The sequence below is a fragment of the Spinacia oleracea genome, chromosome 5, assembly GCF_020520425.1.
Source record: "Spinacia oleracea cultivar Varoflay chromosome 5, BTI_SOV_V1, whole genome shotgun sequence".
NCBI classification, from domain to species: Eukaryota; Viridiplantae; Streptophyta; class Magnoliopsida; order Caryophyllales; family Amaranthaceae; genus Spinacia; species Spinacia oleracea.
Genome location: NC_079491.1, coordinates 27,636,159 through 27,780,337, shown reverse-complemented (window position 1 = coordinate 27,780,337; position 144,179 = coordinate 27,636,159). Strand labels below are relative to the sequence as shown.

Sequence of the window (144,179 nt, the reverse complement as noted above, 5' to 3'; positions counted from 1 at the left end):
ATCCAAAAGGTTTCCCTTCCACTTTCTCAAATAAGAAGTATACTCATATCCCAGTATATAAACAAGGGAGTGGATTGATATCCTACAATGTGAGACATTTCTCACTTTACATTTTTCACTCTTTTCTTTTGTTTTCTCAACAAGAATTTCCAACATGGCTTGTGTAACATCGAGCATTGCGCTCAAGTATCTAACATTATATCTTTGAATGTGTGTTGTTAGTCCACCACAAGGCTTAATACCTGATTCCACTAACTAACTCAGCTCTTAGGTGTGCTGATCGTGGAAGATTCATGTTTGTTTCTCTGAAACCTTGAGTATAAAAATAGCAACGAAGGTACCACATATCTGCCAATCAACAGTTCACCTGTTTCGGTTTGGGGTACGGTCAGTTCACCGGGAGGATCGCCCTCCCAATTCGAAGTTTTTCCTGGAAGCCTAAACGCCCTTGTTGTCTATGACAACAGTCGCGACTATAAACAGACTCGTGTGAACCCTAATTTGCTTGTTGCCATGAGGATTCTTAGTTTCTTACCCTGTTTATCTTCCTTAACTCCCTCCTATCTCTCCGTGCCAGCTTGCACTCACCCCAAATCCTCTCCCTGTCACTCTCAGCCACCCAGAGGCTTTTGTTATCTATTTGGTTTGAGAAGCTCGTTGTTAGCATTTAAGATGTCTTAGCTTCTGTAATGGACCATACCAACACTGACCCACCTATGTTGGTCTATTATAGGCGCAACAGAAGAGGGGAGAGGCACCACAACCACAACAACAACACAGCTACAGCAGGGACAGCAGTTGGCACAAACTGACAAAGAAAGCAGAGGAAGCATTAATGTTTTGTACTTGTTGTTTACTTCTTAGTTTGTATAAATAAGAGAGGAGAGGAAGGGAAATGGATTGAGAATTTATTGGTGAATTGGAGAGTAGTAACCTCAAGTTACTTACCTGAGAGTTGTAGCCTAAAGCTACTGCATTTTGTAATCCTTGACCGTTGAGTCCTAGTAATCAACAACTCCTTTCTCTATTCCTGTTTGTGTGTTGTGTGTGTGTGGTAAAGTCAGTCCAGGGCTTTACACTTGGTATCAGAGCAGCCACGTCCTGAGGAAGAAGGGTAGCCATGGTGCTTTCAAATTCGCTGAGATTTGAGGCCTTGGAAGGAGGGCTCACAGAAGTAGGGCAACGGATGAACACCTTGGAAGGGAGGGTGCAGCAGCTCTTAACAGAGAGTATGGAGACCTTCCAAAAGAATCTTGCTGAGCAATTCATGGCCAAGAGCGCGGAGGACACACAGAAAAATCAAGAAACGGTAGATGCAGCTACCATCCGCCTAGAAGGCAGAATTGATAGATTTAGAGAGGACCAAGAGACGCAACTGGCGTTGATGAAAAGGAACCAGGAGAAATTTCAAGAAGAGGTGAAGGCTTTATTGGCTAACAGACCCCCTGCTCAGACCTTGGAGGAGGAGGAGTACTCGGAAAATCAAATGAACCCACCGAGGCGGATTGGCAGGAACTTTGGGAGAGGTGGGTTCGACGATGGAGGTGGGGGGAACGGCGGTCACTGGAAGTATCGGAAATTGGATATGCCTCTGTTTGAAGGTAGCGATCCAGACGGCTGGATTCTTCGTGGTGAAAAATACTTTGACTTTTACAAGTTAACAGAGACTGAGAAAATGGATGCCGCGGTGGTGTCAATGGAGGGGGATGCGCTGAGGTGGTTCACGTTTGAATCACGCCGGAGACCGATGAGAAGCTGGCCGGAGTTGAAAGCTCGAGTTTTGGCAAAGTTTCGCCCCACTAATGCTGGAACTTTGCACGAACAATGGTTGGCGACGGCTCAAACCACCACGGTGGCTGACTACGTGAGGCAGTTCATTGACCTAGCATCTCCTCTAGATGACGTTCCAGAGAGTATAATGCTTGGGCAATTTGTGAATGGGCTTAAAGATGATATTAAAGCTGAAATTCGGGTTCTAAACCCGTATACACTGGATGAAGCGATGGATCTAGCTACTCGGGTTGAAGAACGTAACCGGGTACGAAGAAGTGGGTATGGGAATAGCAGGAGTGGACAATTCTCATATTTCAGTAAAAGCCCAATAGCCACTAACCCAACACCAACAACCTCAGGGGCCCAGAACCATGTTTTAAACCCATCCCAGTATAACCCACTGTCAAAAAACACGTACCTCAAACCAGTCAACTCAAGTGGATCCTACGGATCCTCCCCAAACACCAACCCACCTCGTTCTGCTACAGTAAACTCGCGATTTTCCGGCATTGGAGAAACAAGACGATTGACTGAGCGTGAATTACAGGAAAAAAAGTCTAAAGGCTTATGTTTTAGGTGTGATGAAAGGTGGAGCATCGGCCACCAGTGTAAGAAGAGGGAGATGAATGTTTTGTTGGTGGATGAGGAGGACGGTGGAGAGGAGCTGACCGGAGAGGAAGTCGGTGGTGAGTTTTATTCGCTGGAGGAGCAGAGAAAGGAGGAGATACCGACAACACTCTCAATTAATTCGATTGTAGGCCTTACCAACCCGAAGACACTTAAATTGGTCGGGCGCATCGAAGACGGCGAGGTGGTGGTGATGGTGGATCCCGGAGCCACCCACAACTTCATTTCGCTCCGGGCGGTGGAAAAATTAAAGGTACCTATTATGGAGTCAATGGGGTTTGGAGTGTCACTTGGTAATGGTGAGGCAGTGAAAGGTAAAGGAATTTGTAAGCAGGTGAAACTGAAATTGAACTCAGAAATTGAAATAGAAGAAGATTTCTTGCCTCTGGAGTTGGGAAATTCGGATGTAATACTGGGCATTCAGTGGTTAGAGAAGCTAGGACCGGTGATCACCAACTGGAAAACACAGGTTATGAAGTATCAGGATAAGGGTGTGACTGTAACATTGAAAGGGGATCCGTCACTAGCTAAATCATTAATCTCCTTGAAGGCAATGCTGAAAGTAATCAGGAGAGAAGGGGGAGGGATTTTACTGGAGTTTAACCAAGTGGAGGAAATCACCAGTGAAGGGCCAACTGTACCCTTGTTCTTGCACGAGGTTCTGGGAAAATTTCAAGGCATCTTTGGGCTTCCGAAAGGGTTACCGCCGAGCCGAGGGCATGAACACTCGATTGTCATGAAGGAAGGTAGTGATCCAGTTGGTGTTCGACCATATAGATACCCTCAAGTGCAGAAGGATGAGATAGAGCGGCTAATCCGAGAGATGTTAGAAGCCGGAATCATCAAGCCATCCACCAGTCCTTTCTCGAGTCCCGTGTTGTTAGTTAAAAAAAAAGACGGCTCTTGGCGATTCTGTGTGGATTACAGGGCCCTCAATAAAGAGACCGTTCCTGATAAATATCCAATCCCCGTAATTGATGAACTCCTTGATGAGTTGCACGGTGCTAAGGTGTTCTCAAAGCTAGACTTGCGAGCCGGTTACCATCATATTCTTGTGAAACCGGAAGATACACACAAGACGGCCTTCCGCACCCACGAGGGTCACTATGAATTCTTGGTGATGCCGTTCGGCCTCACCAACGCTCCGGCGACGTTCCAGTCACTTATGAATGAGGTATTCCGACCATACTTGAGGAAATTTGTTCTTGTCTTTTTTGATGATATATTGGTATATAGTTCTTGTGAAACTGACCATGTGAAGCATATGCAATTAGTGTTGTCATTACTGGAAAAAAATCAGTTGTTTGCGAATTTCAAAAAGTGTGAGTTCGGGAAGGAAGAGGTAGCCTATCTCGGGCATGTAATATCCAGCCATGGTGTGTCTGTAGACCAAGAAAAAATCAGAGCCATGAAAGAATGGAGCACACCGAAAAATTTGAGGGAGCTTCGGGGTTTCCTAGGTCTCACGGGTTATTACCGAAAGTTTATTGCCGGTTACGCCCACATTGCACATCCCCTCACTGAACAATTGAGGAAGGACAATTTCGGGTGGAGTGAAGCAGCCACACAGGCTTTTGAAGAGCTGAAGAGAGCCATGACTACCGCCCCTGTACTAGCTATGCCAAACTTTAGTAAGGAGTTCGTGGTGGAGACAGATGCGTCGGGCTACGGATTGGGGGCTGTGATGATGCAGGAAGGCCGCCCAATCGCTTATTATAGTCGTGTGCTCGGGCCAAGAGCGAGAGGGAGGTCCATATACGAAAAAGAACTAATGGCAATCTGTTTGGCCGTGGAAAAATGGAAGCATTACCTCCTTGGGAGACACTTTGTGATCAGAACCGACCAGCAAAGTCTACGGCACATCACCCAACAGCGAGAAATCGGGGCTGATTATCAAAAATGGGTTCGGAAGTTGATTGGCTTTGATTTTGACATACAATATAAACCCGGATCATCTAACCGAGTGGCTGATGCACTCTCGAGGAAAGGAGAAGGAGAGCTTGAAATTGGCACACTGGAATTGGGTGCATTGCTGACTTCACAGGGGATAAATTGGGATACATTAGAGGAAGAAATCAAGGCAGATGAAGGGCTGGGAAGGATTAAACAGGAGCTTAGGGAGGGAAAACAGTTGGCGGGGTTCACGTTGGTGGGTGAGAAGTTGTTGTATAAAGGGCGAACAGTGTTGTCACACCTCTCCGCTTTTATTCCCCTACTGCTTCGTGAGTATCATGACTCACCCGTTGGAGGGCACTCCGGTGAGGTTAAGACTTACCTCCGTCTCACCTCGGAGTGGTTTTGGCGGGGGATGAGAAAAAGTGTAGCTAGGTATGTACGGGAGTGCGGAGTATGCCAACAAAACAAACACTCGCAACAGCAACCCGCTGGCTTGTTGCAACCATTACCTGTACCCGTGGCGGTATGGGAAGACATTAGCATGGACTTTATTGAGGGGTTGCCTCTCTCCAAAGGGGTTGATACAATATTGGTTGTGGTTGATAGATTGTCAAAGTATGCTCACTTCATTGTGCTTAGGCACCCATTCACCGCATTGTCTGTGGCAGCAGCTTTCATTCGTGATATTGTGAAGTTGCACGGCTTCCCTGCTTCAATTATCTCAGACAGGGATAGAGTGTTTCTCAGCATTTTTTGGCGTGAGTTGTTCAAATTACATGGCACCGATTTGAAGAGGAGTACTTCGTACCATCCCCAAACGGATGGACAATCGGAAAACGTTAACAAGGGGCTGGAAACATATTTGCGTTGTTTTGCGGGTGAGAAACCGAAGGAATGGGCTAAGTGGTTATCGTGGGCTGAGTACTCTTACAATACCTCACCTCACATATCCACTAGCATGACCCCTTTTAGAATTGTATATGGCAGGGATCCACCACGTCTAATGAGGATGGAGGCAAGGCAGACACCAGTTGATTCCTTGGATGAGTTAATACGTGAAAGAGATGGAGTTTTAGATGAACTCAAACTCAACCTGCTGCGTGCCCAACAAATCATGAAAGATAATGCTGACAAAAGAAGAAGGAATGAGAGTTTTGAAGTGGGGGACAAAGTCTTTCTGAAATTACAACCATATCGGCAACGTTCGTTAGCCAAGAGGCCCAATGAGAAATTGTCAGCCCGCTTTTATGGCCCATTCGAGATTATACAGAAGATTGGTGTGGTCGCCTATAAACTCAGGTTACCTCCCACCAGTAAAATTCACCCGGTATTCCATGTTTCACAGCTGAAACGAGCAGTTGGAGAAGTGGTGACTGCATCATCCTTGCCTGATCAACTTACTTCTGAGTTGGAGTTGATGGTGGAGCCAGAGGACCTGCTGGATGTGCGTGCAAGTGTGGGGAAAGAAACCATGGTCTTGATCAAATGGAAAGGCTTGCCCTCATTTGATGCTACGTGGGAAGTGGCAGGCTTGATCAATGACCGTTTTCCGGACTTCCACCTTGAGGACAAGGTGTTGGTTTGGGGGCGGGGTGTTGTAATGGACCATACCAACACTGACCCACCTATGTTGGTCTATTACAGGCGCAACAGAAGAGGGGAGAGGCACCACAACCACAACAACAACACAGCTACAGCAGGGACAGCAGTTGGCACAAACTGACAAAGAAAGCAGAGGAAGCATTAATGTTTTGTACTTGTTGTTTACTTCTTAGTTTGTATAAATAAGAGAGGAGAGGTGGGGAAATGGATTGAGAATTTATTGGTGAATTGGAGAGTAGTAACCTCAAGTTACTTACCTGAGAGTTGTAGCCTAAAGCTACTGCATTTTGTAATCCTTGACCGTTGAGTCCTAGTAATCAACAACTCCTTTCTCTATTCCTGTTTGTGTGTTGTGTGTGTGTGGTAAAGTCAGTCCAGGGCTTTACAGCTTCCATGGATGATGTTAAAGTAGCTACCTCTGCCTTCTTTTAGACAAATCACTCAAATGTATGTTAATGAATAGCCGTCTTTTATTTTTGATGTGCCGAATTGTGTGCCTTTTCGTGTATTTAGGGGTTTGCTCCTCTTGTTAGGTATTATTTCATAGACCATAGTGTTCTTCTTGACTGGATAAACTTTGTTAGAACTTAAAAGGATAATGTTTTAATCAATTTGCTGGGGAGGCTGCGAGGGTTTTGCAGTCATGCCCTATTCACTGCTTTGGGCTCAGAAAAATGAGTCATTATCTCAATATCTCTACCCTTAAGACCTTGGAATCCATGGAGACATGAACCTTTGTCTGGTTTCCTAAAAGAAATGGATGGTCCATTTCTTAATCAAAGGTTGTGAATGCATGAAGGGGGGAAATAGGGGATTCTTGGGAATTCTTTTTTATTTTTTATTTTTTATAATAACGTGTATAGAATAGCTAAAATACGGGGGGTTTGTGAATTCTTAAGCTAGGAAATGGATGAAAAGAAATGGAGAGGATCCTAATACACGGTTATTACTATGCAATAGCAGTTACGTAAATGCTGTCATACAATAATTAACAGATAGTCTGTTCAGGAAACCATTTTAAATGAATCAGTGTGTGATTTGGTTTTAGCTGTTGGAATCTTTTCTAAAAAGAGTGTTTTTCTTTTCTTTAAGCAGACATTCAAAAGTGTTGTTCTTCATTGATTGATACGTCGGGCTGCTGACTTCAATTAAATCTGTGTTATAAGGATTTTGATTATTTATCTACCTTGCACAATTTCCATGCACAAATTGTATTACATAGATTGAGATATGATGTTTATTTATGTTGATTTGTGCCGTACTAATACAGCTTCACAAGTGAGATTGAGATTGATGTTTATTTATGCTGCTTTGTCGGTTCATAACCATACTAATACAGTAGTACAGCTTCACAGATAAGAATGAAATATGATGTTTTTTAACGTCTAGACAGGAATTTGATTAGGGATTTGCTTAAAGAGAAAGACTGCATCATTTTGAGGAACCTGTGATTGCTGCCAGATTTTGCTATCAGTGAGGAATATCCTACGTTCTTGAATAAAAAGCCCCGCGTCAGTTATGGGTTAGGAAATTCTGTCTGTTTAGTCAGATTAAAAATCTCTGTTTTCATCTGAGAAATGAACCGAGCATGAATTAGGACTATAAGTGGTGCATGTTTTTGGACTGTAATTATGGTGATCACCCGGTACCGGTGCTGGTGGTTTGAAAAATGTGCAGGCTAATGAGTTTATGAGATGCTCTTATGCTGCAGCGACTCGTCACGGGTTAGGCCTGACAAGGCTTGGTGATGCCTAGCCTTGACCGAAGTAGCTCCAGGTCCAGGTTTTTCTGTTTTTGTTTTACTTTTTTTTGTCTTGTTTTTAGGCCTTATTGAACTTATAGATACTGTATAGAACTGAGATTATTACGAAGTAGTACATATTTCCTCCGTCTTTTAATACTCGCAACGTTTAGACTTTTGTCACTATTCATATAATCTACTTTGACTATTCGTAGTGTTTTTTATATAAGATAAAACGTAATCATGTGGGATCTTGTTAGATTCGTCTCAATGTGTATTTTCAAAATATCAACTTTTTATAATTTTTGCATAAAGAGAATTTAAGATATAAATGATCAAAGTTGTGCATCGGCATGCGTGAAACTAACAAACGTTGCGAGTATTAAAAGACGGAGGAAGTATTACTCATTGGTGTTGATAATATTTGTAAAAATGTTAGAAAAGAAATCATCAAGTAAATCAACTTACAAAAAGTCTTGCGCGCACAAGGTGTACAATAAATTTATTGTACACCAAAATAACTTTAACCCATTTTTTGTAACTTTAATCTAGTTTTGATTAACTTTTATATTGGTAAAAAAAGTTGATAGATAAACATTTTAAAGGATTAAATGATTAATTTTATACATTATTAGAGATTTTGAAGAAATAAATTTTATTAAAATGAAAAAATTTATCACTAAAAATTAGATAACTTTTACACATATAAGCATAACTTTTAAGCATAACTTTTAAGCATTTTGAGTTAACTTTTACTCCGTTGTGCAATAATTATTGTACAACTATTATAAATAAGAATTTGTGATCAACTTAAGATTCAGAACCTCGTACATGTTCGGCAACGTTATGAATACTACAATCAACGATATCAAAGGCCTTCAACACTTGGTTATAACACATATATAGAGAGAGCAGCAAATAGAATGTCACACAGGATATCGAATGTAGGTCACTTCGCGAGTTAGCGGCAGATTCAATGTCTCTTTAGCCTTGTAATAGCTAGCGGTTACTTTCGATTTTGAACAGTGATTATTTAAGGGTTACCCGTCCAATGTGTTTTCTCCTTATCTATCAAAACAAAAGTATTACATGAATTGTACAAAATAATTTAACAACATTGAAGTATGTACTTTTGATTCAACTAGTTGTTGGCCGACGCGCTAACGCGCGCCGTCCCCCAAGTTAGCAAATTTTTTTTGTGAAATTATTATTGTCATAATATAGTTATTACAATTTGAAAGTTACTATATTTGTATTCACAGGTGAAATCAAAAAGTGTAAGTCACTCATATATTCAATAATCCAACAAATCTTGAGAAATACGGAGAGAACAAAGACTAATCTAACAAATCAATAAACGAATCGCAACATTACAGAGAGAACAAAAATTTTAACTACAAAATAATATTCAAATTTTGCTGCTTGTTGCTTTTTTATCAGCAATGATCATGATCTTTATGGAAGATCCTATTGCAACACAAGTTTAATATAGTTCAGTTAAAATCAAATCAAAGACACACATTTATAACTAATTTCATAGATACAACTATGAAAATTCAAATATTACGAGACGGTGGAGCTTTTGCCAAATAATTTGTCTCACCTCACAACTCGTATAGATTTATTTATCCATAGAAACTTGTTTTCCTAGTTATAAAAAACCCACCAATGAAAAACCGATCCACACCACATAATCAGTCTCTTTTTACAGTAGAAACTAAACTTTTCTATGCATTGTCAGAAAAATACAGAAACATTTATACATTGTCAATGCATAAATGCACACGGTATAAAAAATAATTACCAAAACGCAATGCAAATCACGAGGCTATTTAATATATGGAAATAGTTGCTCGCGAAGTGCTGAAAATGTTAGGCGTCGGGTGGTCACTGGTCAGCCTGTCTTTTGGACATCGTTATCACGAATTTCTCTAATTTGGTTAGCTTATCTAAGACATCAAGAAATGGGCCAGAGAAATTGTTGCAAGGTATTGAGAGCTGCTCGAACGAAGCCATGCCATAGATAAAGCTTGGGAGCTCACCAGAAAGCCAATTGTCACCTACGTGCTTATATTGAACACAGATAAAGCTCAAAGATCACCTCTGCCTATTCCTGCTTCCTCTTCATCCTTGACTTTCAGCAGCTGAAAAATACATTTTCTTGTTAAAGTAAACTAATACTTCGAACAAAGTTAAGCTTTTTCTAGCTACCAGTCATATGTTCAACTGTACTTTTGAAGGATTCCCCACCCTGTGACTCCCTACTGGTTGAAAACATAAGGATTTTCTCACACAATATGACAATGTCGCTAACAGGATGCACTGAGTGTTGGAAATCATGGTCTGTGTGTGATGACAATTGACAACTGGCAACAAATTACCATATTAGTCAAAGAGCCTCTAAGGCTGACACATTTAACTTTACTTCTCCAACAAGATTCTTTTATTGTGTATAAATGAGTCAACTGAGACAAAGGTAATTAAAGCTATTTTCTTTCACTCTAAGGAAGGCAGAAGGAAGGAAGTAAATTCTAGCGGTTCTGCTACAGATATGGTAAGCCAGTAATAAGTAATAACACCCCAAAGACTGGTATTCATTGCATGTGGCTCAAAATAGTTTTAGTACATTTTTCCAACTCATAAAGTGAAAACTAATAGCATTCGCACTGTAACATAAAGCTTAACAAACATAATTATATTTTTTTAGCATTCAACAATGCATGTAGAACTATAGACAGACAGACAAACAGAGACAGAAATAATGTGAGACAACCCATAGTATAAGCCTTCCCGGAATGAGTTTGCCCCTAAGCAAATACAGATGCATTATAGCTATCAAATGCAGACTGTATAAATGATTGATCATCGGTGAAGACTTCAACTGCAGCAAAATATTACCTTTTATAAAGATACTACTAAAGCATGCCTCTAAACCATTTAAACTAATATATTTCTAGCTTACACTGTCCAACATGAGAACCGTACACCCGGTCAAGCACAAACTCCTCTTTAGCATTGGGTGAACGTCTCGTCGTCAGTATTAACTCGGATAGTATTTTCATCCAGAAATTTAACGACAAAGCCTTCATTTTCAAATGAAGTATAATTTTTTAATGAAATGAAGTAGTCAGATGTAGGAAGTCACAGTGTGGAGAATCCGTTTAAAGTTAACACTGATAACACCCAATCTATATAAAGCATTAACTCTGTGAAGATATTAGTGATGGTATCTTGATATGTTGGGGTACCTTGAGAAATTATATCAGGGTAACATACCAAGTTTTAGACGGCCTAACACCAACCAGTTGTACAGGTATTGTGGGACAGTTCAAGTCAGTCCAACTGATAGACTTAACTGAATGAATGGAACAGTCCAACCCACTTTTACAAAAGGACAGAACCATATCTAACCCAAAACAACCTGATACAGTCAAAATAGCACCAGGAGTAGAGTGGTTCAGCATGTAGCCATCTCCATTCATTGGCTTTATAAATTTTGGATGAGACAGAATTAGAAACCCACCTATTGCATTTTTAATAATTTACCCTAATATGTGAACTAAATGCATCGATATGTAAAACTTCAAACCATAGATATGTAGATATCATTTATTTTATTCTTAGCAAGAACATATTGTCCCAATAGAAGCCATCACATTACTGCAAATAACAACATCAAGTACTTGAAAAACAGATCATTGTTATCACATTTCCAAGTCAGCCAAATCTTCCATATGCATTGTATTATATACTTGTCAGATTCCACAAACAATTTAGCAAGTTCCCTCCCCCATAATGGACAGGAGATGCGAAGTAAATGAATTGATGAAATGAAAAAGCATGTTAACTGCAGATGCACACTTATGTAATCTTTTGATCACTCTTAACAACTTCAAGAAAATAGCTAGACTGTTGGCCCTTGAATACTGCCATAAGAAAGTCAAAACTAACATAAATGTATTCTTTCAATTTGGCAAACAGCTCAGTAGTATAACCTGTCTTATTTCAGGAGCTTTCTTTTTATCATGATCCATGAATAGTGTAAACACTCAACATTAAAATCCATGATCTAAAACTGTCAGAAAAAAGATCATTTATTCTTTCTTCTGCCCCCCCTCCCTCCCTCGTCCAATAACATGATCTCTAGCAGAAGCATGACGCAAGAACAACAGAACCTTCATATTTTTAAAAGCAACAGAAGACCAGAAAATCAACTAAAGAGAGAGAGAAATGAACAAGTTCAAATTGCACAAATTCAGAAAATAACAGCTAATTAGAGCCTATACGAAGAAACAGAATCAAAATGATGGATCCATAGATACTAATAAAGCCCTATAAAAAGCCACCTACATACCATACCTAATTACCTGGGATTTCAACATTGAACATGGTACATAAACTTTGCTAGAGTCAATTCAAACTCAAATAAATAAATAAATAAATAAATAAAAACAGATTAAATGGAGGGTTTGAGAGTATTACCATCTCTGTAGAGTATGGGTTTGATCAGATGAGAGAGAAAAGGAGAGAATCGTCACCCATTTCATCAACCGAACATCTACAAAAAAAGCAAAAAAATTAAAATGACGAACAATCTGAAATCAAAGAGTAAGAGATAGAACGAAGGAACGACAGTAAAAGTTAGAATCTCAATAATGCTCCCAAATTACGGAAACTAAAACTGAGTTGAAAGGTTTGGAAAGAGAAACTTTACTTTCTTTCTTCCGTCTCAATAATATGAAATGACTATCGCAGGCTTGCATTAACTCAACGATTGGAAGGATTGAATCTTACTTGCATGCCAACAGAAAATTGAAGGTGAACCTCATTAAGAACCGAATTTTCAAGTTAGATAATGCTCAATAAAACTCATACATCCTCTCTTATCCAGTCTGTTGCTAAAAAAAGGATTGTTGTTTCATGAAGAGCATAAACACATCAATTTGTGAGTGTGCTTTACAGTGACGTATTCTTTCATTAGCACGTATTTTGAAAGAAATTAAAGAGTAATAAATTCAATTTCTCAAGGGAAAACTGGAAAAAGTCTCCAAGTAAAATTACTGATGCTACAAAAAGAGCATAAAAAAAAGATTTATTTCTGAGAGAAAAAAATTAACCACCCAACAATAACTGGAAGAGTAAAATGGTAATTCCATCACAAGGGGTGGGAAAAAAAGAGATGTATCTCCAAGTACCTCAGCCGGGTGAGACATTTCATTATACATTTCAGAGACAATCCAAGGATGATTCCCAATCAATGTAGCCCGAACAACCAATCTAGAAAACCCATGATTAAAAAAAGAATAAATTAGGACAAAGTAGATGGTTGAATAAAGAGGGGGAGTGGGGGATAAAGTAAAGTTAACTTCTTTAAATTGACAATATTAAATTTGACATATACCGACCAAAGATGCCACTGACTGAAAAGAAGCCAAGGAAAAGAGCATTAATAAGCGACATAGAGCTCTAAGTTAGATATGTAACCAAGAAGACAACTTTTAATCCAAGTTTAGCCGATTCTGCTGCCAAAGCTAGACCAGCTGGACCACAACAATAACCACCATATCCAGCAATACATTGGCATTTGATATTTGACGCAGTTGCAAATAAATGAACCAAATAAATTAATAAAGCATGAATGCATATATGCTGTAGCATCTCGAAACTACATCCAACTGCAGATAGCAGAGACACCACATCTATGTCCGAAGCTCAACATTCAAACAATGCTAATCCAATCCAATTTTATCGAAGTTATTCTCACACAGTAAGAATAACCCCTCACCTATCAACTAATAGAGAAAAAGTACAGGGGATGTGCCACATTTCCAAATGCTAAGAAGCTAGATACTGTATGTATATCATGTAGGAAAATAGTCCGGCTAAAATAGATAAGCCTTTTGTTTTGTACATCAATACAAGACTCAAAGGGAATAGTTTCAGACTTAAAAGGAATACTTTTAAAATAAATGGCTTACTAAGTGTAATCATTGATGCCATGATGAACTGAGCAATATTTCCACGGTGATCAGGACTGTTAGATGGATCTGTTGTAAGAAGAAGGGGACGTCTGCATTGTCACACAAAAGATGACAATGCAGAGGGTGACACTGCAGAAGGATCGGTTAGGAAAAAATTAGTAAGAACATATGCAAAAAAGAGAGGATTTGGCAGAGCTGAAAACACCAGAGAAAACATGGGATTCAACACAAAAAAAACTCGAAAACCAATACATCATCCACATCCACCAAATCAAGCATATTAAAAACACAAATTAAATACAGGAAGAAATCAGAACTAATAAGACTCGGGAATAAATAAATAAAAACTCAAAAATGAAATTCTGCAAAGAAAACCCAGCTATCCAGAGTTTATCTGTCAAAATTTCTATCTACTTTTAAGCATTCCTACTACAGTCAGATGTTGATGAGAGTTATAGGAAGTATATGTGTAGCTTAGATAGTTAACATTTGACAAATTAACACTAATACTCGACTAATAAAAGAAAACTAAAATGAGAAAATTAAAACGAAACCCATAAACAACAAGAAAGGAATTAACACTTTCAATACACAAATCATGGAAATAAATCAATCAAAGAGAACAAATGAAATTTAATTTGAACTACAGAAGGATAAGTCAGAGAAAATTTAGTAAGAACATGCAAAAAAGAGAGGATGTGGCAGAGCTGAAGAAACCATAGAAAAATCAGGAATCAAAATAAAGAAAACTCGAAAACCAATACATCATCCACATCCACCAAATCAAGCATATTAAAAACACAAATTGAATACAGGAAGAAATCAGAACTAACAAGACTCGGGAATCAAAACAAAGAAAACTCGAAAATGAAATTCTGCAAAGAAAACCCAGCTATCCAGAGCAACCCTAAAACAGAAACTGCCGAATAAAAGATCTGAACCCACAACCCCGAAATTTAAAAGCATACAAAACGAATCGATAAGCCGACTAACCGCAATGGAGCTGCCTGAATCCTAAGACCACAATTCCATCTTTCAATTAGACTCTATGATACCTTTGATGATTCCAAAGCAAACCTATTATCTTCAAGTGGGTTTTTCTTCAAGTGAGTTTTGCTTCAGAAGCATAAAAGGTATTATTGGAACACCTTGCTAAGTACAGAACAACGATGATTATAGATCGAAGAAGAGGAAGGAAGATCAAAGAAAGGTAGCCATGGCAGATCTGGAGAGAAAAGAGGAGAGGCAGAGCTTAAGAAACCAATTAAAGAAAGGGAGATTAGGGAACGTGGCATTACCATAAGGCAATGGCTGAACGTAAAACAAAGCAAAAATACAAAACTTGTAACAAGCACACTTTGGGAGCAGAATTTTGGAGGAACTCCTTTGCAGTGAGTAATATATATTTCACACTACAATATGCTTACAGTAACTAAATAAAACTCAAAGAAAAGTACCTTTAAATGGTCAAGTTTTTCTATCATGCCAAGGTATGTACCCGGGCCTTCGGTCCTACTTGATTCGTGCATTGTAAACCACGGGCATGAGTTTCATATATTATTAGTTTCTTTGTGGGTGCTTAAGAGGTAGATCTCCTTGCCAATCAACTGAAATCATCAAAAACAAGTCAAAATTTTAGAACATCCAAAGATTCACTAACGATAAAAACATCACTTTAGTCCTGCAACAATGTTCTAATTATATCTCTCCCAAACTTTCAGGTCTCTTCCAAAACACAAGGTGCAAAAAATGGATAGTCAGACATTTGATTTGATTTTATTTTTTTAATGTGCATTTAGCAGTTCTATCACATCAAATTCCTATACACGCTAATTTTATGAAGGAGGACAACTCTAGGCGGGCTCACAGGAAAACATTTGCTCCCCGTCCCAGAATAATGAGTCACATTTGAATTTAACAGTTAAACCATAGATTTTCAAAAATTGCATCAAATTATGACACAGAAATAACAGTGTAAGGCGATCATTTTATAAGCATATGATATCATGATAAATGCTCAAAGTTGACAAAAATTGACTACACAAGTCAAATGTGGCATTTTATTACGGGACTGAGTAACAAAATCGTTGCATACATAAAACCCTGGCTGCAGTGTACAGACTACAGAGTTATACGCCCATACGATCAGTTACTGTCTAATTCCCCCTCTAAAAAACAAACTGCAAAGCACATGGACGCATTCACTTCAATTGACCCACCAAAACCCTCAACGTCTCTAGCAGACTGTACCAAAAAAGACACGAGGACCATACAAAGTTACAAACCAAAATGGACCTCAATATGTGTCTTAAATTCTTAATAATAAATGAAAGATTGAACCTATTCTTACCACCCTCAATAAGTCCAAATTCATGAAAAAGACTAAATTGCTATCATGAAACTTTATGACATCTAAGAAATGCGGCTAACCATAAGTTCCCATTTATAGTTGGTTCTAATTATTTGATCATGACATCCAATAACAAAATACTACACCAATGTAATAAAGCAATAATCTTCTCTAAATTAAGATGGATGCAGGACATAAAGCATGCGTTGTCATCTACAAGATTTCAGCATGTAAATCTCCTAACATAGTGACAACAATGTTATTGGCAAATAACCGAACAGGAAAAAAAACATAAAGGAACGAATCGGAGGAAGAATTTCACCTCACAACATCTCACCCAAAAAATGAAACGCAGATATCCCAAATTTAATACGAAGTAAACAACAATACAACTCAATTCTTCTAAACATGAAGATATAACATTCCAATCATGTTAGGACAACCAGAGTATATAGCAACCGATATCCGAAGTTTAATTAATAAACAATCAACACAACTTGTTTTCATTTCTTGTTCATGTCATTTCAGTTCCTGTAAACATGAACAACATAACCATTCCAAGCAGAGTATACCAATATGTACCTAATCGAACAAACCAACAAAATCACCCCAAATTAAATTAATCTAATTTACACAATTCAAACTAATTACCAACAAAAACCTAATTACCAACCATTTCTCACACAAAAATAAATTAAATTCAAGAAACAAAAACTAAATTAAAAGAGAGAGATACCTTGCAAACCAAGTAAGAAGCTCAACACCAACTTTTGAATCAAAAACTTCTTGTTGTCGTCAAAAAAAAAAAATCGAATAATGTCGAGAAGAGAGATCGAAGAAAATGGTGAAAACTTCAAAACATCGCATCAAATTGATCAAAGATCTGACCTAATAATAGCAGCAAAAGACTTTGTAAAGGGAGTTGCTAAGATGATGAATAATAGCAGCAAAAAATATCGCGAAGATCTGACCTTTTAGAATTGAAACCCTAATTTTGCAAAAAACTTCAAAAGTCACCGATCACTTTGTAAATTTGGATTTGAGATTGATAGTTAGGAGTGATAATGGTTTGGTAGTTGATGGAGTGAATTATGAAAAAGAAATGAAAGAGCTTTGAACCCTAGAATGGCTAGGAGTGTTTGCAGAGAAGAGAAAAGGGGAAATCTGAATGAAAGAAGGGTTTAATGTTGAAGCAAGGACTGAGAGGAAGGGCACAAAAGATAAATGGTAGGAATATAAGGGCATTTTGGTCAGGGGACTATTGGATGAATAGTGAACTTAGACTCCTCACTTTTAAAAGGTTGTAGATAAAGTTAATTTAAAAATATATTCGGTGTACATACTCCCTCAGTCCCTAAAAGATTGCTCTATTTTCCTCTTTTGGGTGTCTATTAGAGATTGTTTTACACCTTAAATAGCATGTTTTTCCACTTGTTTCTCTCTATCTTGTCTTTATGGGCTTTACTTCATCAACTCATGTTCAAGTTTTATGTCCGATTTGGATAATCTTTTAAGGGCGAAGTCACGGAGGGAGTACTATGGAATAGTTTACCTTAACCTATATGCCCCTTTACACGGTCATACGTAAGCTTTATTTTTATATAAAGATAGCAATGAGTTGGATTGGGTCGGAATCAGGTCGACCCATTTATAAATGAATTGAGATATTTCAACCCAATACGACTTGTTTACTTAAAGTGGTTGAGATTCTCAACCCAACCCAACTATAAACGGGTTGACTTAAAGGTTAACCCGTTTAATATTTTCCCCCTTAGTATAAATCCACTTGATACAGGCACCTTTTGATGCATACGGTTCAAACAAAAATTTTCAAGTTTTGATCGATCTTTGCGGAGTTGATTATTAATCTCATAGCAAAAACTAACACTCTAATATATACTACCTCTGTTCCTTAATGTTCTTTACGCTTTGGAATATGTGTCTAAAGTATGAAAACTTTGACCGTGGATTCCCACTGTTACATACATCAAAATGTTATCATGTAAAATCTTGTTAGATTGGTCTCGTTATGTATTTTCAAAATATCAATTTTTATAATTTTTTCACATACGAAAATGGATATATAAGTCGTTAAATATTGCATTGGATTCCGTGCAAATAGTAATCGTAAAGAACATTAAGGAACAGAGGTAGTATTTGACAAGAGTCGAAATCTCAAATAATTTATTTTTTTTGGTGCAAATGAGTCACAAAGGCAATATAAATTACAAATGAGGACGGGGGGAATCGAATCTGAGACCTATTGTACACAGGGTCTCAGTTTGACCTAGTGGCTCAAAATCTCAAATAATTATTCAATAAAGGAAAAAATGAGAAATTAAATCCTTAAATCTTGAATAATTGGTGAAATAATTTAGCAATAATTATTTTTAATTGAATGAAATGAACGTCAGATGATTAAATCCAAGCCTAAGAAGAGGCATCACTCATAGTCCAAGAAGGGGTTCATTATTTACTTTTATCCCATCTTCTTTCATTGTTATTAGGAAATGATCATAGATTCGATACTTTATTTGTTGATATAGAGAATACATACATAAAGAAAATCTAGGTTGATAATATTTGAGTTGAGGAAGAAAAGATACATATTGAGAGAGAAAATAGCTATTGGCGGTTTCTAGGCGTTAGTTTAAGTTTTTTATATTTTTAATTTGTAAAAAGCTAAATACGCAAAATTAAATTTTCATGCTGGTTGAGTGCGTTTGACCCAATTAGTTAAATAGGTTAGGCGGTTTATTTTTAGGTTGAAAAATTCAACATGACCCAATTAATTTAATCAAACATGTTGAGTTGGGTTGACCCATTTAATTAAATGGGTTGAAAATTTTGACCCAACCCTTATTATTGGGGTTAGGTTCGGATTGGACGGGTGGGCTGGATCAACTTTTGCAACCTTGTACGTAGTACCCATGTGACAAGGGCATCTCCGTGTGAGAAGGGCATCTCATCTAACCGATCCGGACATGACCCGTATCCGAAATAAACCGGCCGAATTGTACCGGAATCCGACATACTCCCGAACCAAACTCAATCCGAGCCAAATTGATAGACACAAAACCGTTTTAAATCCGAATCAATTCCAATAGATTCGGAGATTGACCCGAACCGAAGTTACTCGAACAAAAACCGAGTTCAATCAGAAATAATTTATGACCCGACTTTATCCGAACCAAAGTTATCTGAACATATCAGAATCGATCCGAAAAGAAATATTGAATCAACATTAATTGATGTCGATGTGACCCGAACTGTTTATAATCGATCCGATGATCCAATTTGACAACCCATAGACAAGATGTATACGACCCAATTTGTATGCAACCGGGTGTAGCTTTTCATTTGGGTCGGGGGTTGATTGCTTTCCTTTCTTTCCCTTACATATCACCTTCCTCACCTCCATACTCCCATTGTCCCACAGTCCGAGTTGGGAGAATGCTCAAACTTCGCAGCAACTTCAATGGTTTCCAAAGGTTCAACGTCGTCCATGGTTTCCGTCATCTTCTACTCTATTCAACTTCATCCTCAATTTCAGTCGAAGGAAACCCTGAATTCGTGAATTACTTGGTGGAGTCTCTAGGTTTGCCCACTCAACACGCTCTCTCTACTTCCACTAAGCTCGCCCGCGTTCGTCAACTTCGAGGTGCGAAGAATTTTAGTGATTTTAATTTCGTTGATAATGCTGATTCCGTTGTTAAATATCTCAAAAAAATTGGACTGGAACATTCTCATATTCGAAAGGCCGTTGTTTCTGTACCCCAAATTTTATTGTGTAATGTTAACAGAACCCTAATTCCCAAGACCCAAGCTATTGAGAAATTGGGTATTTCTGGGTCTGATTTTGCTGAGGTTGTCAGTGTAAATCCTTCAATATTTGTTACGACCTCAAATACCAATATTGTTTCTGCAATCAAAGCTTTGAGGGAGGTTACGGGTTCTGATCTCCATGTGATTGCCATTTTGAAGAAATTAGTCGACAAAAGGTTTGTTGGAAATTCCAAATATTTGGTGGCAAATGTAGCGTTGTTGCGAAATTATGGGATCCCCGATGAATCAATTCGGAAATACCTACTTAGGTTACCATCCGCTCTTGTCCGGGAAACTGAATATTTAGAAGATGCAATGATTAGGGTTGAAGAGAAGTTGGGGATTTCCCGAAACTCTCCACAGTTCTTGCTTGGGCTTCATTTGCTATCCTCTCATAACGAGAAGGCTATCCAGTCGAAAAGGGAAACGTATATGAGTTTCGGTTGGACTGAATCTGATGTTGCAGCTCTTTTTAGAAAAAATCCTCCCTGTTTTGGGCTGTCTATCGCTACAATTAAAAAGAAGTTAGGTTTTCTCATGAATGAACTGGGTTACGAGCCTAATGTCTTAATATTGCAGTCTTGCCTTTTAACTTATAGCTTGGAGAAGAGAACAATGCTAAGACATAAGGTACTATTGGTCTTGAAGGAGAAAGGTTTTATAAAGATGGATTACCGTCTCTCTAGTGTACTAAGCTGTAACGAGGCTCGGTTCTTGGAGAGGTTCGTTCTACCGTTCAAGGAAGTCCATCAAATTTACTCTAAACATACAGGTCTTAGTTTGGAGGCGTTAACTCAGAGATCGTTGGAAAAAATTTCAAATCCTGTTTGATGAAAGGTAAGTACATACCTGCACAATGTAGCATGTAATATTTGGTTGAATGACCTTGATAACAGCTATTTATTGTTTCCTTTTTGCTGATATAATGATGGAAATGAAGCTGGTGTTGATTGTGTTGATGCACCATTTTGGTGATTCTGTTGTGAATGTTTTTTTTCCTACTTTCAAATATTAGTTTTCGGCTTTACACGTACCAGCTGCCTCCCTGCGTTTCATGAACACGGTTATGCTTGGTTCTCTTCTTAGTTAGATAATGTAATGTCTGTTTTTGGTGGCTTACTTTGTTGTCCACTTTTACCTCCGTTTATATTGCAGGCATGTGTGAGGGCCCTGAGGGATGTGTTGGGTTGGAGGCACATTTTCTAATAGAATATTAGCATCAATCAATACATCATTGGATTGATTGACTTAGCGAGCCTGACATGATCTGAAGACCCAATTTTTTAATATGTTGTTAAGACTCCTCTTCTTGTTTTTAGGTTGATCAAAACTGCACTTTCTTTGAGTAAAATGAACTTGTTTTCGCTTTCATTGTGTCAAGCTGTCAACCTCTCCTTGTGTGATTCCTTCTGAAGCATATACTATGCGGGGGAGGGGGGGGTAGCAGAGGACGGAAAGAGGACTCCTTTCATTAGATAAAGAAGATCACCGTGATTTGCCTCGAACTTCAAAACTTAGATTGGATCAATGTTGATGGACCAATTAGATCTGAGTTCTTGGAATTGTTTATTCAATGGACATTCTCAATATTGTGGCTAACAGAGAAGTGACCGAGGAAGGATTCGAACCTCCACTCTCTCAGGCTCAAGATTTTGAGTCTCATGTGTCTGTACTCTACCATTCACCGCTGGGGCATCTTCAAGTGATTTGCATGCCATGAATGTGATACCTATCTTGGGGGATGTACGGACTATGGAATATAAGGACTCAGATGGGGATGTGGAGTACTGGAGTATTTCTGTTGATCAGATGTAGTCGGTTGCTTTGGATACTTAGTTTTGTGAAGTGAGATACATACCTAAATGATGTCAACTTCATTCTAGTGTTAGTTGTTTTGCCAATTTGCTTCATTATTGCCCTTAACTATTTGCTAGTTTGCTTCATCCTTGTAGCCTACCACATTAGTAACCTTGTTAAGATGGTTAGTTTGGGGTTTAGTTGAAAGATGATAGCTTTATTCCTGCTATTTGCTAGTTGTTTTGCCAATTTGCTTCATTATTGCCCTTAACTATTTGCTAGTTTGCTTCATCCTTGTAGCCTACCACATTAGTAACCTTGTTAAGATGGTTAGTTTGGGGTTTAGTTGAAAGATGATAGCTTTATTCCTGCTGTTTGTGGATTATCTTGTTTGCATGTAAGTTCCTGGTGTGTATATCTAGTGTACTTCATTTACTTCTAGTTGCTATGAATTAACATAGATAACAGACCAAAACAGCAAATTAATGGCAGAAAATAGAGATTAAGGGAGGAAGAAGCATGATTAGTGAAGAAGAAGTAAGGATATGACTGTGTTAATTCTAATCAAGTGACAAATCACCAATAACAGCCTTGCTAATCTTTCGAGAGGAATAGCACTCTCCCGAACTACAAACTTCTAGTTACTTTCCACAATATTCAACATAATCCCCATCTCCAACTAATATGCTCTTAATTAGTGAAGAAGAAGTAAGGATATGCTGTGTTAAAGCTAATCAAGTGATGAATCACCAGTAGCACTCTCCCAAACTACAAACTTCTAGGTGCTTTCCACGATATTCAACCTAATTCCCATCTCCAACTAATATGCTCTATATATAGAGATCCCCCCCCCCCTAACAAACCAGCTAACTTATTATGCAGCCACTAATAACTGAATTATAATGCAACTCCTAAAATACCCCTCTCCATAATATCAGTTCTTGCACTAATTTTCTCAGTCAATACAGGCAGCTCTCTTCTCACACACATATTCTCTCTTGGATACTTCATGCAAGTAGCACCGTGATTAGCTTGTTACGATGCTTAGTTTGGAGTTTAGTTGAAAGAGCATAGCTTTATTCTTGCTGTTTGTGGATTGGCTTGTTTGCATATCAGTTCCTGGTGTGTATATCTACTGTACTTCATTTATTTCTAGTTTTCTCAGTCAGTACAGGCATATCTCTTCTCTCACACATATTCTCTCTTGGATACTTCGCGCAAGTAGCAATAATAAAGAAACTACTAGAAGCTGAAACTCCGTTAATCAAACATTCGAACTTAAGCATTTTTATGAATATTTCCCTGGAGGCTGCCAGGGGGTGGGGAACTGGGGTTTTAAGTATAGGACGTCCTTAAACAAAACTGCTGATACTACTTCACTTGTCACGAGTTGGAAACCAGAATACAATCACCTCGCTGAAGGAGAGCAAGCTCATGGAATCCTTTTACACGGACTATAGATTATGATCTTTATGGAATCCCGTCTGAGTAGGCCTGTTCTACAAGTCCACATTACAGTTGATAGTTATGACTTATGAGTATGTTGGGCTGCTCAGTTGGACTCCTCAGTTGGACTAAAGATCCTGCTTGTATGGCTTTATAGTAGCAAGTGATGCCTGGTTAGGATCCAACAACTGTTATCTGCTATATTTGAAGTTGTGAACTCATTTGAGATAATTTGTTTTTTGGCCATTTACACCGCTTGGAAGAAACACATATATTCACACATTTAGAATGAGAATAGTCAGAATACTAAATACCCATCTTCTTTTCCTAACTTGATGAATGAATTCTCGTAACACGTAGAAGCTGTGAAATATCCATTAGTTGTTGGTGGCCCTTGCTTATGTCAAAATACATATGTTATATCATGACTTTGAGTCATATTGTATCACCGAGGTTTTGCCTTGCTAATATCAAAGATTGCACCTTGCTCCATCCCTTTCATTTCAGAATAATATACTCTGTTACATGAATCCTATGGTCCTATATCATGGTTTTTCTCCTACGGTTGGGTTTTCCATGATTAAAATTTTGTTGGAATGTCGCTGAGATAGTGAGATATTTTTTTCCGGGTAAAGACAATGTCACAGCCCTCAGAAACTGGATTCCTAAACAAACTTCCTAAGTTCCTATGTTATTCAATCATTGAGTGCCTCACCTACTTTGTTCTCTAGTATTAGTTTGGGTCGTTATATTTTCTGACGACTTAGTTTGAAATGCTTTGGGTAGTAATGGCTTTCTTTGCATAATCTTAAGGACGGTTCTTAATTTTATTACATGCTTATATTGTATCCTTGAATACGAGGCTTGCTGTGTATTGGCTTTAAACAAGGTTTACAACCTGATTCCACCAAATGTCTAGTCCAATTTAACTATCTTAGCTCTAGATAGTGTAATGTTCACGGAAGAATCTCGTATCATGTAATTTGTTATTAAAATTTAAACCTAAATTGGCAATGTAGGTAGCATCTCCAAAGGACCGCGGAAAGAATACTTGCTACCATTGACGGGCTTTTGGCCTTTTGCTGTCAAGTTGGTTGAGAGAACCCGAACTTAGTAGTTTTTAAACTGTGAGCTTCTGCAGCTGTTGCTAATAGGCTGCCTCTGTCTTTGCTTTAGTCTTGATGGGTATATAGTACTCGTGCGATGCACGATTTTAATCCAAAAAAAATAATATTCAATATTTTCTTTTCAATAAAATATTACTCATATGAAGTTTGCAACAAATTTACACAAAAAAGTATTTTGGGGAGAGGAAAGTCATTACTCCGTTTTTGGGAAACATATAGTCACAATTTCATTCTTCTTTTAAAGATTTTTATTCAAATCTTGGAATTTGAAAGGAAAAAAAAAGAGGGAATTAAGATGATGTCATAAACAGTTTTGGAGAGAAAAGAATTCATGAGGAAATGACAAGTGTGCAAAGATGATTTCTTCGGTTTTTACTTTAGTTATAGTTATAGATATATTTATGAATAAGTCTTGTATTTTTCGCTGTGTGGGATTTTTTTTTTTGATATCAGAAAGGAAAGCTAATGGTTGCCATGTATTTAGGGCTACCCCCTTGTCATAGGGTTCCCTTAAAGAGTAGTTGTATTCATATTTCTATGTGACCTGCATGGGTGCTTGACTACTTGTAATGTGGCATTGACTTGCTAGCTTTGGGTGTTAAAAAGTCTCGAATAAAAGTGTCAAGTATTGTGAAGCTTTAAATAGGCTGGACCTGATTTTTGGTCCTTGGTGGATACTGGTACTTGAAAGCAAAGCTCCCAATCTTGTTTGATTTCTTCACGAAGGATAAAAATAAGCCTTCTTAATTTGCCACATATCCTTGGTTGATAATTTACAGTCTTGGTATAATGCTTGAAGCCATTTTAGTTTGAAGGATTAAGAATTAATCAGAATTAATTAGTCTCTTGATGTTTCAGCAAGTTTTAACTAAATCTCAGTTCCTTGTCTGGTTATGCAGTGCAATACTGTGGTGTACTGGGTTTCAGCAGACTGGCAAAGTTATTGATCTTGGATCTGAATAATAGTTACATTATGGAGATTAAGGGAAACCTCGAACTATTTCAAGATCTGTAAAACATCAGAAAAGAACAAACTGTCACAGTTTATGCTCTTATTATCTTTGTTGGACTTTGGCCTTTCTGAAAGCAAGGTAGGAAATGACTTATGTTGTACGTGTCATTTACCCAATATGCATACTCCGTATGTTAAAATTCAATATTCCTTCTTGTAAGCTGTCCTGGGGGGGTGTACCTTTAATATGGAAGTGTTATCAGGATGGTTATTCTGGCTCTTTCTCCTTTTTGCAATTGGGTTTTTCTGAGCCAACAAGCATACTGTTTCTTTCCTTGTAAAATCTTGAAGGCTTGTTCTTTATTTTTCTTGGACTTTTGCTGATCATGTTTTTCCGCTCTTGTCCTTTTTATTACCCAGATGAACGGATGAAGCATACAGTTTTGGAGATATTGGTAAAGCAATGTGTCTTTGAGCTCTGGATATTGGTAGGAGGTGAATGGCATACAGTTATGTGAATGTGAATACTTCACCAAGTTATTTAAGTGTTCTGCGGTAGATTACAAAATTCTGGCTGTAAGTTATTGTTTAGTATGCTTTTGTAACCACAACCACTGAACCACCGAACAAATGACAGACCTTTATAATTCTGTTGCCATGGCAATTTCTACTTTATGACCTCCGAATCTTCATGTGTTGCACTGTGGATCATTTACTTTCTGCTGTCGTAGTTTGCCATGTTAATGGATAAAATTCTTTTGGGTGGTTTTAGTTTTGTTCAGTCGCAGGGTTTGCAGTCATCATCTATGATACTTGGTATGTGTAAGACCTAACAGTTAGTTATTCAAAGAAACTTAATAAGAGTAATTACGCCTCCGCTTTTTGATAGTTGTCATTTCTCATTTGTGTGTGATTGTAGTTTTTTGGATAATTTCATGGAAGGTGGGAACTCATATTTTGAAAGTCAAGAAATTTAATTCTATCATTCTATTAAATGATCCCTTTTGTTGGGAGTTTACACAATATCTCAAATCTTACTTGATGGTCAACTCAGCTGCATCTGCATGGACACTAACTTTTGCATTTGATGGCTGTAGACTCGACCCAGATATTTTGTATACCAGTCGAAAACAGAAACAAAAGGGATGGTATTAGGCCACTAGGGGCTCTCCAAGATTCAATAGTGTGAAGTATAAGAAATTCCGGATACTCCTTTTGTCCCTAAATGTTTGTCCCATCTCCAAACTTTCACAGTATTAAGTAAGACATAGGCAAAAGTTATGCATGTAAGGTGCCTTTTGTCTTTTTTTACACTCTTGTCTTACCACGAGATATCCCACCTCTCTCATATTGCCTTAATTCTTGTGCACACCGTAACTATACAAGTGCATAGTGATTGCAGTAGTGAATATGCTTCTGCAGACAAAAATATCACATTGAACTTTTTAATCTACAATGATCTCAGATCTACACATTGCACTAATTTTTGACGATTAATCTTCAAGATCAGTATTAGTGATTTTGACGATTAACTACGCCTAAACCAATCAACATTCAGGCCTGGAGCTACTTCAGTCAAGCCCGAGTCCTAGCCCGTGAAAAGTTATAGCACCTTCTATGTCCAACTCCACAATGCGGCTCATTACTCATTAGCCTGCACATTTTTTGAACCGCCAACACCCGGTGAGTGATCACCATGTATCAATTGACAACCCAAAAAAACATGAGTCACTCGCCGTACTAATTTATGCCTGGTTCATTTATCCGACTCAAACAAAGAAATTTGTATCTGACTAAAACATATAGAATTTCCAAACTCGTATTGACACTGGCCTTCTTTTTACTCACGAGTGACGGAAATTCCCCATTGATAGCTAAATTTTGTCGCAATCACAGGTTCCTCAAATGATGCATAGTCTTCCTCGTTAAGCGAATCACTAGTCATATCCCAGTGCAGCATAAATAAACATCATATTTCATTCTCCCCTGTCAAGCTGTATTAGCAAAGCCGAAGCAGCATAAACATACATCAGTCTATATAACACAATTAATCAATTATGCATGAAATTGTGCAAGCTATCAATAATAAAAAAAATACTTCTAACACAGAATTACTTGAAGTGAGCAGCCAAACGTTAATGAACACTTACACTTTTGAATTTTGATTGTCTGCTATTAGAAAAGAGAAGCATACTATTTCAAGAAAAGATTTTGACAACTAAAACCAAATCAGACTCTGATTCATTTAAAATGGTTCAACTGGCTCTCCTTTATAATTATGACAGCATTTACGTAACTGCTGTTGCATAGTAATAACCGTGAACCTAACCGGACTAAGGTTCATGTCTCCATGGATTCCAAGGCCATCAGGGTAGAAATACAGAAATAATGACACTCTTTTTGCTGAGCACAAAGCATTGAATAGGGCATGATACGGAAATAAACATAACCCTTCTAACAAAGCTCATCCCGTCCAGAACAATACTATTGTCTATGATAATACCTGACAAGAGGAGGAAGTCCTCTAAATACGTGAAAAAACACACAATCCAGCACATAAAAACAAAATACATTTTCACTAAAAAAAGGCAGAGGTACATCATACGTGGAAGCTAAGCAACTTCAACAGATTCCAAATGTTAGGGGCTTCTCAGACCAAATAAATAGCAAAAGCCTGTCAGTGGCTGGAAATGATGGGGAGTGGGGGGTGCAAGCTGGCACAGAGAGACAGGAGGGAATGAAGGTAAACAAAATAAGAACCTCATGGCACCAAGTAAGAAAATCCATGGTTCACGTGAAAAACCAGTTGCCTATAGTCAGAACAACAGAAATTATGCCACCTTATTCAAAGATTACTTGATGATATGTGAGCGCAATGCTCAAGGTTATAGAAAGAAAAGCCATCATTAACCTTACCATCTCAAATCAAGTCCTTTGAAGAGTTATGAGCTATGTTACTCCAGCTCTCCATTTCGCACTAAGTGCTCGTGGGATCCTGACACTTCAACATAGATATGGCACCTCAATGCTTCACTTTGGGCCAAAACCTTGCAAACCTTTCACAAAATAGCCGAGTTAAATACTTGGACATGTATCGGTCTCGGGCAGAAATACCCAATTCCGTATAACATAGATTTTGAGGTAGGAAATGGTTGAGGTATAGGTACTCTGTTTGGGACATCACATCTCTTTGGGCATGGACACAGTCATGAACTCATGACCTGATGACCGTATAAAGACAGAAAGTCTGACCTAGGAGAACAAGTAATATACACCTAACTGGGTGATGGAACTAGGTGTGTAGGTGCAACTTCTCCAAATTAGCCACAAAAAATCTGTAGGACTAAGGAATAAGGAGTATGCAGGTGTGTGAACCTTTATATGACACAAAGTCTTGATATCCAGATACAAGAGAATGGGTATGTTGACGACAAGGGCCATTAGTGAAGAAGGTACATCCATTCATTCACAGCTATACACATTGGAGAATAAAGGTCTCCGAAACTGGGGATTTTGGAACACATGAATACCCTTGAACATATTAGATTTCAGATTTCATACCTGTGTTTCTTACCTAATACCCAGGGATAGGATAACAATTAGCCATCATTCCCAAGTAGAAAGAGTCTGAGCCAACTGGATAAGCTAAACAAAATAAACAACCAGCCTAGTGTAGTAAAAGTTGCGGTGTAGACTTCCAGAGTTGCAGAGTCCTAAAGTTAATTGTTCAATCATTATACTGGATCAACATCATGTAAAAAGATTTCCATGAATGTGATCTTATTTATGGAGTGACTCTATTGTCATCTCCAGCTCATTATTTGAGGACAAACTATATTTCCTTTGACACCAGGAAGGGTAAAAGGTACGGAGTATAAAAGAAGCCCCCCAACCAAGGCGGATTTTTCATGAAAATACAAACTTTGCCTTCAGAAATTTCCTACTCATTTCCTAGTCTGCTTGTGCTGATTGCTAGAGCAGAGTGTAATAAATTGTACAATCCAGGAGTGAAATGTGTGGTGTAAAGAAAAGATATGTAAGACAGAATTGAGAAAAGAATGAATAAGTATACTATAAACCAAAATGCAAACAAGCAATCCACAAAGACCTAGAATGAAGCTGGCATCTTCTAATAATACTCTTAAAGTCTCAACTACGGAGTAACTATTTTAATAAACATGGTAATGTGGCAAGCAGGGAAACAATATTTATATATGCTATGCATAATAAAGAAAGCTTTCAGAGTAGCCCAATCTTCACATATACAAGCACAACAGGTGATATTTATATTAATATATAGCACAATCCCACAATGTCAATTAAACCAAAAACAGAACGAAGTCTAAAGTAAGTATAGAGCTCTGAACCGTCAAAATAGAAGTTTTCAACAACGATACATTAACAAAAAGAATCAACCAGTTTTTCCATCATTCTTTTAGAAATTATGAGCCAAATAAAAACACTGGTGGTTGTTACGGTGAAATTACTGAATTCAATAAACTAAATGTTGCATGCTAAATTAAGCTTACCTAGCATCAAGCATCATCAGAATATGGTTTCGACAATCCTACAGTTAGCTTCTCCAAACTAATACCTGCATGTTTAGAATAAACTTCATGGACTTCTGTAAATGGTAGCACAAACCTCTTCAAGAACTGAGACTCACTCAGCTTTATGGCAGACATAAAAGAGTATTTCATCTTAATTAAACCTTTCTCTTTCAAGACTAGGAGGGTCTTATGTCTCGGTACTATTCTCTTCTCCAAGCTACAAGTAAACAAAGCACACCTCTTTGCCAAGAAACTAGGCTCGTAACTCAGCTCATTCATTAAAAATCCCAACTTTTTCTTGAGGCTAGCTTCAGAAAGCGTCAACAGAAAAGGACTTAATATTGTGAGAGTTACAACATCAGACTCAGTCCAACCAAAGCTCTTAAAAATTTGTCTTTTCGACTCGATAGTCGTCTCCTTAAAAGAGGTCAATAATATAACACCTAACAAGAATTGGGGCGAGTGTCGAGGAATCCCCAACTTCTCTTCAACCCTAATCAATGCATCCTGAATAAACTCAGTTTTCCGGAGAAAGGAACATGGATCCCTAAGTAGGCGTTTCCGGATTGATTCAATGGGGATCCCATGATTCCGCAACAAAGCTATATTAGGCACCAAAAGTTTGGAAACACAGGAAAGCCAGATATTAGGCCATTTCATAATCGAAATCACATGGTGATCACAACCCATAATCTCCCTCAAAATTTGAAATGCCTGAATAATTTTGGTATCCGTCCCCGTAAAAAATATTGAAGGATTCACCTTGACAACCTCAACAACATCGGATACAGAAAACCCCATTTTCTGAAAAGCTAGGGTCTTGGGAATTAGGGTTTTGTCAACATTACAGAACAAAATTCGAGGATTGCGAATTACGGCAGATCGAATATGAGATTGTTCAAATCCAGTTTGTTTGAGAAAACTGACAACGGAATTAGAATTTTCAACGAATTCAAAATCACTGACCTTTTTCGAACCTCGAGCTAGGCGACTGCGGACGACCTTAGTGCAAGTAGAAAGAGCTTGTTGCTTAGAAAACCCTAGAAAATCGACCAAATAATTCGCAAAAACAGGGTTGCATTCTGCTGAGGTTGAAGTTGAGTATAGAAGGAGATGACGGAAACCATAGTTGAGGCCTTGGACGCCATTGTAGTTGCTGCGAAGTTTGAGCATTTCCTCCTCCAACGGCCTGTTTAACTGTTTTATTCGAAAAAGGGGGACGTCTTTCCGTAAAGGACGCAATTCTTCGATTGGTTTATTATGGGTCCCATCCCAAATAAAACCCTTTTTCCTCCGAAATGAAGTTTCTTTGGTTCGTAAAGGTGAAGGGAATGACAATAGGAAAGGGAAAGAGAGAGAATGGAAAACAATTTCCTTTCTTTTACCAAGTTGTTTGTTTTCTAAAAGGAAACCCATAAACTATCTTCCCTTTCAATCTAAAATCAGGTACACCCTCCCTTCCTCCTCCTCTTCCATCATCGTCCATCCATCTTCGCCACCAATTTGCTACCATCCTGCCGCCGACGTTGCTCCCTACCATAGCTGCCGCCTCTGCTCCTCCTTTTCTCTCTTTTCGCATCTTTTTCTCTCTCTTCCCCTTCATCTTTAACTCTTAGATCTTGGAGTTTGGTAGACTTTTATTTGTAATTGGTGTTGTTTTTATGGTAGGAGTTATGATTTTCAAGTGATTAAAGTAATTTTTGGGACGGGTGGGATTATTTTTGATGGGAGGTTGGTGGTTTTGTGGTAGATAAGTTAGATTTTTGGTGGTGGCAAGGGTGGTTTCGTGGTGGTTTTGAGGGAGTTGTAGTAGGTTTTCGGTGGTGGTTGGGTATCTCGGAGCTGGCTGGGTGGTTTTAATGGAGTTGGAGTAAGTTTCCGATGGTGGTTCGGTTATTTTTATGGAGTTGTAGTAGGTTTCTGATGGTGGTTGGGTGGTGCCGGCGGTGGTTGGGTGGTGCCGGAGGTGGCTGGGTGTTGGTTGGACACTTCAACGACATCGCTGGTGGTTGTAGTGGTGTTAGCCGGTGGGTGGTGTGGGTGGGTGGTGTGGTTATAGAGATAGTCAATGGTGGTCAAAGTGGTAGTTGGGTTAGTTGGGTGATGAGGACTTTGGGGGTAAGGATGATTCCCTGGGGGGTGTGGGGAATGAAGGTAGAGGAAAATTGGGGAATCATGGGGGTAAAGGGAATGATTGATTTGGTCTAACAAACAACAATAAAGGGAATCAAGGTACTTGATTACCTTTCCCTTTGATGAAAACCCCCAACCAAACGGCCCCTAAGTTAATTGGGACCAATAAGACCAGGGTATGTGGGTCCTACATACCCTTGGAGTATGTGTATCATCTCCCCGTAAAGGAACGAGGGCGTCAAAATCGTAGCTAGGCATGTATTATGAAATACATGCCATGGGCTTGTTTGTAATTTCCCAGCCATTTTGAAATTGTTGAATAGTCAACCCCGTTTGCCAACTTGGATCCCGTTACTGAGGTGTGTTTGCCAACGTGCCATCAATAATCATTAAAATGAATACCATATAGAAAAATTGAGTACCAATTTTGTAATATGAATACCATTTTAAAATATTTAGCACCATTTTTGTGATATTAATACCACTTTATAAAATTTAGTACAAAACGAGTACCATTTAAGGAAAATGAATTTCATTTAGAAAAAGTTTAGTACCATTTTTGTAATACCAATACCATTTTTCTAATAATAAAACTATTTTTATCAATTTTGGAAAATAAGAGTAAAATATGGTTAATAATTTGTATTTAGAGTGAACTTAGGGTTAATAATTATAATTAAGAGTAAATAATGGTTAGATGAATTATGATTCATGATTCGATCCTACAATGAATTGGAGTTAATGATTCAAATTGAGAGTGAAATAAGGTGAATGATTCACGATTCGATTCCACAATGAACTAGTGAGGATGGTTAATGATGATCCACAATGAACTAGGGTTAATGATTATTGATGATTCGATGTAACGATACGATTTAACGATTCGATTTATGATTCGACATAAGATTCATGGTTAATCATTCGCATTAGGATAATGATTCGATTTATGATTCGACTTATGCATTAGGCTTTAGGCTTTTCAAATTTCTCATTAAAAAAATTCAATGTAAACAAAAGTGACTTTGTTAACAAAAGTGACTTTTTCAAGTGATGATGAGTTTTAAAAAATGAATACCATTTTTGGGTAAATGAGTATCATTTATGTAAAAAGAAAACTATACATTTCTACCATTTTTGAAATATGATACCATTTTAGATTACTCTGAATACCATTCCGGAAAATAAAATACCATATTTGGAATATTAAAACCATTTTTAACAATTTGAATACCATTTTGGAAAACAGTAAATATAAATGGAGGAATATGGTTAATAATTTGTATTTAGAGTGACCTAATGGTTAATAATTATAATTAAGAGTAACATAATGGTTAATGATTCGATCATAGGATGAATTATGATTCATGATTCGATTCTACGATGAATTGGAGTTAATGATTCAAATTAAAAGTGACATAAGGTGAACGATTCACGATTCGATTCCACAATGAACTAGCTAGGGTGTATGGTTAATGATGATTCGATTTAAAGATTCGATTTAATGATTCGATTTAATGATTCGATTTATGCATTCGAATAAGGATAATGATTCGTTTCAATGATTCGACATAAGATTCGACTCATTAGGATTAGGGTTTAGGGTTCTAAGTTAGTCATTGGAATTTTTATGGTTTTAGGGTTCAATTTAAGTTATTCGTTCCAATTACAAGTGTTTTGATCTATATTATGGTTACTCATTCGACTTACGAATCATGGTTAATAATGATTCTAATTGTGATCATTCGATTTAGGGTTCGATTTATGTTTATTCAATGTTACGATTTGTTTCGTTTCGTTTCGTTTGGACTCAATTCTAAGTACACTTAATGATCAAGAACTACTTAGACCAAAACATGAATTTTCGAATTCAATTCTTACAAAAATTAATCTAACACTTCTCAAGATAATAAATAAACATGATTTTTCAAATGTTGATTTTTCAAAGTGAATTAAAGAGTACCATTTATGAAAAACAAAAACCATTTTAATGGTAATTTAATACCAATTTCAAACACTAGTATCAGTTTAGAATATTAAATACCATTTTTCATAATTTGCTTCCTTTATAAAATAATGAATATCATTTTTCATAAAATAATACCATTTTTATCTATTTAAATACCATTTTGGAAAATGGTTAAGAGCGAAATATGGTTAATTTTGAATTTAGGGTTAATAATTATAATTAAGAGTTAAATAATTTGAATCATAGGATGAATTATGATTCATGTTTCGATTCTACGATGAATTGAAGTTAATGATTCAAATTAATAAGGTTGATTAATGACGATTCGATTCCATGAACTAGGGTTAATAGTTATTAATGATTCGGTTTAACGATACGATTTAACGATTCGATTTATGATTAGACATAAGATTCATGGTTAATCATTCGAATAAGGATGATGATTCGATTTATGATTCGGCTTAAGAATCTTGGATGGGTTAATCATTCTAATGATTCAATATATGATTCGACTTAAGAATCATGGTTAGTCAATCGAACATGGTTAATGACTTAGGAATCATATTTTAATCAATAAAATATGGTTAATGATTTGATTCAATGATTTGATTTATGATTCGACATAAGAATCATGGTTAATCACTCGATAGGGTTATGGTTTAGGGTTTAGGGTTAGGCTTTAGGGTTAGGGTTTAGGGTGTTTAGGTTTAGTTTTTAGGGAACATGGTGTAAAATTTGGTTTAGGATTCAATTAAAGTTATTCATTCCAATTACAATTTCTATATTGTTAGTGGATTATGATAATAATCCTTATATCAAACATAACATTTCAAAGTGTATTAAAGAATACCATTTTTGGTTACACTAACACCATATTTGAAAAATGAATACCTCTTTTTGTGAATAAGTGCCATTTTACATACCATTTTGGATAAATAAGTGCCATTTTTAGGTGACTAAGTGCCATTTGATATATTTAAGAATACTATTTTGGCTAAATGAGTGTCATTTTGGATAAATGAGTACTATTTTGGATGAAATTCCAAGTACTTAAATAAACATAAAAATGATAATATTTGAATGCCATTTTTGGGATGACTTGTGCCTTTTTTATATAAATGAATACCATTTTGGCCAATAGAGTGTCATTCATCCTCCATATGAACTCTTCTTCTTCATCAACCTCGCGACAACCGTTGTCACCATTTTCAGCCTCCGCCTGTGCCAGCCCCACTGCCCTCATCCATTTCCGAAATTAATATTAATGGATTACTTTTAAGCTAACCCCCAACTGAAAAAATAAAGCTTATCCACCAATTAATCAAATGTCGAGGAAGAAGAAGAGGAGAACCAGAAGAAGAAGATGAACATTTCTATATTTTTTTGGACAAAACGAATGGATAATTTATAGAACAGATCCAGATTCATACCTCTTCGTCGGAGGAGGATTGTGGTTCGTACCTCCATATGAAGTCTTCTTCTTCTTCTTCTTCTTCTTCTTCTTCTTCTTCTTCTTCTTCTTCTTCTTCTCCTTCAACCTCGCGACTACCTTCACCATTTTCTGAAGGAAATATGTCCTTCAACCAAGGTGCATTTAGTCTAATACCAAGGTTCAGATTAATTGCGAACAATTAATTCAGTGAGATCAAGTGATCGGAACAGCTAGCTAAAGCAATGCTTGCGATCAGTGAGTTCTAATGAATATTAAGCTCACAGCTTACTCTTGACTGAACCTACAAGGTCACACCAATGGCATGTAACAGATCACCGGATTAAATGAATCGAAAAATCATTTACTAGCTTTTCGGGAATTAGTTGGAAAACGTATTATACGATACGACCTTGCATCGGAATCGTATATCGTATCGCGAATATTCGTAAGCTAGGCGAAACGAATAAATCGTATCCTGCGACGGTGATTCGTCGTATACGAAACGATAAATAATATATCGGAAATATATTAATCGCGGATACGAGGAGGCAACGCTGCCAGCCAAGGCGTGCAAGCGCGCAAGGCCCACTGGGCGTAGCAGCGAGCCAGCGCGCAAGGCCCACTGGGCGTAGAAGCGAGCCAGCGCGCAAGGCCCATGCCTTGGCTGGGCGCGAGCGCGCACGCGAGGAACAGCAGCAGCAGCGCACACAGTGCGGCCCAAGGCCCAGCGCCTATGTGGCTGTGCGCGGACGAAGCTGGCTGGCGCATGACCTTTGTGCCTTGGCCGGTTGATATTATAACGTAAGGGTTATAATATTATTCCAACACACGTTTTCCAATAACCTAATGCAAAAATCAGATTCTAACCTAAGGCAAGAGAAACCCTAAACTCTCTGTGCCTCCATTAGAATTGTTATTCCCAAAAGCACAAACTCTTGAATGATTGTCTAAGCTACGGTTGTCAAGACGGATCTGAGCATGTCAGTGAACCAAGTAGAGGAACGACAAGTGGAGTTCTAAGTTCGTGTTCGTTGACAAATTTGTGGAAAACACGCTTCAAACGTAAGTATGCTTAATCTGTGCTTTATACATGCTTCCTGACTTTGGGGATTGTTTCCGCACATGTTATTATGTTTAACTGTATTCCCCAACAGTGGTATCATGAGCCTTATGTATTCAAAGCATGAATTAGCATGATTTATTGTTTTTGCATTTGTCGAAAATTTTGAATTTTTTGTTGAATTTTCGGGATTTTTGCGAATTATTGGATGAATTGCGTAATAATCAGGTCCGAAATCAAAAATATTCGTTTTTTCGAGTTTTAAAACCCTAATCTGATTGAAAAGGATTTTCTAAGATCAACTCATGTGAACGGAATTGCAAAAACAGGCCTCGAAGTGTCGTTTTTTGGGCGTTTTTGTTAATTTTTCATTAAAAATTAAAAGTGTCGAACAACAATTCAATTAAAAGTTCGACCTAAACTACTTGGAATTGCTTGAAATTTTGACACATTGTTTCTGGGTATATTCTTGATCTATGGTAAACATTTCATATTTTTTCGATAAGTATAAACCCTAAATTTGCCTTTCCCCAATTCGTAAAATTTGAAACCCTAATTGAATTTTACTTAATTTTGGTTTAATAATTCGGTTGATTGGGAAAGGGGATATAATTTCATGGGTCAGTGGCTAATTTTAAAAATTATTGGATTAAAATTTGAATGGTTTCGTTAATTTTAATCGCACTTAAACCAAATTATTAAAAATCTGAAATTTAAATGTTAATGAACGATTTAAAGCTTCGGATTTTATTAATTAAAAGTTCAAACTTTAATGTTGATTCGTTCGTTCTTAAAAGTTTGAATATTTTTAGCCCTTGATTTAATAATTTTACGAAATTGGATTGTCGTTGGAGTTTATTAAATCGTTAAAAATCGTTGTTTTTCGAAAATAAAAATCGTAACTTTTGAAAAATAATATTAATGCAAGTTCGTGAAATTAAATTTATTTTAATTAAGTTGGTCCGTATCACGAACCAAAGGCACGAACACAAGTGTGGTGGACGTATGGCTCGTCGAGCCATAGGGGCTGCTATGCATTGGCCGAGACGCAGCGACACGTGCAGCAGCAAGCGTGCTGCGTGCCTCGTGCGCGCTGGGCGAGGAAGGGGAAGGCATTGCTTGCAAGGGGCTGCGACGAAGCAAGGCACAAGGCCCTGCGACGTCCAGCGCACGAAGGCACAACACGCAGCGCAGGGGCAGCGACAGCTGCGGGCACGCGCGCGCGCGAAGGCCTGGGGTGTGCGAGCTTGCTCGTGCGCATCATGGGCCACACACAAGGGCATTGGGCTGGGCACAAGCCTAGCCCAACTACGTAATTGAACTTTTTCGTTGAAAATTATTTATTTCGTTGGGCTTCGCATATTTGCATTAATTTGGGCTAACGGAATATTTAATTTAATATTTTATTTGCTTGGGCTGGGCCGCGAGTTTTAATTTAATATTTCATAATTAATTATCCGGAATAATTATTGGTTTGAGTGGGAGCCACTAAATGAAATTAAAATGAAATAATTATTTTTAATTATTTTCGTAGGTCGCATTATTTTGATTAAATTCATGTTTAATTAGAATAAAGTCTAAGGATTAATAATTTGGAAATTGATTAATCTTTTAGGACGCGTTTATGTGAACGTGAATTTTAATTAATTCACGTAAATACTTGCATATTTATATGGGCCATTCGTTTTAGCACACGAATGGGTGAATGCATAGAATATATATTTTATGTAATCCAGGTACTCCAAGTGACTAGTATGGCCATTTAGGATAGTTAAATACGGTCTGCGTACCGTTCTATCTTTGAATGCAAAGTGTTAAATATGGTCTGCGTACCATGGAAATTTTGATGTAATTTTATTATTTTCAAGTATTTCTAATTTTAGAACTTTAAGTTAGCATTTGAACGAAGATTCAAGACGATGCCAAGCTAACAAGGAGGTGATGAAGATTGGATGCTTCAAGACAAGATGTTTCGGGCCATACTAGATCACCATTTATTTATGCAATTTAATATATATATATATATATATATATATATATATATATATATATATATATATATATATATATATATATATATATATATATATATATATATATATATATATATATATATATATATATATATATATATATATATATATATATATGCAATTTAATATATATATAAATATGGAGGGATCCGGTAAGAACACCTCCTTATGTAAGAACACTTCTTACGGTAAGAACACTTTTTCACTCTCCATGTTCTAAATTTGTTCAACCATGTTCTAAATTTGCTCAATCATGTTATAAATTTGTTCAACCATAAATTTATTCAAACATGTTCTAAATTTATTCAAACATGTTCTAAATTTGTTCAACCATGTTCTAAATTTGTTCAACTATGTTCTAAATTTATTCAACTATGTTCTAAATTTATTCAACCATGTTCTAAGTTTATTAAACCATGTTCTAAATGTATTCAACGATGTTCTAAATTTGTTCAACCATGTTCTAAATTCATTCAAGTATGTTTTAATTTTATTCAACCATGTTCTAAATTTTTAAGCTCTTGTTCTAAATTAATTCAAGCATGTTCTAAATTTTCAAGCTCATGTTCTAAATTTATTTAACGATGTTCTAAATTTGTTCAACCATGTTCTAAATTTATTCAAGAATGTTCTAAATTTATTCAAAAATGTTCTAAATTTAGAATATTAGAACTTAGTCAACACATATACATATGTACATGTTCTAAAATGTCAAGCTCATGTTCTAAATTAATTCAAGCATGTTCTAAATTATTAATCATGTTATAAATTTATTCAAGCATAAATTTATTCAAGCTTTCAGCATGTTCTAACTTTATTCAACCGTGTTTCAAAATTAATTCAAACATGTTCTAAAATTATTAAACATGTTCTAAACTCATTCAAGCATGTTCTAAATTTATTCTAACATGTTCTAAATTTATTCTAACATGTTCTAAATTTATTCAAGCTTTCTAAATTTATCCAAACATGTTCTAAATTAATTCAAGCATGTTATAAAATTATTAAACATGTTATAAATTTATTCAACCATGTTCTAACTTTATTCAACCGTATTTCAAACTTTATTCAAGCATGTTCTAACTTTATTCAAAAGTGTTCAAAATTTATTCAAGCATTTCTAAATCCTTTCAACATGTTATAAATTAATTCAAGCATGTTCTAAAATTATTAAACATGTTATAAATTTATTTAAGCATGTTATGTTCTAACTTTATTCAAGCATGTCTAACTTTATTCAAAAATGTTCTAACTTTAATCAAATTTGTTCTAAATTTATTCAAGCATGTACTAACTTTATTCAATCGTGTTCAAATTTTATTCAAACATGTTATAACTTCATCAAACAGTGTTCAAATCCCGATATACGCTCAAACGAGAAATGATTAACTTTATTCAACCGTGTTCAAATTTTATTCAAACATGTTCTAACTCTATCAAACAGTGTTCCAAATTCCGACATACGCTCAAAAGATCTGATTCGCGGCCACCTAAATTGAAATCGATTTTAATTTTTGAATTGAGAAATCGATTGATGTAAGAATCGAAGAATCGATTGATTTTAGAAACGAAGAAATCAATTGATTTTATAATCGATTGATTTTAGAATCTCAGAGAATATCAATCCACTAATTTTAGAATCCGAAGAAATCGAAGAAATCAGACAGAATTCGAAATCAAAATCGAATTACCAGCAGTTAAATCGATTGATAAATCGATTTCGATTTTTTGTTTGGCGACTGCGATAGAATTGCAGCGAGTGCAGATCGGAGAGAGGAGGCGAGTGGAGATAGAGGCGGCGAGCGGCGATCAAAGAACGGCGGAGAGCGGTGATCACAGAGCGGCGCTGAGCCGGATGTTCGTGGTGGCTACACGCGATTCCGAACACCAGCGATTTTTGGCTACGTGCGACCGGCGGCGATTTCTGGCTACGTGTGACCGGCGGCGGCGAAAGGAGAACAGCAGCGGTGGAGAGAGGCGAGAAGTGGCGGCCAGAGTTGTGGTGGCTACGAACGACCGGCGACTGTTGGTGGTGGAGAGAGAAAAATCTGAATCTATAAGAGGAAGTGAAGAGAGAGAGAAAGAAAGAGAAAGGAGAGAGACAAAAATCTGGTTTTTTTTGTTTTTTTTTTGTTTTTAATGTAACATTTAAAATATTTAAAGGTCCAGATTTGTTAAAATCGATTCATTTTGGGCGGTCAGATTAGAAACAATCCAACGGTATGGGAAGTGTTCTTACCGTAAGGAAGTGTTCTCACCGTAAGAAGTGTTCTTACGGGAGCCTTTCTCTCTCTCTCTCTCTCTCTCTCTCTCTCTCTCTCTCTCTCTCTCTCTCTCTCTCTCTCTCTCTCTATATATATATATATATATATATATATATATATATATATATATATATATATATATATATATATATATATATATATATATATATATATTATGCGTGAATGTATGAATGTATGTATGCTTTGCATGAATAGGTTGTTTCATATGACTCGATTAGATTAAGTTCACTAAATTATCGAACCAACATAGAAACAACTAGGTCCAAGTAATATTGAGTTTAAAAATTGCCTTCCAAATCAAGCACTTACAAAAATCTAAGGATCTAAGGATCTAAGGTAGTAGGTTTACGCTAAAGCGAGGTGCTATTTTAGTTGACTTAGGTGGTAAGGCGTCCTAAAGGAGCACGGTGATTGTGGTTACAGCTCAAACAACAATGGCATTATGTTGTGGCAATAGGATAAATTATGGCATTAATTTATTAACCAAGAGTAATTTGGAGATTACTAGCAATAGGTTTTGCTTACCTAAAATCTTAAACTACTTAAGACATGCTAAAGCTGCTTAAGGATTTAGGACTTTTGGGGTCTTGGAATCGTTTCATTCATTTTTGGACCATGTTTTATTTTTGCATGAATGAAATGTTTAATAGCTTTGATGATTGCGTGAATGCTTTTATTTCAAGTTATTAAAGTATGATAAATGTTTTCTTTGCTAGTTCATTCTGTAGAATAGTACATCTTCAACCTTATTGCGTTCGGACAATAGAATTGCGATATTTCCTCGATCGATTGGTAACTAATTTTGAGAGCGATTCTCAAAGAAAAAGAGAATGAGAGCGTATCTTGAATGCTATTTTCTTATAGTGATCTTCATGGTTGTTTTCAAACTAGAATTTGAATGGTAGACCAATTGGACCTCATATATTCAGAAAACTGGGTAGTTTTGGAATAATGAAGTTTTGAGTTAAAGACTCATGTATAACCAATGGTTAACAACCAATTTTCTTTTGATTCGATAATGAATTAGACTCATTGGATGTTGTCATTAAAAGTGAACAAAAGAAAGGGACTTTGTAAGCGTAACAAAGTAAGAATATCAAGCAAAGTGTAAAATCTTTAGGACTATAAGAAAACATGCTAGAAAGGATAGGAAAGGGGAACAAAAGAAATGAATTCAATATTCAATTTCTACCTTGAAGTTTATGTTAAAGAGAAATGACTTAGCAAATAAACTCCTATGGTATTAGATTACCGCTTGAGGTTCTAAACTCTTGTTAAGAACTCAAATTCCGGGAGCTAAGTCTGGTTATTGACCTACAAGTGGGAAATGAAGCAAAGTTGTGCTACATTAATTGTAGGGTCATCATGTTTGTTTTAAAGTCCTTCTAAAGGCTGGAACTTAATGGTATTATGTTCCATTAATCATCATAATCAATTTCTGTTTTGACAACGGAAAGACTCACATTCAAAGTAAATAAAAACATTCTTTGAGTGTTTATTTGAATGAAATGGTCACTTAAGGGTTGAGTCATATGGTTGATTAATAAACAAAAGAATCTCTTCACACTCAAACTTCAGAAGGTTCAAATCAAACATTTGATTTGTGTTCCACATATCTTTGGCAATGTCATACGACCATATCAACAAGTCAACATTCTAAGATTCCATGGCATGGATTTCTGAAAGTTGGTTAATTTAAGACAAGTGGGTCTTGCTTGTTGAACATGACATAAGAATGGACTATTGTTAGAAGTTTCTAGACAATGAAGTTCATGGGCCAAAGATGGATTTTATGACTTACCTATTTCACATGAATTTGAGAAAATATGGCTATATTTACTCAACGTGAAATATGTGAAATGCTTCAATGCGATTCACAAAAGGGTATAAAATCAACTTGGCAAGAATTTTGGAACATCTAGGCTGGGTCAAGGTGATGTTTTCATGAGCCAAGAAAGATTATCTAGATTGTTTATATGGCAATATGACAATCGAAGCTCCATAAGAATATGGTATGTCCAAATGGAGAAATCGGAATCTATTCGATTAACGATAATCACGACTATTTTCCTATATAGTTTCTAATTACACTCTCAAGTGACTTTCACACTAAACAAAGTTGTCAAAGCTAAGGATAAGATGTCATAAGGATTGAACTTCGGTTCAGCACATCTTTTCAGTACATATATATCTAGGGTTGTCGAACCCAGTGGGAGTTAGTGTTTACATCAAACAAACTCAAGGATAGATCGATATATGTTTCTTTTTGAGCGACTCATAGAATTAAAAGGTATTGATTCTACCACAAATCTGAGAACATATGGTTGTTGCTTAAGATAATGTCTTTTAGGAAACCATCATATTTCCAAAAAGGCAAGTGGGAGAAAAATGACCTCGAATGGACTTCGTGTCAAGCAACAAACAAATGTAGGATACTTAGGAGTCTTTGGAAAAGCTCCGTACTTAGAAGCCTTTGAAAGTGCTTCATAAAGACTTTAGAAGTGCTTCAAGAGAATCCTAATACTCAAAGGAGTTGAGTAATGTCTTTATAGACACTAACGTTTGATGTTCAATACCTAAGTAAATCGTATAAGGAATAGAATTCAACCAAGATAGATACATAGATATCTTGAGGAATGAAAACTATGAAGACTTTGGAAAGTGCTTCAAAAACATACGACTTACAGGTTAGCTACGACGAATTAAAAATTCCCAAGTATGGTTCGAGGCCATACAAAATGGTTTGAGGCCATTTCATCCAAAGTACCTTCATCTTGAAGAATCAAATCTATGATTTGGTTGATTTGCATAAAGGGTTCACTCCCATTGGTTGCAAACATGTTTTCTAAACATACAACGTTGATTTGTATAAAGGGTTTACTCCCATTGGTTGCAAACATGTTTTCAAAACATACAGAGATGATATTGTATACACATACAAAATAAAAGCTAGATTGGTGGTTTAAGATTGTAAACAACTTCACGGCGTTGATAATGTTGAAATCTTTTTCACCAAGTCGGAATGCTTGAACTATTTTGGATAAATCTAGTAATCATTGCATATGGCAATTGGAAAAATAAAACACCTTAGTCAATTGGACTTGTAGAAAGGAATTGTGTACATCAAACAATGTAAAAGTTTTGGATGCTAGATAAAAGAGCAAGCTTAAGAAATCTATTCGTAGATTAAAGCATGCAAGTGGGAATTGGACCATATTTGTCTAAAAGGCTATTGAGCAATCATAGCTTTATGAAAATATGGATCATCTTATAGATGACTAGTTTAGTGGGAGCTAAGTCAAATTTATTGGTTCTATATATGAGATACATATCTCTCTATTGAAAATGACATTCAAGTTCTAAATGGTTAGATTTGAAAGTATTTTATTAGAACCATGGCGAAACTTAGAACATACTGGGTTAAAGATCTATTGGATAGGATCTAAAGCGTTGTTTGGATTCTGTAAAAGTAATTACTAAATCAAACACAATAGAGAGACTCAAAAGAGACTCTCAACCCATATGAGTAAGTCTAAGTTATGAATGTTTTAACTAAGTATAAAGCTAGGTTGTTATCACTAAAGTTAAGCATGAAGGACCTTGAAGAGGTGCCTTCACCTTATATCACATGGCAATGCCAAGATTTTAGCAAGATTCAGTGTCTCTTGAAACAGAATGAAGCTAAAAGTTACATGGATGGATTTTAAAATGCGAATGGTTTTTGCATTACAATCAATAATGTATAATGTGATATATAGATCGCCAAGATAACTCGTGAACATTGGATCGTGACGAGTTTATACCAATCTCTATTGATCTGGATCAAAGATCATTGTAATAGTATCAAGAACATCCAATACATTTGGACATGTAGGATGAGAACTTGATAAGAGGAAGTGAAGATAACTAAAGTTTTGATGCTACATGCATTTGCCTAAGCAAAAGTTGAATCTTGTTGTTAGGCAAACCACAAACATACACGGACAATTAGGCGTCGTGATTAAAAGGTGGTAACATAGGTTCCAAACCATATGTGATGCATGGGAAACTGAATCAATGATTAGTTTTCAAGTTCTCAGTTGAAAGATGTATCTCCCACATCTATGTGAACTGGTTGGAGCATTATTCCAAAAGGAAGCATCATTTGAAATTCTACATAATTGAAATGAATTCATTGTTGCCTAAGAAGCAATGAAAGGAATTGTTTTTAGTGGGAGTTCTTCAATGAACTCAGGTTGATCACAAGTCTGCTACCTGGATGATTTTCTAATTTAGATATGATTATCATTCTAAACAGCAACGAAAGACTAGATCATTCTAGAAACATATTCAAAGATCTTTTCATCTTACATCGAAAGGCTTTCGATAGAAAAGATGCTAAGGATAGCAAAGTATGATAAACTAAACCTCTACATTGAATGATACACAACATTTATATGCAGATATGGAATCAAGTTTGAGTTCCATGAATGTTTTAAGTATTGGGTGAAAGGCCTATATCTGTAAAACATTAAATGCTTGATTTTGGGTTAGAGGCCCACAAATTGGTAAGCATTTGGTTTAAACATTTATCATTTATGAAATTATATTTCATAGTTCATTTAATCTTGGTTTAGTATTAAATGATAAGTCCATGTGATTCAAATCATTCAAATGGGATGTCAAGATGGATTCTTCGACAAAGAAACACCCATAAGTGAACTTGAATATTGAAATCACAAAAGGATCCCTAATCCAGGTCATTGAAAGGTGGACGACCAATGACTAATGAAGATTAGATTGCAAGTAGATTACTTAGTTCTGTTTCTTGAACTAGAGTGACTGGATGTCAGAATCTTTTGCATAGATAGTTATTGGATCTTGTATCGGATTGACCATGAGAACACTTTAAGAGATTAAAGTCATGTCATAGGTAGTTCTCATTAATGGTGATTAGAAACCGTTCCTCAGAACATGAGCGATTATGTCTGCTCGTTTGAGAATTAGTTCGCTTTGATACTAGCTAAACGTCGCACCGTAAAAGGAGGCTATAAAAGCAGTTATTGGGCGTACTATGAATCAAAGTGAGTGTTCATAGATTGCAAGAATGGATTGTCCTCCTTCTTTGATAGGATATGGTGTTGTTGTGTAACAAAGCCTCTCGGAAAGTTAGATACTGTAAAATGCATGGCCGTGCTCAGAATGGTTAGGCTTAACCTTCTGCAAAAGTTTGACAGTTGAACTCTGTAATCCGAGAAACACTTCTGGACCTAATAAGGATGGCTTGGATCTTACCTTATGTTCAGTAAGTAACACTAAGTGACAAAGGAATGTGAATGCACACTTGTCTGAATGACAAGTGGGAGACTGAAGGAAATATGTCCTTCAACCAAGGTGCATTTAGTCTAATACCAAGGTTCAGATTAATTGCGAACAATTAATTCAGTGAGATCAAGTGATCGGAACAGCTAGCTGGAGCAATGCTTCCGATCAGTGAGTTCTAATGAATATTAAGCTCACATCTTACTCTTGACTGAACCTACAAGGTCACACCAATGGCATGTAACAGATCACCGGATTAAATGAATCGGAAATTCATTTAATAGCTTTTCGGGAATTAGTTGGAAAACGTATTATACGATACGACCTTGCATCGGAATTGTATATCGTATCGCGAATATTCGTAAGCTAGGCGAAACGAATAAATCGTATCGTACGACGGTGATTCGTCGTATACGAAACGATAAATAATATATCGGAAATATATTAATCACGGATACGAGGAGGCAACGCTGCCAGCCCAACGAGCCAAGGCGTGCAAGCGCGCAAGGCCCACTAGGCGTAGCAGCGAGCCAGCGCGCAAGGCTCATGCCTTGGCTGGGCGCGCGCGCACGCGAGGAACAGCAGCAGCAGCGCACACAGCGCGGCCCAAGGCCCAGCGCCTATGTGGCTGTGCGCGTATGGGCTTGCGCGGACGAAGCTGGCTGGCGCATGGCCTTTGTGCCTTGGCCGGTTGATATTATAACCTAAGGGTTATAATATTATTCCAACACACGTTTTCCAATAACCTAATGCAAAAATCAGATTCTAACCTAAGGCAAGAGAAACCCTAAACTCTTTGTGCCTCCATTAGAATTGTTATTCCCAAAAGCACAAACTCTTGAATGATTGTCTAAGCTACGGTTGTCAAGACGGATCTGAGCATGTCGGTGAACCAAGTAGAGGAACGACAAGTGGAGTTCTAAGTTCGTGTTCGTTGACAAATTTGTGGAAAACACGCTTCAAACGTAAGTATGCTTAATCTGTGCTTTATACATGCTTCCTGGCTTTGGGGATTGTTTCCGCACATGTTATTATGTTTAACTGTATTCCCCAACATTTTCGTCACCAATTTCGTCACCAATTTCAGCCCCACTGCTCTCCATTTCCGAAATTAACAATATGGAACAACTTAAACTAACCCCCACATAAAATCTCACCAAACGTGGATGAAGAAGAAGAGGAGAACAAGAAGATGAAAATGGGTCTGGATTTTTTTTTTTTGGAAGTTCTGTGTTCAAAATTCTCAAATGAAAATGGTGGTGTTCGAAAAATTGGAACCCAGTAAGTGAGAGAAGAACTAAGGGAAAGGGGGTAAATGATTTGTCAACTCAGCAATGCCAAATCACCACCCCGTTTTACAAATTTACAATTCCGTTATACATTTCCCCCAAAAATATTTAACATTTACATTTACCTTTTTATTTGGGGTTGGCATGTAATAGCAAATGCATGCCTGACATGTATTTGGACTTCCTCTAAATGAACACCTTACTAATACCGAAAAGGCTAAGTGTACTTTCAGGTTACCAAATAGTATTGTACCCTGGTACATAACTACTTAATTGGCCCAAAGTTTTTGTGACTAGCGCCACCAACGTGGGAGAAAATGAGTTTGGGAAAATTTTTGGGAAATTGCGCCTTTTTCACTCCTCCTCCCCTTGGCGCCAATTGTTGCTCCACAATAAAAAACAAAATATTGAAATTAATTATTTTCAGACACCATTATCTTCCCTAAATTAGTTATTCTAGAATTTAACACTAATTAATTATAACCCTTAACCCCAAAAAACTACACCTTGGCCTGGGAAATCAAAATCGACACCATCATCGACGGCAATCATTGTGAAGGGAAATTCCGCGGCACCGGAGAGAATCAAATTATGAGGACAGCAACAGTTCGGCCACAACTGAGAGCTGGTACTTTTCCATCGATATCGCAAATTTGGTTTTGTTAAATTTCGCAATTGACGTGATTTTACTAGGTATTTATTATCAAATTAAAATGTAAGGTAATTCGAGATTGTTGTAATAATTATCAATAGTGGTTATTACTTATTAGGTTAATATGGGATTAAAAAATTTGTGAAGTTTGCGTGGCGAAGTTGTCGAAGCCATTGATAGCATAGTAGGGGTGACAACGTGCTTTATTTTAGTATGATCCATTAATTACTGAAAATGACATTTAGTATGATGTACCTGCATGCATATTATGATAAATTCTAGATTTATGGTTTAAATGAAAAAATTAGTATACATTTAAATTATATCTGTTTAATGGCAGAGTGATGGAGAATATCGAGGAGCATCATAAATTAGCCATAGACCTGAATGAAAGTGGTGATGTAGAAGAAGGAGATATAGTAGAAGGTGAATCAATTTCTAACAACTCGAATGCACCTAGAGAAGGGATGTGCTTTGTATCAGGAGACGACTTTAGTAGATTTTGCCAAGAATATGCTTATAAGGAACGGTTCTAGCTTTTTATAAAAAGCAGTGATTTGCTGAAAGAGTTTAAGGACACTGGAGTATGTAAAAATGGCGTAGGAGATAAAGAGGCAAAGCCATATATGATGAAACGTATCAGATTTAAATGTAAGAGGGGGGGGTTGGCAAGAACTGAAGGTTGTAATGTCACTGGTTGCAAGATGTTTGTGTATGGGATTATGAGGGATGGAAAGTTTGAGATAGCCAAGTGTGACCTGAAGTATAACCATGAACTCACTCCTTCTTGTAGTAGGTTAATGGTTAATTATAGAAGTATTGATCAAGGAACGTTTGAGCGAGCGATCATCAATGACTACTCAAGAATTGGGATAAATAGGAACTTTAGTGCACAAGTTCTTGAGCGTGATGGATTTGATAATACGACCTTCAACAATCGAGACTTGAGGAATGCAATTAATTTAGATCGGCGTATGTCAAGGTGTATGGGAGATGCAAGGGCACTAAAATATTACTTCAAGAAGCAACATGAACTGAATCATGACTTTTTATAGTTATCTAGAAGTTGGCAAAGATGGGACATTGTTGAACGTTTTCTGGTCTGATGCCCGGAGCAGAGGTTCCTATAAATACTTTGGAGATGTAATAACATTCGACACAACCTTCTCAATGAACAAGTGTTTTTCTAAATTAACTTGTATAAACAAATGAACGTGAATGAATGATCTTTCGGATGAACGGATTATGCTAATATGTTGTTGCCCCTAGCTAGTGAGGAAATATGGGAAAGGTCCTAATAGAACTTGAACGTCCTTTTGTATGGAGAGAGGAAATATGTTAAAGTACAAAAAAGCAAGTATCTTCAGCAACCCAGTTATCATTCGTACATGCAACACTGCAACAGGATACATGTCATATTAACATTTCTTTAAATTATTGTCCAAAAGTGATCTGGACACATTGTTAAAAGAGATGACAGCAAGGAAGACCTATAGGCTATAGGCTATAGGCTATAGGCTATAGGCTATAGTCGAGATTTGAAAAACTGATTCAGGCTTTCTAGACCACGGCGGGTTTTAGTCGGTGTTGCCTACATTTGTTAAATATACTTTCCAAAGAAACACCATGAAAAAAGAATAATGAAATACAACTGACTAAGAAAAGAGAGTGCAACAAATGAACTACGGGAAAATGTAGCAGTTGTAAACAAAAGAAAAGCCACACAAGATCGACATTTGAATGTCCATGTCCAAGTCCAAGACTAACCACCAGTGGTCCAGTACCAAGTCTATCAACAATTACAGCAAAACCCAGCATTTCACAACAAAGCCTTTTCAACAACAAGCACTTAATTCTATTTCCATCTTCTGTTTTTATCATCAATCTATCTATACGGGATGTCCTACCAGCATACCGCTAAGTAGAGCATCCTTTACCCAAAAATACCCCTATGGGTCATTTTAAGGCTATAAGCTCCAGTCGGTCTATGTGGCTAAAACAAGCCAATCGGCCTTATTCAACCAAGCTAGATCACGCCAGGCCCGAAAGATACGGGTCATAACCCAGAGGATCATAAACTTGCTATCCGACATAATTTTGCATGCACAAGGTGTGTAATAAATTTATTGTACATCGGAAAAACTTTTACCTTGTTTTTTATAACTTTTAATAGTTTTATTAACTTTTATATTATGAAAAAAGTTGATGGATAAACATAAAGGGTTGAATAGTTACCTTTATACATTATTAGTGGTTTTGAAAGAATGATTTTTATTAAAATGAAAATATTTATCACTCAAAATTTGATAACTTTTACATATGTCGGAGTAACTTCTAATCCGGTGTGCCGGGAATTTGCATAGGTATCTCGATTGGCAGCATCCCTCCCAGCTGAGGTTTCTTCCATACCCAAGGCCTCAAATCTAAGACCTTGGTTAAGAAGCAATAGACCCTTAATCATTCACGTCAACCACAATTGATTGGTTGTAAGTAAATAAGAATTTATGAATCAAGATAAGAACATTGCAATTAATTTGGCTAGTAAACCTCTTTTTTCAACCTCCTTTATTATTGAACTTCCTCAATTTGAACATCTTTGTTTAACTCTATCGTGCATTGCCTCCGACCACACACCATAACAAGTATATTTATTACTCCGTACATTAAAAAAAAAAAAAAAAAAAAAAAAAAAACCAACTATGATTAATTCATCATCAAAAGTCATACGACATGTACATTGGTGTATAATATTTGCATGGTTTGTCACTTGACCGACGCAGGACCTCAATCAGGGTGATCAAGCTTGAGAATTTATTTTGATCCAAGTATAACAATTACTCCACAAACAAGGGCAAAAGGGTTGTAAGAAAACCACATATCTCATAAACTGCAGAGGAGCTTGCACTCAATATCTACAAAACCAGTATCCTCCACAGCTATTCATGAGGTAAGTGGAAATACAGGGAACACCATATTTATACTGTATAATAAATCATGTATAACTCAAAAAAAAGAAGAAAAAAAAAAGAAAAAAGAGGGGTGAAGAAAAATGGGGTAAAAAAATAAAGCTATTAACAATCAGAAGCCTTCAACACTAGACCTTCGGAACACCACAGATGATGATTTACGGGGCGCCTGGTGTTCAATCTCATCCAGTGAGAGAAGTGAAGCGCAAGCACGAGGAGGAAGTGATAAGGGCAAAGTGAGCAGCCTTGTTGGTGAGACGGGAGATACATGAGCCCTAGATGGCGAGGGGTGAGAATAACTTTGTCGTGGTGGTAGACTGGGTGATCGAAACATCTGCTTTCCAGCTGGTTCTTGAAGAGGAAACCGGCATGAATATTTCATATCTTGTATGGTTTTGAGGTTGTCCACAATCGTTCTCATTGTTGGTCTTTCTGAAGGTTCCTTCTGAAGACACTTTTGAGCTATATCAGCAACTGTTCTTGCTGCTTTTATGGGGAACCTCCCTTTCAGCTGTGAGTCCATTATTAAAGACAACCTACATTCATCTGCAAGGAATGGCCAGCTCCATTTCACCAAGTTCCTCTCTTCTTTCGATCGACGACTATCCATGTTCTTTCTACCAGTCAGAACTTCTAGGAGAACGATTCCGAAGCTATAAACGTTGCTTTTAGGGGTCAGTAACCCTTTCTCCACAGTCTCCACTGAAAGATTTCCTAGTGCCTGAATTGAAAGAAAGGTAGCAAATAAATTAACACTTGAGGATGCAAAAGCCAATTTTTATGAGGATGGTTCAACCAAACTTAGGGGTCTATTGTTCTATTCTTTAATCCCGACCAAACCAAGAGAGTTAGACGGATTACTCACCGAAGAGCTATTGGAGAGATCTGCTTCTGGGAGGAGGCCAACACAGCCATATCCAGAAAGTTTTGCACTAAAATCCTTATCAACTTGAATATTTACAGCTGAAAATTCATTGTACATTGCCTGCAAAAGTGGGAAGATAAATTCCATCAGACATACAAGCTTTTACTCACTGTATCAACAATATCAGATGTTTAGACTTTAGATCAGCCGAGTTTGTCCACGATGAGACAAACACCCAAAGTTGGTAATAATACTAAACTTGATTCTTACAAGGCAACCAAGTCTTTTATGGAATATCGTGCTTTGCAATTTTGAAAGCAAACTTGTCACAGGTTAAATGTGTTTGTGAACATTCAATATTTCTTACAATTCAAACATTGCCAGAAGATAAAAGTGGCAAGTACCTGGAATGGACCTTGTTCATGTAAGAAGGTAAGCCCTTGGGCGGCACATAAAGCTACTTTTACTCTGGTATTCCAATCAATTGGAGGGCCATCTGATCTACCATATAATAGCCGATCTAAGCTTCCATGATGTAGCCTTTCGTAGACCAATATCCTCTGATCAGAGCCTTCGCGTGCATGATAACCAAGCAACTTACATAAATTGGGATGTTGAAGAGAAGCAAGTGTGTTGACCTCATTCACAAAATCCCGTATACCCTTTTGAGACAAAAACAACAGTGTGTTAGTACCAACGTTCCTCAAAACGAGCTTGCAACATAAACTTTCTTCAGAAACCTTTGAATTGATAGTCATTAGACACATAATGCAATGCTAAAAGTCTAAAACAAATATTTTCAAATCACCTGAGCGGAAGGGTAAAAACGGGTAACGGTGGCCTCGATCTTTCTGGCAGTACAAGAAACATCCCTAAAGGAAGCCTTAAACATAGTTGAAGAAAGACTCTCGGATGTACAAGTTTCTGAAGAAATACTGTGGCAAGCAGATGTAATTTCTTCGTAGGAAAAGTTCCGAAGTGTTCCTGATGGAGGTAGAGGCAGTGGACCTGATGCGCATAAAGGGCCACTTGAATTCCTCACGTTAAAGCTTCCTGTACTTTTCAGGGAACCAGAAACATGAGGCGAGGGAAGTGGTAGAGGCTGTGGACTAGGCGATCTTTGTTCTTGTGGTAATAGTAAATGGGGTTTCGGCTCTTCTCTTTCTTCATATTCAGTTGATAACGACTCTCTATCTGGTCCATGGAAGCTAGATGGTGCAGAAAGTGCACGAGTCCTATTATTTGTCAGTTTATCTGTGGGTTGAACAACAGGTTGTCCTCTGTTGCGAAAACTCGGAGGAGCTGATTGCAGGGCGTGACTGGGGATTTGTGGTTCTGGAAGGGTTGTTGGTGTACTTTCCTGGGGCAATACACGTTTTATATGTACACTATGATCACTCTTCTTCTTTTTACCTTTTAACACTGTGAAACAACCCATCTTATTCACAACTCTTCAACCATGTAATTCAATCTAAATTCCTCTGAAAAATATGCAGAAAGTCAGAAAATGATATCATGATGCTATGTTAATCACCGAAATCTCACCACACCGATAAACAACATACAAGAAAACATGTTACATGTATTCATTCAGGTACGAACAAGAACAAAACAATGTCAAACCCTTAATCTCAATAGAATGTCGAACTGACTATCATGTTTATCTAATAATGAAAGCTCCTAAGCTATATCCATGGAACCTAAAATGCAGGGAATTGCCTCTCGAATCTCGATAGTCTTTTATTCAAGCAATTACATGACCTTTCTTATACAACACTTTATAACCAATTAAACATTCTTATGCTGCCAAACTAACATAAAAATCGAAGATTTCGATCAACCACATTAGCACGAGTTAAAATTGCATGTATGTTCAAATTTTGAGTACCTAACTACAACAGAATCCAATAGTAAAGAACTCAACAACAGATGATTTCATTGCTTCAGAATATCAACTGATAAAAATTAATCCTTGTTATTTTTACTGAGTATTGATTATTGAAACTGGCTAAAAGCACAAGCAAACACATACGGAGTACTCCACTAAAAAGTATGCTAATTCCAAATAAGAATTGTCAAAGTTGATTATCCATTCAACTAAAACTCCCCCTGAATATCCGCCAGCAAAAAGTTAAAAGGAATCTGAATCACCTATCATCATTATTAACAACTTAACAAGTAACACCCAATACCCGAAATCGAATCCCGTTTGGATCACTACCTTTGAGACTCTCTGTACACCCCCCCCCCCCCCCAAAAAAAAATTACCCAGATCCATAATACCCACAGAATCATCCTGGCTACAAAATTAATTGACAAAAGAACCCAAAATTGAACTAATCTACTGTACTAACAACCTAAATACGGAGTAACTTACAAGAAAAAGGATAAAAACACAACTGTAAAAAAAAAAAAACCAGCATAAAAACCCAACGAAATGGATCAAACTAACAGCTCAATTTCTTTGATTTGAATGTAAATTAAAAACCCAACTTAAATAACAAATTAAGCCCAAATTACTGTGGGGAAAAAGGGAAAAAAATGGTAAAAATTACCTGAAATCAGCTAACTTCATAAAATCAAAGTGATGATCTTTATTGGTAGCAAATTAGAAAATGCGATGGAAAAAGGAAAAACCCAGCAAGTCAAATGAAAGCTGAAGAAGAAATGGGGAAAGGTCATAAAGATTTTCCAAATGCCAGAAAAAATTAAAAAAAGGGAAAATAATAGTTGTAGTACTAAGAATTGAACAAGTTTCGGAGTGGAGGAATGATAGAGAGATAAAAGGCGGACCCAATTTAGCAGTGGTCAAACCTACCGTAAGAACTTGAATTTTTTAAATACCCCTTTTTAAATAAAAATATTTTATTTTTTAAATTAATTTGGTAAATTCTACTCCGTAATTAAAATTCATCTTATATTATGTAAATTGCCGTATTACGGAGTTATCACATGTCACGCTAACCATCTTCTAAATTCTAACGAGCTAACTTGTAATATACGAAGTATAAGACAATTTAATGTTCAAATATCATTCTGAAGATCCGACAGAAACGGAGGCTAACGGTGAATTTATAGGGATTTTTGGTGTGTTTTCTTATGGTTGATTTGCCTGATTAAATTTAAGAAGTAAAAGGAGTATCCAAAAATTGAAATAAAATGATGCCAATAGGTTTCGCCGTTTTTTCCCTCCAAGCTAATCTAAAATTACAATTTTACCTTTATGTCATTGGATTTTCTCATTGGATTTTGTCATTTTGATCTTTGTCTCCTCGCTTTTGTGGAGGTGTGGAAGGTTAAGAATAACAAACCAATTACCAACCATGAACGGTAGAAGATTGAGGATAACAAATCAAAAATAAGTTCATTATGTATTAGTCGTTTACTTGTTTGTATAAAAATATTTGGTAAATAGTTTTTTTTTATTCAAACCCTTTTACGATCATCTCTCAATTGACATTCTTGTCAAATATTTAGACTATGATTTGGAGCTTTGTTTGAGCGAGATCTTAAGTTAATTATTTAAGTGCTAAAATTATGTTCACAATATATTGTAAGTGTTATATGGTCTAATTTATAATTGATATCTATGTTAAAAGATAAAAGTAGATTATTACACATTAGAATACAAGTAGAATAAGATAATTGCACTTTGTATGATTTGCAATTGCCCAATTAATACAATAACGCAGCAAATTATTAAAAAAAAAAAGTTGAAAACGGAGTAAGATAAATTTGTACGTAGTACCCCGTACAATGCATTTTGAATGGTCTAAAAACATTATTAACATCTGAATGTTGGACTGGATTTTATTTTTCTTTTTTACTTTAAAGTTGATTTCGTCAGCAAAAACAAAATTTGTTTTTGTTGTCTACGGTGTACGCAGTATTCAGGCCATTTGAATACTTCGTATTATATTATCTTAAATCTAAATTATTGTTTTAAAAAGCTTTTTTTTAATTTCAAAAACTTATTTTTTCTGTTTTATGCGGTCACCAAACAGATTATGCAAAACTTCTCAAGGTTGGAAGCACTAACTAGGTACTCCATATTTTGATGTTGATGGTTCATCCAATCATCCCCCTTTCATTTTGGAATAAATAGTTATCAACATAGCCTAATACGAATTGAAGAAATATCAACTAAGAAGGAATCAAATTCTAATTTTCACAATTTCAATATTACAATCATGACGGAGTTCAAAGATGAGAGGAAATTATAATGACTAAGAAGAAAACAATGATAAATCTAAGCTCTAAGGCTTCGTATATCGTCTTAAATTAAATATATACTTCTGTCTCTTAATATTCGCCCCAATTTGACCAGCATATAGTTTTATGCAATTTAATTGACTTATTAATTTAGTGTATCGTTATTCGACGCTCGCCCACGCTAAAATCGCCCTACTATTCATAGCAAAAGTACATAACTACCCTTATAAAAACTTACCCCTCCCTTTCATTTTTTACCCTTCTCACCTCACCTTTCCCTCACCTCTCTCTCAACCCCCCCCCCCCCCCCCCACCAAGCTAGCTCCCGAATTTTCGCAAAAAACTGAAATTCCGGCGAGAATTTTTCCCCCCCTCTTTAACTCATTATGGTATCTTAACTTGTAATTCCGTCGGATTAAGTTGTTGGCAACGTTAGTTTCTTCATAATTCATGTGGGACTTACGGCGGTGGTTATAGTCGTGGAAGTTGTCCCGGAAAATCGGCTCGTAAGCTTCAGTGGAGGAGGTAAAAATGGTGTTTTTTTTATTTATTTTATTCATTTCTGGCGCACAAGATTTGCACCGTACACATGGTAGTGGCGCACAGATTTTGCACCGTGCACATGGAAGTGGCGCAAAATCTGTGCATGGATGACATGGAACTGGCGCAAAATTTGCGCCAGGTACATGGAACCAATGCAAATTCCGTGCGCCATATCCATATCGTTCATGCAAAGTTTGTGCGCCAGAAGTAAATCTGAAATTCAAATTTGTTTAAATAAAATTTTAATTTTTAATGTAAAGTTAATTCGAATTAATATTATAATTAGTTAATTTAATTTTTATTTATTTAAGAAAATTATGATTTTAGAAATTTCTTGAAATTATGTAGTTATTTTAGAATTTATTTATTTTAAAATTTATGTATTTTAGAAATTATGTTAGTTATTATGCGCAAAATTAATATTATAATTTGTTAATTTAATTTTTATTTATTTTAGAAAATTATGTTAGTGATTTTAGAAATTTCTAGAAATTATGTAGTTATTTTAGAATTTATATATTTTAGAAATTATGTTAGTTATTATGCGCAAAGTTAGAATATAATATGATAATTAAATTTTTATTTAATTTAGAAAATTATGTTACTGTGATGGCGGCGGAGATGGACGACCGGAGTTGGGCTGGGAGATGGCGGCGGCGTTGATGGAGGGGTGCCGGCAGGAGGAAGGGAGGGAGGGAGGGAAAGAGCAGAGAAGGGGAATGGTGATGAGGGAGGGGGTGAATTTGATTTTAAAGGGCAGAATCGTACTTTCACGTAATAAATTAGGGCGTTATTAACGGAACAGAGCGTCGAATAAAAATCCCCTCAATTTATTATGTGGTACGGAATAGTTGATAATGTTGTGTTTTTTAGTTTAGTTAGTCGAAAATGTGTCAAATAAAGGGGTGGGGTGAGTTGAATTTTATATGTTCTTTTAAGAAAGTAGGAATATATGCGGATCCACGGTAAGTGAGAGAAATGATATAATATTAATAAAAGTATATCATTTATAGAAATGATAGCGAGTATTAAAGGCCGACTTTATAAGGAAAGTGAACGAGTATTAAAGGACGGAGGGAGTATTACATACGAGTAAAGACGTATACAAACGAAACATAATACTCCGTAGCACAAAACACACAATGCAATATCATGTACGAAAGTCATTCTCACACCTTCCATGTAATGTTGACTTCAACATAATTGTAGTACGAACTACGAAGTACTCCCTCCGTCTCGAAATATTCGCAACGTTTTGATTTTTTGTACTATTTACATAATTTACTTTGACCCTATTTTATTTATAGTATATAAAAATAAGTGTTAAAATATAATATATTGTTGGCCTCATCTTAATATATATTTTCAAAATATTAATATTTTATAAGTTTTTATAATATATAATTGAATATATTTATGGTCAAAGTTGGTATTGACAAGCGTGTCCAGTCAAACCGTTGCGAGTATTTCGGAACGGAGAGAGTATATAGTAGAACGTCATACAATTACATGCCATGTATGGTTGAAGATGTCTATATGTTACATGGTGGCATGCATGGGATCATCCATTGTATTGTTCTCTCAAGGCGGTCAGCCTGCCAGTGGAAATTCATGTGTTGGGGTATGTAAACTAAGAGAGAAGAAAAAGAGAGGATCCTCTTTGATGTGTGGAAAATAATGTGGAAGAAAGAGAATGTAATGTGTCAAAAGGAGAAAAGGAGAGAGAGTAGAAGAGAGGATATATATATCCTCTCCAATAATCCTGCTCTAAGGGCGGGGTGAATATGAGTTCGCCAGAACTTTTTGTTTCGGAGCAAATGAGCCATAAGAGCATTACAAATTACAAATCGGGGAGAGGAATTTAAATATTAACTAATCGTACAACCTTAAGTCTAAATTAATCGGCCTAGACTTCATTCCCGAACTTAACAACAGTATTTTAAGATAAAATGGCAGGGGACGACCAAGACTTCATTTCCAAGCATAAGCAATGTTAATATCGTCTCACTTGTCAATGCATTTTTTTACCATTAAATATCTCTAATTTTCTGTTTGTAGAAATTATAGAATTTAATATTATAAAATTATGTACTCCATATTGTGATTTATATTATATGCACCGCCAAAAAAATAATTAATTATTATATATTAGTAAAAATTCAAGTTAAACTAATTTTTCATCAAAAACAAAAGTATATAAATAATGATAAAGTTAAAGTGACACAATTAAAAGAGCGGAAAAAGCAAGACACGAACGTTATAGAATTGTACTTTATCCGTTTTAAAAAAATTGTAACACTTTCACTTTTGCCACTATTCATTTACTAAATTTGATCATAAGTTTTTACTAGTTTATTAAAAACAATTGCTTTAAGCAAAATGTTGGTGGATTGATTTCATTGTATATTTTTGTAATATTAAATTTTAAGATTAAAAAAAAAGTACTCCGTATAATTAGTGGTTTTTAAGGTCAAAGTTATATCTTGTCAAACATACTAATCAAAGTGTTGTAATTTTTTTTGAAACAGAGAAGTATTAAAAGTTTTTTTTCCCAAAAAAAACAAGGAAGTAAAATGAAGGGCCAATCTTGTCAATTGTATAGGTGTCTCATTTTTCAAAGAACAACACCTTGATTGAAGTGACAACCCAGTCAAAGGTCGGAGATATAAACTTATTAATTAAATAATTTAAATTATGAAAACTCTAAAAGGCCCTCTAAAAAGCATATGTTTTTTATTTTTGGATTTCAACTCATTATCATTATCAGCAAATTTAGTCAAAGAACCCCATCAAAAGAGGGCTTTGACTCTTAATACTAGCCGTCCGATCAAGAAGAAAGTTGATCATTGACGGTCAATAATAACTTCAATATCTATGTTGGACCCACTTTTACTAATTAATGTTTTGTTCCCTGCTTTTGTAATGATATTTAAATACCTCACGCGCGGAACCACGCGTGCAGTTGTTTATTCTCACCTTAGAGGAAAGTGTCTATGGGGGAGTGGGGCCCACTCAAGCAGTATCATCCTCTAAGTGGGACCCACTTGAGCTAATTTAAAATTTTCGTTTAAGATGTTTACATAGGCCCTGTTTGGCAATTGGCTGTTGGCTGTTGGCTGTCGGCTGTTTTACTTGGCTGGTTTGACTGGCTGTTCAAGTTGGCTGCTTTTGTTGGCTGTTTGACTATGGATTGGTTACAAATGTGTTTGGTAAAATCAGTTGTTGGCTGTTGGCTGTTGGCTGTAGCTATGTAAAATGACATTTAAGGACATTTAATGTTTTTTATTCATTTTTCAATACATACTGTGTATTGTGTACGGAGTAAAACGTAATTACAAATAAATAAATATACATTAAAAATAAATTAATTTTTGCAATAGTATTAATAAATTAATATTTTAATTAATAATTGCAGAGTAATAATCAATGATTAATAATTAATAATTAATAATAATTAAATTAATAATTAATAATTAATAATTTATTAATTAATCATTAATAATTAATGATTAATTATTAATTAGTTATTCACTTTTAGTTATTAGTCATTAATTAATACTCCGTAATTATTAATTATTAATTATTAATTATTAATTATTAATTATTAATTATTAATTATTAATTATTAACTATTAACTATTAACTATTAACTATTAACTATTAACTATTAACTATTAACTATTAACTATTAACTATTAACTATTAACTATTAACTATTAATTATTAACTATTAACTATTAATTATTAATTATTAATTATTAATTATTAATTATTAATTATTAATTATTAATTAGTAATTATTAATTATTAATTATTAATTATTAATTATTAATTATTAATTAGTAATTATTAATTAGTAATTATTAATTAGTAATTACTAATCACTAATTACTAATCACTAATCACTAATCACTAATCACTAATCACTAATCACTAATCACTTATCACTAATCACTAATCACTAATCACTAATTATTAATTATTAATTATTAGTTAATTAGTAAAAAACAAGGACAAAAAAGTAATTTAGATAGTGAAAAGCCAAAAGCCAACTCCAAAAAGCTAGTGTTACTAGCTTTTTATTTTTGGCGGAAAAGCTAGCTTTTCAGCAAGCTAAAAAGCCAGTTACCAAACACATTTTTTGGCTGTTTGACCAGATTAAAAAGCCAACAACCAAAAGCCAACCAAAAAGCCAGCAAAAAACCATTTGCCAAACAAGGCCATAGTCTTGGATTTCAGGTACAACTCACATGAGGTTGACGTCCTCGACGGCTTTGTATTGTTCAATATTGGGCCTTACGCCTTACAAATATCTAGTTTAATACGGAGTACTTTGTATAATATTGGGCCTTTTTGCAAAACTATCCGTAGTGGGTAATTTTAGCTGTTAAACAACAAGCCGCAATCAGATACTAAGGCTCTGTTTAGTTCATCTTGTTTCAGGATCTTATTACTTATTTCAGATTTAATTAGATTAGATCAGATCAGATCAGATTAGATTAGATTAGATCAGATTAGATCAGAAAAAATAATTTCAGAGCATATCAGATCAGAAAAAATACGTTCAGATCAGATCAGATCAGATCAGATCAGATTATTATTATTATTATTATTATTATTATTATTATTATTATTATTATTATTATTGGTATATATTTGTATCATTGTTATTATTACTATTATTTCTTTAATAAAAAAGAAAGTCGTTGTCGCTGCAATTAAAATCTATTAATTAAGGCATAAAAAAACATTAACAAAACATTCAAATTCATCAAATCGAAACTAAAACCATTAACTCCAAATCAGAAACGATATGATCAGATCATGTCCATATTAGAATTGATTTTTACAAATCAGAACCATTATATATCCAGACCAGAACCGGTATGATCAGATAATATCCAGATCATAACTGATCTGTACATATCATGTTCAAATCTACAAAGATCTTGTCTAGATCAGAATCGTTCCTTACAAATCATGTATGTTCCTTACAGAACCAATATGTTCATATAGAACCGATTTGTACAGATCAAGTCCAGATCAGAATCGAGATGTTCAGATTAGAACTGGTCTAGATATCGACTTTGTACATAAAATGTTCAGTTCATAATTGATCTGCAAAGATCATGTTCATATCATAATTGATTTGTACAGATTATGTCCAGATGAGAACTGGTTTGTAAAGATCATGACCAAATCAAAAATAATATGTACAAATCATGTCCAGATTAGAACTGATATGTACAAATCATGTCCTGATCAGAATTGATATGTATAGATCATGTCCAGATTAGAATTGATATACACTGATCATGTCCAGATCAGAACCCATACGTGTAGATCATAACCCATATATCCAGATCGATCTATCTAGATCATGTCTAAATATGTACTGATTTGTCAAGATCATGTCCAAATCAAAACCTATATGTCCAGATCATGTCCAAATTTGAAACGATCTATTTCGATCAAAACCGATCTTTACAGATCATGTCTAGATCATTTTCAGTCAAAACTGGTCTATATAGATCATGTCTAGATATGTAATGATCATGTCTATATTAGAACCGATATGACCAGATCATAGCCAGATCAGAACAAAATTTGTACATATCATCCCCAAATCAGAATCGATCTGTACAGATCATATACAGATCATAACTGATATGTCCTGATCATAACCAATCTATCTAGATCATGTCCAGGTCTATCTAATATATGGAATAGTTAAATCATGAGCAAAGTCAAATAAATAATAACAATATTATAAATTTGTGTAACATTTATTTTATACGTAAGTCGTTTAATATTAATAAATGTAGATTTTTGTTTAAACTTAATTTTGAAAAATTAGATCAGATCAGACCAGATTAATATTCTAAAATGTAAGTGGGTTTAGACAAGCGCAAAAGTCAAATGAAGGTCAGACGACTAGAACTTCCCACCATAGTTGTCAAGTTCCACCATATTGATATCACCCATTTAAATAAAAAGCTTCCACCCTAAGATAACAAGTCTATTCAAAAATGAAAATACGAAAAATTCAAATGTTAGGTCGTACGCACCATAAAGTTTTCTAAAATACTACAGGAACACCCTCTCCCCAATTTATCTGTATCAAAATTAAATAAAGCGTTATAAATCCGATATGGGAACTTTTCATAATTACCACCTTATAAAGTTCAGCTTTTAAACTTACCATCTTAAATTTTTTTAAAATTACCACCTAAAAATTGTCTAAACTTTTAAAATTACCACCACTTAACAGAAAACTTAACGGTTTCCGTTAAGTGGTGATCATTTTAAAAGTTTAGATAAAATTAAGGGGGTAATTTTTAAATAAAATTTTATACGGTGGTCGGTAAGTTTGAAAAATTGGATATTATAAGATGGTAATTACAATTTTTTTTATCTAAAGTTTATTGGTAATGAATGGAATCTTGAAGATTTGTAGGTCTCACAACAAAAATGACATTCTAAACGGAGTATTATATAGGACTGGTAATAAAAATTAAGTTGAATTTATTATATGAATAATGCTAAAATCAACGGAAATTTCATGAAATGCCCTCGAGTTTTGCCATAATTCACCAAACGCCCATCAAGTTTCAATAATTCATAAAATACCCCTCACAATTCGTACAAATACCCAACATACCCTTATTAATAACGGGCCGTTAGTCCGCCGTTAGCCAAGTTTCCAATTCACCCAAATGCCCCTATTCTGAAACTTATTTCACCAAATGCCCCTATTAGGAAACTTATTTCACCAAATTCTCAAAATTTAAATATAGCTATTCAGATGTTCAGACGGCTAGTTTTTGTGTTTCAAAAGTGGTTCTTGGTCATGGTTGGCTATAAAAACCCCTTTGCTGAATGGTTCTTGTATTTTAGATGTTATTTTACTTTACTTTGCTAATTTCATAAGATTTGTGTCATGAGTTTTCTTTCAAAATCATCTTCCACACCCAATCATTCCACATATATTAGGGTACCTAACAAATTTTGTTATTGTGGTAGGAATGGAGGTTGAAGTGGTGTTCCACAAGCTCTTCTGGATAGCTGCTAATGCTTTTTGGGGTAGTTTTTTGCACATCTGTTTTGATCTTGCACATATTCGTTGAGTAGAAAATAACATTACATGTAGTTGGTGCAAAGATGTTTTGTAAGTGAAGCTAAAAACAGAAATGCTTCCCACTTTGGTATTTTGTGCAGATTATGCAACATCAATTATTTATGAAATGTGAATTTGTTTCTCATTACTTGTGTTTACTTCGTGATTACAAACAGTAAAATTACAAACATCAATATCCCCATTTGTATTACAACTTTGACTACTTTTTGTTGTTGCTTTAGCTTCTTCTTCATTTGCTTCAATTCTTCTTGCATCTTACTGTTTCGCTTGTTTTCAATACTTTCTCATTCGTCTAAGCTTCCCCCGCATTGTCCTTCGTGTTGTTGCCCCTTGTTTTTTTGCTCAACTACTCCCTTTCACCATCTCAGATTGTTTCAAGGATCACACTTGTAGTACAACCTTTGTGGATTGAGTGTTGTATTAGAGCTTCGAATGACAAATTTCCTACCACAATAACAAAATTTGGTAGGTACTCTAATATATATGTGGACTCATTGGGTGTGGATGATGATTTTGAAAGAAAACTCATGACAAAAATCTTATGAAATTAGCAAAGCAAATCAAAATAACATCTAACTTACAAGAACCATTCAGCAAAGGGGCTTTTATAGTCGACCGTGACCAACAACTACCTTTCAAACACAAAAACTAGTCGCTGAAACATCAAAATAGCTATATTTAAGTTTGGGGCATTTGGTGAAAAAAGTCTCACAATAGGGGCATTTGGTGAAATAAGTTTCAGAATAGGGGCATTTGGGTGAATTGAAAACTTGGCTAACGGCAGACTAACGGTCCGTTATTAGTAAGGGTATGTTGGGTATTTGTACGAATTGTGAGGGGTATTTTATGAATTATTGAAACTTGATGGGCGTTTGGTGAATTATGGAAAAACTCGAGGGCATTTCATGAAATATCCGTAAAATCAAAGTAATGGAATTAAAAAAACCGAAGGAGTAGTAAACATGTTTTGGTGGTAGTATTTCAACGAGTTGGTATGTACTCCTAAATTCAAATATGTGAGGATGATGCCAAAGTAATTGTAAAGTGTTCCAGTTGTAATCTTCGTAACTACTTGTAAAATGGAGGTTAAAAAGTCACATACAAATTACTTTATGAAAGGAATATTTCGCAAGAAGTCGCTTTGGCCGAGTGGTTAAGGCGTGTGCCTGCTAAGTACATGGGGTTTCCCCGCGAGAGTTCGAATCTCTCAGGCGACGTTTTTTCTATATTTTTTATAACCTTTTCTCGCATTTTGCCTTTAGACTTTCGCAAATACGATTGTGCAGGGGTGTGTATGGTGCTCTTGGTGCACTAGTGTCCAAACGACACGCGTCAAATATAAAACGCGGATATCTTGTTGAATCCGGAGAAGAAAAGAACAAACGTTGTTTTTTTGATAAAAAAGAACAAATGTTGTTCTTTTGTTAAAAAAAAGAACAATGACTGCTCTGTCCCTTTTTTTTCGTTCTTTTGTTTTTCACTCAATTTTTCTGGTATATATACCTTCTTTTTTATAATTTTCGAATCAGAATTTGTGAAGAGGAGAGAGAAAAACTATGGAAAGGAGAGAGAAACTGTGAAGAGGAGAGAGAAAGTAATGGAAAATTCTCAGATATTGGTTGATTTTTCTACTTCAATATCAAATTCTATAGATTCTTCTTCTTCAAATTTAAATTCCTCTGCCGATAATCCGATTTGTGAAGGTAATTTTTCAATTTTTTAAAAACGAATTACTTATTTATGATAGATTTTGATTTTGATGTTCATTATTTTGATAATTTCCATATATTTTGATTTTTTTGATCATTTCATTTCTGCATTTCTCAATAACTTTGATTAATGTATTTTGATTCTATATTTTGATGATTTTGATGATTAATGTATCTTGATTATATATTTCTGATGATTTTGATTTCTGTTCTTTTTCGATTTTATATGTTCTTTTAGTCTTATCTTTTGTTCTTTTATATATTGGTTCTCATATATGTATTAAGAGATTGTAATAATACAGAAAATAATTATTGAACATGTTGTTCTTTTTTGCTTTAGCTTGTTGTTCTTTTATGCTTTAGGTTGTAGTTCTTTTGATATTACACTTCAGATCAAGTTGTTCTTTTACCATTTTTGTTGTTCTTTTATCTTTTTTCTTGTTCTTTTTTCACTTGGTTAAAATAAGTGTTCTACATGATATGTTCTTTTCTGTTATTTATAATGTTCTTTTTCTTTACTTTATTATGTTCTTTTATACTCTATTGTTGTTCGTTTTTTTATTGGTAATGTTGTTTTACATGGTTAAAATAAGTGTTCTACATGATATGTTCTTTTCTGTATTTATAATGTTCTTTTTCTTTATTTATAATGTTCTTTTATTTATAATGTTCTTTGAGGTTCATCCTCTTTTTGTTCTTTTGAGGAATTGCTCTGTTTATTCAGCCTCTCTTCTTGTTCTTTCAGCTGTTTTTGAAGATTTAACATCATTTGTTGCTGGTCAAGTAAAAGCTTCATTTGCTCTTCAATACTGTACTTTTTGAAAAAAGAACAAACATAAAAGAACATTAAGATTTATATCTAATAAACATAAAAGAACTGAACAACAAAACACACAAAAAAAAAAACAAGTGCACCGTTCTTATCATGAACATGGCTTGTATTTCTTCTCCTTCCCCCCCCTTTTTTTTTATTTCTTTTATTTTTCATTTTCTATATTATATAATATTTCTCCTATTGGATTCATAACTTCTCATTTTAGAAACACATTCTTGAGAGAGAAAGAGGAGAGCTTTTAGTTTCTCCCAACAAAAGAGAGATTTTATGAGAGAGAAAGTTCAAAACCAAATTTATCCTCCTTCTTTCTCTGAAATGTGATTTTAATTGAATTACGTTTACAAAAAAAACTAGTTTATTAAGCGAAATACTATTTCAATTTCGCTATTTTTTGAATTTTTTTTATTCATTCAAAGAGGTTTATGTTGTTGATGAAGGTGCATCGGGTGATTAAGGTAAATTTTCTCGTTCTTAATTCTATGTTCTTTTTAAATTTTAATGTTATTTTCTTATAACTTTCTATTTTTGTGGCATCAAAATAGTGTGTTCTTTTTTAGAATCAGCAATTGTTCTTTTTACATATTTATAGTGTTGTTTTCAAATATTTTTTGATAAATAAAATAACGGAATTAAAACATATTTTTAATCTTAAATAATAATATATATCAGAAGTGCACTAACGACTTTTAAAATTCTACGTCGTGTTATTTTTTTAATTAGAACATCAATTGGTTGAAAAAGAACATTTCCAGAACTTAAAAGAACAAGAAAAAAATATAGATCTGGTTTTAAAGTTCATCAAAGGTTCGTCGTTTTATTTTTTAATTAGAACATAAATTGGTTGGAAAAGAACATTTCCAGAACTTAAAAGAACAAGAAAAAATATAAATCTGGTTTTAAAGTTCATCAAAGGTTCGTCGTTTTATTTTTTAATTAGAACATAATGTAAATTGGTTGGAAAAGAACATTTCCAGAACTTAAAAGAACAAGAAAAAATATAACTGTTTTTTATATTTGTACCTTTTGTCTGATTTGTCAATATTAATGTTCTTTTTGGTTTTTTGCTAATGTTCTTTTTGTTAATGTTCTTTTGTTAATGTTCTTTTTTTTTTTGCGGTTTTTATTTTAGTTGCGTTTTATTGTTATTTATGTGCGTTTTGGGACATGTGCACCAAGAGCACCATGCACACCCCTGTACAATCTGAGCGTTGTTAACTTTCGGTCCATTTACAAAAGCCAGGCCCAAGGCCTCTCTCATGGTCAACATATTAATGTATGTGTAATGCTTTTAAAGTTTTAATACTAAAAAATAAATTGTCACTCGTAAATTATAAATTTTCTTTCAAATTTTTTTATTTTTAGTTATTTTTATCGACCAACTCCATGAATCATGATAATCATTAACCAATCAGACAAGGCTTCAAAGTAAAGCAATGGTCATTTTTACTGGTATACATTTTGATTTTAGACATGTCTAAATCTTAACGGCCTACTACATTTGATAAACGATAATAAATGTGATAATGAAAATGAATTTGTACTGTAAATTTCGCGAGAAAAGTTGCTTTACACATTTGCACTCAAGTACTATAGACTATAGTCTTTGTAATCTATGATCCATGTCTTTCGGCATATTGTATCATACGTCCATCTGTTTTTGGGGTCAATATGACCATTTCGTTCTTTAAACCTGGTTAATGAAAAACAATCTACAAATGATTACAAGTGCATACACAACTTATTATAGAGCCATCCACTAAAACCTAACATAAAATTAATAATAGAAATGTACAAAATTGGTAGAAGTTCAAAAGAAATAGCACATCTATCTATATCTTACACCCTTTTAAAAGCAAAGATTGGTGTTTCACTATACATCCAATATCGAAGTACCTGGTAAGCCCTTAAATTACCCCCTTTTTTTTTTTTTTTCTAATGCTCAATGGTTTACGTTCAGCCTACCCCAATTCTTTCTTCCTCCGCCTTTTGCATGCTTCCCTTTTCTTTTTCTTCTTGCTTTTCTTTAAAGGCATGGTTGCTGTTCCAAAAGCTGTTCTCTTTGTAACCTATGAGATCGGATTTGTGAAAACACTGGTCTTTAACTTTGCAGTTTTTTTTTTCTTTTTTTTAGAATGGGGGTACATCGTTCCCCCAATGTACCCCCTAGGTCCGTCCTTGCGGGTGATGGATGGGGATGAAAATAAATTTTATATACGTCATTTGGTTTTACTTTTTTAATAAATAATACATTGAATGAGGGGCAATAACAGATATATCCATAACTATATCTAATTAGAAGAATACCTATATGATTTATTTAGATGATAATTATCTATAATTATAGTTTAGATTTCATGCAACTTTAATATTTAGATTATAAACCATGCATAGCACGAGTAGTATACTAGTAGTTAGTGTTAGTTATAACAAAGAAAATATTACATACCGAGGTTAAGTTTAAAACTCTGTTTGGTTTGGAGTGAATATTGATAGGAAGAAGGAAGAGGGAGATAAGGAGAAAAAGTAATTTCCCTTCCTTTCAAATGAAAAATGTTTTAAGACTATTCAGAGAGTCATAGAAATTTGTTTTTCATTTCTTATCAAATCAAACAACGTAAAATGATAGAAAAGTAGAAAATCATTTTCCTTTAAAACGTTTTACACCAAACCAAACACTCCTTACGGGTAAGTTGAACTCGGTAATGAGAGAGGATAAACTTATTGAGTTCAGTAATACTTCAACATTTCAACATTTCAAAAACATAATCAGTCAAACTGGGTACCATATTGGAAGTTCAAAGTTCAACGAAACAAATCTAGGCTTCTGATTCTCACGACTTTCCTTCAAAGAAAACAAGAGCAAGAAATATTATGGTTTAGTTTCATTCTTCTTTTTTACCAAGAGTCCAACGCTTGATACTTTCAATCAACAGGTGCTGCCATTGTCAATTAAGTCATTCTTCAAAGTTTTCTCCTCGATTCCAAAATGATGAAGTACTCGTATTTTGTTGCTTGACAGTGCTTATCTAATGGTGCAGTACTCGTATTAGTAGTAGTAGTAGTAGTCACATATGTTGTGAAAGACGCCAACATTGATAGCAGAATTCAACGCGTAAGTGCTTTTATATTCAAACTCACAGGGAGAACATCCCAGCCATCTGGTAACCAAAAGGTCGTTACTCAGACAGAGGATGGTGCAATTCGCTGGAACAGGTTTCATCCCAATCAACATGAATAAAACATTCAACACATTTGTGTTGAGTTTTAGACTACTATAAAACACAAATAAGCCTGTTCTAACAGATTGCAAGTTTGCAACATAATTGAATCAAAAGACATTAAGCTTTAATGTCTGGATTATTCCTTTGCCCTGCCACATAATTGCAACCATGTATTCAAACTGTCAGCAGTTGGGGAGGGGAACATTGACAGCATAACTCAATATGTAATGCCTTGATATTCAGTACAAGTGAGGGTTAGGGATTAAGGTACTACAAAACTTGATTGCATCATCACAAAGCCAAAAAGAAATTGAATAAAATCATACACTAACATTACAAGTATGGATATTTTCTTTTGCCCTGCCCCGTAATTGCACCCATGGAGTGAGATTATCAACAATTGCTTGACCAAAGAAAGCCGTTGACATGATCAGAATACTCAGAAAAGACAAACAGCAAGATAGAGTATTTATCCAACATACTCGAGGTTCATTTTGATACTGCTATTGAGAGGAGTTTTGGCTTTCGGGAGGGTGGAAAGCTGCGTGGTTGGCCAAAATGATGGGAGATAGATAATCATCCTGATATCACAAACCTTCCTAGGTGATAGAATAATTGGCAAAGAAGCAAGAGGTGGCAGAATAATTGGCAATGAAGCAACAGTGCAAGAGACAGCTTTTGTGTCATACTTCCTCCGTTCTTATTTACATGACACAACTATTCACACAAACTCCTTTGACTTCATTTTGTGATTTATACTTGAGAAAAAACATAGTCGTGTGGGGTCTTACTAGATTCGTCTCAACGAATTCTCGGTTAACTCCTAGACTGGAGAGCAGCAACAGCGTAGCTCACTGCCGAGCAATCTAGCTAGGTTGGCTCTGTAATAAGTCAAATTTGAATCGACTAGATGGTATTAAAACTCGAACTCAGACACCCCAAGTTTAGCTATCAAACACTAAGCCTACCAAAAAGGCAATCAAGAAGAAAATAAGAAATTTTGCAATATGCACCAACCTCAAATCACTAATGCAATTCCAACCTTTCCATTGACTACAAATAACAGTTCACATTATCACCAAAAAGAGGGGGGAAGACAAATAATACAATCAATGAAATAGAAGAAATTAAGCTTAAACTCACTCGAAAATAATTCACTGAATCATCTTTAATAAAACACACAGCCTACAATTTACCAACAACACTAAGAACAAAATTAAATTATAAATAAAAACTACGGAGAGTATTTCATTGAATTTGCTGCATAATCCCAAAAATTATCAACAAACTCAGAAATCTCAAATTCATCAAAATTAAAAAACTTAAGCATAGGGTTACGAATGAAAGATACCAACATTGTAACAAGCAAAGCGACCCAAAAAGATTGCAAATTCACGGCGCTTTTCAGGGAAGAAACGGGCGGGATTTTCTTGGATTTCTTCGACAGTAATTTGCTAGGATATCGGATGAGTTTCGACTTAATTGTTGGTTTCTGGGAAGAAATTGGTGAAATTTTGGACTTCTTGGGTATTAATTTACTGAAAAATCGAAGAAATTTGTGGCTGATTTTAGGTTTAGTTGAAGATGAGAAATCGGAGCAAAGGAAAATATGGGATTTTAGGAATTTGAGATCGAGGAGGAGAGAAAAAGGAGGTAGGCGAGTGTGGAGATTGAGATTGAAATCGAGACTAAAATGGCGATTAATCTTGGCCTGAATTCTTAAGTTCCATGGATTTTGATTTTGATTTTGATTTTGGTTTTGCAGTTGCTGTTGCATTGTTGCGGTTTCAGCAGTTGAGTGAAGTGGAGCAACTGAGCAAGAGAAAGTGAGAAACTCTGCGTATGTCTATTGTGTAACGGTCAAAAATATATACGAAGTACTATACGTCTATACTCCCTCCATCCCATACTACTGGCACAAGTTGATCACTACAATACTTGAATTGACTTATTAATTTATTGGGTATTACTTTATCTGTATTTTAAAAAAAGATACATTTTGATCGGCACATTGGGAGAGTGAGTTGAATTTATTAGGAAAGTGAATACCAAGATATGCGAAAAAAAGAAAGTGTATCTCTTTTTAAAATACAGTCATTTAAGGAAAGCGTAACTCTTTTTATAATACGGATGGAGTAATTAATAAACAAACAACAACTTATCACCTAAAACTTTGTGCAAAGATACGTGTAACGAGTAATTTGTGACGGATGGAGTATTGTTGTTGTTGTGTTATTATTATTAATTATTGTAATTGTTATTTGAGGGGTATTGTTGTTGTTGTAATTGATAGTGGGGTATTTTTTTTAATATAGTTAGTGGAAAATGTGTAAGGATGAGGACTGACGGGAGGTCGGGAGTGAATTTTTAAATGTTTTTTTTTTGCAGTGAGTAGGAGTGTAGGTGGGTTAGAAGGTAAATGTGAGAAATAATATAATATTGGTAAAAAAAATCTAATTATAGAAGCGGTACGGTGCAAGTATTAAGAGACGCCCCGAAAAGGAAAGCGGTGCGAGTATTAAGGGACAGATGAAGTATTTTTTAAAGGTATTTTCCTGAGATGCCTTGAGCTTTAAAGAAATTTAATAAAAGAGAAAATTAATGTGGTGATGATAAATCACTTATTAATCGCCTCTCTTTTAATATAAATAATTAAACTTAAAATAATATAATTAATATGATTCGTATATTTTTTTTGGAAAAATTGATTCTAAAAATACAACATTTAAGCGATCTACTTAAAAATGGCTGACTTTTCGTTTAATTAAGAATAACACAACCTTTTAGGTATGTCTTCTTTTAAAGAGCTCCCCTCATAAATGTCTTGCTACAATATGTAATATGAAAATCAACCTCACAGATTAAACATTTTTTCGTTATATAATTAATAAGAAGATTAAAAACGTTGTAGCATATTACCTATTTTAGCATGTTATTGTAGAGGGAAACCTTTCAAAGTAAGATAGGTCCAAAAGGTTATGTTATTCTTAGATAAACATAAAACTCACTACCGTCCTATCGTTTTGTGTAATGCGTTATACAAATTAGCCTCTAAAGTGATCTCTAATCAATTGAAACTTGTGTTGCCTTATGTTATAGGTGAATGTCAAAGTGCTTTTGTTTCGGAGAGACTGATAAGTGATAATATTTTGGTGGCTTATGAGTTTTTCCAAGTTCATGAGGAAGAAGAAGGGAGTGAAGGAAATTATGGCAATGAACCTAGACATGAGAAAAACATACGACAAGGTTGAATGGTCCTTTGTCGAGGGCATGATGAAAAAATTGGGCATCGACATTAACTTTGTGAGCCTAATCATGAAGTATATATCGTCTGTTTCATACTCTATATATACTTTATAACGACTTCCCCTCGGCATAGTTTAATCCTAGTATAGGGCTTTGCCAAGGGGACCCGTTATCACCCTTTCTTTTCCTGATTTGTGCAAAGGGTTTATTGACCCTTCTTACAGACGAGGATAGAGGAAGAGTATACATGGAGTAAAAAGCGGGAGAAACGTACCACCTATTTCTCACCTTTTTTTTTTATTGAAAATGACACTCTTTTGTTTACTAGGACAAATTATACTGAGGCGAGGTTATTAGTGACATTCTCCTAACCTATGAGTTAGCTTCTGGGCAGAAGATCAACATGGAAAAATCGTAGGTATCATTCATCCGTAATGTTAGTGTGAATATGCAGAATATGCTTCAATAGAAGTTGAACTTTACGATCGTGGAGGATCATGAGAGATATATTGGGTTGCCTACCTACATGGGACGATCCAAGAAAGCAAATTTTCAAGTTATACAAGATCGTGTCTAGAAGAAAATCAAAGGGTGGAAGGAGCTGTGCCTTTCAAGAGCTGGTAGAGAAGTACTTGTAAAGTTGATCGCACAAGCTATCCCTACTTATGTTATGCAATGCTTCAAAATTCCGGAGGGGACCATTAAAAATATGGAGTTGATGTGCCGAAACTTTTGGTGGGGATAAAAAGTTAATGAGAGGAAACTAGCACTGGTGAAGTGGGAGAAAATGTGCAAGCCGAAAAACAAGGTGGCATTGGTAAGAGGGACCTTAGAGCTTTTAATATGGCTTGGCCAAACAAGGATGGCAATGGATATCGAATCTGGACTCTTTTGCTGCATTGATGCTAAAAGGGAAGTATTTCCCTAGAAATAATTTATGGGATGCTAAGGTACCACAGAACTCTAGCTACACATGGAGATCGATTCTTTCTTCTAGAGACCTTCTCATGACTGGCACGAGATGGGTCGTGGAAAATAGCTTGCACCTGAGGTTGTGGAAGGACGCATGGGTTCCAGATTTGCGTGGAGGAAGGCTTTATTCTCCAAGACCTCAAGGGGAACTAGGGGCTCTAATGTGGCCTTTTGGAAGAATGGTGAAGGTACGCCATAGGACATTCATCTTGAGGACTTTCTCATAGAGGAATATTTACAAACAATTAAAAAGGTGCCGATCCTCGAAAGTAATCAACCTGACAACATTGGAAGAATGGGGAGTACAATGTGGAAATGAAAAGAAAAGAAAAGAAAAGGGGGTGAGGTTAAGTCTTCTCTGGAAGATGGAAACAAGGAGGTCTAGAAGAATATATGGAGTGTAAATGTTCATGAGAAAGTGAAAAAGCTGGTATGGAGGGCAGCAAGTAAGGGCATACCCACTATGGAAAATTTTGCTCGTCGTAGCTTGATGTGAACCCTGTGTGCCCAAGATGTGGAGAGGCGAATGTAAGTGTGACTCAAATGGTGTTGGAATGCCCGGAGAGTCGTCTTCTTTGGCGCATCTCCCTTGTGAGGTTGGAACCTGACATTAACCCCCTCTTCTACCTTTCTTGAGTGGTGTAGAAATATCATGGGACAATGCAAACTGGAGAGATCGTGGGAACTGGTAATGATGGTAAGTTGGCAGGTTTGGAACCTAAGAAATTTGTTGGTAAACAGTTTGAGAGGAAAAGAGTGGATCTTGTATGTTTAGCTGATGTCAAAAAGAAAAGAAAAAAGGAAAGACGTAAATTGAGTATTACATACTCTTATATATTTGTTTTAAACAAGAATCACAAACGAAACAATTAATATTAATACTGAATGATTTACATTTTCATCACAATATCTCGATATTAAAGTATGTTAAAACAAATCAATAAGAGTATCTCTGATGGTCGTAGCTAGCGATTAGCTTGAAATTTATAAAAGTTTCAAGCTAATAGCTAGACTATTGGAGTGAAAATAATAAATTTGCTTGACAAATAGCTCCCAAAAGTTGTCAAGTAATGAAATGGCAAGTGCGACTTATTTAAATAGCAAGTTATTAGTTGCTAGCCATTGGAGCACAAATTAGCTAGAAAATGAAATAACATGAACTTTTACGTGGCATAACAAGTTAATTGTCAAATTATCTTGCCATTAGAGATGCTCTAATGTTATAGGTAGGTAGACCTTATTTGTATATAACTATAGCGTTATAAGGTACCTTAATATCACTATTCTTATAAAGGGTTTATTTTGTGTGTATGTGAAACAATAACGGACAGTGAGATTTAATTTGATCGCAAATATATTAGATACCTCTTCAGTACCAACTATAAATTTTAACCAGCTAAATTAATTGACACCTACAGTTTTTTGTTAAAAATTACATACTACAAATTATTAGATCGACTCTATATTTTGCTTCTTTTTACGCTATCTCTAATAAAGGATTCACACTCACAAATGGTCTTGGCACAATAGCACCTAGTTGATCGTGTAAATAAGGCAGGTTCGACAAGCATGGGATGACACAAGAACATACTTCCCTCTCAGTGTTGTGGTCTATGTATTGGTTACCTATTGTTTGGGCTCCCAATTGATTCTCAATTGGGCCACTAAGTCCAAAGCCCAATGGCTCTAAACAAACAGCATCAAACCTACCAATGGCTAGTCAGCCATCCATCAAGGCCCAATGCCCAATAGCAATAAATGACCTATGGGCATTTATTATGCAAACACTATAAATAGGCCGCCAAGGCTCACACCTCAAGGTACGTCCAATTTATCGCCTTAAGACTACTCTTCTAGAGAACTTCTCTCTAGAATCCGAGCATCGTTCTTACTTAGGCATCGGAGGGGCTTTCCTCGGAAACACCCCCGAGGCTAGTGACTTTGCTCTTGTGCAGGTGAATTCGGACTCGACTCATTCAAGCAAGCAAGATCTTCAACACATACGAAAGGGCCTTCATTCGAAGCCCATTGTTTCCATCTTTACAACACCGGAACAATTTGGCGCCGTCTGTGGGGAAGAACACTTCAAAGCCTTTGAAAGACATTAACCACCTCTTTCTGCAAAATGGTTAATGATGTTATCAACAATAATGATGACGATATGATAGTGCGGTCAGATTCGGAATCTGACGAAGAAGAGCACCCTCAATCGATGGCGAGGTCACAGCCAAGCAGAGCTACGACCGCCACAAACGCAGGACCTCCGATTCCAACTAGGGAAGAGCTCACTGCGGCCATGACCATCATGCAAAACTTCCTCTTCAATGAGAAGCAGCAAGGATTGGCAAAAGACCGCAGAGAAGAGAGGAGGACCAGGCGAAGGCTGAACGAGCAGCCCAGTGTAGAGGTGTCCAGACCCGAACGAGAGCTCCTCCCCTTGACAGGAACACACCTGACGTCGAGATGGATGGAAAGCACGTGGGACACCCAAAAAAGGGCACAACAACAACCAGATTGGTTCGCAAAACCATCGCCTACTCCAACAGCTCTCCAAAGCGAATCGACTACTCGTAACACTCGGATCCGAAGCTCGGTGCTCAGCAGATTGAGGCCTTCGGTCCACTCAAGGTTAAGACCCTCAAGGTTACCCCCTGATCGGATTCAACGGATCCGCAGCTATCCCTCGAGGAAAGGTCACCTTGCCGGTCACAGTGGGCGAAGGCCAGGCAACAAAAACCCTTCGGGACGAATTTCTGGTGATGGACTGCGACTCCGTATACAACGTAATCATGGGAAGAACCATGATTCACAAGATGCAAGCAGTCCCCTCCACATACCATCAGCTGATGATATACGTCTCGGATGCAGGATTCGCCGAACGAATTAGAGGTGATCAAGAGGTCGCGAGAAGAACCTGCCACACCGCCGTCCGAAAGCCCAAACTAGGAGGCGGTTCGGAGGCGGAGAAAGATGCTCCAGGAGAGGAGAGTGAGGCAAAAAGGAGGAAAGCAGGCATGAGCAGCTTATCTCCCGCAGAGGTCGATGCCCGCCCCGAAACCCTGTCTCCTGAACCAGATCAGGAAATGGAGGATATCTTCCTCGAAGAAGGTTCAGACAGGAGCGTCCGAATAGGCAAGGGCCTAAGCTCGGGGCTCCGAATCGATTTGATCCAACTACTCAGGGATCACAAAGACATTTTTGCATGGTCAGCAGCAGATATGCCAGGGATAAATCCGAAGCTGATTTGTCACAAGCTGGACGTCAACGCTGAAGCTCGGCCAATCAAACAAAAGAAGAGGAATTACTCCTCGGAGAAAAATAGAGCCATCGCCGAAGAGGTGAAAAAGTTGCAGGAGGCCGGATTCATCCAGCCATGCATGTACCCAAAATGGTTGGCCAACGTGGTGATGGTCAAGAAAGCGAACGACTCTTGGCGAATGTGCGTGGATTTCACAGATCTGAACCGAGCCTGCCCCAAAGACTGCTATCCCCTGCCAAGGATAGATCAATTGGTTGACTCCACCAGCGGCCATGCGCTGCTCAGCTTCATGGATGCCTTTTCAGGCTACCACCAAGTGTTCATGCACCCCGACGACAGGGCAAAGACATCATTCATCACAAGCGCAGGAGTGTTCAACTACAAAATGATGCCTTTCGGCTTGAAAAATGCCGGCGCCACCTACCAGAGGCTAGTTGATCACGTCTTCGCCGACCACAAAGGGAGGAATGTCGAGGTCTACGTGGATGACTCCATCGTAAAAAGCATCAAGGAGGAAGACCATGTCAAAGACTTGGCAGAGACCTTCGGAAATCTGAGGAAATACAGCATGAAGCTGAACCCAAAAAAAATGCGTCTTCGGGGTGAAGTCAGGGAAGTTCCTCGGATTCATGGTGAGTGAAAGAGGAATCGATGCGAACCCGGACAAAGTCCAAGCGGCGTTGGATTTACCTGAGCCGAGGACCAAAAGAGACGTGCAGAGGCTAACCGGCAGGTTAGCCGCACTAACAAGGTTCATATCAAAAGCCTCGGACAAGGGAGCCCCCTTCTTCAAAGCACTAAAACCAAAGAGCCTCCCCGGGGGAGAAGCAGAACCAGTCAAGAAAAAGGGGGTCCCGAGGAAGGTGGATCCCGAACTGATATGGGAGCAGGAGCAAAAAGAGGCTTTCCAGCAACTCAGAGCCCACCTAGCTCAACTGCCGACGCTGGCCAGACCAAAGGAGGGGGAAACTTTGTACCTATATGTCGCAGTCAGCCCTGGAACCGTCAGCGCAGTGCTTCTTCGGGAAGAAGAGAAGAAACAACAGCCAATCTACTTCACCAGCCGAACACTCACAGGGGCCGAAACTCGGTACCCGCTCATCGAGAAAGTCGCATATGCAGTAGTGGTAGCTGCACGGAAACTGAGGCCATACTTCGACTCCCACCAGATCACAGTACTAACTGACCAACCGCTCGAGAAAGTGCTCGACAAAATAGAGAGGTCAGGAAGATTGGCTGCCTGGGCCTTCGAACTATCAGAGTTCGGCATTAAATATCAGTCGAGGACCGCCATCAAAGCACAGGCGTTGGCAGACTTCTTGGCCGAATGCTCATACCAGGAAATGCTGGATGACACGAAAAGCACTTGGGAGGTCTTCACTGACGGATCTTCCACAGTAAACGGCTCAGGAGCAGGAGTTGTACTAATCCCCCCAACGGGGAAAAGCATAGAGTATGCATTGAAGTTCGGCTTCAAAGCAACTAACAACGAGGCCGAATATGAGGCCGCAATCGCAGGGATAGAGCTTTGCTTATCCCTGGAGGCCGAGCATGTTTGCCTCAAAACTGATTCCCAGCTTGTAGCCAACCAGATCCGAGGGGAGTATGAGGCCAAGTGGCCCAGCATGACAGCTTACTTAGAAAAAATTAAATCCTTAACGTCAAAGTGAAGATCCTTTGAAGTCATTCTCATCCCCCGAGGACAAAACACGCAAGCAGACGCACTGTCAAAACTCGCAAGCTCAACACTCATCGACCTAAACAGGTCGGTCCACGTGGAAGTTCACCAAGAGAGAAGCATTGACTTGCTACCCACCACAGTATGCAGTTTACGTACCGAACCCAGCTGGATGGACGTAGTAGTCGCATACAAAGAAAGGGGAGAGCTTCCCGAAGATAAACTGCAGGCGAGAAAACTGAAAAGATTCAACAAGTGGTTCATCATCAGCGCCGAAGGAGAGCTCATGAGGAAATCATTCTCCGCTCCGCTGCTAAAATGTGTGGGTCCAACAGACGCTGACTACATCCTAAGAGAAATCCACCTCGGGATATGCGGAAACCACATCGGAGGCAGGACATTGGCACACAAAGCCCTTCGAGCCGGATACTGGTGGCCCACTATGGTTTCCGAGGCAAAGCAGATGGCAAGGAAATGCGAGAAATGCCAAAAGTTCGCACCAGCTATCCATCAACCAGCTCAAACCCTACAATCAACACTGTATCCCTTACCATTCGCACAGTGGGGGTTAGACATCATTGGTCCCTTCCCCTCAGCTACGAACCAGAAGAAGTGGTTGATTGTAGGAGTCGACTATTTTAGCAAATGGATCGAAGCTGAAGCTGTCTCCTCCATCACCGAACCTCAGGTCCGCAAGTTCATATGGCAGAACATCATCACAAGGTTCGGCATACCAAGACTGATGGTCTTCGACCACGGGAAACAGTTCGACAACACCCCGCTACAAAAATGGTGCAAACAGTTCGGCATACACCTAGCTTACTCGGCGGTTTGCCACCCACAAAGCAACGGACAAGCCGAAGCTGCTAACAAACTCATCCTCAACGCACTCAAGAAAAGAGTCGAGGATGACAAAAATAAATGGTTAGAAGAGCTACCCGGAACGCTATGGTCCCTTCGGACCACTGAGAAAGAAGCTACCGGGCAAACACCGTTCCACCTTGTATATGGATCCGAAGCTGTCATCCCTGTGGAAATCGGGACAGAAAGCTTGAGGATCCAGGCATACAACAGGTATGATGGGCTCCAAGGAGAAAGCAACAACCAACTTCTGTCCGAAGCTCTCGACCTACTAGACGAAGCTCGGAACGATGCGAGGACACTCAACGCAGCTTATTTGCAGAGGGTCAACAAGCATTACAACCGAAGAGTCAACGCTAGACCCCTAAAAGTCGGTGATCTAGTACTCAGGAACGTCGCCTCGGTTCAGAAAGGACGGATCCATGGCAAACTCTCAGCCACTTGGGAAGGACCATACATCATCCATTCCGAAAAAAGGCCAGGCACGTTTATGCTGAAACAGTTAGATGGAACAATCTTGAAGAACCATTGGAATACCGATGTTCTCAAGAAATATTTTGTATGATCTCTGTCTGTAAACCAAGTAAGTTGTTTAATGAGAAGAGGAAAGCCATTGGCACCATGTGTTTCATTAAACTTATCTCTATATTTATTGTCCCTTTAAATATACATGCAGCCTCGGATCTGATCAATCCGAGACTAAAAACAGGTTGACTTTGCCCATTCCTTGATAAAATGCAAGAAATGACCAAATCATACACTTCAGGGAATCGTCCAGAATCCTCGGATTCGCGATACCCAGATAAACCTTTTTCGCAACAAACAGTCGCTCGAATCAAGTTATAAAACTTCGGCTCAGATCCACGGATCGCCGAAGTCATAACTAAGAGGCAGACTAGCGATCTCTTGCCCAGGTTTTTGAACCACAAGAGATCGGAAGAACAATCCAGACCTCTGAGCAGATCGACGGATTTGAAGAGCTCGCAAAATTAAAGAGTCTCTTAGCAGATCTACGGATTTGAAGAACTCGCAAAATTAAAGAGTCTCTTAGCAGATCTACGGATTTGAAGAACTCGCAAAATTAAAGAGTCTCTTAGCAGATCTACGGATTTGAAGAACTCGCAAAATTAAAGAGTCTCTTAGCAGATCTACGGATTTGAAGAACTCGCAAAATTAAAGAGTCTCTTAGCAGATCTACGGATTTGAAGAACTCGCAAAATTAAGGAGTCTCTTAACAGATCTACGGATTTGAAGAACTCGCAAAATCAAAGGGTTTCTTAGCAAGTCTACAGAAAGAAGAGCTCGAAAATCTACGGATTCAAAGACTTAAAACTCCGGAAGTGCAAAAAAACTGAAAAGAGGCAGCCAAGTAACAAACATTCATTTTTATTCAATATTTGGGGGAAGTACAAATACATCAAACAGCTCGGTACATACCCGAGGACCCTCAAAAATTGAAAACAAAATGAAACAGTTAAAATCGGCAGCCATCAACAGACAATACCGGCCTACCGAAGTACTAAGAAAGCAAAAAGAAACAGTAAAACGCAGCGCCGAGGCAAAAGGGGGAAAAGCAAGCACACATTCGGAAGTCCTCAACTGGAACCGACCGACTCTGAAGAAGACGACTGCCCGAATCCCTAACTCTTGGGAGTCTCAGGAGCGGCCCCTAGGGGAGCATCCTTCGAAGAACCCCCAGCAGTAGTGTCACCTTCGGAATTCGCCTTCTGGGCCCGAGCCTCTGCAAGAGCAGCTTGGCGTTCAGCTTCAGCTTCGTCTCGATCAGCCTGGCACTCCACCAAGTGATCCTGGGCCCTCATCCAGAGAGGAACTTTCTCATTCCAAGGGAAATGAGGCATATGCTTCGCAAACATACGCCGAGCGCCCAGGATGCCATTCCAATACTGCTCTCTACACTAATCAGCAGTGTAGAGGTCAACTCGTTCTTGCTCCAACTTCCGAATGGCTGCATCCTTCTCTCGGATCTTCAGCTGGAGAACATGCACCTTATCAGCTTGGTTCTGAATTATTTCCCGATGCTTGACAAACTGATGTAGCCTCGCCTCCGCATCCTGGCTCTGCTTCTCGGCCGCCTCAAGTTTAGACGTCATCTCCTTGAGAAGTCCGTCTTTTTCTTCAAGTTCGCTCGCAAACTTGGCGGCCATTTCCTTCCTCTCCTTGTCGAAGGAAGCTATTTTTTCAGAATCCTCTTCGACTTGGAAGGTGAGCTTCCCAACTTCGGCCCCGATCTGCTCAGCTGAAGCTCTAGCCTCATGACTGTACTGAAGGTACAGTTGCTTGACCTCCACCAGCTCGGAGAAGAGCTGCCCAGCCTTCTGGTCCAAGATAGGAATATCACGAGCATAAGCCTCCTGATATCTCCTCAATTGTCTCTCCTCAACCGAGCTACACTCGGAAGCGAACGAGGACCAGAAAACAGCCTGGGAGCGAAGGAAAGATGAGAAAAAGTAGGAAAAACATAAAACAAAAAAACACAACTCAAAAGAGAAAATCCAGCACTTACCTCATTCAGATAGTACTGGGCCATCATAGCCGGGTTCCTCTCTTCAGCTCCAGGAACCCTCCACTGCGGGTTGGCCCGAAGAAGATTCTCCCGAGCAGCTTCGGGACCCACCAAAGATCCCACATGAGCCATGGGATTCTCCCCCAAAACCGGAGCCCTAGCATAGCGAGCCATCGCCTCCCTTACTTCCTCGGGAATCCGTTTCAGCGGAACATCCGAGCAAGGGTCAGCATGGATCAATCTATCCAGGGCCGAGGTCGAAGTAGAACCCAAGGTCGAGTGGCGCCTCTTCCTCGTCAGACCCTGTTCGGGCTGCTCCTCCTCAGCAGAGGGAACTTCCTTCTCAGCCTCGGGAACCTCAATATTAGGGCCTGTGAGGTCCACCATCTCCTTATCTGGAGTTCTCTCCCTTTCGAGAGGAACGTCAGCAGATTCCTTCTTCTGCTCGGCCACGATAGGGGCATCCGAGCCAGGAACAAGGTCGGCTTCAATCGCCTCCATCACCTTGGTGATATCCTGGACCTCGATCCCTAAAGCAGTAGGCGGCTTCAGCGGAGAGGGGATGGTATCTTCCTCAGCCAACGGTTGATCCACGGGCGGCGGCTCCGCAACCACCACACTCTTTAACTTCTGCCCTGGCAAGGGCATGAAGTGAAGGAGATTCTTGGGAGGAGGCATGTCTTCCGAAACCGTTTCCTACAAAACAAGCGTTCAAAGATCAGCTTCAAAAAAAAAAAAAGGGAAAGACGGACTACAAGAAACTCCAAGTCAGAGCAAATACCTTCTCCGAGGACTGAGAAGCCTTCGCCTTCTTCGGATGCGCGGAAGACCTCAGAAGAGTGCTACCCTTCCTTTTTCTTTGATCCTAAAAAGGGAGACCAAGGGTCAATAAATTTAAAAGAAGACAAAGGAAGAAATAAAGAAAAAAGGGTGAAGTACCCGGTTCCTAGATAAAGAGATATCTATCCGAGCCGGAGATGAAACCGAAGGAACGGCACGTGGCACAGCGTCAGTCCCAGGACCCTAAAAAGATGGTCCAGGACAAAGACGTTAGCCGACGGCCAACCAAAAAGAGAGACAAACAAAAAACTTCGGGATATAGAAACACTCACCAGATATGAGGTTGTCCTCAAATCAGGAAGCACGACCTTCACTGGAACAGCTTCGGGAGAGGAGGCAGAATCCCACGGATCAGCTCGAACTTCGGATATCCGAGCGACACCCGAAGGAGACAACACGTAATCCTTCAAGCGAGGATTACGAGGATTCTCTTTCCCGAACTTGTAATCAGGAGCCGAGTCGTGAATAGTCTTCAGATCCAAAGAGATGCCCAAAATCACAGGATCAAGGCAGCTAAAGCCGTACTCTGCAGAAACAAAACACAAAAACGAGTCAGTAAAACGAGACAAAAAGGAGGAGGACAAACTCACTGAAACACGGTCCCAGCGGAAAGACACCTACCCCTGTCAAAAATCCTGCTGAGACCGGCAACAGCAAGAATGTCCTCCCGCAAGATATAGTTGAGGTTCGGGAGCCAGCTAGACGGCAGTTTGTAGTTGTCCTCCCGAGCCAAAAACCACTGGAGGAGATCTACGTAGTGGTGATGGTTCCGATCCGGAGCAGCCACGCTTCCCATATCAGGATCAGGAGTCACAAACCACTTCGGAGGGCGATAAAAATTGGGATGCTTCGGATCCGTCGGCACGCGAACGAGCAACCACTCCGTCTTCCAATTATGGTCAGAACTGAGGTAAGGGTATGCCGTAATATAGTTCGGCTCCCCTTTTCTTCGGGACTTTTTGTTGATGATGGTCCACCAACCATACCCATCCCCCTTGGAAGCGTGATTGAAAGACAGATCGTGGAGATCCCGAAAAACGGCGACAGAGCAGGGAAAGTTAACAAAATCGCACACCCATCTAAATCCGATGATGTGCCTCATAGATTTGGGTGTAAGTTGGGCCAAACTGATGTTGTACGACACCAGGAGCTCGGAAATGAAGGGATCCAAGGGAAAACGGAGACCGTTCTCCAAGTGATGAGTATACACAGAGATGAACCCCCTCGGCGGATGAGTCACCCGAGGACGCTCCTGATCGGGAAGCTCGCACCAGTACCCCAAGGCGTGCTGGATTCCGTATAGCTCCTCGGCCCTCCGATGGTAGTTCCCCAGCTTCGCCTCCACCAACCAGTCACCACTGACCGATTTCTCCAACGGACCATCGATCTTAGTGGTCTCATGCAAGATCGGGGCATACTTGCCCTGCGGATCAGCTTCAGTCCAATGAACTGGAAACTCAGGTTAAGGACGGCGCACACCCGAAGAACCAGCTTTCTTACCAGAAGTTGCGCGTTCAGACACGCTAGACCCGCCAACAACATCATCTTTGGAAGCATCCCAACCAGTCGAACGCCTCTCCACCGGCCTCTCCAAAGGCCGACCCCTTGAAGTTTTCTGTACCCTTCCCGAAGGCACATTCTCCCTCTCACTAGAGGAGCCAACGACGAACTTACTTTTGCCCCTATTCTTTGCCATGGTCGCGAATTCTCGGTCTAGGGTTTAGATTGAGGAGTAGAAGGAAGAACGAAGAAGTAAGGAGAATTCAGAAACAAATTACCTTTTTCCGAAGCGGAATTCGCCGATAAAACGAACAACACAAGTTCCCGAAGTCTAAAGCTGGCCGAGTTTCGTAGATCTGAAGAAACTCAGAAACCGCGATCGCCGGGAAAAGAGAGGAAGTTTGTTTAAAAGAGAGAGAGAAAGTAAAGTTTGAAGGAAGTTTAGCGCCCGGTATTTATAGAAAAGGGAAGCGTATCAACTTCCTTTCGACCCACGATCTCCACGACACAATGCAAATCCCAACACTTGTCATCAATGCAAATCATCCATTTCCAAGAAAAAAGAGAGGGAACTTTTGGACTTCTGACAACTGGAAACCCACCCATTTAATTCTAAATGGACCGGGTCTGGGGGGCATGTTGTTTAGGCTCCCAATTGATTCTCAATTGGGCCACTAAGTCCAAAGCCCAATGGCTCTAAACAAACAGCATCAAACCTACCAATGGCTAGTCAGCCATCCATCAAGGCCCAAGGCCCAATAGCAATAAATGACCTATGGGCATTTATTATGCAAACACTATAAATAGGCCGCCAAGGCTCACACCTCAAGGTACGTCCAATTTATCGCCTTAAGACTACTCTTCTAGAGAACTTCTCTCTAGAATCCGAGCATCGTTCTTACTTAGGCATCGGAGGGGCTTTCCTCGGAAACACCCCCGAGGCTAGTGACTTTGCTCTTGTGCAGGTGAATTCGGACTCGACTCATTCAAGCAAGCAAGATCTTCAACACATACGAAAGGGCCTTCATTCGAAGCCCATTGTTTCCATCTTTACAACACCGGAACAATTTGGTGCCGTCTGTGGGGAAGAACACTTCAAAGCCTTTGAAAGACATTAACCACCTCTTTCTGCAAAATGGTTAATGATGTTATCAACAATAATGATGACGATATGATAGTGCGGTCAGATTCCGAATCTGACGAAGAGGAGCACCCTCAATCGATGGCGAGGTCACAGCCAAGCAGAGCTACGACCGCCACAAACGCAGGACCTCCGATTCCAACTAGGGAAGAGCTCACTGCGGCCATGACCATCATGCAAAACTTCCTCTTCAATGAGAAGCATCAAGGATTGGCAAAAGACCGCAGAGAAGAGAGGAGGACCAGGCGAAGGCTGAACGAGCATCCCAGTGTAGAGGTGTCCAGACCCGAACGAGAGCTCCTCCCCTTGACAGGAACACACCTGACGTCGAGATGGATGGAAAGCACGTGGGACACCCAAAAAAGGGCACAACAACAACCAGATTGGTTCGCAAAACCATCGCCTACTCCAACAGCTCTCCAAAGCGAATCGACTACTCGTAACACTCGGATCCGAAGCTCGGTGCTCAGCAGATTGAGGCCTTCGGTCCACTCAAGGTTAAGACCCTCGATCCATACGAGACTCGGGGTAGGGGAATCAAGCAGATCTGGCGAACGACCCGAGGTCAGTAGCCGAGAAAGAAGAAGAGACAGGAGGCATGACCGAACCCCTAGCCCCCATCGTACGCCCGAACATTCTAATCACAGAACCTCGGCGAACGAGGGCATCAGGGCTAAACTCGGGAAAAGAATCATGACTCCCACGTCATCCCCTTTCTCGGACGAGCTGATCAGGGAAGAGATACCAAAGGTAAGACTGCCAGCGCACCTGGCGTATAGCGGAATCACGGATCCAAGGGATCATGTCATCTCCTACGAGCAGCAAATGTTCTTGAGTCCCTACTCCGAAGCATGCTGGTGTAAATATTTCCCAACCACACTAACCGGAGTGGCGGGAGAATGGTTTAGATCGCTGCCGAAGGGATCGATCAAAAGCTGGAAGAAGCTGAAAAAGAGATTCTGCACACAGTTCGTGAGCAACAATCGCCCCGAGCGAACCACGGCAGAACTGACCTCAATCCAACAAGAGAAAGACGAAAGTCTAAGAGAGTTCATGGCCAGATTCATGAAGGAATCAACAAGCATACCAAACTTACAGCCAGATGTGGCCATCTTCGCCTTGAAACACGCGCTCCAGGAAGGGAAATTCCGTGATAAGCTCTCGATGAAAAACCCCTCCAAAATAGCCGACGTGCTCCAAATGGCTGATGCGTTCATCAGAACCGAAGAGTTCAACAAAGCCGCTGCAAGGTTGAAAGGATCGTCGGATCCGAGAGAAACAAAAAATACCCAGAGCAAGCCCGAGGGCGGCTCAAGGAAAGGGAAGGAGAAAGTAAGAGTTAGAGAGATGAGCCCGAAGAAAGACGGGAGAAGGGGTGAACTTCAACCCAGATACACTAACTACACTCCACTAACTCTGCCCCGAAAAGAAATCTTTAGCCTCAACAGAAATGATGAGAAGTGGAAACTACCTGGGAAGCTCAAGTCCAACCCAGCTCGGAGAAACAAGAACAAATGGTGCGAGTTTCATGATGACTTCGGTCACCACACCGAAGAATGCAACTCGCTGAAAGACAACATTGAGGACCTCGTTCGCCGAGGCTACCTGAAACAGTACTTGTTAGACCGAAGGGAGGAAAAAGAAAAGGCCGCGAGTGGAAAACAACACGAGCAACCCCAGAAAAGGGTCTACGAAGCAACAGGGCACAAGAAGAATGACATCCTAGTGGTGTTCGGGGGACAGAAGTCTGGCCAGGCCAACAAGAAACACCTAGGAGCTCTCTCCCATCGAGTCAACTTCAGCACAGTGGGAGACAACCAACCACACCCCCCAAACATGACCTTCACTGCCGATGATTGCTTCGGAGTCCAGTACAAACATGACGATCCTCTAGTCATTTCCATGGACCTCAATAACCACAACGTACACCGAGTGTTGGTCGACGGAGGAAGTGCCGTCAACATCATCTTCAGAAACTGCTTCGAGCAACTGATCCTCGAAGAATCAGAGGAAGCACTGACGAAAGTTAGTTACCCCCTGATCGGATTCAACGGATCCGCAGCTATCCCTCGAGGAAAGGTCACCTTGCCGGTCACTGTGGGCGAAGGCCAGGCAGCAAAAACCCTTCGGGACGAATTTCTGGTGATGGACTGCGACTCCGTATACAACGTAATCATGGGAAGAACCATGATTCACAAGATGCAAGCAGTCCCCTCCACATACCATCAGCTGATGATATACGTCTCGGATGCAGGATTCGCCGAACGAATTAGAGGTGATCAAGAGGTTGCGAGAAGAACCTGCCACACCGCCGTCCGAAAGCCCAAATTAGGAGACGGTTCGGAGGCGGAGAAAGATACTCCGGGAGAGGAGAGCGAGGCAAAAAGGAGGAAAGCAGGCATGAGCAGCTTATCTCCCGCAGAGGTCGATGCCCGCCCCGAAACCCTGTCTCCCGAACCAGATCAGGAAATGGAGGATATCTTCCTCGAGGAAGGTTCAGACAGGAGCGTCCGAATAGGCAAGGGCCTAAGCTCGGGGCTCCGAATCGATTTGATCCAACTACTCAGGGATCACAAAGACATTTTTGCATGGTCAGCAGCAGATATGCCAGGGATAAATCCGAAGCTGATTTGTCACAAGCTGGACGGTAACGCTGAAGCTCGGCCAATCAAACAAAAGAAGAGGAATTACTCCTCGGAGAAAAACAGAGCCATCGCCGAAGAGGTGAAAAAGTTGCAGGAGGCCGGATTCATCGAGCCATGCATGTACCCAAAATGGTTGGCCAACGTGGTGATGGTCAAGAAAGTGAACGGCTCTTGGCGAATGTGCGTGGATTTCACAGATCTGAACCGAGCCTGCCCCAAAGACTGCTATCCCCTGCCAAGGATAGATCAATTGGTTAACTCCACCAGCGGCCATGCACTGCTCAGCTTCATGGATGCCTTTTCAGGCTACCACCAAGTGTTCATGCACCCCGACGATAGGGCAAAGACAGCATTCATCACAAGCGCAGGAGTGTTCAACTACAAAATGATGCCTTTCGGCTTGAAAAATGCCGGCGCCACCTACCAGAGGCTAGTTGATCACGTCTTCGCCGACCAGAAAGGGAGGAATGTCAAGGTCTATGTGGATGACTCCATCGTAAAATGCATCAAGGAGGAAGACCATGTCAAAGACTTGGCAGAGACCTTCGGAAATCTGAGGAAATACAGCATGAAGCTGAACCCAAAAAAATGTGTCTTCGGGGTGAAGTCAGGGAAGTTCCTCGGATTCATGGTGAGTGAAAGAGGAATCGATGCGAACCCGGACAAAGTCCAACCGGCGTTGGATTTACCCGAGCCGAGGACCAAGAGAGACGTGCAGAGGCTAACCGGCAGGTTAGCCGCACTAACAAGGTTCATATCAAAAGCCTCGGACAAGGGAGCCCCCTTCTTCAAAGCACTAAAACCAAAGAGCCTCCCCGGGGGAGAAGCAGAACCAGTCAAGAAAAAGGGGGTCCCGAGGAAGGTGGATCCCGAACTGATATGGGAGCAGGAGCAAAAAGAGGCTTTTCAGCAACTCAGAGCCCACCTAGCTCAACTGCCGACACTGGCCAGACCAAAGGAGGGGGAAACCCTGTACCTATATGTCGCAGTCAGCCCCGGAACCGTCAGCGCAGTGCTTCTCCGGGAAGAAGAGAAGAAACAACAGCCAATCTACTTCACCAGCCGAACACTCACAGGGGCCGAAACTCGGTACCCGCTCATCGAGAAAGTTGCATATGCAGTGGTGGTAGCTGCACGAAAACTGAGGCCATACTTCGACTCCCACCAGATCACAGTACTAACTGACCAACAGCTCGAGAAAGTACTCGACAAAATAGAGAGGTCAGGAAGATTGGCTGCCTGGGCCTTCGAACTATCAGAGTTCGGCATCAAATATCAGCCGAGGACCGCCATCAAAGCACAGGCGTTGGCAGACTTCTTGGCCGAGTGCTCATACCAGGAAATGCTGGATGATACGAAAAGCACTTGGGAGGTCTTCACTGACGGATCTTCCACAGTAAACGGCTCAGGAGCAGGAGTTGTACTAATTCCCCCAACAGGGAAAAGCATAGAGTATGCATTGAAGTTCGGATTCAAAGCAACTAACAACGAAGCCGAATATGAGGCCGTAATCGCAGGGATAGAGCTTTGCTTATCCCTGGAAGCCGAGCATGTTTGCCTCAAAACTGATTCCCAGCTTGTAGCCAACCAGATCCGAGGGGAGTATGAGGCCAAATGGCCCAGCATGACAGCTTACTTAGCAAAAATTAAATCCTTAACGTCAAAGTTAAGATCCTTTGAAGTCATTCTCATCCCCCGAGGACAAAACATGCAAGCAGACGCACTGTCAAAACTCGCAAGCTCAACACTCATCGACCTAAACAGGTCAGTCCACGTGGAAGTTCACCAAGAGAGAAGCATCGACTTGCTACCCACCACAGTATGCAGTTTACGTACCGAACCCAGCTGGATGGACGCAGTAATTGCATACAAAGAAAGGGGAGAACTTCCCGAAGATAAGCTGCAGGCGAGAAAACTGAAAAGATTCAACAAGTGGTTCATCATCAGCGCCGAAGGAGAGCTCATGAGGAAATCATTCTCCTCTCCGCTGCTAAAATGTGTGGGTCCAACAGACGCTGACTACATCCTAAGAGAAATCCACCTCGGGATATGCGGAAACCACATCGGAGGCAGGACATTGGCACACAAAGCCCTTCGGGCCGGATACTGGTGGCCCACTATGGTTTTCGAGGCAAAGCAGATGGCAAGGAAATGCGAGAAATGCCAGAAGTTCGCACCAGCCATCCATCAACCAGCTCAAACCCTACAATCAACACTGTATCCCTTACCATTCGCACAGTGGGGGTTAGACATCTTTGGTCCCTTCCCCCCAGCTACGAACCAGAAGAAATGGTTGATTGTAGGAATCGACTATTTTAGCAAATGGATCGAAGCTGAAGCTGTCTCCTCCATCACCGAACCTCAGGTCCGCAAGTTCATATGGCAGAACATCATCACAAGGTTCGGCATACCAAGACTGATGGTCTTCGACCACGGGAAACAGTTCGACAACACCCTGCTACAAAAATGGTGCAAACAGTTCGGCATACACCTAGCTTACTCGGCGGTTTGCCACCCACAAAGCAACGGGCAAGCCGAAGCTGCTAACAAACTCATCCTCAACGCACTCAAGAAAAGAGTCGAGGATGACAAAAACAAATGGTTAGAAGAGCTACCCGGAACGCTATGGTCCCTTCGGACCACTGAGAAAGAAGCTACCGGGCAAACACCGTTCCACCTTGTATATGGATCCGAAGCTGTCATCCCTGTGGAAATCGAAACAGAAAGCTTGAGGATCCAGGCATACAACAGGTATGATGGGCTCCAAGGAGAAAGCAACAACCAACTTCTGTCCGAAGCTCTCGACCTACTAGACGAAGCTCGGAACGATGCGAGTACACTCAACGCAGCTTATTTGCAGAGGGTCAACAAGCATTACAACCGAAGAGTCACCGCTAGACCCCTAAAAGTCGGTGATCTAGTACTCAGGAACGCCGCCTCGGTTCAGAAAGGACGGATCCATGGCAAACTCTCAGCCACTTGGGAAGGACCATACATCATCCATTCCGAAAAAAGGCCAGGCACGTTTATGCTGAAACAGTTAGATGGAACAATCTTGAAGAACTATTGGAATACCGATGTTCTCAAGAAATATTTTGTATGATCTCTGTCTGTAAGCCAAGTAAGTTGTTTAATGAGAAAAGGAAAGCCGTTGGCACCATGTGTTTCATTAAACCTATCTCTATATTTATTGTCCCTTTATATATACATGCAGCCTCAGATCTGATCAATCCGAGACTAAAAACAGGTTGACTTTGCCCATTCCTTGATAAAATGCAAGAAATGACCAAATTATACACTTCAGGGAATCGTCCAGCATCCTCGGATTCGCGATACCCAGATAAACCTTGTTCGCAACAAACAGTCGCTCGAATCAAGTTATAAAACTTCGGCTCAGATCCACGGATCGCCGAAGTCATAACTAAGAGGCAGACTAGCGATCTCTTTCCCAGGTTTCCGAACCACAAGAGATCGGAAGAACAATCCAGACCTCTGAGCAGATCGACGGATTTGAAGAGTCTGGAAATTAAAGAGTCTCTTAGCAGATCTACGGATTTGAAGAACTCGCAAAATTAAAGAGTCTCTTAGCAGATCTACGGATTTGAAGAACTCGCAAAATTAAAGAGTCTCTTAGCAGATCTACGGATTTGAAGAACTCGCAAAATTAAAGAGTCTCTTAACAGATCTACGGATTTGAAGAACTCGCAAAATCAAAGGGGTTTTCTTAGCAAATCTACAGAAAGAAGAGCTCGAAAATCTACGGATTCAAAGACCTAAAACTCCGGAAGTGCAAAAAATTGAAAAGAGGCAGCCAAGTAACAAACATTCATTTTTCATTCAATATTTAGGGGAAGTACAAATACATCAAACAACTCGGTACATACCCGAGGACCCTCAAAAATTGAAAACAAAATGAAACAGTTAAAATCGGCAGCCATCAACAGACAATACCGGCCTACCGAAGTACTAAGAAAGCAAAAAGAAACAAGTACAACGCAGCGCCGAGGCAAAAGGGGGAAAGGCAAGCACACATTCGGAAGTCCTCAACTGGAACCGACCGACTCTGAAGAAGACGACTGCCCGAATCCCTAACTCTTGGGAGTCTCAGGAGCAGCCCCTAGGGGAGCATCCTTCGAAGAACCCCCAGCAGTAGTGTCACCTTCGGAATTCGCCTTCTGGGCCCGAGCCTCTACAAGAGCAGCTTGGCGTTCAGCTTCAGCTTCGTCTCGATCGGCCTGGCACTCCACCAAGTGATCCTGGGCCCTCATCCAGAGAGGAACTTTCTCATTCCAAGGGAAATGAGGCATATGCTTCGCAAACATGCGCCGATCACCCAGGATGCCATTCCAATACTGCTCTCTACACTGATCAGCAGTGTAGAGGTTAACTCGTTCTTGCTCCAACTTCCGAATGGCCGCATCCTTCTCTCGGATCTTCAGCTGGAGAACAGGCACCTTGTCAGCTTGATTCTGAATAATCTCCCGATGCTTGACAAACTGCTGAAGCCTCGCCTCCGCTTCCTGGCTCTGCTTAACGGCCGCCTCAAATTTAGACGTCATCTCCTTGAGAAGACTGTCTTTTTCTTCAAGTTCGCTCGCAAACTTGGCGGCCATATCTTTCCTCTCCTTGTCGAAGGAAGCTATTTTTTCAGCATCCTCTTCGACTTGGAAGGTGAGCTTCCCAACTTCGACCCCGATCTGCTCAGCTGAAGCTCTAGCCTCACGACTGTACTGAAGGTACAGTTGCTTGACCTCCACCAACTCGGAGAAGAGCTGCCCAGCCTTCTGGTCCAAAATAGGAATATCACGAGCATAAGCCTCCTGATATCTCCTCAGTTGTCTCTCCTCAACCGAGCTACACTCGGAAGCGAACGAGGACCAGAAAACAGCCTGGGAGCGAAGGAAAGATGAGAAAAAGTAGAAAAAACGTAAAACGAACAACACAAGTTCCCGAAGTCTAAAGCTGGCCGAATTTCGTAGATCTGAAGAAACTCAAAAACCGCGATCGCCGGGAAAAGAGAGGAAGTTTGTTTAAAAGAGAGAGAAAGTAAAGTTTGAAGGAAGTCTAGCGCCCGGTATTTATAGAAAAGGGAAGCGTATCAACTTCCTTTCGACCCACGATCTCCACGACACAATGCAAATCCCAACACTTGTCATCAATGCAAATCATCCCTTTCCAAAAAAAAAAAGGGAACTTTTGGACTTCTGACAACTGGAAACCCACCCATTTAATTCTAAATGGACCGGGTCTGGGGGGCATGTTGTTTGGGCTCCCAATTGATTCTCAATTGGGCCACTAAGTCCAAAGCCCAATGGCTCTAAACAAACAGCATCAAACCTACCATTGGCTAGTCAGCCATCCATCAAGGCCCAAGGCCCAATAGCAATAAATGACCTATGGGCATTTATTATGCAAACACTATAAATAGGCCGCCAAGGCTCACACCTCAAGGTACGTCCAATTTATCGCCTTAAGACTACTCTTCTAGAGAACTTCTCTCTAGAATCCGAGCATCGTTCTTACTTAGGCATCGGAGGGGCTTTCCTCGGAAACACCCCCGAGGCTAGTGACTTTGCTCTTGTGCAGGTGAATTCGGACTCGACTCATTCAAGCAAGCAAGATCTTCAACACATACGAAAGGGCCTTCATTCGAAGCCCATTGTTTCCATCTTTACAACACTGGAACACCTATGAAATATTTCTAATGGTCTATAAAGACCTAAGTGCTTTAGTAGTTTGTAGTATGTAGTTTGTAAAATATTTTCTTTATGCAAATTCCAGCCTATTTTAAAAAAAAACATGTACGTAGTCCTAGTATATGGTAGGAGTACTACGTAGTATGAGATAATTAAACAAGATATAATCAATTTGGGTGATTTAAACAATATTTAGTATGTTTTAAGATTTAAAGAGTAGTACAAGTTATGGAGTTATATGAGTGTTATAAAGCAAGGGGTTTGCCCCTTCCAAAAAAAAAAAAAAAAAAAGCAAGGGTTTGCACAAATTCTTATTTACATGTGGTGTACAATAAATATTGTACTCCCTCCATCCTAAATTAGTCATTATACTTACATTTACACAAAGTTTTAGCTGATAAGTGGTTGTTTGGTTATCAATTGTTATATTTATTGAATAAGTAGATGTGATAAGAGTTAGTGAGATATTTTTTAAATTGAATGAGAGAGGGTGTGACGACAAAAAAAGTTAGTGGAAAGAGAGAAACAATATAATAATGATTTTCCATGAAATACCCCTGAGGTTTGCAATAATGCACCAAATACACCCGCGTATTTCGAATCACATAATATACCCCTATTTTTGCCTAAGTTTGCACCAAATATCCCTTATCTGACATTCCGTTAGTCCTTCGTTAAGTCATATTTATAATTCACAGTATACCCCTCTTTTTAAACTTATTGCACAATATACGCCTATTTGTGAACTAGTTGCACCAAATACCCAAAATGCAGGAATTTGAACTTAACGGCTAGTTTTATTAAACCTAGGAATCAAAATATAGCCGTTATGTTCTTGCTGCTAGCTTATAAATTGAAAGAATGAAGTAATGAAGCTATGAGGGCGTGGGGTTTTCATTTTTATGTAATCCACCAATCACCCCTCTTATACGAATTAGTTAAAGAATGGAGTTTCAAGGTATCACTATACAATTATACAAGTGCAAAAAAATGAATCTCGTAGTTTTTGCAAAAGCTTAGTAATAATTAAGAAAATGATGGATTTCAAAGAGTATTTGACTCGCTTGTTATCACAAAGACTCATCAACCAAACAATTAAAACAACCCGTATAAGCATGGAAGCCTAAGCATCTTGTTGTACTCTTTCTCAAATGTAATATCATCCTGGACAACCGTTGAAAGAACTACAATGGTGCTGAAAGTAATCATAATACATTGACACGTACACAACCCCGCTATAATTTCTCACTATACCAGCTTTGTTCATAAAATCTTACCACAAAAAACTTTATTCAGTTCCTTTGCTTTCAAAGTCTGATCACAACTCCATTTTCTCAAAAAGAAAAATCCAACCATTGACAACTAGCTCCTAGCAACTTGAACTATTATTGCATACATCACGAACCACACCAGACCTATCTCAAATATGAAACTGATAAATTACAATGCGCCTTTTATAGCTAAAGCTAAAGTGGGATTAGTCGGATAACTCCCTCTAGCTCCTTTTAGCATTGGAGCTAGTAGCCTTCAACGACCCTCTCACTAAAATAGAAGGTGCCACCCTCGTGTCCATACTCAAAACCTCCTCAATTGATAGTGCATCTATTCCCCTCAGAGAAGAATAATCAGAGCCATCATCAGAATCTGAATTCAATCGGCTAATCGTACACCCGGAGGCGCATTTTCACAAACACTTAGTGTTCATTCTCCGCCGAACAAAGTCTATGCACCGCCTTCTCCCCAAATGGCTCAATATCAAACTGAGCATCAAACACGACATCATTAACAGTAAGAACTGGAACTATGATTTAATTTTGAAATATACAGTAGAATTTCTGTTGTTGTGCTTCTGTGCTTGTACGACTTCAAAAACCGGTTAAGTACTCATCAAACCACCGGAAAACACTAACAAAGAACGCCACAATAGCAAACCCCAAAAGAATATGAGTAAGATAAAAATTACGAGCAATGTATTGAAGAATTCGTCAGTAAAAAATCTGTGTATCCCAAATTTCGCCATTTTCTTGTGAAATTTCTCCTTTTTGAAGAGATAGAGAAAGGTCGACGAAGCCAATATTTAGGAGCTTCATGGCGGCGAGGGCGGAGATCCAGCGCAATTGAGAAGGGGAACTTTCGAGAGTTTGGAAGAACCCGTCGCCGGAAATGGAGGAAATGGATCGGAGAGTTGACCGGGAGGGTGCAACCGAAGAAGTCGAACACTGGGCCTAGGTTAGCGAGGGTAGCGGGGGCGAAGGTGGTGACGGCGGTGAGGCGTAGTGTTGGTTCAGTGGGGAGGGTTGGGTGGGTTGAGTGGGAGGAGAGAGAAAGGTTGCAGATGAATGGGGATTTAAGTGAAAAACAACAATATGGGCAAAAACGTAAACTCCTGCTAACGGAGACTTAACGGACATTAAGTCCAAGAGAATTTGGTGAAAAGTACGGAAAAATAGGGGTATATTATGTGATTTAAAACACGCGGGTGTATTTGGTGCATTTTGTTAAATTTCAGGGCCATTTCATGAAAAAACCGATATAATAAGTGTGGAGTCATTCCTAATTTAGAAGCGTAACAACTAATCTGGGACGGAGTGAGTATATCGAAGTAAAAGTTAAGTCTAGATGATTAAAGGTAATCCTTAGCCCAACCTGGGAGCGGACAACTAATGCGTTCCACTTATTGAATTGAACAGGGTTCTATGGTCGGCCCGTGACCCCTGGATGCCGAAGGCGTCCTTGGGGTGATCTCGTAGTTCCTACGGGGTGGAGACGATGGGGCTCCCATTTCGAGTCAAGAGAAAGCTGGAAAAAAAAAAATCATTCATATCCATTATTTCGGACTTCCTTAGGAAGTTCCTTAGTAACATCCATCTCAATCAGAAGTCTTGCAAAGGAAATACACTTACCACAGAACATGCATGACAATAGGAAAAATACCACAAAAGGTCTTGCATATATATACTGGGATTCATATTGTTTCGGTAGATAAAATGAACCATGTCACTAGATTGAAACCCCTTTCACGTTAAATACCCTAATTATAGTACTAGACACTTTAAGAATGCATGGGGGATAGAGAACGGGTGAGAATCCCTCCAATTGTCTATTAGCGGGTATTGAACCTCAATCTTTACATTAACTTGGTAAATTGACTGATTAGCTAATAGATACAACTATACGTACGTAGTATGAATTTGAATTAATAGAAGGTGGTCCATTGTATATTATTTATTTATTAATGAACATTCAATAAATATTTTGGGGTGAATTACGTGTCCAAGTTTGCCTTTTTAAACTTGTAATCTAATCAACACAAAAAAATAGTCCGTACTTTCAAGTAGTTACGTTGGTAGACTAGTAGTCTAGTCGTAGTTTTCAACTTTTCATAGTAATTCTTTGCGACTCTTTCCTCCGGACAGTTGTGGAACCAAGCACCGGCCACAATGTCGAATGCTGATAGTACCCCAAACTGTTTTTATGTTGTAGTGTTAATTGTATATGAGATCGAATAGGACCATCTACATTAATTGAGATGTCGAGATGTATCAAAATGTGCATCTCTAATTTGAGGGTTCCAAGTTTTATGGTTTACTATCAACTATGACTCTACGAGTCATGAGTAGACCTCGTAAAATTGACATGTGCGGATGTAAATGATATCCGATTTGGCCCCATAAAGGACTTAACCAAAGCTTAAGTCATGTCTAACAATTAGCGTTTAACTATTGGTTGTTACCGACTTATCAGTTATCAGTTTGTGTTAGATGTTAGTTGATTGTATTAGGTATTTAATTGGTTTGACTAATTTATTGTATTAGCTATTTGCATATATTTGTTTTGTAAACAATAAGGCCATTAGCATACTTGGGGAACTTATGAGCAACTTTAGGGCAAAGTAGTCATTTAATTTCCCTCAAACATCACACACCCACTACAACAAAAACATTAATTAACAGCACCTATTTAATAGCGTTTATCAAAAAGCGCTATTATTTGAATGAATTAACAACACTTTATTTTACACTGCTGTTATTGAAAGCAATCTTAATTTCCACTAAATATAATACAACGCTTTTCTGTAAATGATGTTAGCCTGTTATTAGTATTTATCAAAAGTTTTATGAAATCATGCATAAAAACAATCATCGCTTTTCTTTAACTAAAACCAAAAGCACTCCACCGCTAAAACCAAAACCCTTCCCACCTTCTACGACTTCTACCTCTTCCTTCCTTCTCCCACCACGATTTACACGGTTAAGGATCTGTTCCCAATTGAATTCCAGAGTTTAATTCCAATCCGAATTCAAAAGTTTAATCCCAATCCAACTCGACTCATCCAACTCGACTCAAAGCGAAATTTCTCAAATCCAAATTTACAGATTTCACTTCAATCTAAATCCAGATATTTTCGTATTTATCTTCTTCTCCAGCGATTGTTTCTCGGCGGAGATTAATATCTGGCGAACATTTTTCCCGGCTTCTTGTGGTTGAATTATCAATTGTGAGTTTGAATTATCAATTGTTTAAGGTTTCTTACTGTTCTTTGTTAGGGTTTGTGTTTTGCTGTTTTCCCCCAACTTTTATTTGTTCGATTTAGGGTTTGAACTAATTTTTACTTGATTAAATTCTCAAATTATGTTCATTCTTGTTGATTAGGGTTTCCCACCATTACCGATTTAGGAGTTTGTTCAGCATCTAACACCTTCTCAATCGAGTGTCCTGCACAAGGTAAGAATTACGTTTCAGAGCTTCCATTTTTATGCGACTACTGCATTCTTGTAAATGCTGATTAGATTTTTTTCCCCCTTTTTCTTTTGCCTGTGATGCTAAATTTAGGAAAGCATGTTAATTAATTCGTATTTTTCTTTGGTATTTCTTGATTAAAAAAACAGTCTTGAACTAAGATTCATGGAAGAAATTGGGGAAAACAATAAGATTGAGTACTGCTTTGAATCAATAGATTATGATTGTCGATTCATCGAATGATTACTTAAATTGATTTTAATTGTTTGATGGTATTTTTATTTATCTTGTCTCACTAGCATATGTAATTTCTAAGCTTATATGTGCAACTGAATTATGACTTATTGAGGTGCAGACTTTCTAAGCTTATATGTGCAACTGAATTTGATTATTGTATCTAATGACTTATAATACTTAAAAGACTAATATGTGCAACTGGATTAGGATATTGTACTCTGTGACTTATATGACCTCATACATGCTAATGAATATGCTAATTGAAACTAGATACTGCAGAATCGAACTGAAATGATCCAAATAGGACAAATTAAGTGCAATGCACCTGCTACACACAACAACAACAACAAGGCCAAACACAGCAAATATGGAAGAATTCTTTAGTTTTCTTTAGTTGTCAGACATGGATACCTGAGTCCAAGTAACATAGTATAAAATAGTTTGTGGCTTTGAGCACAAGGGTAAATAGAGGTTGAAGTGAGTGGCTGCAGTTTGTCAACCATTTCAACGTGTCTTATTCATATACTGATGCTAGACTGTACAGTTTGGGTGGTGGGTGGAGGGGAAAGCCATTTTTCAAGAGTCCTGGAGTAGTTTGCTAGTATTTACGCTGTCATATCTGCTTACCTTTGAATCACTAGTGGAAAAAGGGTCATTTGCATCGCACTTTTAAGCACATTTGCATCGCACATTGTGCGTGGCAAAAGATCTCGATGCAAATGACTTTTAGTCATTTGCATCGCACAAAAGTGCGATGCAAATGACCCTTATTTGCGTCGCATATTAAGAAAATGTGCGTGGCAAATGACTTTTCAGGCACCATGTTGAAAAGTCATTTGCCACGCACATTAGCTTAAAGTGCGTGGCAAATGACTTTCAGGCGCCAAAAAAAAAGTCATTTGCCACGCACAATAGCTTAATGTGCGACGCAAATGACAATTTGAGCGCCAAAAAATTAAGTCATTTGCCTCGCACATTAAGCTAACGTGCGTGGCAAATGACTTATTTTTTGTTTTTTTTTAAATTGGTTTTTTAATATTTTATTGGAAATTCCGACATGGTCGTCTTTGAAAGTAGACGCTTCCCAATACCGGGAATACATATATAAATAATACCTGTCACAATAGTTTACAACGTAATTAACGTTCCCAATAAAAGGCAATTAAATTCGTCATAGATCAACCAACATGTTACAAAACAAACATAAAATTACTACAACAAAGGTATCTAGCTAGAGATCGAGTTCATATTACAAATTAAGCTAAAAGTCGACATTGTTCATGAAGTAATCTGCCCAAAAATCTTTCACCTCATTAATCTCCTCCGGTGAATAAGGCAATGTTCTTGAAAAATCCTAAAAAAATGTAAATAATTCAATTTATCAACGATCGATCAATATAATAGTTTTGTATACTTCAATTTATTATATAAAGTACGTAGTTTATGAGAACATACCTTAGTAAGATCTTGACTATGGTGGACGAGATCATTTCCGGGCACATGAATCCAATAGTATTGGAGTGACAATCATCGTGAAAACACAACTCACTCAAAGCCCTATAATATATAGTGTAATAAGAACGTTAAGACAATCATAAAAATCAAATTTAGGTAACTCACATAATAAAAACTTGTATTATCGATATATTTAGCCATGCTCCCGAGATCAAAACTTGTAAAAACTGACCAGTTCTGTGCACTGATCTGCACAGCTCAGTTCAGAACTGTGCAGATCAATGCACAGAACTGGCCCCACTTCACACAACAAGAGACATGGAATAAACACGTTATGGCTGAGCATAAGTTCCAACGAGTGTACGCTCCTTCCCACTTGCACCTCTGGGATCCCAACACTTGATTGTTTTATCCCAACTACCAGATATTAATTGCCCTGAAATATTGCAAAGTTGAAGTCAGTTAATAGCACAAGCTCCAACAGAAAATAGAGAAATGAATTGCCAATGAAACACAAGTAAAACGTTCTGGCATCAACTTTGAAAATCTCCATTACTCCAAAACAAATCAATTTCTCATCCCCAGTCAACATACGATTTCAAGTTACTAAATGCAAACACAATGTTCTATTATGACTCAAATAAGAGCTAAATAACTTTAAAGATTCAGAGCATTACTATATCAAGCCAAGTTTTTTTAACAAAGTGGCCATTATGTAATATTTCATTTTTAGGCCTGTGGTAACTGATACCAATAACTAAACTAAAATAGATAACAACACACCATTAAGCTATATTTCTTTGTTCTATCAAAACACCACCAAAATCTTACTCACTTAAGGACCCATACAGAGCGGCATTCAATGTTAACTGCTGACAAATCATGAGTTCGTGACTCCATTAAACTCACCCCTACGTTGAAACCTAGTCTGCTGAGCCAAGAACCATTACTAAGTATGCAACATCCTCACCAAGAAGCTCAAAAAAACCAGTTACTTGGAATCTTGGATACAACCCAGCTCATGGTCATTTAAGTTGAAAACTTCGAACTATTCCAGAAGGTTTCTTTACATGATTGCTTACTAGCAAGAGAATAAACAATGGGAAGTCTGAACTATTATCACATTTCAGCATACCTGTTGTATAAGAGTACTCCACACAACGTACATGTGCTTCATGCTTTCCCAACACATCCTCTTCCCATAGTTAAAAACCAGCCTGAAAACCAAACATAAATATTCCACATCAGTCCAATTGTCCAATTCTACTTTAAACTTCCATTTCCCCTTGTCTATATGAAAATAAGGATACAAACTATTGAATACGTGACTGGGGCAAGTAGAGTGAACATTATCAAGTAGCAAGTAAATCTAGCCATTTACTCACACTAGTCAAGATTTAAGAAAGAGTATACTAAATATACTCTCAAGTCTCAGCAACTCAACACTATCCATAGCAACCAAAATATTCAAATGGAACCTGCACTCTTTCTAATGATTGAAAGGTAAAATCATGGTAAACCAAGCACCAAAAAAAGTGAGCAACAAACAATCGCAAAAATAGAGTTTAAAAACACCCTTAAAAATGCAGAACTATAAACCTGACACAATGAATGGCAAGACTGCAGGAAAGGAAAGAGAAGAAATGCATTATTGTCCTAACTTGACAGCAACATAACACCAATTGCATACAAATACTGACGAATGAACTCTATAAGATTCCAGGTAATCACTTTATATACATGCTTATATAATCTCAAACGGGAAATTAAGAAAACCCGAGTATCTAGTCAAGCCACATTCCTGGTACACTCCAAACTAGAATTAAATGACAAACACCCAAATCCCTAATCCTGGAATGAACCAACAAGCAAACAGTTTCCATAAGAAGCATTTCATTACCTAAAGCTTCCATTTCATCACCTCCAAAACTTTATTTCAAAAGCATCGGATGAAAACCCCAAATCAAACAGCAAAATGCACCCAATTAAAATATAATTCAACTAAAATTCAACAAAACCTACAACTAAAATTCAACAAAACCTAAATCCTAAAATGTACCGAATTAAAATTCAACAAATAATATCAACCATTAAAATTCAATTATAATGCATAATTAAAATTCAATTATAATGTCCACAATTAAAATTAAAATACACAATTAAAATTCAATAAATATCAAAACTAAAATTCAATACCTAAGAGAGGAGAGACGACAATGAACAAGGGCGGCTGAGTGGGCGGCGGCGTGGGCGGCTGCCGTGCCGTGGACGACTTCCTTGGCCGTGGGCGGCGGCTCTAAAAAGGGAGCAGGGCAGGAATCAGTGAAGCGGTAAAGTAGCGAAGCAGCGAAGGAACGGCGGAAGGCAACGACGGAAGGCGGCAGTGAAGCAACGACGGCAGTGAACAGGGTGAAGCCGCCGGTGAGAACAAAGAAGCTAGTGTTGGTGTTGGTTTCGTTTGGGAGGGAAGCAGTGTTTGTCGAGAAATTAACCTAAGTCAGAATGAAGTTCCTAAGCAACTAAGCTAGTGAGCGCGAATTCGAAAAAAAAAAAATCAAAACCAGTGCATCGCAGATTTATAATTCTGCGTGGCAAATGACTCTAGGAGCACCCTAGAGTCATTTGCCACGCAGAATTATAAATCTGCGATGCACTTAATTGAGTAATTTGCGTCGCAGATTTATAATTCTGCGTGGAAAATGACTCTAGGATGCTCCTAGAGTCATTTGCCACGCAGAATTATAAATCTGCGACGCAAATTACAAAATTTTATGCTAAAATTTGTTATTTGCTTCGCATGTTCAGAATGGCGTGGCAAATGCGGGGATGCAAATAAGCCTTTTTCCACTAGTGAATGATTTGATAACTCGAATTGCCTCGACTATGAAGATAAATTTCTGTGCTTATTAGTTGAAATTCCCTACATTTTTTAGCTGTTTTTGTAAGAAATAAATTAAAGTTTGCAAATTTGTCTGGTTAGAGTATCACACTTGTTTGTTTTCTCCCTTTTATATTTTATCTCTGTTCCCTCATGTCCGGATTTGGATGTGATATTTACCTTTTATGCTAGTTTGTAATTGTGTTTGATTAAAAATGTGAAAAATGCTGCACTATTCTGACAAAACTAGAATACTATGTATTAAATCTGCAGGAAAAAGAAATTGGAGATTCAAGTGAAGCAGACTAGCAGAGTATGAGAAGGCTAACAACAGAAATGATGATGATGATGAAGATGAAGATGAAGATGAAGAGGATTCCACAAGAATCTGCACTCCTATTCGCTTGATAAAGCGCCGATAACTGACTAACTGGAGAATCAGATGACTATGGAGCTATTGGGTGATCTTTGTTTTATCCGGCGGATGCTTATCTTCATTGAGTGAGGTGTGACGTTTGTGTTTTTTTTCTGTCTTTTAACTTCCTTCAAAATACATACTTGCTGCTGCATTTCCATGTAGTTCAACTTCTAGGTATATGGTCCATTTCTACCTGCTTTGAGTTAACATTAGTGACGGTAATCTAGAAACAACCCATTGCTGAATTATTATACTTCTACGTAAGTACAAGTCGTTAAGCATAAGCGTCAACCCTTCTCAAAAGAGATGCAGAAACGAACCATCAACTAAAGCTCCGTTTGGATCTCTTTAGCATCTGAAATTGTTACAGACGTAGTACTATTTGTTACGGAATATACAAGCAATATGCAAGACTAAATTTTGTTTTACTACTAACCAATAACAATCACTCCTTGTTGAGGCTGGGTCTTGGGGCTTCAAGTTATAATTTTTTAAATACAAGCGTTCATTTCCATTTCGAGTTCAATAGTTTGTTTTCTTACCGTTGAACTATATTTATGAGTTCCTTTCCATTTGAAAATACAGCAGGGTTTTCCAGATGAAGTATGACTTTAAGTGACTTGTTTTTTAAGTGAAAACTTCAGAGAGAAATACACACTCCTTCAGTTCATTTCTCATATGAATTCTGTTGTTCATTAGTAGGAAATGCAGGAGGTACAGCCTGTGCACCAGGAATTCTCTATTGTTCATTAGTAGGCAACACATTAGATGGTTTACCCCCTGCAGATGATGGCGTTCTTTTCTGATTACAATTATTGATTTCTTTATCCAATTCTGCAGACAAAACATCTAGCTGATCTCAGATTATATACTCTGATTCAACACTAAAGTATAGATGTATAATATATGTTGTCTTATAGTGTGCAGACGCAGCTTCTAGTTGAGCTAAACTCCCATTTCTGGCACTGGAACTAAGTCTCTGTAAATTATAGATGTATAATATATGTTGGTTTTGTTTGCAGAGCACTTTTAAACTGAACAAGGATTATTGAAGAAAATTAAAATGAGCACCAAGTGGATACGGATACAAGTATGTCCTATGATTTATGTTTATTGCAATTTTTATTTATTTTTTAAAGTATTCGAAAGTAATTGATTGTATTTTGCCTGTGTAGTGTCCTCGGCAAAAGAATGTCATGGATTCTGGATATTATGTCATGAGATACATGAAAGAGATCATCGACCATAAGCGAACTCGAATATTTGAAGATGTATGTATTTTTCTTTGTTCAATTAAGGCTAGGCATTATTATATGCATTGTCACTAATTATGTTAATTTTCTCATTTTGTAGTACTTTCATGATTGTAATGTTCCGAATTATGATCAAGGACAAATTGATGAAGTCAGAGCTCAATGGACGCGTCATGTTCTTCTCGTGTGAATATTGTGATGTATTAATTATGTTTTTCGAGTAGAATTTCTCTAGAACGTTTTAATTTAATTTTATTGGTTTGAAATTAAAAGAAGTACTGTATGACAAGGATGCTTCTTTCTGTTTTCTAGTGTGTTTTAATTCTACTGTGTATTTAGGCATATATGATTTTAAGTTATGTACGAGACATCGAGACGTTTATTTGATATGATAGAAATGAAGTTGGATTATATATATATATTCAATTTGATTTGTAGGTTATAAAATATTTTTATATTTTATTACAGGTATTTAATAATTAAAAATTAAAATTTAAAAAAAGCCCGACAAAATTTTTAAAATGCACTTAAACAACAGCGCTTTTTAGTTACACGCTATTAATTAATTTAAATTAAATTAATCATAAACTTTCCCGCCATACTGAAGCTTTAATAGCGCTTATATATTGAATGCTACTAAATGAAGAAAAAATGACAACGCTTTTTAAAAGCGCTGTCATTCTTTTAACAGCGCTGCTAATTAACAGCGCTTTAAAAGCGTTGTCATTCAATGAAAAAAGCGCTATTAAATGCTTATTTTGTTGTAGTGACCTCTCTCACCAAACCCTTCATTTCACTTGCTTTTTCAAAAATTAGTTTTTTTTTTTTATTCAAATCTCAATTACAACGTTCTCTCATTTACCAAGTACTCAAATTAGATGTTTGATCAACTAGTCAAACCTCTGTTTTTTTGGGGTTCTATATTAGCAATGTTGAACAATGCTACATTAGGACCCCTTCTTGCCTTTCTTACAAGTGTAAACACCAAAAAGAGTTGAATAAAAGAGGTTCTCTTTTACACAGTTTGTCAAATTAATGAGTGCAATTTCACGTCACCCGTTAAACCGAAGTTTTTTGTGACGTACTCAAGGTCGCCTCCAATTTCTTATGTGAAAGAGGTGCATCAAACTTCGTTTCAAGAAGCAATCTTTGAAAGGAAAGATACTTGTAAGTCTAGGTTATCATGCATCAATATTAGCGGGGATGTTCCTCCCCTCCATACCTCTAAGTAAAAGGTGAAGTCAAAGTTCTCCTTGTAGGCAGGGGCGGATCCAATGTGCACCAAGGGTAGACATTTGCATACCCTGTTTGGGGAGATAACACAACTTATAAGCTCTCTTATATAAAAACGCTATCTCAGCCTGCTGGTAAATGGAGTTGCAGAGGCTTACAACAGATCCGTGTTCGATTCCTTAGTGTGACTGTTTTGGCTTTTCATTTTTGTTCCAGCATTAATTACCTTCCCAATCACTTTTCTTTATTATATTCTATAAAAGTTGTTTCACACGTAGTAAAATTATTACTCCGTAATTTTTACTGAAGGAATATAACAATTAGTATAATCATTTTTTTAAAACTAAGTTTTGTTCTTTATTCAAATAAAACTCAATGGTTTTTTGAGTATTTCTTCAATGCGTATTAAAATAATAATAATGATAATAATAAATTATTTAATTTTAGACTAAATCGTGGTCATATTTTGCATACCCTACACAAAAATCCTGGATTTGCCACTGCTTGTAGGCATGTTGATCCGTGATTACTAGCGATTCTAGTGATTTCAATTTTATGCTCTCTAGGAATGGACTGAACTTATGTACGTAATTGTCTAATTAGAAATATTTTTTATGACGTTGTAATGATTACCCCATGAACATGCTACTAAAGATTGTTTTATTCAATATTTCCTGAACTTATTCTATGTGAGTTGAAAAAAACTTATTTGTATATAATAAATTTATTTGTATTTTTTTCTTCTAAAATAAATTAAATAAAATAGAGTCTAAATACCATTTCTGATTCTATTTCCCTTCAAATTGTTAAACTAAATGACAACATATTACACACACAAAAGTTGAAAAAAAATATCAGTGTTTGGCAAACAAAGATCTTGTCCTGTATCCTATCTAATCTTATAATTACTTAAAATCTTCCAAATGAATCTAAAAACATTATGATGAAATTAAAATATTAATAATTGCTGACCACTAGTTAAACTATTTATTTGTGCTTCCATAACCCCATATCAATCTGTGGGGCCAAAAGATGTGTCAATAAGTATGTGACAAATTCACAGAAAACTTGCATAATCCAAAGTTGTCAATTGTATATTCGTATCTCCAACTGCCAAATTCAATTGTCTAACCAGTTTGACATGGACCCACTACTTGCTAATTACTCCACATTTGTGCATTTATTGATTAATAGTAGCTCCATCTTATTATTACCAAGTACTCCGTATTTCACGTGTGTTACATTGGTAGGTAAAATATTCCATTGTCAATTATAATGTTACTTGTTACAGAACTAGCTAATAACTTTCGAAAACTGAGATAGTATGAGGTTTAATATAACATTGTAAAATTGTCTATATTAGTTTTCAGTTAACTGTGGGAGAGGAGAGGGGGTTCGAACCTGTGACCTATTCAACCATACATAATGATCCCTTAATCTTAAGAACTAGTTAATTTTTGGCTCACCTCTATACCAGTAAAATACTATTTTATGTGCATACTTTCATAAGTTGTTGTGCCAAAATTACTTTTTGGTTTGTCGGAATCACCTCCCTCGGTCTTTACCGGACAAGACAACATTGGTAGCCGCCTATAATATGAAGTAGTTAACTTAACATATAGCACAACTACTCCATTCGATTACTGCTTATTATAATTGATAACCCATTATTGTACATATACAGAGACATAGAGTGTGTCACTCACTATCTCACCCAACTAATCTAAATCTAAATATATAAAACGAATTGTTGTTTTTTGAAATGCTTACTTCAAAGTTGTGCACAAAATGTTTTTACTCCATAATGTGACAATGTAACTAAACTATTTCAATAATGAGGGATGTTTAACAAGATACACTATCATGAATTTCCGTCGGTAAAGAGATACAAGTAAATATTTCCAAAAGGTAAGTTAGACCTCTGTTTCGAGTTAAACTTTTTTTTTCTTTTTGGACGGGAGTTAAACTTAAAATACTACGGAGTATACTACTAAATGTTTTTCTTCAATTATTGGATCATCACATTAAGTTAATTATTGGATTGAAAAAGGGAAATTGAAGTTTAAAATATCCCGATTACACTTAAATCCCTCAAATTCTCCCATTAATTAATTAACAGGAGAGAATCACGATCCTTAAAACTCCAATCACCTACGAGCTTAAAAAATACTACTCCAAATTATTTGGTGCGAATGAAACACAAGATATATACAAATTATATTATGAATGAAGAAGGAAATTTTGAATATGCGACTTATCGTATACAAAGTCACAACCCATTCATTTTAGCCATCGAGCCAAAACCACATTGGTGCTTTAAAGAAAAAGATAGTAAATGGTACTTCCTCCGTTTTTTTTAAATGGCACAATAACTTAAGCACGTTTGCCAATGCACAATTTCAAACACTAATATCTTCAATTATAAATAAGAAAAAATTATAAAAAATATTTATTGAGACAAATCTAATAAGATTCCACGCAACTATGTTTTTTCTTAAATATAAATCACAAAATGAAGTCAAGGAGTTTGTATGAATAATTTTCATGATCCCACTGTATCATATAAATAAGAACAGTGGAAGTATATATCCTAAATATTTAAGCTAATATCTAAACTATTATTTGAGTAAAATAGAAAACAAAAGGTAATTGCACACTAAATGAATTCGGAGGTGGAAGGAAGGAAAATGGTTGTACCTTCCAAAACGGGATCTCATCAAACTCTGAACAAAAAAAGATAATAAGGTGTAATTGAGCAATTTGGCTCAGCTATCTTTTTTTTTTTTTTGAGGGGGTATTTGACTCAGCTATCTTAGCTAAGCTACTCTCTCTTTTTGTATTACATAACAAATCTAACTTTCTTTTTACAGGACCACTACATTTTCTGATTTCCCACCAATAATACACAAATCTAAAATTACTAACTCCCTACACTCACCTCAACCACCACATGCTCTTGTCTAGCACTGTTATCGCCACCGTCATGTGGCGGCGGTAAATCACTACCGCCACCTATTATTCCCTCCCCTCCTGCCACCACCGTCTTAGACGACGAAGCAATAGTCTCTAATAGTGAGTGGCGGCAGTTGGGGCACGACGAGTGGGAACTGAGCCACGTGTCAATACACGATACGTGGAACCTATGGTTGCACATAGGTAGCACCCTCACTTTCTCCCCATCAACAAACTCCCCTAGACAAATGGGGCACTCTGCTTCATCGCTTGGATCGGTACCCGTGTGTAACCCTTTATTACCGTCTGCTCCATAGACAGCGACCGGTATTTTCTTTAACGCGCTTTTCTTAAGGCCGGTGGCCGACATCCTTGCGGCTGCTTGCTCAGCCGTCTCCATCCCGAACCGCGGCCCACACCTCAAGAAACACCGTACCATGGAGTTCAACCCTAAGGCACATATCAAAGCACACAATAAAGCAGCCAAGATAATGACCATGTTGGTATCAAAGTTTGCTTGAGTCAACTGACTATCCATAGCCGCCGACGGGGTTGTCTTGTTAATATCTGTCGTTGTCGGTGCCGCCACCGCCATCTCTAACAATTTCCGGTGCAGCATAGCTTGTATAAGGAGAGAGAAATCTACTGATTGGAGGAGAGAATTGAAATGGATAAGCAAAGGGAGTAGAGAGGAATAAGAAAGGCCAAAAAAGGAGGGAAGAAGAGGTGGTATATTTGTAAGGTAGTATAGTTGAAACTTGAAAGGGTGGTTAAGTGTTATCCAAGTTGGGGACCAAAGCCTAGTTTTAATTTGCAGGCAGTTGATTTCCTTTAGGCTTTAGCTCAATATTTGGGGTACTTCATCTTGCTCATCTTTTAATGACTCAAAATTCCAAGTATATTTTATAGTATGAGATTTTTTGGTTTACCTACGTTTGTTTTGTTTTGATGTGAGTGGTACGGTTATGTTTTGGTTTCTAGAATATTGTAATTTGTAAAGGTGTTAGATCTTGTTCTTTTGAATTAAAATGAATTGGAACTTAACTAAATTTTTATTACTCTTGTTGTTTTGTTTTTTACTTGCATCTACTTGAACCGATATAATTGTCAATGCATAATTTAACCATTAGATATCTTTAATTTTCTATTTGTAAAAGTTATAAAGATTTAATATTATTAATATGTCTTGTGACTAATCCAAAAATATTTAATTATTATATATAGATAAAAAAAAAACAAGTTAAACTTAATATATGAATAATGGCAAAGTCAAGGTGACACAAGTAAAAAACAAAGAGGAGGAAGTAATAATTATGAACTGAACTAAAGGTGGTGATGAATGTAACAAATAAATAAATGCCTAGTTTTGTGGTGGATGATGAGTGTAATACGAAGTAATAAAACTAACATCACAAAATCATTCAAGATTTCAAGTTAGAATAGAACAACACCGGCCAGTAAATCTCCAACATAAATGAAATAAAATAAAAGTCAAATTAATTTTATAGAAAGGGCTCAAAATAAAAATCGGAAAGAGTTTAATGCAACGGAGGAAATAAGGCTTTGTTCTATTTACCTTATTTCCACTTATTTTAGGAAAAATAAGTTCAGTTAAGTTCAGTTAAGTTCGGGAAAAATAAGGGTTGACCAAGTACAATTTATATCTAAAATAAGCTTTGATAAGTTCTAATAAATTCAAATAAGTTCAGATAAGTTCAGATAAAATAAGTTCAGGAAAAATAAGTGGAAATCAGGTGAATAGAACGCAGCCTAAATACTAGCTAGATAAATAATTGATATTTTTTTGATGATTATGTTCTTAAACTTTATGATTAATTAAGATGAGCAAATTATTAAGACACACGGAGGGTGTGACCCTCTTTCTGGTAGGAAAAGAGAATCGAAGGTTAGTTGGGGTAATATTGCCATACTTTGTTGGTGGAGAGGTTGTGGAGTGATTTAAGCAGCTGAGGACATTTATAAAACTTACACTCTGTACGTACCAGATATGTTGATAGCAAATCTCTATACATGACAAGTTCGCGATAACTGAAACTTTTGTGACTTTTTGTTCTAGGGTAAATTTTTGTATTTCTTAAAGATAACATTAAATGTCTAATATGGAGTAATTACTAAGTCTATTTCTTTCCTTTTGACTTATACGTTGATGATTTCATTTGACTTATAAATCTTCTATTTTAACTCTCATTTTTTTTTAAATGATGTTTGGGCTCCCAATTGATATTCAATTGGGCCACTAAGTCCAAAGCCCAATGGCTCTAAACAACAGCATCAAACCTACCACAATGGCTATTCAGCCATCCATTAAGGCCCAAGGCTCAATAGTAATAAATGACCTATGGGCATTTATTATGCAAACACTATAAATAGGCCGCCAAGGCTCACACCTCGAGTTACGTCCAATTTATCGCCTTAAGACTACTCTTCTAGAGAACTTCTCTCTAAAATCCGAGCATCGTTCTTACTTAGGCATCGGAGGGGCTTTCCTCGGAAACACCCCCGAGGCTAGTGACTTTACTCTTGTGCAGGTGAATTCGGACTCGACTCATTCAAGCAAGCAAGATCTTCAACACATACGAAAGGGCCTTCATTCGAAGCCCATTGTTTCCACCTTTACAACACCGGAACAATTTGGCGCCGTCTGTGGGGAAGAACACTTCAAAGCCTTTGAAAGATATTAACCACCTCTTTCTGCAAAATGGTTAATGATGTTGTCAACAACAATGATGACGATATGATAGTGCCGTCAGATTCAGAATCTGACGAAGAAGGGCACCCTCAATCAGTGGCGAGGTCACAACCAAGCAGAGCTACGACCGCCACAAACGCAGGACCTCCGATTCCAACTAGGGAAGAGCTCACTGCGGCCATGACCATCATGCAAAACTTCCTCTTCAACGAAAAACAGCAAGGATTGGCAAAAGACCGCAGAGAGGAGAGGAGGACTAGGCGACGGCTGAACGAGCCGCCCAGTGTAGAGGTGTCCAGACCCGAACGAGAGCTCCCTCCCTTGACAGGAACACACTTGACGTCAAGATGGATGGAAAGCACGTGGGACACCCAAAAAAGAGCACAACAACAACCAGATTGGTTTGCAAGACCAACGCCTACTCCAACAGCTCTCCAAAGCGAATCGACTACTCGTAACACTTGGATCCGAAGCCCGGTGCTCAGCAGGTTGAGGCCCTCGGTCCATTCAAGGTTAAGACCTCCGATCCATACGAGACTCGGGGTAGGCGAATCAAGCAGATCTGGCGAACGACCCGAGGTCAGTAGCCGAGAAAGAAGAAGAGACAGGAGGCATGATCGAACCCCTAGCCCCCATCGTACGCCCGAGCGTTCTAATCATAGAACCTCGGCGAACGAAGGCATCAGGGCTAGACTCGGGAAAAGAATCATGACTCCCACGTCATCCCCTTTCTCGGACGAGCTGATCATGGAAGAAATCCCTAAGGTGAGGCTGCCAGCACACCTGACATATAGCGGAACCACAGATCCGAGGGATCACATTATCTCCTATGAGCAACAAATGTTCTTGAGCCCCTACTCCGAAGCATGTTGGTGTAAATATTTCCCAACCACGCTAACCGGAGTGGCGGGAGAGTGGTTTAGATCGCTGCCGAAGGGATCGATCAAAAGCTGGAAGAAGTTGAAAAAGAGATTCTGCACGCAGTTCGTGAGCAACAATCGCCCCGAAACGAACCACCGCAGAACTAACCTCAATCCAACAAGAAAGAGACGAAAGTCTAAGAGAATTCATGGCCAGATTCATGAAGGAATCGACAAACTTACCAAACTTGCAGCCAAACGTGGCCATTTTCGCTCTGAAGCACGCGCTCCAGGAAGGGAAATTCCGTGACAAACTCTCAATGAAAAACCCCTCCAAAATAGCCGACGTGCTCCAAATGGCTGATGCATTCATCAGAACCGAAGAGTTCAAAAAAGCTGCTGCAAGGTTGAAAGGATCGTCGGATCCGAGAGACACAAAAAATGTCCAGAGCAAGTCGGAGGGCAGCTCAAGGAAAAGGAAGGAGTTAGAGATATGAGCCCGAAGAAAGACGGGAGAAGGGGTGAACTTCAACCCAAATACGCTAACTACACTCCACTAGCTCTGCCCCGAAAGGAAATCTTCAGCCTCAACAGAAATGACGAGAAGTGGAAGTTACCAGGGAAGCTCAAGTCCAACCCAGCTCGGAGAAACAAGAAAAAATGGTGCGAATTTCACGATGACTTCGGTCACCACACTGAAGAATGCAACTCACTGAAAGACAACATTGAGGACCTCGTTCGCCGAGGTTACCTGAAGCAATACCTGTTAGACCGAAGGGAGGAAAAAGAAAAGGCCGCAAGCGGCAAACAACACGAGCAACCCCAGAAAAGGGTTTACGAAGCAACAGGGCATAAGAAGAATGACATCCTAGTGGTGTTCGGGGGACAGAAGTCTGGCCAGGCAAGCAAGAAACACCTAAGAGCTCTCACCCATCGAGTCAACTTCAGCGCAGTGGGAGATAACCAACCACACCCCCCAAACATGACCTTCACTGCCGATGATTGCTTCGGAGTCCAGTACAAACATGACGATCCTTTGGTCATTTCCATGGACCTCAATAACCACAACGTACACCGAGTGTTGGTCGACGGAGGAAGTGCCGTCAACATCATCTTCAGAAATTGCTTCGAGCAACTGATCCTCGAGGAGTCAGAGGAAGCATTGACGAAAGTCAGTTACCCCCTGATCGGATTCAACGGATCTGCAGCTATCCCTCGCGGAAAGATCACCCTACCAGTCACAGTAGGCGAAGGCCAAGCAGCGAAAACCCTTCGAGACGAATTCTTGGTGATGGACTGCGACTCAGTATACAACGTAATCATGGGAAGAACCATGATTCACAAGATGCAAGCAGTCCCCTCCACATACCATCAGCTGATGATATACGTCTCGGACGCAGGATTCGCCGAACGAATTAGAGGTGATCAAGAGGTTGCAAGAAGAACCTGTCACACTGCCATCCGAAAGCCTAAATTAGGAGACGGTTCCGAGGCCGAGGGAGAAAAGAAAGATGCTCCAGGAGAAGAGAACGAGGCAAAGAGGAGAAAAGCAGGCACGAGCAGCTTATCTCCCGCGGAGGTTGATGCCCGCCCCGAAACCCTATCTCCCGAGCCAGATCAAGAAATGGAGGATATCTTCCTCGAAGAGGATTCAGACAGGAGCGTTCGGATAGGCAAGGGCCTAAGCTCGGGGCTCCGAATCGATTTGATCCAACTGCTCAGGGATCACAAAGACATTTTTGCATGGTCAGCAGCAGATATGTCAGGGATAAATCCGAAGTTGATTTGTCATAAGCTGGACGTCAACGCTGAAGCTCGGCCAATCAAACAAAAGAAGAGGAATTACTCCTCGGAGAAAAACAAAGCCATCGCCGAAGAGGTGAAAAAGTTGCAGGAAGCTGGATTCATCGAGTCATGCATGTACCCAAAATGGTTGGCCAACGTGGTGATGGTCAAGAAAGCAAACGCCTCTTGGAGAATGTGCGTGGATTTCACAGATCTGAACCGAGCCTTCCCCAAAGACTGCTATCCCCTGCCGAGGATAGACCAATTGGTCGACTCTACCAGCGGCCATGCACTGCTCAGCTTCATGGATGCCTTCTCAGGTTACCATCAAGTGTTCATGCACCCCGACGACAGGGCGAAGACAGCATTCATCACGAGTGCAGGAGTGTTCAATTACAAAATGATGCCCTTCAGCTTGAAAAATGCCGGCGCTACCTACCAGAGGCTAGTTGATCACGTCTTCGCCGACCAGAAAGGGAGGAACGTCGAGGTCTATGTGGATGACTCCATCGTAAAAAGCATTAAGGAGGAAGACCATGTCAAGGACTTGGCCGAGACCTTCGGAAATCTGAGGAAATACAGCATGAAGCTGAACCCGAAAAAATGTGTCTTCGGGGTGAAGTCAGGGAAGTTCCTCGGATTCATGGTGAGCGAAAGAGGAATCGATGCGAACCCGGACAAAGTCCAAGCAGCATTGGATCTACCCGAGCCGAGGACCAAGAGAGACGTGCAGAGGCTAACCGGCAGGTTAGCCGCACTAACAAGGTTCATATCAAAAGCCTCGGACAAGGGAGCCCCTTTCTTCAAAGCGCTAAAACCAAAGAGCCTCCCCGGGGGAGAGGCAGAGCCAATCAAGAAAAAGGGGGTCCCGAGGAAAGTGGACCCCGAGCTGATATGGGAGCAAGAGCAAAAAGAGGCTTTTCAACAGCTCAGAGCCCACCTAGCCCAACTGCCGACACTGGCCAGACCAAAGGAAGGGGAAACCCTATATCTATATGTCGCAGTCAGCCCTGGAACCGTCAGTGCAGTGCTTCTTCGGGAAGAAGAGAAGAAGCAACAGCCAATCTACTTCACCAGCCGAACAATTACAGGGGCCGAAACTCGGTACCCGCTCATCGAGAAAGTTGCATATGCAGTGGTGGTAGCTGCACGAAAACTAAGGCCATACTTCGACTCCCATCAGATCACAGTACTGACCGACCAACCACTCGAGAAAGTACTCGACAAAATAGAGAGGTCGGGAAGATTGGCTGCCTGGACCTTCGAGCTATCAGAGTTCGGCATCAAATATCAGCCGAGGACAGCCATCAAGGCACAGGCACTGGCAGACTTCTTGGCCGAGTGCTCATACCAAGAAATGCTGGATGATACGAAAAGCACTTGGGAGGTCTTCACTGACGGATCTTCCACAGTAAACGGCTCAGAAGCAGGAGTTGTATTAATCCCCCCAACAGGGAAAAGCATAGAGTATGCATTGAAGTTCGGATTCAAAGCAACTAACAACGAGGCCGAATATGAGGCCGCAATCGCAGGGATAGAGCTTTGCTTATCCCTGGAGGCCGAGCATGTTTGTCTCAAAACTGATTCCCAGCTTGTAGCCAACCAGATCCGAGGGGAGTATGAGGCCAAGTGGCCCAGCATGACAGCTTACTTAGCAAAAATTAAATCCTTAACGTCAAAGTTAAGATCCTTTGAAGTCATCCTCATTCCCCGAGGACAAAACACGCAAGCTGACGCACTGTCAAAACTCGCAAGCTCAACACTCATCGACCTAAACAGGTCGGTCCACGTGGAGGTTCACCAAGAGAGAAGCATTGATTTGCCACCCCCCACAGTATGTAGTTTACGTACCGAACCTAGCTGGATGGACGCAGTAATTGCATACAAAGAAAGGGGAGAACTTCTCGAAGATAAGCTACAGGCGAGAAAGCTGAAGAGATTCAACAAGTGGTTCATCATCGACGCCGAAGGAGAGCTCATGAGGAAATCATTCTCCGCTCCACTGCTAAAATGTGTGGGTCCAACAGACGCTGACTATATCCTAAGGGAAATCCACCTCGGAATATGCGGAAATCACATCGGAGGCAGGACATTGGCACACAAAGCCCTTCGGGCCGGATACTGGTGGCCCACTATGGTTTCCGAAGCAAAGCAGATGGCAAGGAAATGCGAGAAATGCCAAAAGTTCGCGCCAGCTATCCATCAACCAGCTCAAACCCTACAATCAACACTATATCCCTTACCATTCGCACAGTGGGGATTAGACATCATTGGTCCCTTCCCCTCAGCTACGAACCAGAAGAAGTGGCTGATTGTAGGAGTCGACTATTTTAGCAAATGGATCGAAGCCGAAGCTGTCTCCTCCATCACCGAACCTCAGGTCCGCAAGTTCATATGGCAGAACATCATCACAAGGTTCGGCATACCAAGGCTAATGGTCTTCGACCACGGGAAACAGTTCGACAACACCCCGCTGCAAAAATGGTGCAAACAATTCGGTATACACCTAGCTTACTCGGCAGTTTGCCATCCACAAAGCAACGGGCAAGCTGAAGCTGCAAACAAACTCATCCTCAACGCACTCAAGAAAAGAGTCGAGGATGACAAAAACAAGTGGTTAGAAGAGCTACCCGGAACGTTATGGTCCCTTCGGACCACCGAGAAAGAAGCTACTGGGCAAACACCGTTCCACCTAGTATATGGATCCGAGGCTGTCATCCCTGTGGAAATCGGAACAGAAAGCTTGAGGATCCAGGCATACAACAGATATGATGGACTCCAAGGAGAAAGCAACGATCAACTTCTGTCTGAAGCTCTCGACCTACTAGATGAAGCTCGGAACAATGCAAGGACACTCAACGCAGCTTATTTGCAGAGGGTCAACAAGCATTACAATCGAAGAGTCAACGCCAGACCCCTAAAAGTCGGCGATCTAGTACTCAGAAACGCCGCCTCGGTTCAGAAAGGACGGATCCATGGCAAACTCTCAGCCACCTGGGAAGGACCATACATCATCCATTCTGAAAAAAGGCCAGACACTTTTATGCTGAAACAGTTAGATGGAACAATATTGAAGAACCATTGGAATACCGATGTTCTCAAGAAATATTTTGTATGACCTCTCTGTAAGCCAAGTAAGTTGTTTAATGAGAAGAGGAAAGCCTTTTGTGGCACCATGCGTTTCATTAAACCTATCTCTATATTTTAAAATTCATTGTCCTTTTTTATGCATGTTGCCTCGGATCTGATCAATCCGAGACTAAAAACAGGTAGACTTTGCCCATTCCTTGATAAAATGCAAGAAATGACCAAATCACACACTTCGGGAATCGTCCAGAATCCTCGGATTCGCGATACCTCGATAAAACTTGTTCACAACAAACAGTCGCTCGAATCAAGTTATAAAACTTCGGCTCAGATCCACGGATCGCCAAAGTCATAACTAAGAGGCAGACTAGCGATCTCTTGCCCAGGTTTCCGAACCACAAGAGATCGGAAGAACAATTCAGACCTCTTAGCAGATCGACGGATCTGAAGAGTCTGAAAATTAAAGAGTCTCTTAGCAGATCTACGGATTTGAAGAACTCGCAAAATTAAAGAGTCTCTTAGCAGATCTACGGATTTGAAGAACTCGCAAAATTAAAGAGTCTCTTAGCAGATATACGGATTTGAAGAACTCATAAAATCAAAGAGTCTCTTAGCAGATCTACGAATTTGAAGAATTCGCAAAATTAAAGAGCCTCTTAGCAGATCTACAGATTTTAAGAACTCACAGAAATCAAAGGATCTCTCAACAAGTACACAAAGAAAAGCTCGAGAATTACAAGTTCAAAGGCAGACTTAAAACTTCGGAAAGCGCAAAAAGTTGAAAAGAAGCAGCCAAGTAACGAACATTCATTTTTTATTCAATATTCGGGGGAAGTACAAATACATCAAATAACTCGGGACACACCCGAGGACCCTCAAAAATTGAAAACAAAATGAAACAGTTAAAATCGCCAGCCATCAACAGATAATACCGGCCTACCGAAGTACTAAAAAGAAAAAAGAAACAAGTACAACGCAGCGCCGAGGCAAAAGGGGGAAAGGCAAGCACACATTCGGAAGTCCTCAACTGGAACCGACCGACTCTGAAGAAGACGACTGCCAGAATCCCTAACTCTTGGGAGTCTCAGGAACAGCCCCTAGGGGAGTATCCTTCGAAGAACCCCCAACAGTAGTGTCACCTTCGAAGAACCCCCAACAGTAGTATCCTTGCTCTCCTTATCAGCCGCCTCAAATTTAGACGTCATCTCCTTGAGAAGTCTGTCTTTTTCTTCAAGTTCGCTCGCAAACTTGGCGGCCATATCCTTCTTCTCCTTGTCGAAGGAAGCTATTTTTTCAGCATCCTCTTCGACTCGGAATGTGAGCTTACCAACTTCGGTCCCGATCTGCTCAGCAGTAGCTCTAGCCTCGCGACTGTACTTAAGATACAGCTGCTTGACTCCCACAAGGTCGGAGAAGAGCTGCCCAGCCTTCTGGTCCAAGATAGGAATATCACGAGCATAAGCCTCATGATATCTCCTCAGTTGTCTCTCCTCAACCGAGCTGCACTCGGAAGCGAACGAGGACCAGAAGACAGCATGGGAGCGAAGAAAAGATGAGCAAAAGTAGGAAAAACATAAAACATAGAGACAAATCAAAAAGAATTCCAACACTTACCTCATTCAGGTAGTACTGGGCTATCATAGCCGGATTCCTCTCTTCAGCTCCAGGAACCCTCCACTGCGGATTGGCCCGAAGTAGGTTCTCCCGAGCAGCTTCGGGACCCACTAAAGAACCCACGTGAGCCAGGGGATTCTCTCCCAAAACCGGAGCCCTAGAAAACCGAGCCATCGCCTCCCTTACTTCCTCGGGGATTCATTTCAGCGGAACATCCGAGCAAGGGTCAGCATGGATCAACCTGTCCAGGGCCGAGGTCGAAGTAGAACCCAAAGTTGAGTGGCGCCTCTTCCTCGTCAGACCCTGTTCGGGCTGCTCTTCCTCAGCAGAAGGGACATCCTTCTCAGCCTCGGGAATCTCAACATCAGGGCCCGTAAGATCCACCATCTCCTTATCTGGAATTCTCTCTCTTTCGAGAGGAACGTCAGCAGATTCCTTTTTCTCCTCGGCCACGATAGGGACATCCGAGCCAGGAACAGAGTCGGTCTCGATCGCCTCCACCACCTTGGTGATATCCTGGATCTCGACCCCTAAAGCAGTAGACGGCTTCAGCGGAGAGGGGATGGTATCCTCCTCAGCCAACGGTTGATCCACGGGCGGCGGTTCCGCAACCACCACACTCTTTAACTTCTGCCCTGGCAAGGGCATGAAGTGAAGAAGGTTCTTAGGAGGAGGCATGTCTTCCAAAGCCGCTTCCTACAAAACAAGCATTTAAAGATCAGCTTCGGAAAAGGAAAAGACGGACTACAAGAAAGCTCCTAGGTCAGAGCAAATACCTTTTCCGAGGACTGAGAAACCTTCGCCCTCTTCGGATGCGCAGAAGACTTCAGAAGAGTGATACCCTTCCTTTTCCTTTGATCCTAAGAAAAGGAGACCAAGGATCAATAAATTCAGAGGAAGACAAAAGAGGAAATAAAGAAAAAAGGCGAAGTACCCGGTTCCTAGATAAAGAGATATCTATCCGAGCCGGGGATGAAACCGAAGGAACGGCGCGCGGCACAGCGTCAGTCCCAGGACCCTAAAAAGATGGTCCAGGACAAGGACGTTAGCCGACGGCCAACCGAATAAGAAGTAAAGACAAATAAAAACTGAGCCGATAGAAACACTCACTGGATCCGAAGTTGTCCTTAAGAGAGGAAGCACGACCTTCACTGGAAAAGCTTCGGGAGGAGGCAGAATCCCACGGATCAGCTCGAACTTCGGATATCCGAGCAACACCCGAATGAGACAACACGTAATCCTTCAGACGAGGATTACGAGGATTCTCTTTCCCGAACTTGTAATCAGGAGCCGAGTCGTGAATAGTTCGCAGATCCAAAGAAATGCTCAAAATCTGAGGATCAAGACAGCTAAAGCCGTACTCTGCAAAAACAAATTACAAAACGAATCAATAAAACGAAGGAAAAAAGAGGAGGACAAACTCACTGAAACACGGTCCCAGCCGAAAGACACCTACCCCTGTCAAAAATCCTGCTGAGACCGGCGACAGCAAGAATGTCCTCCCGCAAGATGTAGTTAAGGTTCGGGAGCCAGCTAGACGGCAGTTTATAGTTATCCTCCCGAGCCAAAAACCACTGGAGGAGATCCACGTAGTGCTGATGGTTCCGATCCGGAGCAGCCACCCCCACCATATCAGGATCAGGCCTCACGAACCACTTTGGAGGGCGATAGAAATTGGGGTGCTTCGGATCCGTCGGCACGCGAACAAGCAACCACTCCGTTTTCCATTTATGGTCGGAGCTGAGGTAAGGGTATGCCGTAATGTAGTTCGGCTCCCCTCTCCTTCGGGACTTTTTGTTGATGATGGTCCACCAACCATACCCATCACCCTTGGAAGCATGATTGAAAGACAGATCGTGGAGATCCCTAAAAACGGAGACAGAGCAGGGAAAGTTAACAAAGTCGCACACCCATCTAAATCCGATGATGTGCCTCATAGACTTGGGTGTAAGTTGGGCCAAACTGATGTTGTACGACACCAGGAGCTCGGAAATGAACGGATCCAAGGGAAAGCGGAGGCCGTTCTCCAAGTGATGAGTGTACACAGAGATGAACCCCTTCGGAGGATGAGTCACCCGAGGACGCTCCTGATCGGGAAGTTCACACCAGTACCCCAAGGCATGCTGGATTCCATATAGCTCCTCGGCTTTCCGATGATAGTTCCCCAGCTTTGCCTCCACTAACCAGTCACCACTGACTGATTTCTCCAACAGACCATCAATCTTGGTGGTCTCATGCAAAATCGGAGCATACTTACCCTTCAGATCAGCTTCAGTCCAATGAACTGGAAACTCAGGGTAAGGACGGCGGACACCCGAAGAACCAGCCTTCTTACCAGAAGCAGCGCGTTCAGACACACCAGACCCTCCAACAGCGCCACCTTTGGAGGCGTCCCAACCAGTCGAGCGTTTCTCCACCGGCTTCTCCGAAGGCCAGCCCCTCGAAGTTTTATGTACCCTTCCCGAAGGCACATCCTCCCTCTCACTAGAAGAGCCAACGACGAACTTACTCTTGCCCTTATTCTTTGCCATGGTTGCAAATTCTCGGTCTAGGGTTTAGATTGAGGAGTAGAGGAAAGAACGAAAAAGTAAGGAAAATTCAGAAACAAGTTACCTTTTTCCGAAGCGGAATTCACCGACAAAGCGAACGACACAAGTTCCCGAAGTTTAAAGCTGACTGAACTCCGTAGATCTGAAGAAACTCGAAAACTGCGATCGCCGGAAAAAGAGAGGAAGTTTGTGTAAAAGAGAGAGAAAGTAAAAGTTTGAAGGAAGCTTTGCGCCCAGTATTTATAGGAAAAAAAGGCGCATCAACTTCTTTTCAACCCACGATCTCCATGACACAATACAAGTCCCAACACTTGTCATCAATGCAAATCATCCCTTTTCAAAAAAAAAGAGGGAACTTTTGGACTTCTGACAGCTGGAAACCCACCCATTTAATTCTAAATGGACCGGGTCTGGGGGGCATGTTGTTTGGGCTCCCAATTGATATTCAATTGGGCCACTAAGTCCAAAACCCAATGGCTCTAAACAACAGCATCAAACCTACCACAATGGCTATTCAGCCATCCATTAGGGCCCAAGGCCCAATAGTAATAAATGACCTATGGGCATTTATTATGCAAACACTATAAATAGGCCGCCAAGGCTCACACGTCGAGGTACGTCCAATTTATCGCCTTAAGACTACAATTCTAGAGAACTTCTCTCTAGAATCCGAGCATCGTTCTTACTTAGGCATCGGAGGGGCTTTCCTCGGAAACACCCCCGAGGCTAGTGACTTTACTCTTGTGCAGGTGAATTCGGACTCGACTCATTCAAGCAAGCAAGATCTTCAACACATACGAAAGGGCCTTCATTCGAAGCCCATTGTTTCCACCTTTACAACACCGGAACAAATGATATTTTGAAATGTGGTTATTTTACTTATTTTTATTATCCACTTATCTTACTTTAATTAATTCCACTTTCTCCCTCTTTCTTGTTTATTCTTTTAACTTCTCGCTCCTTTCTGGTTTGATTTGATCACAATGGCGATCTCCTATGGCGATTCATGTTTGCCGATCCCAAATCATTTTGGAACTAAGGCTTTGTTGTTGTTGTATGTTCTATTTAGGCATTTAGCTGATTTTCAGTACTTAAGGAAACTTATTTTAGGAAACTTATTTTAGTTGTAAACTGAAGTTGAATAACCTTTATTTTCATGAAATTATCTTATCTGAATTAATATTCCTGAAACGAGAAAATAAAGTTTACAACACAATCACTACAAGAAATTATACCATTAATTATGGAAAATAATGGTGGGATTTCCTGTCGTGAACCAGTCACAAAAGGGAGTTGCCATTGATGGAAAATCTCGTCGTTAACCCGTCGTAAAAGGCATTTGCGATTGTTATTCGCCTTTTAACTGATTATTAACCCCGTCGTAAAAACCTTTTACGACGAGATTTTTAACCCGTCATTATTGAATTTTCATTATTCTTATTAAAGTGAATATAAGGCCTAGGAAAAAATTGATTTCGTTTCGGTACATCTTAATCTTAAGTAGACCACAACAATTGTGCTTACAACAAATTTACCTAAATCAGCTCTTGTCGAGCCAAAATCTTTTCAATTCGACCTAGTTATTGTGAAAGTTCATAAAATTGTCTTTTTTATTTCATTGGGTTTTGTTGTAAGGGGACATCTCAAGGAAGTTAGTGGGTGGTTTTCAGTTTGGCATTTCACGCTTTCAAATTTCATTTTATTTCTCACAAGTCGTAAAACACTACAAGAAATTGTATCATTAACGATAAGAAATCTCGTCGTTAAAGGCTAATAGAGGCGGGATTTCATATCGTTGACCGGTTATAAGGGGGGCATTGATGGAAAATGATGTCGTTAGCCGGTCGTAAAAGATATTTACGACAGTTGTTCCGGTCTTTATTTGGTTATTAGCCCCATCACAAAAGGCTTTTACAACGGAATTTTTGACCCGTCATTATTGAATGGTCATTAATAATCAAAATTCTAGTAACGAAAGAACTACGGATTAAAAAAGGTTGCATCCACTATTATTTTATTAGATTTCCCCAAAGCTTAAAAGTTTTAAAAAAATGTGTAATTCTTGTAAGAGAATCCGTTACGGTTGAGGGGTTGGATCGGTTGGAAGGCTTGACATGAGATTGTACTACCTGGATCCGACTGTAACCTATACAGTGAAATGGGTTAACTAGCCTCGGGGGTGGTCCAAGTATCACCCCTCCGATGCTAAAGCCAGTGATGTTGATTGCTTTGTAATTAATAAGTCTTAGAATGATTGGTGAGATTACGTACCTTTGGCAATAAATGAGGATCCATATATATGTAGGTGGGTGACCCATAAGGACAATCTGGGTTATAATCCGTAGTATAGCGACCCGACATAGGCTTACATGGCATACCCTTTCTAATTAGGCCGACTGGACCTAATTAGACTCGAGTGCCAACTGGAGAGAAATCTCTAGATGGCCTTAATGACCGTTCTAACAGGGTGTCCTGCCGACATGCTGGTATAACATCCCGTACAGAATCATTTACAAATACTACAATAATTAATTAGATACACATCAATTGACCTTTATGTCTCCATATTGGACCAACAAAGTATAACAACAATATAATTAACTAAAGTACTAAACTTATGTTATGTTTAATATCTTTGGTGCATACAAGGTACTACACAATATATATATCATACAACTTTTAGTTACTGGTGTTATTGTACTTGTATTATACTAGGAAGAATTTAAAGGAATCGTATAAGAGTCAAGTCAAATTTCATCATAAAATCATATATTAGCAGGGATAATCCAGACATGGTCGATTAGTTGAGATTATTGTCTCACGTTGAAAATTAAGAATGAACTCCTACATAAAGATTGCAGTCAGGTCCTTTATTATGGTCTTGTCTTAGGCCTTATAAAATTTTATCATTATGTGCGCCTTCTCTTGGCCACTAGTCACACATATTCGGTGCAAAAAGTCCAGAATTTGCCCTATATTTAATTTACACGAAACTATTGAGTTTATGACACTATTTACACAAACCCCCTTGGCTTCACTTTGTGATTTATATTTAAGAAAAAACATAGTCATTTGTGGTCTTATTAGATTCATCTCAATAAATATTTTTTAAATATCAACTTTTTATAATCAACTTTTTATAATTTTTTATTATCCGTAGTTAGAGATATCAACGTTTGAAATCATGCATTGACAAACGTGCCTAAATAATTGTGTCATTTAAAAAAGAACGAAGTATATTTTAATTATGGAATGACCAAAAACACACTCAAAAATCTTTTTGATATGAACATGCATTTTCCCAAATTGAGATATTTTGTTTTTCCATGTGTAAGAAATGGTTTATTCATCTTTTTGTTTAAGTTGCTTTCTTACCTAGTCATTAGAACTACTTTACTCTAATTTTTAAAAAGTGGAAATACCAAACCTTAACTCTTAGTTATTGGAGTTTTGGTTCTTTTTGTTAGGCAAGTGATAATAAGAACAAAAAGAAATACTTAGTGCCTTAGGGGAAAGGTGATTAGAGCCTACCTTAATCTTAATTTGACTGATTAATTAGTAACTTTTTGTTATCATTAAGAGTTATTGAAGACTATGATTAAGGACAAATTAACTAAAATATCTATGATTAATTAGGAATTGTTGATTAGAGAAATATCTTCCTAGCACCTTTTTGCTTGACTTATATTTGTGGAGCCTTGCGATCTCTTCGCATCAAATTGAACTACGCCAGAATTATACCTTTACCCCTTTCGATCAAGTGATTTTTATTGCATAACTTAATTAGATGCATTTTCTATCAACAATTCAATACTCTTTCGGTCTCACTTTACTTTCTCCATTTGACCAATTTTGTGAGAGAATGTTGACAGGACCGTCTAAAACCTTTTAGAGACCTTGTACTAAAAATGTACATTGACCCATATAATTAAATTAATTATCTTAAATGTAATAAATAAATATAACTCCATAATATTAGTATATATACTACGAGTGAGTGAAGGATTATTTATAAATAACCTTTTTTTGACGAAGGTTTATTATGAAATCAAGATCTGTTTTTTCATGAAATGCTCATGAGGTTTAACAGAATGTACGAAATACCTTCAACTTTTCATAATTAAATGCACCAAATGCCCCGGGGTTTTGGAAAAATGCACAAAATGCCCTTAATGACCATTTTCCGTCAATGTCGTTAACTTTTTTGTTAACATTAATTCTAATTTTTTTACCTTTTTCTTTTTTTTCTTTCACTTTCTTTTTTTCTTTTCTCTTGCCCTTTTTCCCCCTCTGTTTTCTCTTTATTATAGAGGATTCAATCTAGCCTAGCGAACCCATCTTGTTCTCGATTTTTTCATCAGATTCAAAATAGTTAGTATGATAATTGATTCAATAAACCCTAATATTCAACCATTGTTGAATTTTTCAAGCTCAATTCCTAGTTAAAAATGGCGCAAATTTCAATAAACACTAGTAATGGTTTTACTCTTTCATCACCATCAACAAATATTGTCCAAGTATTTGAACCTCCACTAAAAGAAAAATGGAAATGGACCACAAAACCAAGTGTCCCCCAAAGTTCATTTTGTGTCGCCCGGCGACGGTAAAAAAAGTGACACAAAAAGTGTCGCCCATATTTTGTACGACACTTTTACGTTTTTCGTCGTAAAAAGTCCAGAATTTGCGCTATATTCAATTTTCCATAGCCCTGAATATGGGCGTCATTTTTTTTAATTTTTCGCCTATTTAAACATGTGCGACAAAAAATAATGTCGCCCTTAGAAAACTAAATTTGATGCCCAAAACCCTTTTTCTTGTAGTGCTCCAACCTAGCATGGCAAACCTAGATTGTTGCAAACCACAACAAATCAAATTGGGGCAAGTTGTAAAAAAAAAAAAAAAAAACTACAAATCCAGATAATTGAAAATCCATGTTATTTCAAATCCAAATTATTGCAAACAACTCAAATTACAAATCCCCAACCTCAAACAAATTGAATGCGGAGGAGAAAGAATCAAAGGATGTTGTTTTAGGTCGCGATGGTGGTTGCAGGTGCTGATAGAGGCAACACAATGGCAGGAACAAAAGATGTCATATACGGGCAACGACGGTGGTAGAGCCTTCAATGTGATTACTTCCATTGTGGATCTCACCCCAGCAAAGGTGCGCCACATCGGGGCAGAGAGAGAAAGGGGATTGACAACCTCCCTCAGGGCGAGGTCGCTGAAGGCGGCGCCGTGTTTTATGAACACCTTTCTTTGCATCTTGACATTTCTTCTTCGCTCTCGATCTTCGATTGAGAACACCAATTTCCGAATATTGTTCAAATTTGTTGAAATTTGGACTGGTTATGATTGAATTTGCTTCACATTTGATAAATGAAAACTGGGAATTGTTTTTTTTTTTTTTGTAGTCAAATTTAAGTTTGAAATTTTATGGAGGTGGTGAGATAATGGAGAGAAAGGGATGCGAAAATTGGATGGTAGTGTGTGGGGTGGCGGTGGAAACAAGGTGGGACGTAGCAACAGACAAGGATGGCGGCATGGAGAGGTGGAGAGGGTAGGAGAAAGACTCAATTAAAGGAGAAAGAGATAGATCGATAAAAGAAAGAAAGGGGAAAGGGCTAAAAAAAATTAATGTTAACGGAAAAGTTAATGGCACTGACGGAAAATGGTCATTAAGGAAATTTTATACATTTTTACAAAACCTTAGGTGTATTGGTGCACTTCTGAAATGTTGAGAGTATTTCATACATTTTGTTAAAGCTCGGGGGCATTTCATGGAAAAAATGAATTAAGATAAATCGACTACAAAGTACATTATGAATGATGTTATCGTTTTAACCTTTCATTTTAAGTCATTTGTTACTCCAAATATGTTCGATTAGCTTTGTGTTGATTAAATGAATGGTGCAATAAAAATGCAAGATTTCTTCAATCTTTCAAAAATAAACGGACGAGCAGTTGAATTTAATATTAGGAAAAAGTGGATATATTTCTGAAATAATGAGAGATAATTAACTTCACATTTTGTCAATTACTATCTATGTTGTTAAAAGTTGTCAATTAGTATCTGCATTTCTAACAATTAATGTTACTTGCTACCTTAGTTCATACTCCGATCAATTAGTTCACTAGTGACATCATAATTAGCCATTAATTATGTAATTAATTAAAACAATAAAATCCAAAAAATAAAGGAAAATTTAGTAATATTAATCCAACCTTTGGTCGATTTTCTTTTACTAAGTCCACCTATAATTTTTTTTTAATAATCCGACATTTACTACCCAACGACTTGGGCCCAACAAGTCATACACCTGTTGACGTTGTAGACTGTAATATGTCCCTACATGGAAGTACACTCTCTCTCTCTCTCTCTCTCTCTCTCTCTCTCTCTCTCGATATATTCAGTCATCATCATCATTAATTCATCTCGTTGACTTTTTCACCGGTTACCGGTCACTTGAGCCCAATAAAAGTCGTTGGGTAGTAAATGTGGGATTATTAAAAAATATGTCGTATGTGGGATTAATAAAAGAAAATCAGCCAAAGGTTGAATTAATATTACCAAATTTTCCTGAAATAAAAATCCAAAATTAAATCTAAAAAATAACCGAAATTACCCAAAAAAAAAATTCAAAATTAAATCTCAATTTTTTTTTTTTAATTTCAGGATTTTTAATTTTTTGGGTAAGTTTGGGTAACTTTTGGGATTTAAATTTTTATTCATTAATATGATTAAATAATAATTATGGGTTAACTTTTTATTATTAAAAAATAATAATTAAGGGTTAATTATGATGTCAATAATGGGCTAATTAGTCGAAATATAAACTAAGTAGAAATTAACGTCAATGGTTAGAAAGGTAAATAGTAATAACAACTTTTAACAACCTAGATAGTAATTGACAAACTCACTAACAACCAAGGTAGGAAGTGGTACTCCAATTGTCAAATTTTCCTAACTTCTGTTAACAATATGATTGAAAGTTTATATATATTTGATCAGAATGACCATCTAAATATTAACACAAAGAAGTTGACATTTTGGGTCCTTCCATTGGCTACCAGGTGTGAGGCCCTGTGCAGGGGTACATTGCACACCATCGTCAGAGGTTGATTTTTGTTCAAAATGAGACAAGTAAAACGAGGCAGAGAGTTAACACCCAGTTTATCATTACAGTTATGCATTATTCTACACGCCCTTTTAAAAACTAAATTAATTAAAGATTAAATATGTTAAAATCAGCTGAATAAAACACATCTTAAGTCTTATGACCACCACTTCTAACTTCCAAGTCTTATGACCACCACTTCTAACTTCAAAGCCACATCCAGTATTCCATGCACGCCTATAGCTCACTACATTATAATTTTATATGAACTTCCTCCGTGTCTATTTATTTGCATATCGAAATTATGTATTGATTTAAGGAGAGAAAATGTAGATGTAAAATTAAGTGATTTTACTAATTCAGATAAGGAGTAAATAGGTAGAACAAATTCTTATTTACATGTGTATAATAAAATCTAAAAGTTGGAGTAACTCAAAATGATTAAAGATTGCCCTGTTACATGTAAAAGTTATTTATTTTTTAGTCATTAATTTTTTCATTTCAATAAAAATAATTCCTTCAAAATCACTAATTTGTACTCCGTAAAAAGTAAATCATTTAACCCTTTAAAATTTTTATCCATCAACTTTTTCTTTCATAATATAAAAGTTAATAAAACATATTAAAAGTTACAAAAAACTGGATAAAAATTATCCTGATGTACAATATATTTATTGTATACTTTGTACATGCAAAACCTTTTAAATAAGTGAATATAATTCGTGTGAATACCAATTATAAATAGAAAAAGAGAATTTTAAATACACGTACACATGTCCTCGATCTTTCCTCCATATCAATACCTTACAGGGGCGGTGCCAGCAAGGGTTCAGTGGGTTCAACTGAACCCTTACTAGACAGGAAAACATGTTATATACTACTTCCTCCGTTCCACAATAGATGCATCGTTTCTCATTTTCTCACTATTCATGAATCAACTTTGACAATCATTTTTTCACTGTTGTGTAAGAAAAAACATAGTCAAGTGAGATCTTGTTAAATTCGATTAATGCAAGGATTCCAAATATCAACTTTTTATAATTTTTACTTATACGCATTTAGAGATATTAATGTTCAAAGAAGCGTTTTGACATACGTGCAAATTAGCTCTGCTTGGGTCTATTGGTCTAGAGCTGTTGGGTGAAATGTCCTTTCTTTGTTGTCCCGTCGTTAAAGGTCGAGCTGGTAAGCTAGTTCATAGGGCTGGCAGTCGGGAAGGTCACAACTATGGAGATGTCCCCTGGCCCCAAGATTCAAATAGACTGTGTTACGATACCCAGATCTTGACTTCGAGGGTTTCCGACACATTCAAAGACCGCCTTGAGATGATTTAATCACTGTTTATTTGAGTCGAAGCGGTGCATGTCGGAGAAGTAACCTCTCTCCAGATAGCTTTATTGACTTAACCTGAAGCGAAATGATGCATCCTTTGCGGAACAGAGGAAGTATTAACCTCTATAATGTATTACAAATAAACCAAGTACCTCAGTGGTTTTGAGACAACAATCCTACAACGAAGGTCAAGGGTTCAATTCCCAATAGCTGCAGCTACTGACTATATTTTATTTAACCTTCCTTAATATCCTCCTCTTTTTCTTTTCTTTTTTCTTTTACACTTGAAAAAAATTGCTAACTGATGAAGGGTTTAGATTAATATTCTTTAGGAAAGATCAATCGTATGTCAAAGTCACAAAAAAAATATGCTGTTTTTTTATCAAATTAATGACCACTTGAGCCACCTTGAAATGAACATTCACCACCTTAAAGTGAACCTCTAACACCTCAAAATGAACCTCTAATACAAGAAAATGAAAACTTGTGGAGTTCGATTATAGTTTTTTTTGGTGTTATTGTAATAGAATAAGTGTACCTCCGAATTGTCAATTGTAAAATGAATATCAGATTATGCGTTTGAAAATTCCGAACCTTTATACATATAATCCTGACTCCGCCACTGATACCTTATACCTTATTGAATCGGTAGGTTGAATGAGTATGTGATAGCGTGTGCTTTGTTCAGGTCTTACGACGTCAAATTGGGATTAGTTGGTCCATTTGTCAATCTTACCGTACATGTGGAGAATCAAGGATGTAAGATACACCACTTCTACCAAGAAAAAGTACATCATTATACTCTCTCTGACCGGAATACTCGACTTGGTTTGACCGGCACAGAGTTTAAGGGACTTGAATTGACTTATTTAATTTAATAGGTAGTAGTTAATAGTGGGGTATTATTTTAATGTAGTTAGTGGGAAATGTGTAAAGGGGTGGGGTTGGGGAGAGTAGGGGTTGGATTTTTAATTATTTTTTGTATGGAGTAGGGGGTAGGTGGGTTAGTAGGGGTGGAGTGAGAAATAATATAATATTGTTAGAATATTTTCATTTTTAGAAACAGGTCAAGTATTAAGGGACGGCCCGATAAGGAAAACAGGTCAAGTATTCCGGGACGGAGGGAGTAATGCAATATTATGTTTTTTAAAACATTTCCCATTATCAATACTCACTAGTGGAAAAAGGCTTATTTGCATCCCCGCATTTGCCACGCCATTCTGAACATGTGACGCAAATGACAAATTTTAGCATAAAATTTAGTCATTTGCGTCGCAGCTTTGTTAAACTGCGACGCAAATGACTCTAGGATGCCCCCCAGAGTCATTTGCGTCGCAGATTAGTAAAACTGCGACGCAATTAACTCAATCAAGTGCGTCGCAGATTTACTAATCTGCGACGCAAATGACTCTGGGGGGCATCCTAGAGTCATTTGCGTCGCAGTTTAACAAAGCTGCGACGCAATATGTTTTGATTTTTTTTTTCGAAATCGCGCTCACGCTTAATTGCTTTCAAGCTTCATTCTGACTTAGGTTTTGCTCGACAAACAACCAACACTGCTTCACTCCCAAACGAAACCAACACCAACACTGCTTTGCTCTCACCGGCGGCTTCACCCTGTTCACTGCCGTCGTTGCTTCACTGCCGCCTTCCGTGCCTTCCGCCGTTTCTTCACTGCGCTGCCCCTTCACTGCGCTACACTTCACTGCTTCACTCCTTCTTGCTCTACTCCCTTTTTAGAGCCGCCGCCCACGGCCAAGGAAGTCGTCCACGCTGCCGCCCACTCACTCCTTCACGCCGCCGCCCACTCAGCCGCCCTTGTTCATTGTAGTCTCTCCTCTCTTAGGTATTGAATTTTAATTTTGATATTTATTGAATTTTAATTGTGCATTTTAATTTTAATTGTGGACATTATAATTGAATTTTAATTATGCATTATAATTGAATTTTAATGGTTGATATTATTTGTTGAATTTTAATTGGGTACATTTTAGGATTTAGGTTTTGTTGAATTTTAGTTGTAGGTTTTGTTGAATTTTAGTTGAATTTTAATTGGGTACATTTTAGGATTTAGGTTTTGTTGAATTTTAGTTGTTAGGTTTTGTTGAATTAAAAGTTATGAAATGAAGTTTTGGGTATGAAATGAATTTAGGTGATATATGAAATCATGTTTTGGGTTTGCTACAAAATTTTGGATTTATAATGATATGAATAGCCTAGTTTATATTCTAACCTTTGACAAAATTTGGTCTAGTGGTTGAAAATGGATCGGAGTTGGATGTATGGTAGTAAACGATTTTCTACAAGGTTCTTACAAGGGATTCAAGAGTTCATTAAGGTTGCCTTGAAACATCAATCAGAACATGAATCAAGTTTAATTCTGTGTCCTTGTTGTGATTGCAATAATTCAAGGGGGTATCGGGATATTGATGATATTGTTGATCACATAGTTCGTCGCGGTTTTAAGGGTAACTACACGACGTGGACATGGCATGGTGAGAGCATAGATCATGGGGCAAGTTCTAGTATGCCGAGCTCGAGTCAGCATAATCATTGTGATAATGGTGATGATAATGAAATTGAGGATGATATTGGTGTTGAAAGTGAGGAAGAAGAGGAGAAAGATAGGATAGATGATATGATGCATGATGTGGAAGACCATCATTTCGTTGAGCGTCCCCATATGTATGATAGTATAATCAAAGCTTCCGCAACACCATTATATCCTGGTTCTACACAAACTGTACTTGGTGCCGTCATCGAATATTTCAACTTAAAGGTGGAAAACGGTTGGACCAACAAGAGTTTTTCACAGTTTTTGGAGGCCACGTCTGGTAATCTTCCTGAAGGAAACAAACTTCCAAGGTCTAACTATGAGGCCCAGAAGCTTATGTGTCCTTTGGGTATGGATTATGAGAAGATACACGCGTGTCCAAATGATTGCGTGTTGTATCGAAAGCAGTATGCAAATCTGCATGAGTGTCCAAGATGCGGATTGTCCCGTTACAAGATCGTGGAGAATGATGCAACATCAACTAAGAAGAAACCTTCTCCGGCTAAGGTGCTTTGGTATCTTCCAATTATACCAAGATTTAAGCGCCTTTTCTCAGAAGAGAAAACTGCAAAACTCTTGAGGTGGCATGCCGAAGGGAGGAAGAAAGATGGGTTAATGAGGCATCCTGCTGATTCTCCACAATGGAGGAACATTGATCGAAAGTACAAGGTCTTTAGGGAAGAAGTTCGGAATCTCAGGCTTGGTCTTTGCACGGATGGAATGAACCCATTTGGGACACTTAGTACCCAATATAGCACTTGGCCGGTTCTTCTCACCATATACAATTTGCCTCCTTGGTTATGCATGAAGCGTAGATACATCATGTTGTCGCTCTTAATCTCTGGGCCTAAACAACCCGGAAATGACATAGATGTGTATCTAGAGCCACTCATTGAAGATTTGAAATTGTTGTGGGATGAAGGGGTATGTTTGATGCATACACCAAAACCAATTTCACTTTACGTGCCATGATTTTTTGTACGATAAATGATTTCCCGGCTTATGGAAATTTGTCAGGGTATTCTGTAAAGGGAAAGAAGGCATGTCCAGTTTGTCATGATGATTTGGTCTCGAGGCGCCTAAAATTTTGTGGGAAAGATGTGTACATGGATTACCGGATGTATCTTCCTGAAGATCACCCATTTCGAAAAGAGAAGGAAGCTTTTAATGGAGAATTGGAGATGAGAGAAGCTCCTGCCCCCTTATGTGCGTGTGAGGTTTATGAACGGGTTAAAGACATTGAGACAGAGTTTGGTAAGCCTTATAAAGGTCAGCCAAGTGGTGGTTACAAGAAGAGGTCTATCTTTTGGGATCTCCCATATTGGAGAGATTTGGAAGTTAGGCATTGTTTGGATGTAATGCATATTGAGAAAAATGTTTGTGATGCCATTGTTGGGACATTGTTGAATATGCAAGGGAAAACGAAGGATGGGCCTAAAGTTAGACAAGATATGGCTGCTATGGGTCGCTCCGAGTTGGCACCTCAAGAAAGGGGAAAACGCTGGTACCTTCCCCCAGCTTGTTTCACCTTGTCTAAAAAGGAGAAAGTTAGCTTTTGTGAGTCTTTGCATGGCTTAAAGGTCCCTGCCGGTTACTCTTCAAATTTTCGTAGACTTGTGTCCATGTCTGACTTGAAATTAGTTGGAATGAAATCTCATGATTGTCACGTGTTGATGCAACAATTTCTGCCGGTTGCAATTCGAGGGATATTGCCGCCACAAGTGAGGTATACCATTACAAGATTGTGTTTCTTTTTCAACACAATTTGTAGCAAGGTGATCAATCCAACAATACTGGATGATTTGCAGGCTGATGTACTTGAGACCATGTGTCGGTTTGAAAAGTATTTTCCGCCATCATTCTTTGACATGATGCCTCATTTGATTATTCATCTTGTTCGTGAAATTAAGCTTTGTGGGCCAGTTTGTATGAGGTACATGTATCCCTTTGAACGGGAAATGGGTACCTTGAAAGATAGAGTGATGAATCCGGCCAAACCTGAAGCTAGTATTGTCCAACGAATCGTCGCGGAGGAAGTTGCTGCATGGGTTTCTCAATATATGGCACGTTTGAAAGAAGTCGGAGTACCAAAGTCTAGACATGATGGGAGACTTGGGGGGTCAAGGTACAATTGGCAAGAAAAGGATATCAATCAGTTCTGAAATGATGTGTAAGGTTGAGCTGTTTGTGGTGCAAAGTCTTAGTGAAGTCCATCCATACGTGGCTGAGCACATGAACTTTCTTAGAGAGCAATATCCTTCAAAAAATGGTCCTCAACTGATAAAAGAGCATAATCGTTCATTCCTCACATGGTTCAAGCGTCGAGTGATGGATCAATTTTCCGATACGCCTAATGAGGTATATGACATGGTGAGATGGTTGGCATATGGTCCTAAATGTCAAGTCATATCTTATGAGGGGTACGACATCAATGGCTATTCTTTTTACACGAAGCGACAAGATGACAAAACGACGATGCAAAATAGTGGTGTTACGGCAATATGTTTGTCTTCAGAGTATGCTAGTGTAAAAGATAGAACACTTGTAGATAAGACGAACTCTTACTATGGAGTCATTGAAGAAATATTAGAGTTGGAATATAAGTATTTTAAGATTCCTCTATTCCGGTGCAAGTGGGTTGATATTAGTCGCGGTGTCAAAAAGGATGAACATGGGTACCTGACACTTGTAAACTTTAGTCGAGTTGGGCATCTTGCAGATCCTTTCATATTAGCATCACAGGCAAAACAAATCTTTTACATGGTTGACCCTGCCGATCGTAGTTGGTCAGTTGTTCTGGAAGGCAAAAGAAGAATACTTGGCGTTGAGGATGTAGATGATGAAGAAGAGTATGATGAGCAGTTTAATGAGATTCCACCTTCCTCCTAGCATATCCCTCAAATGATTGACGATGTTGACATGAGTTATACACGCCGAGATCATGATGAAGGATTTTATGTTGAAAAAGAGAAATAGTGAGATAGGTACTATTTTGGCAACTATTTTTTCACCAAGTTAATTTGTAGATTAGTTAAAAGTTAGGTTCGAAAACGTCATTTTTGCCTAAATATGTACTATAACGACCCAATTACCCTTAAATGTGGAATAATAGATTAGTACGAGGCTTAGAAAGTTATAACTATGCATATGAGACATGTAATAAGTTTGAAAACATTCCTTAGGTTGTTTGGTTAAAAGTTGGGTTCGAAAATGTCATTTTTGCCTAAATATGTACTATAACGACCCAATTACCCTTAAATGTGGAATAATAGATTAGTACGAGGCTTAGAAAGTTATAACTATGCATATGAGACATGTAATAAGTTTGAAAACATTCCTTAGGTTGTTTGGTTAAAAGTTGGGTTCGAAAACGTCATTTTTGCCTAAATATGTACTATAACGACTCAATTACCCTTAAATGTGGAATAATAGATTAGTACGAGGCTTAGAAAGTTATAACTATGCATATGAGACATGTAATAAGTTTGAAAACATTCGTTAGGTTGTTTGGTTAAAAGTTGGATTCGAAAACGTCATTTTTGCCTAAATATGTACTATAACGACCCAATTACCCTTAAATGTGGAATAATAGATTAGTAAGAGGCTTAGAAAGTTATAACTATGCATATGAGACATGTAATAAGTTTGAAAACATTCCTTAGGTTGTTTGGTTAAAAGTTGGGTTCGAAAATGTCATTTTTGCCTAAATATGTACTATAACGACCCAATTACCCTTAAATGTGGAATAATAGATTAGTACGAGGCTTAGAAAGTTATAACTATGCATATGAGACATGTAATAAGTTTGAAAACATTCCTTAGGTTGTTTGGTTAAAAGTTGGGTTCGAAAACGTCATTTTTGCCTAAATATGTACTATAACGACCCAATTACCCTTAAATGTGGAATAATAGATTAGTACGAGGCTTAGAAAGTTATAACTATGCATATGAGACATGTAATAAGTTTGAAAACATTCCTTAGGTTGTTTGGTTAAAAGTTGGGTTCGAAAACGTCATATTTGCCTAAATATGTACTATAACGACCCAATTACCCTTAAATGTGGAATAATAGATTAGTACGAGGCTTAGAAAGTTATAACTATGCATATGAGACATGTAATAAGTTTGAAAACATTCCTTAGGTTCTTTGGTTCAAAGTTGGGTTCGAAAACATCATTTTTGCCTAAAAATGACCTAGGAAAACGTCATTTTATGGGTTAGAATTGAAATAATGACAGCATGCATGATTGATGGTGTCTTTTATGGGTTTTGATCTGTTCCAAAATGTTGCAAAGCTCAGATCAGAACTGTGCAGATCAGTGCACAGAACTGATCAGAACTGACCAGTTCTGTGCACTGATCTGCACAGTTCTAATCTGAGTTGTGCAGATCAGTGCACAGAACTGGTCAGTTCTTTATTTTTATTTTAAAATCCTGCTTTTGAAGGTATGTAATTTTGATGATTTTCCAATGCAGTAGCGTCAGGCATGGATGAAGATCAACACGCAAATTCAGGTCCTTCTAACAAATCACCAAATCAAGTGCCCTAAAAGCAAAAAAAGAAGCCAAGAGGCCCTACAAAAGGAATAAAATCCATGCCCGGGGTTCCAAGAATAATTGAATGGGATCACTTGGACCGACCCACAGGGAAATGGGCAACGGATTACAAGAATCACATTGGCGAGATAAGTCGCGCAAAGGTTTCAATATTGATCAGAACCTGGGAAGATGTTTCACAAGGAATAAAAGACACTTTGTGGGAAGACGTCAAGGTAACCGGTTTTATTTTGGAAATTCAGTTGTACATATCTACGTGTCTTTTTCATGTGCTAAAAGACTTTCTTGTTCCTTTTCTTTTTCTTTCATTTAGAGAGAATTTCATATCACAGATGAAACTAAGAAAGAAGTTGTCTTAAAGAGTTGTGATAAGCGTTGGAGGGAATTCAAATCAAGATTGACGACTGGTTGGATCCGGGGTACAAGAAAAAGGCCAAAAGATGAAAAGATGCCATATGATTTGTATAGTTATATAACTAAGGATATATGGAAGGAATTTGTGAAGATACGTACCTCCGAAGAAGCTGAGGTATAAAAATTATTCTTATTTAAAGTCTTGTTATAATCTAAGTTTTATTTTGTTGTAATAATTTCTTTTACCCCCCTAAAATTAGGAAATAAGTGAGAAAGCAAGACAAAGTCAATCTTTCAACATATATCCTCATCATATGGGACAGAAATCATATGCTGAAATGACAAGTGAATGGCAGAGAAAAGGGTACATTCCCTCAGTTTCTTCGTCATCTGAAGGTTCCTCTGCGTCTACAATTTCTTCAAGTTTGCCGAGTAGGACATGTTTATGGCTTCTTGCAAGATCGGTACCAGATGAGAAAGGAAATCCTTACTTGCCGGATCAGGGCACACAAAAGGTCAAAGAAAATATTGTAAGTTCATTTAACAATTTTGCGTAATGTTGTGATTCCTCTAATTTCATATATGTTCTTAAATATGAAACCAAGTGTTGAACTTTTCTCAAAACCATTTGATTTCATGTAGGATGAATGGAAAAGGAAACAAGATGAAGGGGAATTTGTTCCCAAAAGTGCACGAGATGATGTCTTATCTCGTGCACTTGGTAAGACTAAAGAAGGGAGACCACTAACATTTGGTGGTGGAGTAGGCATCAAAGCTGTGTGGGGGACCGGAGAGCGGCGTAGCTTTCGACGGTATGGAGATGCGGAGATGGAGGAAATGGAAGCAAGAGTGACCAAAAGGGTCAAAGATGAGACAATACAAGAGATGAACTCCAAGATGAATGCCATGGTCATGGAGAAATTTATCACATTTGCTAAAGAACTTGGTGTCCAAATACCAAGCCATATGAGGATATACGCAAATGTTCATAGTAGTTGTCGTTCCGGGGGTTTAGATCCATTTGCCGACATTACGGTATGATAATTTGTGTTTTTCAAGTACTTTGTTTCTAGTTAATTCTATTGAACTTTTCTAACATGTTACATTGTATTTGCGTTATTGTTCAAAATAAATAATAAGGAACCTGTCCCGTGCCATCTATACCTGAACATAGGCTCGGAGAAAGTCTTTGTTGCCTATGGTACCATATGTCCAGAGTTGCTCCTTGATCACCACAACGACGTCACGTCCGATAACGTGAAAGTGAGCGTTGATGATTTTGAGCCCGCGTACAAAGAAGCTCCCGTCCCCGTGCCTTCTTAATATATTAAGAAACTTGCTCAAGCTCATGGTACCTTCACTCAGTGGCCAAAGCATTTGGTGTCGCTTACGAATGAGGAGGTAACTAACATATGCATGATAATTTGAAGTAGAACTATTATACCATGTATGCTCACTAATATGTATATCGTTATTTGAAAATCATACCTCAGGTAAACAAGCCTACAAGTAAAGAGCCTAAAGGGAAAGGGAACAAAGGGAAAGAGATAGTGGTTGGGGGAAGTGGAACAAAAGCGTCCAACACTAAATCAAAAACCTATTTCCTTGAAAATTATAAAGTGCAAAATTTGAGTGGTAAGTGCAATGTGATGAAAACTATGATGTTGGGATTAAAAGAAGGGGAGCACGTTAAGGTACATTGCACTAAAAGGACATTCAATATGGAAAAGGACTTTGAAATTAGTGTCACCGTTGAAGACACCGATCAACTTCTCTCGGGAGCATGGCTCAATATATCAATAATACAAGTTTTTGTTACGTGAGTTACCTAAATTCATATTTTGCCCCTAAATTTGATTTTTATGATTGTCTTAACGTTCTTACACTCTATATTATAGGGCTTTGAGTGAGTTGTGTTTTCACGATGATTGTCACCCCAATAGTATTGGATTCATGTGCCCGGAGATGATCTCGGCCACCATGTTAAAGTCCGATGCAGATCGAATTCTATTGTACATGACGAGGTCCATGATGCACTTAGTTCTAAGACATTCATCTTATGTCCATACTACGAAAAGTATGAAAATTACTTTGAACTTCGTTTTTAATTGATTGTTATAAATTTAACTTTTTTTTTTCTAACTACATACGTTTATTGTTTGTATGTAGGAGTCACTGGATGCTTTTAGTTCTTTGCTTGTCTAAACGTGAGGTCTACATATTTGATTCTCAACAGAAGAAGAGAAATTTGATGATTAAGGAGCCACTAAACAAGTAAGTAAAGTATGCATATGAAAATGCCATTTTTGCCTAAATTTTTGCCTTAGGTTCTTTGGTTCAAAGTTGGGTTCGAAAACATCATTTTTGCCTAAAAATGACCTAGAACGACCCAATTAGCCTTAAATGTGAAATAACAGATTGTAAAGAGACTTAGAAAGTTATAACTATGCATATGAGACGTGTAATAAGTTTGAAAACATTCCTTAGGTTCTTTGGTTCAAAGTTGGGTTCGAAAATATCATTTTTGCCTAAAAATGACCTAGGACGACCCAAATAGCCTTAAATGTGAAATAATAGATTGTAAAGGGCCTTAGAAAGTTATAACTATGCATATGAGACGTGTAATAAGTTTGAAAACATTCCTTAGGTTCTTTGGTTCAAAGTTGGGTTCGAAAACATCATTTTTGCCTAAAAATGACCTAGGACGACCCAATTAGCCTTAAATGTGAAATAATAGATTGTAAAGGGCCTTAGAAAATTATAACTATGCATATGAGACGTGTAATAAGTTTGAAAACATTCCTTAGGTTCTTTGGTTCAAAGTTGGGTTCGAAAACATCATTTTTGCCTAAAAATGACCTAGGACAACCCAAATAGCCTTAAATGTGAAATAATAGATTGTAAAGGGCCTTAGAAAGTTATAACTATGCATATGAGACGTGTAATAAGTTTGAAAACATTCCTTAGGTTCTTTGGTTTAAAGTTGGGTTCGAAAACATCATTTTTGCCTAAAAATGACCTAGGACGACCCAAATAGCCTTAAATGTGAAATAATAGATTGTAAAGGGCCTTAGAAAGTTATAACTATGCATATGAGACGTGTAATAAGTTTGAAAACATTCCTTAGGTTCTTTGGTTCAAAGTTGGGTTCGAAAACATCATTTTTGCCTAAAAATGACCTAGGACGACCCAAATAGCCTTAAATGTGAAATAATAGATTGTAAAGGGCCTTAGAAATTTATAACTATGCATATGAGACGTGTAATAAGTTTGAAAACATTCCTTAGGTTCTTTGGTTCAAAGTTGGGTTCGAAAACATCATTTTTGCCTAAAAATGACCTAGGACGACCCAATTAGCCTTAAATGTGAAATAATAGATTGTAAAGGGCCTTAGAAAGTTATAAATATGCATATGAGACGTGTAATAAGTTTGAAAACATTCCTTAGGTTCTTTGGTTCAAAGTTGGGTTCGAAAACATCATTTTTGCCTAAAAATGACCTAGAACGACCCAATTAGCCTTAAATGTGAAATAACTGATTGTAAAGAGACTTAGAAAGTTATAACTATGCATATGAGACGTGTAATAAGTTTGAAAACATTCCTTAGGTTCTTTGGTTCAAAGTTGGGTTCGAAAACATCATTTTTGCCTAAAAATGACCTAGGACGACCCAAATAGTCTTAAATGTGAAATAATAGATTGTAAAGGGCCTTAGAAAGTTATAACTATGCATATGAGACGTGTAATAAGTTTGAAAACATTCCTTAGGTTCTTTGGTTCAAAGTTGGGTTCGAAAACATCATTTTTGCCTAAAAATGACCTAGGACGACCCAAATAGCCTTAAATGTGAAATAATAGATTGTAAAGGGCCTTAGAAAGTTATAACTATGCATATGAGACGTGTAATAAGTTTGAAAACATTCCTTAGGTTCTTTGGTTCAAAGTTGGGTTCGAAAACATCATTTTTGCCTAAAAATGACCTAGGACGACCCAAATAGCCTTAAATGTGAAATAATAGATTGTAAAGGGCCTTAGAAAGTTATAACTATGCATATGAGACGTGTAATAAGTTTGAAAACATTCCTTAGGTTCTTTGGTTCAAAGTTGGGTTCGAAAACATCATTTTTGCCTAAAAATGACCTAGGACGACCCAAATAGCCTTAAATGTGAAATAATAGATTGTAATGGGCCTTAGAAAGTTATAACTATGCATATGAGACGTGTAATAAGTTTGAAAACATTCCTTAGGTTCTTTGGTTCAAAGTTGGGTTCGAAAACATCATTTTTGCCTAAAAATGACCTAGGACGACCCAAATAGCCTTAAATGTGAAATAATAGATTGTAAAGGGCCTTAGAAAGTTATAACTATGCATATGAGACGTGTAATAAGTTTGAAAACATTCCTTAGGTTCTAGGGCCAAAAATGACCTAGAACGACCCAATTAGCCTTAAATGTGACTACTACGTATATAATTGCATTTACATGTGTAAACAAAGTATATAATTGCCATTACATGTAAAATATTCTTTGCATTTACATGTGTAAACAAAGTATATATAATTGCATATTTTATCGAATGTGTAGTACTTTTCGTAGTTACAAGAGACTAGGTGGACAATCTAAGGGAACTAAATTAACATGGATTCCAGCACAGGTATATATATATATAATTAGTTTATTATTTACCTAAGAAATAAGTTTTTCAAAATTATAACATACAATGTGATAGAAATTTTACTTGTGTTATTTATTTTAATGCATTTAATTTAGTGTGCTCAACAACCGGGATCACTAGATTGTGGCTACTACGTCATGCGTTTTATGTACGACATAATAATGAATCATGGTAATAGTCAAGATCTTACTAAGGTATGTTCTCATAAACTACGTACTTTATATAATAAATTGAAGTACACAAAACTATTATATTGATCAATCGTTGATAAATTGAATTATTTACACTTTTTTAGGATTTTTCAAGAACATTGCCTTATTCACCGGAGGAGATTAATGAGGTGAAAGATTTTTGGGCAGATTACTTCATGAACAATGTCGAATTTTTAGCTTAATTTGTAATATGAACTTGATCTCTAGCTAGCTACGTACCTTTGTTGTAATAATTTTATGTTTGTTGTAACATGTTGGTTGATCGATCTATGACGAATTTAATTGCCTTTTATTGGGAACGTTAATTACGTTGTAAACTTTAGTGACAGGTATTAATTATAAATGTATTCCCGGTATTGGGAATGAAGCGTCTAATTTCAAAGACGATCATGTCGGAATTTCCAACTAAAATATTAAAAAACGAATATTTTTTTTTAAAAAATAAGTCCTTTGCAACGCACGTTAGCTCAATGTGCGAGGCAAATGACTTAATTTTTTGGCGCTAAAATTGTCATTTGCGTCGCACATTAAGCTATTGTGCGTGGCAAATGACTTTTTTTTTCGCCTAAAAGTCATTTGCGTCGCACATTTAGCTAATGTGCGACGCAAATAACTTTTCAGGCATGGTGCTGAAAAGTCATTTGCAACGCACATTAGCTAAATGTGCGACGCAAATGAACCTTATTTGCGTCGCACATTTAGCTAATGTGCGTTGCAAATGACTTTTCAGCACCATGCCTGAAAAGTTATTTGCGTCGCACATTAGCTAAATGTGCGACGCAAATAAGGTTCATTTGCGTCGCACAAATGTGCGACGCACGATGTGCGACGCAAATGTGCTTAAAAGTGCGATGCAAATGACCCTTTTTCCACTAGTGACTCCCTCCGTCCCGGAATACTTGACCTGTTTTCCTTATCGGGTCGTCCCTTAATACTTGACCTGTTTCTAAAAATGGAAATATTCTAACAATATTATATTATTTCTCACTCCACCCATATTAACCCATCTACCCCCTACTCCATACAAAAAATAATTAAAAATTCAACCCCTACTCTCCCCCAACCCCACCCTTTACACATTTCCCACTAACTACAATAAAATAATACCCCACTATCAACTACTACCTATTAAATTAAATAAGTCAATTCAAGTTCCTTAAACTCTGTGTCGGTCAAACCGGGTCGAGTATTCCGGGACGGAGGGAGTAATTTATTCTAGTACAAACCAGTTAGAATCTCCATCATTTTCTAATTTGACACTTTTTGGTAAGGATTGTCACATTTATATACGCATTTTAGGTTTGTTTTGGTGAAGCTTGCCAACAAATAAAGCTATTTTAAAAACACATCAAGTACGTAACGTACGTTACACGGATTGAAAATAGCTTGTACCGTAGGTCAAGGTTCGAACGCTCCCCCCTTCATATGTGATTTGCAATTTCTTTAAATTTGTGTCTGGTTCAAACCATTATTATAAATCATTTCAAAGTAAAAATAAATAATTATCATGGCCATCAGGGGTCGAAACTAGCTCAATAAGATGAAAACATTTCTTAAAAAGTATTTTTGTCACGTGAAGCTCTCGATGATTTAGCGAGTCTTACTTATTCCATATGTCATCAATAAGTTTTAAGTTAGTGAGAGTGATGGATAGCTCAGTTGGTTAGAGCTTCCATCCTGGTTCCAGGTGATCCTGAGATCGATTCTCATTCCCGGCCTTGTGGCTCATTTGCACCAAAAAAAAATAAGTTTTAAGTTAGTCTCGCTCATGACCCCCAAGTTTTAATCTCTATTATATAAGAGAGCTTCTGAGGTTATTACGGTAAACAATTAACCTTTCCCAAAGACTCATATGTGGAAAGCCACACCATCAAATTGATGGTGTGACGTGTTTATACTAGAATTAATTACGTTACTCAGTGAAACCTAGAAGACTA

At 38.2% G+C, this 144,179-nt stretch overlaps 6 protein-coding genes, 1 long non-coding RNA gene and 1 other non-coding gene across 25 annotated transcripts in view; 4 read left to right on the top strand and 4 right to left on the bottom strand.

Moving 5' to 3' along the window:
* LOC110791463 (transcription termination factor MTERF4, chloroplastic-like) overlaps positions 1-7,898 on the top strand; it is an 11,705-nt gene extending 3,807 nt beyond the window's left edge. For 3 of the 11 annotated variants that reach the window (XR_008921813.1, XM_021996216.2, XM_056830106.1), the window contains one exon: positions 7,292-7,898. Coding sequence is in view for 7 of the 11 variants with exons in the window: in XM_021996216.2 (XP_021851908.1) it covers positions 7,292-7,299 (8 nt within the window). In the remaining 4 variants the exon portion in view is untranslated. Of the gene's footprint in view, positions 1-733; positions 870-7,287 lie in introns of those variants that run through there. The other 8 variants (XM_056830107.1, XM_056830105.1, XM_056830108.1 and 5 more) reach the window with 4 other exon arrangements.
* Positions 7,899-19,327: 11,429 nt separating this feature from the next.
* Positions 19,328-26,007, top strand: LOC110791462 (uncharacterized). 3 transcript variants are annotated; one of them, XR_002534093.2, is made up of 3 exons: positions 19,328-20,632; positions 25,065-25,256; positions 25,538-26,007. XR_002534093.2 is itself a non-coding variant. In XM_021996210.2 (2 exons), exon 1 carries the CDS (start codon positions 19,424-19,426, stop codon positions 20,624-20,626), a length of 1,203 nt encoding a protein of 400 aa, XP_021851902.1. In that variant the 5' UTR covers positions 19,328-19,423; the 3' UTR covers positions 20,627-20,632; positions 25,538-26,007. The 3 variants fall into 3 exon arrangements, 1 of the variants encoding a protein (XP_021851902.1); XR_008921271.1 differs by having other exon boundaries at positions 25,045-25,256; XM_021996210.2 differs by lacking the exon at positions 25,065-25,256.
* Positions 26,008-26,522: 515 nt separating this feature from the next.
* On the bottom strand, positions 26,523-31,814 carry LOC110791461 (uncharacterized). 6 transcript variants are annotated; one of them, XR_002534091.2, is made up of 4 exons: positions 30,634-31,793; positions 29,647-29,711; positions 28,034-28,173; positions 26,523-27,111 (listed from the first exon to the last, which is right to left on the bottom strand). XR_002534091.2 is itself a non-coding variant. In XM_021996209.2 (2 exons), the coding sequence occupies exon 1, from the start codon at positions 31,081-31,083 to the stop codon at positions 29,653-29,655; it is 1,431 nt and encodes a 476-aa protein (XP_021851901.2). In that variant the 5' UTR covers positions 31,084-31,814; the 3' UTR covers positions 26,523-27,111; positions 29,647-29,652. The 6 variants fall into 6 exon arrangements, 1 of the variants encoding a protein (XP_021851901.2); XR_002534090.2 differs by having other exon boundaries at positions 29,647-31,814; XR_008921270.1 differs by having other exon boundaries at positions 28,034-29,711; positions 30,634-31,809.
* Positions 31,815-50,502: 18,688 nt separating this feature from the next.
* LOC110791460 (probable serine/threonine-protein kinase PBL1) lies at positions 50,503-54,470 on the bottom strand. Its single transcript, XM_021996207.2, has 5 exons — positions 54,205-54,470; positions 52,458-53,130; positions 52,054-52,311; positions 51,650-51,769; positions 50,503-51,505 (listed from the first exon to the last, which is right to left on the bottom strand). Exons 2-5 carry the CDS (start codon positions 53,085-53,087, stop codon positions 50,897-50,899), a joined length of 1,617 nt encoding a protein of 538 aa, XP_021851899.1. The 5' UTR covers positions 53,088-53,130; positions 54,205-54,470; the 3' UTR covers positions 50,503-50,896.
* Positions 54,471-64,677: 10,207 nt separating this feature from the next.
* On the top strand, positions 64,678-64,759 carry TRNAS-GCU (transfer RNA serine (anticodon GCU)). Its single transcript has one exon. It is a non-coding gene; the product is annotated as a tRNA-Ser (tRNA).
* Positions 64,760-68,789: 4,030 nt separating this feature from the next.
* Positions 68,790-71,127, bottom strand: LOC130461267 (uncharacterized). The gene is made up of 2 exons (XM_056829274.1): positions 70,663-71,127; positions 68,790-69,244 (listed from the first exon to the last, which is right to left on the bottom strand). The coding sequence occupies exons 1-2, from the start codon at positions 71,082-71,084 to the stop codon at positions 69,133-69,135; spliced, it is 534 nt and encodes a 177-aa protein (XP_056685252.1). The 5' UTR covers positions 71,085-71,127; the 3' UTR covers positions 68,790-69,132.
* A 26,892-nt stretch (positions 71,128-98,019) lies between these two features.
* Positions 98,020-103,497, top strand: LOC110791452 (uncharacterized). Its single transcript, XR_002534088.2, has 3 exons — positions 98,020-98,167; positions 98,323-98,394; positions 103,253-103,497. It is a non-coding gene; the product is annotated as an uncharacterized lncRNA (long non-coding RNA).
* Positions 103,498-108,396: 4,899 nt separating this feature from the next.
* Positions 108,397-109,874, bottom strand: LOC110791457 (RING-H2 finger protein ATL74). Its single transcript, XM_021996204.2, has one exon. The coding sequence runs from the start codon at positions 109,452-109,454 to the stop codon at positions 108,804-108,806; it is 651 nt and encodes a 216-aa protein (XP_021851896.1). The 5' UTR covers positions 109,455-109,874; the 3' UTR covers positions 108,397-108,803.
* Between the last annotated feature and the right edge of the window lie 34,305 nt (positions 109,875-144,179).

Coding starts and splice junctions, on each gene's coding strand:
- LOC110791461 (XM_021996209.2), bottom strand. CDS start 31,083: ATGGGTTTCCTTTTAGAAAACAAACAACTTGGTAAAAGAAAGGAAATT.
- LOC130461267 (XM_056829274.1), bottom strand. CDS start 71,084: ATGCAACAGCAACTGCAAAACCAAAATCAAAATCAAAATCAAAATCCA. Junction 69,245..70,662: donor GTCGCTTTGCTTGTTACAAT/GTTGGTATCTTT, acceptor TTTGGTTACCAG/ATGGCTGGGATGTTCTCCCT.
- LOC110791457 (XM_021996204.2), bottom strand. CDS start 109,454: ATGCTGCACCGGAAATTGTTAGAGATGGCGGTGGCGGCACCGACAACG.
- LOC110791460 (XM_021996207.2), bottom strand. CDS start 53,087: ATGGGTTGTTTCACAGTGTTAAAAGGTAAAAAGAAGAAGAGTGATCAT. Junction 52,312..52,457: donor GTTTTTACCCTTCCGCTCAG/GTGATTTGAAAA, acceptor TTGTCTCAAAAG/GGTATACGGGATTTTGTGAA. Junction 51,506..51,649: donor ATCTCTCCAATAGCTCTTCG/GTGAGTAATCCG, acceptor CTTTCAATTCAG/GCACTAGGAAATCTTTCAGT.
- LOC110791462 (XM_021996210.2), top strand. CDS start 19,424: ATGCTCAAACTTCGCAGCAACTTCAATGGTTTCCAAAGGTTCAACGTC.